The sequence below is a fragment of the Marmota flaviventris genome, chromosome 6 (genome assembly GCF_047511675.1).
Source record: "Marmota flaviventris isolate mMarFla1 chromosome 6, mMarFla1.hap1, whole genome shotgun sequence".
Taxonomy (NCBI): Eukaryota; Metazoa; Chordata; class Mammalia; order Rodentia; family Sciuridae; genus Marmota; species Marmota flaviventris.
In genome coordinates, this window is record NC_092503.1 from 99371994 (window position 1) to 99516172 (window position 144179).

General features: G+C 34.5%; 1 protein-coding gene across 1 annotated transcript; it reads right to left on the reverse strand.

Moving 5' to 3' along the window:
• Nucleotides 1-18542: 18542 nt before the first annotated feature.
• On the reverse strand, nt 18543-78165 carry Fam83b (family with sequence similarity 83 member B). The gene is made up of 4 exons (XM_027938182.2): nt 77722-78165; nt 30280-30444; nt 29476-29600; nt 18543-20853 (listed from the first exon to the last, which is right to left on the reverse strand). The coding sequence occupies exons 1-4, from the start codon at nt 78163-78165 to the stop codon at nt 18543-18545; spliced, it is 3045 nt and encodes a 1014-aa protein (XP_027793983.2).
• Nucleotides 78166-144179: the final 66014 nt, after the last annotated feature.

Here is a 144179-nt window from a genome sequence, read left to right on the forward strand (position 1 = left end):
CTTTTCACTATAGCAATGCAGTACTAATATTCAATAATGTTATTTTATAGTTTGTTAAGGCGTGTGCCTTAACAACCAGGGACATGAAGAATTAAGGAACATCTGTTTTTAAACCTTAGAAGTGATGCAAATACTATGACACAGAGGCAAATTAATCAATAGTATTGCAATTATACATGGACTTGGGAATGATCAAATTCATAACAGCATTCCTAAGAGATGGCACTGTTATCAACATTGCCAATGGAATTAGCATCTTTAGACAGAAGCATTTGATAAGCATTTGTTTCATGGCTACCATTTTGAAAGTCTCTCATCTTCCAATTTTTGCAATGTTGGATCTTAGGATGTCTATTTTTGTATACTACTATTGGCAGTATTGATAAATGACACAGCTTGGAAGAACACTGCTTTTGTTAGAATAGTATTTGTTTTACTTCCTTTTAAGTAAGGAAAAGGATAATATGTGTCAGAATATTGTATAGGATAAATCTCTTGCTTAAAATTAAAGTAGGTCAGTTATTCCTAAACTGTCTATTTTTGCTTTTCAGAATCTTTAACTTATTTTCTTGAAAAAAATGCATTTCAAATCTAAGCCATTGTCAGATATTAAGTAAAGGTATAAATTTTCACCTGCTTATGTTTTTCTCCCCTCTGAGTCTCCTTGGTATTTTGCACAGATGCCTCCTACTGTAATTTTTTTTATTTTGATAATCATTTACTATGTGGTAGTACCTATTGTAACATTTTTAAAGGCAGGTACTGAATCTTAAAGAGGTATTTTCATTTATGGTTCTAGGAAATGCATGAGAAAGTATTAACTTGAATTGAATAAGACATTTAAATATGAAAATTTATATTTTAAGGAAGGATGTGTGCTTTTGTTTGACAGATACAGGGAAAAAAAGATAAGTGTCACATTGTTTCTTGTGTTAAACTAAAGGAGACCTGTCCATCTATTTATTTATAATGTTTGATTTGCATGAATTCTTTGCAAAGTCAAAGAGACGATAAGTATGTAGTGAGAAGGAATTAATTAATTAATTTGCTTATTCAAGGAAAATGTTGATCAGGAGAAGGAGAACTTCCAAGAGAGGTAAGAGGACCAGACCTGAGAAGGACATCCAGTTTTTCAAGGCAAGGAAAAGTATGACATAATATTAGAAACATTAAAGAGAATGTCCTATGTGAACACAGTTTTCAGCAGTGTGTGCTTCCTTCCACGCACAAACATACCATCCAAGCATTTCTCTCTCTTTTCCTCTGTCTTAAATGTTTATCAGTCATTTAGTTTACGCAGAATATTGCGCTAGGAACCATATCTATCTTTTATATTTTAAGTGCCTCAAATTGATTTTAGTAAGGTGGTATTTTAGCTTTATATTGCTGTGACAAACACCAGAGCAAATCAAATTAAAAGAAGGAAATTTTTATTTTGACTCACAGTTTCAGAGGTTTCAGTTCATGGTCACTTTTCTCCATGGTTTCTGGGCTTGAAGTGAGGGAGAACATCATGACAGGGACTCACCTCCTGACAGTGAGGAAGCAGGGACAGGCAGAGAGAGGAGGGTGAGAGAAGTGGGGGATAAGACACACCCTTCAAAGGCAGCCCCCAGCGACCCACTTCCTCCACAACCGGATCCCACATCCACAGTTTCTAAAACCTTCTCAAAGCCTGTTAAATTACGAATCCTTTGATCTGATGAGGTCAGAGCCCTCAAGATCCAGTCACCTTTCAAAGGTCCCACCTCTGAATACTGCTGCCTTGGGAACAAAGTCTTTAACACGTGAGCTTTTGGGGGGACATTTCAGATTCAAACCATAATAAGTAGAAAGATAAATATGATTCTCTCTTCTAACGTATGAAGATGTCAGGTCTGAAAAGATCTTGTGGTTATGTCACAAATGGGTATGTAATTTGTTTTGAATCATAATCAGTCCAATGAAAGAAAAGTCAGTTTAAAAACTTCTTCTTTTTTAAGTATGGGTTTTGAATTTTGTTTCAATTCAAATTCTGATTGTACCATTAGTAGCTGCTTCTCCTGTAAGACCATTAAATTGTAAGCCTCAGTGTCCTCATTGGGTGAATAAAGCTGTTAGTAACACAGAGACAATACAATTTCTATGAGCATGAATTAAGACAATATATTTTAAACACATTGCCCATTATAAACAGTAATATTACCTATTAATTCTGTTGTTCTTAGATGGAGACAGGTATCTTTATCACAGATCTCCTTTTCTGTATGGCGGATATTTTTGAATGGACAATTAATGCTAGTAAAGTTAAAATTTATGAATTGGTCTCAATAGATTAGTATTCATCCATCCATGAAGGGTACTTTATGAAAAGGAAACTCTTAAACTTGTAAATGGCTAATACTTTTTCTCTATATTTAACAAAGTACACAATTAATAATTCTAGTTATCTTTCAATTTTGGCCCAGCTCTAAATACCAAAATGTGTTCAAGTACATCTTGTAATTATTATTTATTTAAAATTAATCTTAACAGAATACATAAACCAATAGCATGTTTTAAAATTAGAGTTCCAGCGTGTGAAATCTTAGTGTCAACACAATTATTCAATATTTCTTTACTGTGATTATATGACATTGATGCAAGAAGAAAGGGGCAGACTAGCAAATGACTAGAATGGTTGATCCTGTTATTATTTATAAAAAAGAGAACCTTGTGAGAAGTGCCTCATTGTCTTCTCAACATTAGTTAATATTTTATCACTTTAATTATTTTTATATTATTGCATCTTTGTTGCTAGAATTTTTTAAAAAATAAGAGCTCACACTTGAAGTTTGTGGTCTTTCCTCCTGTAAGGTAGTCAGACTGAACCTACGCAGCACAGAGTTGTGAGCCAAGCAAATAAGCTCCCTTTTTAATAAATATGGTAAGCCCAGAGAAAAAGAGATTCTGTTCTCAAATGGGTAGTTAAATTTCATTTTAATAATTAATGATATGCTGGGCGTGGTGGTGCATGCCTCTAATCCCAGGAGCTCAGGAGGCTTAGGCAGGAAGATTGAGAGTTCAAAGCCAGCCTCAGCAAAAGCAAGGCACTAAGCAACTCATTGAGACCCTATCTCTAAATAAAATACAACAGGGCTGGGAATGTGGCTCAGAGGTTGAGTTCCCCTAGGTTCAATCCCGAGTACCCCCCCCAAAAAAAATCAATGATATAAATACATAATTCTCATTTAATTTTAAATATCACTTATTTAAAACAATATACAAGCCCTAAGCATCTCAGAGAGACTCTGTCTCTAAATGAAATGTAAAAAAGGGTTGGGGATGAGGCTCAGTGGTAAACCACCCCTGAGTTCAATCCCTAGTACCAAAATAAATAAATACATACATACATAAATAAACATACGTTAGTACGGTGGCAAGCAACATTGGTCTCAGTAAGACAAATTGGTGCAGAGATGATACTTTTCAATTTCTGATATAAACATCATTTTATGGCTGAATAAGTAAATCTCCAAATTGGGATTAGGCAGATAAATCAACTTTGCACAAGTTGAAGAGGGAGATTTTTAAGTGAGAAACTATTTTTAAGTTTAAAGATGAAGAATGAATATTTTAAAAAATAAACTCAGTCAAATATAGGGTTTAGGAAATGTATGTATGTGTGTTTGTGTGCGTGCATGCAGAAAGAGAAATCATTAGTCATCGTTAACTATTGATATCAACCAACTATACCTCATCAAATATATATACATATATACACACATATATACATATATATTCACAAACATGTACATCAAACAAGTGCATGTGAAAGTTTTATAGGAACTGTTAAAAGAGACAGAATTTTCGAAGACAAGTTTTAATATTTAACATTTGTGGAAATCTAATACAGTTAAATGTTTTTATTTTAATATTAAATTCTGGTAGTGCAAACTTTCCAGAAATCATTAAGGATTAAAAATTTCTTGGCATCACAAAGAAATTTAGCCCTTAATAGTCCTCACATTGTGATTCCCTAGGCTAGCTGAGCATCATTCAGGGACTTATTAGAAATACAAGTCCTTGGACTCCACTCCATAACTACTGACTCAGAAGGGTGACTCATCTCCAACTGATTATGGAAGTGAGATCCACAAATCTGCTTTAATGAGCTCTCCAAGAAATATAGATTCATGCTGAAATTTAGGAAGTCTGGTCTATATCAATTCCTCACAAAGAGGAGAGAGTTGAGATAGGTGCTGAGGAAACAGAAAAATAAAATCATAAATTGGGAAGGAGGTCATCCACAAATGCAGATACTTGAAGGTTCTATTTATTTTACTTCTTTGACTACCTTAAAGAACGATTTGTACAGTGCTATACATGCTCTATTTTCACTCAAGTTTAGTCTCCTTTTCGTGTCTGAAACGGATCCTGATCTTATTCAGAGATATTCAAGTTCACTCCAGATCAAAAACCTGGTACTCAATGTTATGACATCCATTGACAATCTCACTAACTGTATTAAGTTGTGATACTATGTCTAGATATCAAACCAAATTCCTATTTCTGGAAAAGAATAAAATATATATGCCTTCTTCTCATATTTCCATCTCTTACTACAGAGGATGAAATGTCCATTCAGCATGCACCTCTGACCACTTTCTACTATTCTGAAAGGGTGTATTAATCATTAAGCTAATTAGTCAAGAGACTGAGTCATTGACTAGGTCACTCAACATGTGCAAGAATTTTGGGTGTCTGCATGAGGGTGAAATGTGGTGCAGTAGAGAGGAAGGCAGGGCAGAGAGGGAAAGGACTGCAGTAGGAAGCATACAACAACTTCCCAGGTCTAAGCTTAGCACTACTTTTCAGCCAAGTTTTGAAGGTGGTGGGGAATGCTTGCCAGTATATCAGGTTTTTCCTTATCAGAGAATTCCAGAAGGCAGGAGTAGTGTGAGAATTGTCCCCATGGCCTGTCATTACTCTGTGCCAACTGCTCTGAGATAACCAGCATTTTATATGTTCTACTTGCCAATCTTTGAGAACATATCTTATTCTCCATTGGTATATCCAAATGTTGGATTCTATTTTGCATCTTGTCTGAAGTCTCCTGTTATACTTCCAATATTCTGAGTTCTGCCTTCCTCTAATCATCTCAGATGAAGCAATCACGCTTCCCAAAACCCATTAGAAGTGATTCTAGTTCTTGCTATAGATCTTAGATATTTCTTTATAAATATTTACTGTTCCCATTCCTGGTCCTTTTGTGAAATATATAACCATACTCTGCAAAGAAAAAGATGATTTAAAAATTTTAAAATGCTGCACCTATAAGTTTGAGTTTTCATCCTGAACTACCACCTGGATAAAGAGAAATTGAATAGATAACAAGCTTAGAAAGTCATGAAAAGCTACTTTGTAGCATTTAGCCTAAGGCAGTTATATGGTTGTTGCCATCTTGAGAAATTTTGTTGTATATTATATACATTTATGACTTTATCATAAATATAGAAGCAGTATTTGAGAAACACAACCAATATATTAAAGTATACTTATATTTTAATCATGTGTTTTCAAGTTAAGATTTAGAGATAGGTTTCCTTTACCATTTAAAACACATGAAAGATTTAAATGGAGAAGACTCATTTATTTTGTGAACACTAGGGAAAAATATAAATCTGAAAAAACTGACACTCTTGCTTTTCATTCTCATCTTTTTCCCCTTCTCTGTCTCTCCCTGGACTCTGTTACTCAGTGTAATTATTCACTTCAATTATGTACCTCAGTATAGATTACTTCAATATCTATTTTATTCTTTTCCCAAGCTGCGGGTACATACAATTAAGGGATACCTGCAACTTGTGTCTCATGGGCATCTGAAATATAATACATCTGCAAATGACTCATCCCTCCATTCCATTCAATCAAACACATACTCAACCTGCTCCTCCTTTCTGTGTCTTATCTCAGGTAAGAAAACTATGCAGTTTTCCAAGCTAACAACCCCGGAATCACTCCTTTACTTCAATATAAATACTATACAATACATTAGCATTATTATGAAATATATTCATACTGATCATCACACAATGTACACATGAATCAAAGTATGGCATTACACCTCCATAAATATGCATGATTGTGTCAATAAAAATAATAAATACAAATTAATGCTTAGCTATCCATGTTCTAATTCTATTTCTAAACTACTTCTCAGATTCCTTCTTATTCATCTCACAGTGCCACTGTATTTGTTCATCAACCATTAAAAAATTCTTGAGGGCTGGGATTGTGGCTCAGTGGTAGAGTGCTCACCTAGCACAGGCGGGACCCGGGTTCGATCCTCAGCACCACATAAAAATAAAGGCATTGTGTTGTGTCCATCTACACCTAAAAATATAATAAATATTAAAAAATGTCTTGAACTACAGCAATATCTTCCTAGTTGGTCTAGGTCTCCGTATTTCTTCTCAATCCATCTTTAATATCACTTCCTGAGATTCAGTATTATAAAAGTAATTTAAAGGTCATTCCAAATGTGAGAACCTTCAAGATTCCTCACTGCTTCCAAGATAATGTCTATACTTTGGCTTGATGCATAAGATCCCCTAGAATTTGGCTTGAAAACCTCTTTTCTAACATTTATTGCTTATCTTTGCGTCCCCATAAATGCTAAGAGAAAGCCACACAAAATCTTCATTATGTTAGAACAATACTTTCTACATGTTTCCTTGTTTGAATAGGCCTTTCCTCTGCCTAGAACATTTCCCCTATTTTATCTTCCTGGTGTAGACCACCTTCACTACAGCTACACAGATGTAGCAGAGTAGTTGTCTATTTGGGCCTCTGCTCACTAACCTGTGCTCCTGGAAGAAAGGGATTGAGTACACCATAGATACAATGCAAATAATGGACATTCAATTTCAGTGGATGGACACATAAATGAATACAAGGCAACATGTAAAGTAATTATAAATAAGAAACCTAGAGATGTTAGAATAAAGACAATACAACAGGGAGTGGTGAATTATTCAAGATATACACACTTAAGTAAGTACTAAATATCTGGATTGATGCCACTTTTTTCTTCTCACTTATTGGCTGTGTGAAGGAAAATTTGGTTTTGTCCTTAAAGTAGACTACATTGCTATTTTATACCTCTGTTAAAAGCTATTTTGAAAAATTTGTCAGTAATTTCTCACATCTCATATCAAGTCAATCCCTCACATGTAACATTGGGAGGACCACTTCTACGCAAAATAGAGATGGTGACTATGAAACACACACAGAAACATGTTTTTGGATCTTGGCTAATATTAAGAAATAATGAGGGTAAAAAAGTCCTGAAAATGTAAAGATCCATAATGAGAAAACACAGATATGAACTTCAAGGTTTGTTTCAAAACATTATGAAATGGTGGAATTAAGGATGGGGGTAAAGCAGGTTCATCAGGGGACAGATAGGTGTATAGGAAGTTGATATAATAAGCACCCATTAAAATACCTGTCTGCTTTTGTCAATGTTTGAAATTACAAAAAAGTTTTTTTTAATATGTTTTCATCATGACCAGTGTCTACCTAAGTATGAACAATTAAAATGACAACAAATAATCATTTTTATTATTTGTAATTCACTCAGAATTTTTATTTATCCTTTCATAGTTTTTCAGGGTCCTACTTTAATTTTAATTGAGAGTTTGCTTAAGAATGCAGAACAATTAACATTTAATGACTTGATGTTATAAGATTACAAACAAAACCCTTAGGTCAAATAGTTACAGTATTCCTCATCAGTTATTTCACATTAGGTGCAGGTCTTTAAAAAAAAATAAGAAAAGAAAAGAAGAAATCAAATAAGTTCTATGATTAAGTGGAATACAAGATAAGCATTTTAATTTAATAACAAAATTAAATACTAATAACCACTTTATAAGTGTGAAATTATCATTTCAATAAGGGGTAAAAAATCTAGTTCACCAGCATGAAAACTAACTGCTGCATTTTTAAAGCTGAGGTCACATTTGTGTAAACACACACCAGCCCACATAGTGGAAATGCATTTCTTGGTTCATTCCTCCACACTCAGACCTGAAAAGGGGTTCCTGCTGTGTCTCTTAGATTCCCAGTCTGAAAAGCTACCATAGTTTTAAGTCATGGGTTGGAAAGACCTAAGTACTATACCAAGGAGATTAATGTATTTGAGAAGGATGCAATCTTTCTCTGATGGGCCAACTAGTAACATTTCTAGTCCAACCCCTGAGCTTTCCAGGCTAAAGGTGCATATGGGAACAGGACTACCTAATGCAACCCTGAGAGAGAGATGGATGCATGTGAGGATTGATGAATTCAAGTGCCCATCCCCCCTCCCCCGCCAGCAGACACTGCTTTGCAACTAAACTAACTCTGTAGAATGGTAAATGGTGTGATTCTTGATCCACTGTGACCAAATAGCTCTAACGCAGGGAAAGTCTGTATGTTAAGCCTTGCTCACATTACTATTTGAAGCATAAATGATTAGTCCTTTCCAGTGTGGTTCTCACAGGCACGGGGTTACCATGTTTTCTTTCTTGTGAGCATGCAGTCTTTACATTGAACATTGAAGCTTCAGGCCTTTGAACAAGTACAGCCAAAACTAAGAAGCAGACCCAGAAGCCAATTATTTGCATTATGATGTTAGGGGAAAAAAAATTACTGCTAGTAGATTTTTCCCCCTAAGCCATTTAGCATTTATCAACTGTTCAATCCAAAGGTCATTACTAAGTAGAAAAGTTCTTATTCCAACTTTCCACTGGCCCATGTGCAATACAATTTATTCTGTTCCCCCAAACTGTGGCAGGACCTGTTTATTTGAGTGTCATTAATGCTCAGTGGGCTTGCAGACACCAAATGCCATGAGGATGTTGGTCACCCTCAGGATGGTAAAAATGGTTCCCATCAACACCAGGCTCTGCCCATGCAGCATCTCATTTGTCTGGCTCCTATCCAGTGGTTCCACTAGGCTGGGGCCTCCACCTGCCGCACTAAGAGGGTGCACAGGCCCAGACATAGCCACAGTCACACTGGATGAACCCTCTTTCCCATTCACTAGTGGCAAAGAGAGCTCTATCTTATTTTATTTATATATATATATATATATATATATATATATATATATATATATATATACACACACACACACAATATGTATATATATACACACATGCTAAATAATGAACCGATGTTTATTTAAATCTTTGGCAAACACTGAATTCTATACAATGGAATAATTCCTCATGTATCAATCCCCCACCCTGCACCATCATATGACCACTTCTGGAACCTATATTAAATATTAACCTTCTCACAAGTCTCCTAGAATTGTAAACATTGTAAACATCTTCCTGATGTTTCTCTAATCTTGCCACATGACACTTGTCATAAAGTATGCTGTAGAAGAAGTTTCTGGGGTTGGTCTAAGCAGATAAAAATTAAGTTAATGCAAGCCATAGACAAAGCTAAGGCAGCCTAAGATGAAAAAAACTGACTCTCTCTATATGAACAGAAATATTGTCCAAGGCTATTAAGCGGTATCATTTATTTAAACTTGACCCTACTGTAAAAAAAAGAAAAAACTTCTTCCAGAATGTACATTCATCTTTTTTCTGCTCTGTGTAATCATCTGCAACTCTATTTTACTGATCTTTCTAGTCTTACCTTTTGATCAGTTTAGATTTGCAACTACAGAGAAACTTCCAGTTTGAAAATTTCTCCTTAGGTTTTGGTTGTATATTCTATTTTGTTTTTCTAATTTTTTAATTGAATTTCATTCTGCATTTTCAAATATGTTTCCATTTACGAAGGTCATTTTATTTATTTATTTTTTTTAATTTTCTATGGCACAAACTTGGCCTGCTGGGATGGTGCCACCTGTAAACTATGAGCAGTTTTTATGTTTTGTTCAGTGATAAAGTTGAATGCTCTGTGGTCCCACTGAGCCACCTATTTTAATGTCACCACCAAATAATTGGAGTCTCAAGCATAAGATAACCAATCAAATATACTTAATAATGAAATGCCAAGTACATTAAGTTCTTAATATACACAAGTCATGTAGACATCTAAACAGTGACAAAAATGAGAGATTGGATGATGTAATAGACATTCATCCACATATCATATTTAAGATGCAAAAGACTTGATAAAAATGAGCATATGCACTTAAACATTGTGTTATAGTCTCTGTACTTCTGTATTATTCTATATACTATTTCCACAGAATGTACTTGAGACATATACCTCATAATGTTGAAGACAGTATTTGATATACATCATTTAATATTGTACATAATGAATCAAGCCCCTGATTTATTACTCTGACATAGGGAGGAAGACATAAGGACAAGATAATTTCTAGGTGTGGAAAAGAAAATAAGTGGGTAAGCACATGAAAATGTTGACCTATAAATGGTTCTTGATTATTATAGTTCACATAATATTATGGAGGAAAAAACCCTTGCATAAATTAGTCAATATTGAAACTGGCATGAAATTGTTTATAACTAACCTAAAATCAATGATGTCATATATATGAAAGTCTAGTCTGGTTGTAATACTAAACACATGTTTTGTCATTAGCCCAATGGAGGTGTGTTATTCCTGTGGTAGATGGTCTGTCAGGATCCCAAACAGTTTGACTCCTCACTATGAGATAATTTAAAAACAACTTCCCAAGTTCCTTAAACATCAATAAATCTTACAATCCCTTAAACCACTGTATTTAGAATTCTGAGGAGAGGAAATGGTTCTGCCACTGTGACTGATGGGGCAGTCGCTACTCCATGCGTGTCACCGGCGGCGGTGGCAGAATTCTTCCAGTCCAGGTGGCCCCAGGGGCAGCACCTGCTGCCCGCATGCTCCGCCTGAGTTGCTTTGTTCAGCCAATGTCTGACCTCTGGTTTTATATTCCTTGTACATCATACAGAAATATTTTAAGTTATATGACATTTAAAAATACATTTTACTTTCAAATACTAGAAGTTTTAATTTTACAGCATCCAAAAATCAATCTTTTTGTCAAACTTGGAGGTCAGTGGAGAAAACTAAGAATTTAAAAATTATAACTACATTTGCCTAAGTAAGAAGCAACAAAGTAATTAATGCTAGGGGGATGATGATTCCACCCTTTTGTTAATTAGTAGGTGCCCTTCTTTTAAGTGGACCCAAATTACAAAGTAAATGTCTTTAATATTTGCATAAGCCTATGAAATAAAATATTATCAGTTTATTAACAGGAAGGAAGCAAGATACATGTCTAGTATCAAAAATTGATTTGTCAAAAAACAGAAGCAACATTCATCTCCACCCCACGCCCCCCAATCTGTGCTCTTTATTCTATTTTTATCTAATTTTATTTTAAAACAATCTTTATATTATCATGATTTGAGTGCAAAATATCTCTCCCAGATTTTTCTTCTGGAAATTAAATGAGATTAGCACTTACTTATTCCTTTCCCTTCCCTGAGTCAAATACTGTGAAGGCTCCTAGTCAAAACAATACTGTCTGATTTTGCATTAAACAAAATATTTTAAAAAATGTTTTGAAATACTAAATATTTCTTTCCATACTTAAATTGGTGAAACACACAATAGGATTTTCTTCTGTCTTTAAAAGAACAATATTATATTCTGCCTAGAGAGAAAAGTGAGAAATGAAACCAAGTATTTTAGAATTCCCATTTATGGAAACATCTAATTCTAAGCTTTTACTGTAGAAGCTTATTAATTAGAGTGCTTATTTTAATTTGATATCTGATTAAGCCTTGGCTGGTACCTAAAAGTAAATTTTGGTAGGTTTGAAGACAAGTAACTAAAGAAACCAAATGTATGTACAAACAAACTTTATGAATCTAAATGAATCTGCCTGATAGTTGAAATAGATTCTTAAAAATCTTTATTCCTATACCTTGAAAAACAAAAAGGAATTTAGAGGCAAAATATGCTAACATCAGGAAGAAAACCAAATTCTGTTTTATGAAATAAATCCCTGATAAGAGCCTTGCTCTTATTTATTTATTTATTTATTTACTTACTTACATTGACCTCTTTCTAATGAAAGTGAAACTGCAGAGATCACTCTGCCAATCACATTCTGGAGACTGTTTGTATGTTATAGATATGACTTGTATTTCCTGAGTTATTCTAGCCTGATAAAAACAAGGGAAGGAAGTTCCCATCTGTATCAGCTTTGTTGGAATTTCTGCATACCTCTGATCTCTGACCAACTATGTCTTAGGAGCCTCCAGGGAGATTTTCCCTCTTGGCTACCTCCTGGTGTCTACTCTTTTCTGCTCTGCCTATTGTGGCAATGCCACCAACTCTTGCTTAACTCCAAAGTGGCAGATGTACCTAATTGTTGCCCAGCAAAATGTTTGCAGTTGTTGCCATAACCTTTCAACATTAGAGAGGCTGCTATTGTAAGCAGGAAGCTGTGGTGCTCCATGCTGTCACTCTAGAACTGACTCCATGCACTATGAAAATTATTTAGAGAAGCCATTCTGTCCTTTCATTCTCACATTGCCAAAATGTGTTAGTTGACAATCTAAATGACTAATGCAAAATCGCTAATTCCTTTCCTTTTGATACCAATTGTCTTCTAACTTAAATTTTTATAATTCTACTTCCTTTTCCTTTGAAATGAATTCAACAGAATGTTTTTCCCCTTCACAAATATATATTCTAGGAAGATCAAGCCCTGCTGCATCTATAAAGCTGCACAGATCCTAGGGTTAAGGAGGCTGACATTTAGATGTGGACCTCTGCTGCATTTGTCTATGCCTTTTAATGGTAATTATAAAAGGTTTACTTTAATGTATGGATATTAATAAACTATTTTCCCAACTGCAGCCAGAGATTTACCTATGAAATATTTATTAGGCATCTGTTATGTGTCCCCTTTGCTGGGCACTAGAGTAGACCAAAGACATAATTTAGATAAATATCCCTCAAGCAACATGTGGACTTTGAGGCTATTGAAAAATAGTCATGAAAACTTGTCAGCCTCTAAATACCCAGCCATCCTTTTTTTTTTCCTTCTTTTTACATCAAAAATCGACTTCAACATACATACTTGGAACAAAGTAGGTCTCTTTTACTAGTGTTCAAGGAATCAATGAGCCAGACTGTTGAAACAGATTAATATGGTGGGAGAAATGCCCAACTTATTACCCTGAGCTCTGTTAGCTCACAGAAATTATATAGATGCCTTGCTTCTGTTTCTCATTGCTTTCAGCTCAAGTAATTCCTCTTCATTCCCCAGAGAGGACACACACATAAGCCCTTTAATGTCCTTCCATCTCTCTTAGGCCTAATTACTTTAGAATAGTGTTTGAATCCTCAAACTAATTGAATCTACTCATAAATTTCCTTTAGGGCAGCCACAAAGTGAAACCTTACCTATTTACCATCCCAGTTAAATCAGGGTTTCTTAAACATTATCACTTATAATGAATCTTTTTTTTTGTCATTACACTACTTCAAAATCACATTTTCCTTTAGAAGGAAAGTACTTTTAATGTATAATATTTAGCATTTCAATTATGTCATCATCTGTGATGTGATATATGTAAGGAATTTTGAGTTTTAAATAGCTAGCTTTCAGGGGGGGTTAGGATTGTGGCTCAGAAGTAGGGTGCTTGCCTAGCACATGGGAGGCACTGGGTTTGATCCTCAGCACCACATAAAAATAAATAAAGTTATTGTGTCTGACTAAATAGCTAGCTTTCAGATTATAGGCTACTTAATGTTTATCTAATACAAATACATCTACAAAATATTTTACTCAAAACCAAATGCTACCATGTTTTATATAAGTTGGCTACTAAAGTTTCTTTAAAAAATATATTCTAAATTTTGAGAGTAAGTAACTATTCCTGCAGAAATAATAATAGGATGAATATAAAGGCAAGTATCTCTTAACAATGGGGATACCGCCTGAGAAAATCGTTACTAGGTGATTTTATCATAGTATTGACAATGCAGTGTGAATTTACACGCCTGGATGGTATTGGCTACTACCTACCTAGGCTACGTGGTTTAGCCAGCCCACTGCTCCTAGGCCACCACCTGTGTAGCATGTTACAGACTATAGTGATACTGTGGGCAACTGCAGCACAATGGTAAGTTTCTATTATCTAAACATACCAAACACAAGAAAGCTTCAATAATAGGAATTTTCCACTCCATTATAATCTTTTGGGATCACCTTCATGTATATGGTCCTTAGACCAAACATCGTTATGTAGCGTATTACTTCATATATTATCAAGGGAAGAGTACTGTCACTGAATAACAAATGCAGATAAATTTTTTAACTGAAATGCATTGCCAATTATTATATGAAATGCAGTTGCTAATCAAAATAAAAGTGTTTTAGAGAAGATTTTAAGGTTCATGGAGACATTTAAAAATGTGTAACAATCTAAATTACTGATTATAGTTACTAAGTGAGTGTACTTGAAAGGAGAAATCCGGGGTATACAGGGTTAAAAAAAACACTGAAAATGCATTGATGTTTGTACAAAATTACTTAGTATTTATTTATTGATCTAAAAACAAAAGTAAATTTGGAAGAATACTTCTTTGTAACATTGTATGTATATAAAAAGTTAACAAACAGACTCTTTGGTTTATTATTTCCTCTTTTTTGATTTTAAGAATTAAAGAACCAAACTGAATATTATGATAATTTTTAAAACAACATCACACATAAGTCACAAGTGTAATTAACATAAAACAATGGTTCTACTTTATATCCCTTAGCCACAGGCACATTAAGAATCAACAGATATTTACCAAATAATCAAATATTTGTGGAGTAATAGTTGAATAAGGACAGGTCTTGAATAAAGCTAAATTAGAATACATCCAGAATTCAACCTCTTTTGTTGTTTATCTGGATTGCACTAGGTGTCGCCTTGGCTAAACAAGATTCGTGCTTTTATCAGTGTGGACTGAAAACATGTACCCAATATCTCAAGACACCATGTCAGAACTGTAGCATCTCCATCATAATAGAGGAACATACAGTATTCAGGATGCAGGGTTATTCACTCTATTCTGAAGCCAACTATCAAGAACTACTTTGAAATCATACCCATTTTCTTGAGTTTCTGCTTATAAACTAATATACTATGTGGAATCAAAAATTGCCTTATCAAAATTTAATATCAAAGTACACGTGCATGACATTATCTTTCCAATAATAATAATAACATGGGGAGAAAAAGAGAAGCTGTATTGCTTGAAATGATTATGTACACAAACTTGGCTAGTGTCAGTAAAAAATGAAACACTGAAACTTTTTTTTTGAAGTTATTATGTGTTTGCTCTGTCCTAACCCTGGGGAATTTATCAGCTCAGAAACTTTGGAAGGTTATTATGTACATATTCTGACATACAGGTATTTCTGGAGGGAAAAATAGAAGGAAAACAATCAAAGAAAAAAGGCAAAGGAGAATAAATCTGTTGTGCAAAACTCTAAATTACCTGTCAAGGTGGATGGAATAAAGCATCCTAAAAACTCCCCAATTCCACTAAGAGGAAGAGCACAGTAACTATTTAAAAGGATGTACCTAAAAGCTATTTGTTTCCAGAAATTATATAAGTTGCTGTGCAAAATGGCAACAGACTGTTGTTTGAACAGGAAGTTTGGGTTTCTATATCATTTCAGGTTTTAAAGTCACACTGCACTCAACTTCAGGGCTTTTTATTTCATAGCTGCCTAATGCCAATTAGCTCATTATCCTCTTATCTCTGATAGATGCCTAGTCCAGTACCAATAAAGAACAGAAGATATATTGAAGTCCATCTAGTTTGGTGAACTGTAAGTTCTGGACTTTAGAACGTAGGTAAAGAACTATGATCCAGAATTACCACAGTAAATTTTGCTAAGAGCAAAATGAATAATCTCTTCCACCCACTGAGCTCCAATTGTAATGCTTTTTAGTGACCTCACAGTAACCCATGAAGATCATATAATCTCTAGGTAACTATAAAAATTAACCAACAAAATAATTAATATTTCTCTCATTGCAAATGGAATCCTTTGTCTGATTTACAAGGAAATATGTATTCCAAAGGTTTTTATTAATCAAGTTTTCTGCAAATATAATTGGTTACCTTTCCTGTAATAAATGAAAACTCAAAAAGTTTTATTTTTATGCTATTAATTTCTTAGGGAGTATGAAAATTTCAAGTTGATGATACTCATTTTTCCAAAACAATAAAAAGTCATGTTGCAGTACTTGGGAATTTCCTTTATTATATGGAAGCTTTAAACCCTACTTTTGTGGATGATATAAAACTAAGTATACATTTTGGATTTGTATTTATAAAATGCTATTTCTGTACAGTTACTGGCATATTTCTATGATTTGTAAAAGGAGAAACAGCAAAAGACAAGAGTTCTTCAAGAACAGCAGGGGAGAGGCCAGCAAAGTATAGTGCAGCATAGGATGAAAAATACAGGCTTTGTGCTCAAACCTCAGTTCTGCCAATTCAGTGCTATGTGACTCTTGAAAGGTCATGTAACCGCTCCAGAGCTCATTTTGTCTTCTGTAAAAGGAGATTCTTACTTCACAGGGTCATTGTAAATATTTAATGAGACAGCGTATTTAACACTGAGCTTCCTGACGGGATGCACCCTTCTCTAGCCCACAGCCTACAGGTCAGAACTCACTTCTGGCTCCCTTGGCTGTGCTCTCACTGTCACAGGTCTTCTGGTGGCAGGAGATGACAATGGCTTCCTAGCAATTAAAACTGGCCCCATTAGATTATATTCGGAACTTAATCTCATTTTAATCCCTCAACCTCACCTATGATAATTAATTTAAGGTTTGTGTGTCCCTATTATCTGGTGAAATTCAGCTTAACCTCTCCTGGTTGATCACTGTTGCTTTAATCCTACCAGGTGGGGCAGGACAGGCACTGAACCGACTGGGAGGTAGTGACTGTGATGGAATATGACAGTTCAGAGCCATTGCTTATTAGTTATGTGACTTGGGACATTATCTCCCTGAGTCTCAACTATCAAACCAATCATCTATGAATATAAATATTGGGGAAAATGTCACCCACAAAATATGGTCATGTCAACTTAAGCTGCTAGCTCATGACCTGGTCTATAGTTAAGTGTTCAATACATGTTAAGCTTTTCTTTTCCCTACTGTCACAATTTTCTACTGTCATGTTTCTTTTCATGTGTTTAAATACTGTCATTATTTTAATTAATTTAATGTTATAGATATTAATATTTGACTGAATCTTGCATTTTTAAAACAATGTATGTCCCTCATAGTGACTTAGAAGATGTTAAATGATACATTTAAAGTGTCAGAAAAGCACTTCACATTTCTGACATGATCCATTGTTTCTCAAATTCTATACCTGTGTATAAAGAAAAGCCAAGGTAAGTGTTTACAAGGGATACGGAGCTTTAATTTCAATAACTTAAGAAAGGCAAAGGGTATCATCTAATCTGAATATCATCATCAAATCAAGATATATAAAGATTTAAAAACCAACCAGGTCCTACAGTAAAGGAAAAACTAGGCCTAGTTCTCACTTTCAGCAGGGTACTCTTGTAAAAGCACTATGCTGTCATATATGGCTCACATTTTTCAAAAAGCAAATATTTTTTTCAAGCAAAACATCTCAGTACTGTTATGTTAATCCAAAATAAAAATTTAGGCAGGATATTATATTTCTGAAGTCTTTATATGTTAGAAAAAGTAGGATATATAGTCTAGGTTTCTGGCTTGCTATAAATTGACTAAATCATGATGATAGAAGATGGATAGTTAATTGGGGGGAAGGGGGCAGGGCGTGGAGCCTGCCTGGGTCCAAACTGGAAAGAGGCACATCCAAGATGGTTTTTAAAAGATTAGGAAACAGGATCCTATGAGTATTGTTGTACACATGAGGCTGATACTTTGCAAACACTTAAGCAAAATCAAAAACTGTGGTGAACTATATAGTTTAAATGTTACTATTCTTTCCCAAACAATTGTACACTGCTCCACAGTAAAGCTAATAAAACATGACAAGTTATCCTGTAAATTTAAAGTTAATTAAAAACAAAAAAGGCTTTATCACATTTTCTTATATATTTCAACATGTGAAAACATCATAAAGACATAAAGCATCACTTTTTTATAGTATGTTCTTTTTTCAAAAACACAGACTTTGGAATGAATGGTCAAAATCTATGTACCACCTGTTCACTCAAGTTTCTAATAAAACACTTAAGATTTTTCAGATTGAAGAAAACAATTTAGTTTACACTTTTTTTTCTACCATTACAATTTTAAAATCATGTCTTTACAGAGAAAGTCCATCTATAGGGTAATTAAGCACAACTAATTTTATCATACAGAACAATAACTGCTGTACACTACTATGCTGTGAACATGTAAGTCACACCCACAGTTCTTCCATTACAGAAATCTGTGCACATGTTATAACAACTATCCACTGTGTTCTTTGGACAAGTATTTATAGCTACATTCATTTATATTTCAATAGCTATTTGAAATTACAGCATTTCATTTGTTTTTGTGGATAAAATTTCCAAACTTTTGCATAAATCCTCGAAACTTGTTTTCATTTGGCTGATAGGAGCGGTAAACACCAGCATTGTAATTAAGCATTGGGCTGGTTCTGCCATAACTGTTACCCATCGTTGTGGGTTTTATTTCTGGGCGATTTACACTGGTATTTGGAATGCTGCTTGTTGGCTGCATAGAGCTCTCGATCTTACAAAATGGCTCAAATCGACTGTAAACACGCCGGTCAGTGGAATGAGTTCGGAGAAGCTCACTGGGCTTTGGCCTTGGAGAAGAGGTTGCTCTTCTTTCAGGAACAACAGGTGCATTCACCTCCTTTGAATCACGGTATTGGATCTGTTCAGTGTTAAATCTTGGGGCAGAGGCATCTCCTGCCCTCTCCAAGAACTTTCTTTCAACTTGACCTGGGGAAGGTATTATTTTGTCTCTTTCATCTGATGGAGGATTCATCCCCTGAATTGAGCCAACTGTTACATCTTCCTTACTCTTGTGAATGCTGCCTTGAGAATTTGATGAGGAAGAACGCTTTCTTCTAGGAGATGAATCAGCTTTTGGTTCTGATTTCTTTAGTTTTTGATTCTCCTCACCTTCAGATACTAATGTGTCAGAGCTACTGCACATTCTATAAAATGCAGGTGCTTTGTTTTTGGATAGATTTTCTTTCTTTTCTGGGGTAAGGCTAAGTAATGACCTTAACTTCTGAGATCCCTTTTTCAAAAAACTTGGGGAACCCTTTACCTCCTTCTTTGATGCATGTTCTTTGTTGGGTTCCTCTTTATTCACATCAAGTAAAGCAGCCATGGAAATTGATTTGGTGGTGGTGCCACTTGGAGCATCTTTCTTGATAGAGGCTTCCTCCCCCTCCTCCTCCTCCAAGTTATGGGTCACATTGTGCATGCTTTTAGAACTTTTTAGCAAATCCTCTTTGGGTTTTTCTGGCTGTCTAACTCGATTCCTGGTAAGTGTACTATATACATAATGCTTACTATTTCCATGATCTAAATTGGGTTTTGAATGGTCAAAGAATGGGAAGCTGCGTCTTTTAAGAAGATTCTCTTTTTGTTGATTCTTCAGATTTTCTGCCTGCTTATTTACACACAAGGTTGTATATATATAGTTGTTTGATTCTGCATGGGCATTTGTAGTTTGGTTTAAGATTGGTGACTGGTTTTCAGGAACCTGCAAGGTATGCATTTTTGGTGCTTCTGACTGAATTGGGAGCTTGGGGATTGATTCAGGTAAAGGTTTCTCTGTCAAATGCTGTACACTTGGAGGGGTATCTGGGATCTCTTTAGGTGTGTCACTTCCCTGGGAATCAACGATAGTTGAATTGGAAGAGCTGGTTGTACAACTGTTAACTTCTTGCTGCTCAGGTAGAGTTGGTTTAAATACAAAAGAGGAGCGAAGCCGAGAGTGAGTATAAACGGCATTGGCTTTCAAATTCTCAGAGCTATCATAGCCCTCAAATCGGTCACCTAAAGCGGAGCCATTTGATTCAGGTGTGCCTTCTGAATTGTCATTTAAGTAGGATTCAATTCTCCAGTTGCGCAGGAATGATTTAGTGGTGTGCTCGAGGGTTGGCATTCGTTGTTGTAAAGAGCGAATGTGATTATCTGTCCCATTAAAAGACCTCCGCACATTCGAATTCCTTTCTGCAAGATTTGTTGTCTTTCTGTGGGCAAGCCGATTGGCAAAACTCTGGGCGGGTGTATTATGGTGGCCTGTATAGCCTCCCCGCGATGAGGATGCCACACTGAGACTATCTGAAGGCCTCTTCCAATTCCCAGGAGGATTATTGGTTCGATTCAGAGCCCTATTAAGCAGCAGGTATGGTGTTGTTTCTGGCTGTTCCCCAGCATAACTATGTCTTTTCCAATTTTCATTTATTTGATTGGGTTGAAACTGTCGGATTGTGTTTGGACCATTAAAGTTTGGAATAAAATGAGGTTTGTATCCATGATTTCTTATGTTGTATTTGTCATATTCATTTAGGGCATACATCCCTCTGTTTTTGAAGTAACTAGAATCTAGTTTATGAATTTTGTCTTGTCTACCAAAGAGGTTTCTTTGGCTGGAAACAGAAGCTAGTGAAGAAACCGATCGCTGGTAGGTGCCGTTCTCCCAGAGTGCCTTGCCATGCTTCACCCTTGCCAATTCCTCCTGAGCAAATGAACTGGGGACACAGGATCTGGCATAAAGGGTTCTAAATTCTTCATCAAAGGACTCAACAAGTTGCCCTGTGATTATCTGGACCATGCTGAGGTGTGCTTTTTCAAATGACCACATGTAGCTGAAAAAAAAAAAAAGAAAGAAAATTATAATTTTGCTAGGTTAAAATTATGATGATAATATATAGTTCTACAATGTCATTTAATATTAACAAAAGAATACTGGTGTTTGTTCTGCTTGGATAGCATAGTCTATAGAATTTTTCAGTTATTTATGCTTGTAATGTAGGTATCTCCTATGTTCAAAGAACAAAGCAACTCAACTTCTGGTATTAAATCCACTCAAGAGTTTTTTATACTACTTTCCAGAAGCTCAGAGAAAAGCTTGCTGTGCATTTTTCATCTTTGCCTACCAAGATTTTATGGAGTAAACAATATTATATTTCACATATACTATCCTGCCAGGGTATAGAAAAGCCAGTATTGGAGGAAAAGCTGGGAGGCCTGGCTTCTGCAGAGATATAGCCACATGAGCTTGGACCTCACTTTCCCCAAGTCCAAAATAAGGACATAGATAGTATAATAGCTACAATACCCTATGCTCCTAGGATGTAATAATGCAAGATGAGCCTGTGCTAATGCATGTATTTTGAAAGTCTCAATGTCTTCAGACTGTTATCTCTGTGGCTTACTCAGCAAGTGTAATTTAGGTTGCAGGGAGCTGTAAACAGGATTTATAGTTAGCTTCCTCAATCACTAATGGGCATACTTCCCTGTACTCGGTGTACACAGGACTAGTAACTGCAGTCCTTATAAGCCATGCCATTCAAAAATGTCAATCAGGATCTTTTAATATAGAATGCAATTTATAAGACATTAAGGTTTGTAATGACTTACAGTACTTTATGGAACTTTCAACTCCTTTCCACCTTTAGAGGTAACAGCTCTCTTGAAATTTTCTATCAAATTTTAAATCTGATTTTTGAAAACATAGATGATATAAAGAACCACTATGCTGGAAAAATGCATTGCTAATATGCTATGCATATGCTATGTACATAATACAATGGAGGTTTATACAAAAGAGAAATGAGACAGAGACACATTCTACATTAAAATATCTTACTATCTATAGAGGGAAACAACAACAAACACAAATATAAAGATTTTTTTAAACCTGCATAGTAATAATTTAAAATGCACAAAACAACAATATAACACTTAAGAATCTTGCTATGCTGATATGCTCAAGTTTATCTGTTATCCTGGTGGAATGTGTGGTTTAAGAATATTTACCAGCTGCTTTTTATGTGAATATGTGAGCCACCAGGATGACTTAAAAGAAATTGTACAAAAGTCAATAAATAATTTTCAATTCAATTGAAGATGTGAATACAACATGTAATCAAGTAATGAAATAAATAACTAGAAAGTATGTGGAAATCCCTTAAGAGAGTGGGAGCTTAGCGAAATTTTGACAGAGACTAGATACTCAGAAGTTCAGACATGAAAGACGTGGGAAGACAATTTGTGTGAAAAAAGAGACATATGGAAAAGTAAGGGAAGCAATAATAGCTACGTTTCAGTCAAACACAGAACTAAATATATTTAGTTGGATTAAAAGAGTTATGTAAGGGATTTTGTGAACCAGTTGTGAAAGCAAGGGAGAGAAGTCTTGAAAGCAAAGCAGAACGTTGGATTGCTTAGGACTTGTTTCTGAAATTGGACAATTTACAGTAAAAAGAGATGTTTCAAGAATTATTTTTTTCTAGTGGCTGTTTGTAATTTGGATTGAAAGATGAGGAACTGTAGTTACTATGAAGAATAAGGTAAGAGTCTAGACTTTAGCAGAAATTGGAATAATGAGTAAAACTTGAGCCACTAGGAAAAAGAAAGGACCTGATCTTCATGCCATAAAGAATGTCTATAGGTTATGAAGTGAAAATACCCTCCAGCTGTCGAGTTTAGGAACCTGAGAAGATATTGCTACTAGTAAATGTATGACAACTGGGAAAAGTTTCTAGGTCCAGTAAATCAGAATATTTTAATAAAAGTTCAGGGAACAGGAAGACATTTGATTGAATATGTTTAATTAGTAAATCTGAGAATCTGGAGAAAAGGGGCATTCTGTAGGGTTTGGGGACAGATTCCTGTGTTTCTCTCTCATCCTTGGTAATTTGTATTATCCAAATGTCAATAAGATCTGTTTTATCAGTGCTGACCTCTTCCTTATCTCTGGAAAATTGCAATCTAAACTTGCAATTTTAATGAACTTTATAAAACTAAGATGTCATCGATCCTCATCCAACGCTTCTCTTCGCACAACCTGTTTCCTCCCCAATCTTACTTATTTAAGTCAGTGACTCAATCATCCTTTCAGGCGATCAAGATAGAAAACAGGAGCTACCTCTGATGCTCTCTTTCTCAGAACCAAGAAGAAAAGCAGGTCCTAATCACTCTGATTCCCAAACCAATCACAGATGTCTCCTGTTTCCTATGACCTTAGTCTGAGGTGTCATCTGCTAACTTGGCTTTTCTTCATTTGCTTATTTTTCAATTAACAGTAGCAAAAGTGATGTATTCAGAATATAAATTGGGTCATGTCATATTCCTACATAGAATTTTCCATTTATTTAAGATGAAATCCAAACTCCTCCTTACCTGGCCTAAGAGAATACCTTTTCTACATTCTTTCCTGTTCTACCTTGAAGAGCTTCTCTCCTTGTAGAAGGTGTTCCTGTCACATTGGTCTTCTTTCTAGAGATAATAGTTCCACCAGATAATGTGTCCCAGGATTTTTGTTGTTACTGTTTCTTTGAAGATACTTTCTTCCCTCTGGTCCCTGACTGACTGACTCCTAATCACTCTAGTCAAAGTAGCCATGTTATCATGCTTTGTCCTATTTCCTTGGTCAGATTGCTCCAGTCCTCATTATTACTATCTAATATTTTATTGTTTGTTTTCTCTTTGTCTTTCTTGCTCACTAAAATAAAACTTCTCTCAGCTTATTGACCTTGTTGAGGACTATATTCTCAGGGGGTTAAGAATGGTGCTTGGCATATTGTAGACACTTTTAAATATTTGCTATAAACAAACACAAGAAAGTATAAATGAATTATTATTTTCTAAGTCACAGAAGATTAAAAGGCAGAGATGTTTATATTTGTGGAAAGTTTAAAGGGTTTCAGTTAAATTTGTTTAGTAAGCTTGTTTATTTCTTTTTCTTTCCTTTATACTACTAGGAAGACAGCAAAGGTAATAGGTAACAGGTGGGAGTATTCAATGTATTCTGAAGCAGAGAAATCCAAAGGAAAAGTGGTAGCAATTCAGAGGAAGTTTGTGCAAGTTGAGTACCAATGGGAATAAGCCATTTGGGCCAATACAAAATTTATAGATTTAATGTTGGAAGAAAAGGGTACAACAGATGGTAGGTCATTGCTATGGCTTGAATGTGTCCTTCAGAATTCATGTGCTGGAAACTTAATCTTCAAGGTCATATGCTAATGTATGTGGAGGCAGAACATTTGGGAGGTAATTAGGATTAGATGAGGTCATGAGGGTGGATGCCCATGATGCAATTAGTGGTTTATATGAAAAGGAAGAAAGACCCAAGCTATAAAGTTTTATACCATGTGATACCCTGCACCGCCTTGGACTCTAGAAAATCCCCACCAGTGGGAATGCTCTCACCAGATGCAGCCCCTTGACCTTGCACTTCACAGTCTCCAGGACTTTAAGAAATGAATTTATTTTCTCTATAAATTACACAGAATGTGGTATTCAATTATAGTGATATAAAACAGACAGGATGGTTATTAAAGCCACAAAAACAGGGAAATGGAGATTGACGGAAAGTCTTGGGCTTATAGGTTCCCTTCTCTTCCCTCTCCCATTCACCATTCCTTCATCCTTTTCATCAGAAAGTGACCCCGAGAAGATCTTAGCTCAGGATCTTTAAACAGCACAAGGCAGAGGTGAAACTGAGGCAGAAAACAGAATTATCAGGCCCCCATTTTTCCTTTTCCAGTTTGTTGTTGTTATAGACTATTTCTGTATTCCAGAAACAGACTGGAAAAGGGAATCCCCCACTCTGGTCAGTGCCACATCACCTCCAAATTTTGCCCCCTTCTATTAAACAGTCATGGAAAGAGATTATTCTCAGGAAACACTGAACAGCCCTAGACAAGCTATGTATATTGACATGTGTGAATCCTTCTATAAATCTTCCAGGACCCCAGTCAATCACTCAATTGAAAGTTAAACTTTGATAAATATTTTCTATGCAACTTCTGATCAGCTTTATCATCAATCATTCAGAAGCAAACTTTGGCAAAATTGAGTGGGTAAAAAATTAGTAACCACTTTGAAAAAATAGAACAAGAGAGAAGAGCAATAAAAACCCAGATAATTTGATCAAATGCTATGGACAAATGGGTGGAATAAACACACATAGAACACTCAACAAAATCAGAATATATATTCTTCTCAAATTGACATTCAGTAGGGGCTGGGGTTGTGCCACATGTGTGATGCACTGTATTCAAACCTCAGCACCACATAAAAATAAACAAATAAAAATAAAGGTATTGTGTCCATTTACAACTATTTTTTTTAAAAAAAATGGACATAGAATATTTTCCAGAATAGACCATATTAAAGTCAAACACGAGTCTTAACAATGTAAGGAAGATTTGAATCATGCAAAGTACCTTCTCTGATTATAATGGAATAAAACTAGAAATCAATAGCATAAGAAAACTGAAAAGTCCACAGACATTTGTAAATTAACAGTTTTGAACAACAAATGGGTCAAAGAAAGTCACAAGAGAAATCAGAAAATACCTTGAGACAAATGAAAATGGAAATTCAGCATATTAAAATTTATGGAATACAGTGAGAACACCTCCAAGAGGGAAAGCTGTTGATGCATACATTAAAAATGCAGAAAGATCTTAAATCAGCAATTTAACTTTATACCTCAATAAACTGGGAAAAAAAGAGAATAGATATAGATTAGAACAAACTAATTAGGGTGGTGGGAAAATGTCCTAGAACTTCAAGAAAGGGGGAAAAAAAGATTTACATTAAAAGAATGGAAATAATAATTGTTGAGACTTCTCAACAGTAACTCTGATTATAACACCTTCCAAACTTGGAGGAAAATGATTCAGCCAAAAATTCCATCTCAAACTAAGCTTCAAATCACCTAGAATTATGAATTTGGGGGTTAAATGTTCTTGAGCAAGCTTGGGAGACAACTAGAAACATGGAAACAAAAACAAATAAAAGTAGGATTTAAGAAATCACAGATCACAGATCAAACCACCCAGGAATATGGGACATATGAGGGCTCTAATTGTGCTCCTGGTTAGGCCAGGTTAGACATCACAGATTGTTGTCAGCTACTCAGTATTTGGAAAAGTCATTCATCTGCTGCAAAACCTGTGTGGTCAACTGGAAACATAGCAATAGAGATAAAACAAGAACAATGAATAAAAGCAAAAATAAAATAGCCATTATTCACTCTTAAGACATATATCATAAATTACTCCATGGCTCAACAATGATCAATTTTGACAGAATTTCAATAATGTAATCCTGGACTTTTCATTTAGCAAATATTGTGGTAAAACTATATCAAGACACTGGAGATAAGAAAGGAAAGTGGATGTGAATATATCGCCATCTATCCTAGCTGGCGACCTAATGCTGGGTTCACAAAATCTAACCATTCCAATAACTTAAGAAAATGACAAAGAAAGCACACAAACACACAGAACTTTCTTTTCAAAATCTGTGATGGCTCTCCGACCATAAGGGTCAGTGGAAAGAGAGAGAGCCACTAGAATTCTTTATTCTTCTATAGGGGACACACAAGGGGAGGTTCTATGGAACATTCTATCCTAAAAGGGGCTAAAGGGTAGGGATTACAAAGGAACAGGAGAGTGTAACTCAACCCCACCAGGTGAGGCCTACTCCTGGAGCCACGCTGGGGTAATGCCCAAGTTACTGTGACCTGGCACTGCCTTGCCACACTGAACACAATTATTGGTGAGAACCCTGGTGCATCAGGACTTAAAGGTGCCTGCATTCAGGGCAGCTCCCGACAATCCTGGACTTTTCATTTAGCAAAACTTGTGATAAAACTATATTGAGAAACTGGAGATAAGAAAGGAAAGTGAATGTGAATGGGTGAGAAATACAATTCCTCAATTACTGTAATGAAACGCCAAGATACAATAATTGAAATTGATAAATTAAGAAAGAACAGTATGCTCACATTATTGAAGGAATGGAATAAGAATCAGAAGAACTAGCTCAAGGAAGTGAATAATTACATTTAGAGGTCAGAAGCAACAGTGAGTACAGATAAAAAAAAAAAAACAAGAAATGCTGTTTTGTACTACACATCTTTTAGTAATATTTGATTTTAAAAAATTACTTCCGTCTCCTCCAAACACACACGGATGTATATTAGTCATGAAGTTGGAAGTGTGGCTATGAATTCTCATACCAAAAAGTGGATTAAAAACACTCTGGGTTCCTGGCAGGGTGTTAAAAAGTAAAATTCATGGGGTGTACATAGTGATGGTATATTGGTTGTAGTATGAATCTCAAATGTGAAAATCTTCATGTCTGATAAAAAATGGCACTGGAGAGACACCAACTTCAGTGAGTCTTTGGGAAGTAACTTTTATAAAGATCATAAGATTTAAGAAATAGAAGCTCATAAAATTCTTTCTTGGTTCAATATGTGGAAAATGCTTTACTAAATACCTTTCAGGGTTTTATATGAAAATTTCAAATGGGAATTATCAAATTCAAGATATTTTTATACTCTTTGATTAAAAAATATTTAAGTGTTTTATCTCATCAATGTTATTATCATGTTATGGCAAAAAGCCTATTGTATAAAAACTATCACCATGATATGTGAGCTGTCACACGACAGATGTGTGACTGTGTGAATACAAATTCCAGGCCCTTCTGGCTGGGAGTTTAGAACCCATTGACATCTCACAGCAAAGAATTTTGAATTAAAGAAGCCATTTTTCAATTTGCCTGTGAGGAAAATAATGGCAATACCAGAATATGAAAGACAAAGGCTGTTTTCAAAGTATAGGAGATACTTTTTAAAATCAAACTGGTTTGTAACTATTCCAACAGAATCCATGAAAATATTGTTAACAATAAATATCTATGATATCAGTCATGAAAAACAAAATAAAAATGGTTGACAACCACTAAATTTTAAAGAAGTATAATCAAAATGAACTTCAAATAACAAAGAGAATAAAGTTGTTAGAATTTTTAGTGAATTGCTATTATCTGTGTTCCTAGGAATTCCATGTTCATTTCCAATTATACCTCTGACCTATGATATAGATAGAACGACATAGAGTTTTTGCTTTGTATTGATTTTGGTGATTGCAATTATCTGTTTTTCCCCATATCAATATAAAGCAGCTTAGCTACATTTATCTGAACACTGGGCACTTATTAATACCTAGTGGTAGCAAACCAAAGTTCAGGTGAAATTTACTACTGAAGACAATATTAAAAGTCAAGTTAAATATTAAAAACACAAAGCATTAATTATGATGAGCTGAAATAAGAAATACTATTCTGTGAGTCAAATAAGCTCTCAATTTTAATTGTAATTTTAATTAAAAACTCTAAAACTAAGTGTGTCTGAACAAATATATACACATATAATAAGACTTTAAAAGGACTCATTAATTTTAAGCATTAATTGTAATTTCTGCTCTTAACAAGTGTTCACTTGGAACTGCAAACAGCAACAACAAAAAAAAAACTCCCTGAGCTTAAAGGGAATGGTAGCAGAAAATAATAGTTATAACAAAGCCCTAAAATAATAGCTAAGATTAGGGATTAAGGATGCATTAACTCATTTAATCTTCATAACCATGTCATGAGGCAAGTCCTATGAATATCCTTATTTTCAGCTCAGCAAATCAAAGTGCAACCAAATTACATGACTTGCTTGGGGCCATCAATTTCAGAATTTTAGTGTGGTTCTTCCTTCCTGGGATCTTTTAAGCTTTAAGCAAAAGAGACCATGGATTCTACCCCCCCCCCCCCAACTTCTATTTATATCTACCTCTTTTCTGGGGTCTCTCTCATCTTTAATAGTGAATCTGCACTGCCCTGATGACCTGGCACTACACAGATATTTGCAGGTACTTTTATCTGCTTGTTCACACAGCCTCATCCTGTATCTCATGCAGGACTGATGCCAGGATTTAAAAGGGAATGTCGACAAGTGTGCATACTCTGGATAAGCCTGTCCTGGATTGGGTTGCCTATCTAGTGTGATAAGATGCTGAATAACACCAAAATAAGAAAAATCTATTCAACAGTCTCTTCAAAGCAGTGAAGAGCTTCTATTTTTATAAGGAGTAGTTGTTACTTAATGTACATTATACAGTGTTTTCACAGGAGAAAAACTACCTGGGTAGTGTTATAGAGCTGTAGGGAACCTAAGATATTAGTCAAACTCTTCATTTTCTAGAAGAAGAACCTGAAGCTCTAGGGAATATGGGATTTGCCTAGAGTCTTAATCCTTTAGAGGCAGGACCAAGAGTGAAACATGGTCTCCAATCTTCTATGCAAGCATTCCTTTCTTGTTTTTAAGAGTGAGCTAAGACGATTGTATAAAAATTTGAAACTTAATCAATTATTTAAATGATGGATAATGCTGAAGACAAACACAATGTTCTTACCTGTAAGAGCCATACATCACTTTTTGGCAGTCTACTAACAAAAATTTCTGTTCCAGTTTTCCATGGAATTTTGCCCCCGTTTTTGAAAGATAATCTTGACCTTTTACTGTCCGCACTCGAATATTCTAGAATTATATGTAAATATAAATTTTAAATTATGGCTAGAAAGGAGATATTTTGAAAAGTCAAATATATATCAATATAAAACCTTAATAACAAAAAAAATTTACTTAAATTCAACTTATAAAACACATAAAAAATTGTGAAAAAATCTCTCAAAAATTACTCAAGAAAAATGATCACTTATAAAATACATTTCAACAAAGCTTAAAGAAGCGGTAGATGGTGCTTTATATTTATACAGAATGATTTTATTAATTACTTAGGATCCTATTGTGACAAATCCTTTTGAATTATAGCATCATGAAGATAAAATAACAAATTAAAATCGGTCTTCCTTTCAAAAGTCAAATATAACTGATAACTGTATGCTAAATGATCTTGACAAGCAATATGTGCTGAATCATAGCCACTGCTCCTGTCAGTGGATCAAGGTTGTACCTGCAAAATGGAAGCATTAAATATCCTAGCAAAGTTAACTAAGAAAAGCCTTATATAAGGATGTGGTTTTAGGCATATTCTGAAAAGCTCCAGAGGGCCTGTCTGTGATCAATCATTGTATCACCTTAAGTATACACACATTTTTTTCTTTTTACTTTTGGAATGATCAGTCTTAGCATGACTTAAACTGAAGGAGAAGAAAATGATGCACAAAAATGCCTGAGAAAAAAATAGAATTCTTACCCTGAGACGTTGAATTTGACAACTCTGCTTTTCAGTCATATTTAGAAAATGATTAAAATTGGACTCATCGAGTAAAATATATACAGATATCCCCCGAGTTGATGCCTCCACTATTTCTTTGAAAATGTCCACATCTGTAAACATATCCATCACTAAAGCAATCACCTGTTAAAGAAAGGATAGGAAGCAATTTCAGATATATAATAAAGATTAAGAAATTCCTTAGTTTCAGTAAAAACTGGACAAAATAGAAAACAATGAAATATGTACATACATACATATACATAAATCATATACTAATAAGTATGCCATTTTATATAAATAAAAATATATTTTAAATAAGCCAAAACATATATGTTGATTTGTTACAATAAAAGTCTGTGTTTTAAATCCATAGTTCTTGAAACTGTGTTAAGAATAGACTTTAGTGCCAGGTGCAGTGGCATGCCTGTAATCCCATCAGCTTGGGAGGCTGAGGCAGGAGGACTGAAAGTTCAAAGCCAGCCTCAGCAAAATCAAAGCACTAAGCAACTCAGTGAGACCCTGTCTCTAAATAAAACAAATAATAGGGCTGGAGATGTGGCTCAGTAGTCAAGTGCCCCTGAGTCTGATCCCCGGTACCTCTCCCACCCTCCCCCAAAAGAACAGACTTTAGGAGTGGGAGCAAAGTTTGAAATAGAACAACTGTAACAGGAGGTGATGGTGAGGACCAAGACGGTGGTGTCTGTGATGGGCGATGCTGGGTATTTGAGCCAAAAGGACTTGTGAATGGAATATATGTAAAGAGTGAGAAAAAAAGGCAAAGCAGGTCAACTCTAAAACTTTTTGCCTCACAAAGACAGAACTGACAGCAGGTACAATAAGTTTTAGGTGTAATATTAAGAAGAAAATTTAGGTTTGAGGGGCCTGGATATCCAAATAGAATGCTGAGAGGCCTGGGCCAGAAATGTAAATTAGGTGTCAATGGTCTGGAGATAATTGAATCCCAGTCATCAAGGGAGAGAGGATAAATAGAAGACCAAGGAATGAATCCTGTGACACTCCAAAGTTAAAATGGGCTAAAACAAGAGAAGGTAACAGCAAGGAGGCATCTTGAAATCCAAGCACAGTATCAAGGATGAGGGTATTAGGAGCACCAAATCCTACTGCTAGCCCACATGCAGATTAGTGAAAAGTAAAAGCAAAAGCCTTAGTGGAAGGTGTCTGGGAGTGAATGGGAGGACAGACACTGGATATAACTGCAAAAGACAACTATGTTTTTTATAATTTGGCTATAAACAGGAAGCAGACAAATGAAGCAAGACTGCAGGTCAAGAGGAGTTGTACTTGTTTTAAGGTGAGAAAAATAATAGCATGTATATGCTACTAAAATGTTCCAGTAAAGAGCGGAAATAAATGATGCAAGAGAATGTGGGAGGGGAGGTGGGAAGAGGAGAGTTCCTGGAGCAAGGCCTTTGGGTCTGAGTGGTTAATGAGGGATAGAATCTAGTGCAAAAACAAAGGAATTATAGCATTTATTGTACAAACCAGCAAATGATCCTATGAAGCCTAAAAGCCACATACAAACACTCGAAGACGGGATATGCTAGAGACACTGGAGAAAATGGATTTTCTTGGTGTTGTTGGAAATGTGGTCCTCAACTGAGAGTGAAGCTTTAGAAAGATATTTTAGAGGTCTGAGAAAAGGATACCAAGAAGTCATCTAGAAGGGTAGGAAAGGAAATCGACTAAGAAAATAGAGTCTGGTTGCTGATTAGCATAAGGACTCACCAGGTGATAAACTTGTTATGGGAACAGTATATAAATAATGATTGTGACTTATTCTCCTCTGGCCTTGTTCAGCTGCAGGTGCACAGGCATGGAATAGCCAGAGAGTTTGATTTAACAATGGCTGTAGTCCTGCCATACAGTGTAACAACTTGAGAAAGGACAGAGGAATTGAAGGTATGCATAAATGACTAATCTTTAGTCATTTGGTCTGGAAATAGAGTGGAAACAAGATGCTATGACTGTGAGAGACAGAGAAATGGGGATGAGATCAATGAGTTGAATGTTTTTCTGGTTTTAAAGGACAGGTAGATGTTAAGGAATTCTGTGTGTTTAGGTTTAGTGTGTATCTTATCTTTTAAATATACAGGTTAATATGGCCGCAAAGGAAAAAAAATCTTGATTTGTATTTACTTCACATTATAGGAAATGAAATAAAATTAGCCATAAATTCATAATTTTTGAGGATGGTTTACTGTATACAGGAGATCTCTTTGTATTATTTTTTCTACTTTTGAAACTTTCCATAAAGTGAGGTTAAAAATATAAAAAGACAAATGTTTGATTAAAGCATACACCAGAGTCAGAAGGCAGAAATAGAAGCAGAAGGTATTGTCAGAGAGGGATACATGAGTTAGATAGGGAGGATCTGCAGGTTACCTTCAAGGATATGACTGGGAGTCAATGGCTAAGGTATTTTAGGAAAAGATCATCAGGAAAAGACAAGGAAGTACGTTTATAGAAAGATCTCTTACATTGTATATTTCAATTGCCAGGAATTGAGGCAAGATAAGTGTCAAAAAGAGTAATAGGAAGTAGGATCCAAAGCCATCAAAAAATGAAAGGGAATTGAATAGCATGGGAACAGGCACATGACAACATCAGGATATGTTAGAAGAGGATTGAGTCATTGGTAATATTAAGACATTTTTATTTACTATATTTAAACAAAATATTAGACCATGGTCGTATCAGGAGATGACCTTCTTCACACTACCTGTGAAAAATTTCAGCCAGACTGTCTGCAGGAAGAACAATTTCTACCATGCTAAATGGGGTCTCTCATTTCTTTTTTATTAATGAATTGATATGAGGCACCAGAAGGCAGAAACTAACGAAAACAATCTCACCTACATCGTGAAAATATTCTCAATAATATCAGATATGTGAAGTTTCAAAACACATCTACAATTATTAATCTAATGTAATTTCTATGCATTAATGAGTAGTGTAATAATATATGAGCAATAACATAAAGAAAACATTCAACACACATTTATTTATATATATATATATATTTTTTTTTTTCAAAACAACTTCTATTGCTATACAACATGATATTCTTTAATCTGTGTATCTAAGAATTCCTTTTTAATTTACCAGATAGTCTCCTGCAACAAATTATTTTAGACTTCAGGAATGAACAAAAACATATTACCAGGATACATAAAGATTTTTGCTTATAAAAAAGTAATTGAAGTCACTCAGCCATTGAATGATTCACATCAAAGGTAAAACAAATGACAGTCATTCTTGCATGCAGATAATACACTAAGTCAGCATCCAGGAGATTAGATTATACATTTTCAACAAGTTTATCTAATGTTAACCAAGCCAGGCTGCTTTGTGGGGCTTCTATTTCTTTTTTTCCTTTTAAAAAAATTATTCTTTTTTAATTATCACAAAAGCATGGAACATAACTAACTCCAATTCAGTTCCTAGCTCTTTCACTCTGCCCCCCCACCACCTCTGCTCCCCTAACTCTACTCCACCGAGCCCTCTTCAATCCATTTAGAGTTTTTTTTTTTTTTTGATTAGTGTTCTGTGGATACACCTGATGCCAAGACTCACCTGTAATATTGTAATATCCATGCATATGACAATATGGTGAGATTCACTCTACTATACTTCCTTTTCCCCATCCTTCTTCCTCCTCCTTAATCCTCTTTGTCTACTGATTTTTCCTCTATTTTATTAAAATTATGCTTCTTTTTTTTCCTCTCTGTATTTTTTTAATTTCCCTTTCTGCTTATTTTGGATTAGCTTCTGCTAACCAGAGAAAACATTTGACCTTTGACTTTTGGGGACTGGCTTATTTTACTTAGTATGATAGTTTCCATTTACCAACAAATGCCATATTAGTCTTTATTATGGCTGAATAATATTCCATTTGTATACACACCATATTATCAATTCATTTGTTGAAAGGCACCTACATTGGTTCCATAGCTTGGATATGAAAATTGTGCTGCTATAAACTTTGATGTGGCTGTATCATGGTAGCATGCTGATTTTAAATCTTTTGGAAGTGGACTGAGGAGTGGAATAGCTAGGCGACATAGTGGTTCTATTACTAGTGTTTTCAGGAATCTCCATACTACTTTCCAAAGTGGTTGCACTAATTTGCAGTCCCACCAACAATGTATGAGTGTATCTTTTCCCCACATCCTCACCAATACTTATTGCTATTCATATTCTTGATAATTGTCAGGGTTTCATTCAATGTAGTGAAAAGTTACAAAAGAACTACAGAACATTTCAGGTAACATAACATGTAGTTCTTCTTTATGGTGGATTACATTCTGGGAAGAGTAATGATTAGAAATAATGTATTCAAAATTTTATCTGAAATTACTACTTGCCCAGCTAGTTATTTAAATTACACTGTGCAGTAGACATGACCATAATGACTATATGTAATCAAAGAAAAATATATGCCAGATAAGAATAATGCTTTCAAAAGGTACATTGACTGATTATATATCAACACAAAACCCATTTATGTTGAATGGTTTTCATTAAACTACCACAACAGTATATAGTCCTTAAATTCTTCTCTTGATTCTATATTCTTATTTTGTTCTTGCCTGATAAATTGAAATAAGTCTATTCATCATGAGACTTGGAAAATTTTTTAAGATATCCTGAATCGCTTTTAACATTTGAAAGAAACATGATATTTTTTAGTAGTTTCAGAGAACGTGATTCAAGGACATTAGTTTTTACTTATTTTTTCTCACAGTAAAGTATTAAATTTAAAAATTCAGTCTGTATGTGCATGGTTGTTAGGAGTAGGGGCGCAGGAGAATGAAACAGACAACAGGGCTTCAAGGATAAGCCTTAAATAATGAATAAAGATTATTTTTAGCTATCTAAGCTGGAAGACTAGCATTGCAAAGACACACAGGCAAAGATGAGAATGAAGATGATGATAATATTTTAACAAATGTGTATTGAATTCACCTAAAGTTAAATCCAAAGATCACAATGCTTTTACGCATAAAATAAATGTAATCAGAGAATTATATAGGTTATAAAAGATCTTGAAAATCTGATACATGTTTAGATTTGACCCATAGAACAATATAAATCCTGAAAAAGAGAATATTGGTCAAAACAGTGTCTTGGAAAAATGTGTCTAATAATAATATGCATACATCTAAGTTCTACTGGCTCATGAAGAGATTGTGAGATCATCTAATGACACTTATTGTAATGTTCATATTTGTAAGTACACTGGAAAAAAAAAAAACTTTGTGTAGAAACCAGTGATAAGAAACATGAACAGTAGCAAGGCCTTGGGTTCAATCCCCAGCAATATATACACATGCACAAACGGAAACTGGATGACAAATTTGATAGAAAATGTTCATTACAATGTTGATGGTGAATACTTGCATTTCCTTAGAAATACACTGCATTATCTTCAGCATTTTATTTTCAAATCTTACATTGCTTTTCTCTTTGTTATCTATTAGGACACAAAGCTATTAGCAATATGCTTTTGTATGACCTAGATATTTAATGAAATGTAGGTGTACCTCAGGTTAATGTTCTGTAGTCACACAACTGTCATTATCATCCTCAAAAAGGGATATTATATCTTTTATGCTTCATTTGAAGGGATTCAGTTTTCTTTGGTTATTGAATAGAGATAGGAGAATTTATTTTTCTCATCAGAAGAAAATCTAATAGGGAATTCAAATTAACAAAATGATTAATGGAGCCTTACAATAACTGTATTTATAACTAAATTGAATGCAACTGGAAAGCTTCTAAGAATTAAGTAATAGAAAAGGGGGAATGAGGGGCTGGGGTTGTGGCTCAGTGGTAGAGCACTTGCCTAGCATATGTGAGGCACGGAGTTCGATTCTCAGCACCACATAGAAATAAGTAAAATAAAGGTCCATTGACAACTAAAACATATTTTTAAAAAGGGGAAATAATCACTTTTAAATCTATAAAAACTGTCAAAAATAATGTGCAAAATGGGTTTCAAAAAACAACAACAAAAAAGACTGAGACAAAGAATAAGTATCTTTGGCCTTAATTCTTGTGCAGCCTAAGTAAGACCTGATAGTTCGGTGTGCCATAAATTAAGTGGTCTTGGAGAAATCACTGGAACAGCTCTGTATATAGTGAATTAATTAAAACAGAGAAGATCTCACATATACCAGGTTCTGAAATTCTGCATTGCAACTGATTATGACAGCTAAAATAATATGAACAGTAAAGATTACAAACCACCACAAAAATGTATTACAGAGCTTCATTTTTATATATTAAACCATGAAAACTGATTCACCCATAACATGTTAGGGGCTCATCATTCAAAATTGATTTATATATTACTAGTGGGAAACAACAAAGATTTGACACCTATAAGTCACACATATCTAGGACACATAAATAATCAGCTTTCACTATTCAACAAGCAGATTACAAGGTGCATTATAGATACCTTTCAAAAATCTGATCAATTACCACTTGGTAAAAGTGGGGAAAAAAATCTAGAGTATTATAATAAAAGCCAAAAGATGTAAAGGGGTATGTTTGGACAATGGCACTAATTTATAGAACTGATACATATGGATGCAACTCAGAGAAACTGATGTTATTTCCCACATTCTTCGCATGACATTAGTGACAAACTATACTTCAAAATAAAGTACTTAAAAATAAAATATGCTTGTATTTTTATTCTATTTAAGTAAACTTTTATATCAGCACTGTGCAAGTAGGCTCCTTTGCTTTTGAAAATGACGTTTAGTGAAGAAGTCTAAAAGAACTTGGGAGGAAAGAAAAACAGGCTTAAGTGAAACTGTAAAGAGTGTCACTTCTACTAATTTCAGCAATTTAACCTTCTTACATGTTCTCATTTTCCCATTACTTCCCCCAAAGTGACTTTTACTGAAAGTTGATCTGGGAAGTGTCTCAAAAGCTCAGGTATCAGAGGATCTAGATAAAGTAGGTAGTGTTGGTAAGAACTGAGCTCAGGAGTCCCCAACTTTCCTTGCATTAGGATGATCAAGCTGTGGGACCACAGGAACAGTCCATCTTACAGAGTCTCCTCAGAGCTCCATCATTTGAGGCTGGAAAGGAGAGGAGGGGTAACAAAGCAGATTCTGTCCAACCAGCTAACAATGATAATGCCTCTAACTTTATGCACGACTCAACTCTAAGAGTATCACAGCCACACTCTTTAAAATACATTGTTCACTCATGAGTTTCAAAATTCAAATCAAAATGGATGAAAGACTTAAATCTAAGAGCCCAAACAATGAAACTACTGGAAGAAAACAGAGGACAACTACTCAGAACAATGGAATAGGCATGGATTTTTTGGACAAGATCTCAAAAGCAAAGGAAAAAGAAAATATAAACAGATGTCATTATAACAAACTTGAACACGTTTACACAGCAAAAGAAACAACCAGAGTGAAGAGATAACCTATGGATGGGAGAAAATATTAGTAAAGTGTACATCTGACAGGTCAGTATCCAAAATATGTAAGGAACTCCGAAACGCAATAGCAAAAAGACCAATAACTTGATTTAAAAGTGGTCAATGCAAGGCTGGGGATGTGGCTCAGTGGTCAAGCACTTGACTAGTATATGTGAGGCACTGGGTCCAATCCCCCAGTACCACAACAATAAAAAATGGTCAATATAACTAGATAATCATTTTTCAAAGGAAGGCATAAAAATGGCCAATAGCTATATGAAAAATGCTTAACATCCCTAATAATCAGTGAAATGCAAATCAAAAAATGATCTCAAATAAATGTCTTAAAATAAATAATAAAAAAGCACTCTTGAGTTATCACCTCACTCAAGGAGAAACTGCTATTATCAAAAAGACTAAAGATAACAATTACTGGTGAGTGTGGAGAAAAAGAAACTCATACACACTATTGCTGGACATAAATCATTCCAGCCATTACTAAATGGGGGTTTCTTGAAAAATTAAAAACAGAATGACCATATAATACAGCAATCTCACTACTGTGTAGGTATACAAAGGAAAGTGAAATCAGTGAGTTGAGGAGACACCTGTATGCCTATGTTTACTGCAGCACTTTTCAAAATAGCCAGAAATGTAAATAATCTACTTGTCCCTCAACTGAAAACATATAAGTAAAACATGGTGCATATACACAATCAAATATTATTTAGCCATAAAAAGAAAGAAACCTCATCATTTGCAACAAGAGGGATGGAACTAGAGATTTTTATTTTAAGTGAAGTAAGACAGGCACAGAAAGACAAGCACCACCTGATCTCACACATATGTGGAATCTAAATAATGTTGACCTCATAGAAGCTAACAGTAATGGTAGTAATCAGAGGCTGGTAAAAGTGGAGAGAGGATGGGGAAAGGTTGATCAGTGGATACTGAGTTGCAGTTAGATAGGTATAAGGATTTATGGCATGCTATTGCATAATAGGGAAACTATACATAGGGAATATGTACTGTGCATTCAAAATGCTAGAAGAAAATTTTGAATGTTTTGAATATTTTGAGTGTTTTTTTTCCATAAAGAAATAAATATTAGAAGAGAGAAGTCTAATATAATTATACTATGTGTACATGTATCAAATACTTGGTACCCCATTAAGATGCATAATTTTGGTGTTTTTATGTATCAATTAAAGAACAAATTTATTTAAAAATTTATAAAATAGAGATAGCTGATGTAACATTAGAGAACTAGAAATGCTAATATTTTCTCAAGTGCTGCTACTAAAGAATCAGGGCTACAATTTAGAAAAATTCTAGAAACATTTGTAAAAACAGAAAGTTAAGTTTATATATTCATCAAAAGCAATCATAGACTGCTGAGAAATCATGATACATTCATAATGTTTTGAAGACAACATACATGCTACATAGTACTTTAATATTTCAGGGCATATAGAATATATGGATACAGGGTAGTATTACTTCACTAGGAATAAAGTATAAAAGTATAATATTTATTTATGTCTTCTAACTTCACTTTCACCTTTATTATAAAAGTCAAATTTATAGAAAAATTAAAATGATACAAGTTTTTACAATCTATTGTCAGTATTTTAAAAATTAAAATTTTGTTATTTCTTTTATAATTTTACAGATAAATATCTGTAATTTTGGATCAAAATTTAGAGTAAAAAAACTGAAATAAATTTAATTATGACTATATTTTCAGCAGGTTTAGTGAGTGAGCAGTCATATAGAAGGCAACTTGCTAAAACAGAAGGGTGTGTGTGTGTGTGTGTGTGTGTGTGTGTATAATGACCAAAGGCCATACATTAAAAGTAATAAACATTGTTCTACTTAATTTCTTAATAGCTTGCTATTAACCTTTAAGTTTTGCATTATAGTAATGAATGTAACTGGTTATTTTAACTAGTGATATTTACAAGAAAACTTAGAGAAAATAAATGTATGATAACTATTATTTTAAATCATCAATTTGAACCAAAGAAAACTTCTCAAAATTCTGACCAAGAACATAAAAATACTGCAAAAGAGTAGATCATTATTATTTTCTCTGGCTTTTAAATTTTCATTAAATATATATATATATCATATGGCACTGAAATGAAAAAAGAACTCAAAGGTTCACACACAAAGGGCAAAGGCACCAAGTCAATTCTATAGAAAAGGAAAGTTCATTCAACAAATAGTGCAGAAAAATACTAGATAAACATTTTTAAATACATAAATAGCATTTAAAAAATTAAAAATTTAAAAAATTGATACATAAAAATTAATTTTAGGGCTGAAGTTGTAGCTCAGGGGTAGAGCACTTGCCTAGCACATGTGAGGCATGGGTCTAATCCTCAGCACCACATAAAAATAAATAAAATAAAGGTATTGTGTCTTTGTACAACTAAAAATTTTTTAAATTAATTTAAATGGAACCCTTATACATAAAAGCTAAAACAATAAATCTTCAGGAAGAAAATATAGAATGCCTTCCTGATCTTTCTTGGAATAATCAAATTTAAGATGCATATTAGGGCTAGGGCTGGGGCTCAGGGCAAAGCACTTGCCTAGCATGTGTGAGGCAGTGGGTTCAATCCTCAGCACCACATAAAAATAAACAAATAAAATAAAGGCATTCTGTCCATCTACAACCACAAAATTTTTTTTAAAAGATGCATATAAGAATCTTTAAATTAAGCCTACTTCATAAAACTGGAATTCATAAAAAATGTTTTAAATGTGTGCTCATCAAAAGAAACAATAAAAATACAAAAAGAAAAGTACAGACTGAGAATACATTTGCAATAAATAAGTCTGTCAAAAGACCTGTGTCCACAATACGTCTCTGGCAACTGAAAGATAAACAGCCCATTAACATATACAAAGACACAAAGATTGATATTTTTAAAAAAGACATAAGAGGTAATAATAAAGATAGATTTGTTCTTACTCTTATTTTTTAAATTTAGGACATAACTATTTGCTCCCAAGTTTTATTAACTTTATAAAACACAATTTTTTTGGGGGGGGATGGAATCTTACTTTCTCCCCTCATTCTGTTTTGTCAAGTGCTCTCTCATGACAGCATTTGTATCTCTTCTAGTAACACTTTTTTAGCACCTAGAGGACATTTCATTTAAGTCACTTCTCATCCAAGTGCATTGCTATTGTACTCTGTACACTGTGAACAATATATATATTCTAAAAAGAAGTTTTAAAATTCTTATTAATAGGATTTTTAAATGTTTAAGTCATCGAATCAGTAATCTCATTCCTGGAGATTTATCGTAAGAAAATAATCTGAAATGTGTACAGATTTTTACAAACCAAATAATTATGTTAATTACAGGATTATTTATGACAACAAACATTCAGACCCTAAAAGTTTCATAAAATAATTTTTCATAAAGGAACAATTATTATATGTAGTGGTATACATTTATACAACGGACTGGTGGGTATGTGACTATTTCTAGTTATCAGTTTTACTTATGATAATATAATTTCATGTATATTTTAAGACATAAAAATAAAGACATTGGAAGAAAATACATCAAAATACAGTCACTTATGAATCATAAAAAAAAGAAAAAAGAACTCAAATATAGGAAGAAACCATTAGGAAGAGAATATTCAAAAGTGGAAATTTTTAAAAAATCATTTTAGAATTATGTGAAAACTTTCTACACAAACTATCAGTGTTAAAATTAAAACATCTGAATTTTTAGAATGTACATTTTATTATTATTGGACTAGTTAGAGCTTCCCACTACTGAGTTTATATAACCTGAGTGTATTTCCTTCTGAGGTAGGAATGGTAGACAAATATCAGATGTTCAGTAAATTTTTGTTGGGATGGAATGCAGTGCTTACATGCAGCCTGTCCTCAAGGAACACATCATTTTGTGAATCATTCATTCATAAAACTATAAATCAGAATAACTGGTTATAAAAAAAATATGACCAAACTTAGGGAACAATTACATCTAACTAAGAATTTTGTATCACTAGTACCTGAGAATAAGAAGCATCCCCTCATATCTTATGAATGAAGGAAATGACACTTCTAAGAATTCAAGGTCGATGCATAGTGGATCAAAACACTGGAGTACAAAGTCCCTTTGAAGAGAGAATGTACAGGATGTGATAAGAACCAAATGAATAAGGGGGACACATACAAAAGTAGGTATGTCAGTATGAGAGTATGGCAGTTGGTTCGTAAGCCAGGGAAATAAAGTAGAATCACCGATGCAAACAAACAGTGCCCATATTCATCTAAGTACTATCCAGAAGAAAGTGTGGGTATCCAAAGGCATGAACTTGATCTTTCTGTAATATTGGCTTGGTAAACTTGGTTTAGTAATGGCATTTGAGCCAGAGCATTTTAAACATCACATGAGTTCTTCTTGTTCGGATTTTATACCTTCAATTATTCTGGGGCTAACTGTGTATATATTGCTCCAAAGAGAAAATAAGCTAGCTGGATAAAACAAATCTATTAGGACACTGCGCCATTGCAATTGGTACTGTAAAATGGCATTCTGTTGTCAGATATCAATGTTCCAAGCTTAGTCAAAGTGAATTTATGGATCAGGCTTTCAATTCTCAAGCCTAAGGTCCAGAATCTAGATCTTGGCAAACTGACTATGGTATTTTGTATTTTTTCCTGGCACCTCTTGGGAGATAACCTTTTTTCAGTAACAGTAAACAGATTAAGAAACTGTCCCTCCTGCTTGGATGTGCACAGTGAGAATTCCAATCATCAGGGGCTTGGGACAGCTGTTGCCTTACTTAATATTTAGTGATATAAAGGAGTACCTGTTATAATAAAAAAAATTAGTGAAGGACACTAAAGGCAAGAAAAAGACTCAGGTCATGAGTCCAGATGCATTAGGAAAGCTGTAGATTAGTATTGAGATGAGCAGTTTGGGTGATAGGAGCTGAGCCATCAGGAAGCCTCGGAGGCAAAGCAGCCCGGAAGCTAGGGAACTGATTTTGGTAGGAAATGGAATTATGTTAAAGAGGAATTAGCAATAGAGCTAGAAAGATTATGAAGGTAAATCTGGCTGAGATGACAAGGAAATCCTTCAATGCCAGGCTAACTACAAATTCCCCAAGGCACAACAGAGACCACTTGAAACTTTACAGCTAAAGAATAATGTCATTAAAACAACACTTAAGAAGATCAATATATATGTTTGTATATTTAGGATAAGTAAAATAGCTAATAGCAGGCAGAGGAATGAGGTTTTAGTCCCCATCTCTATAAAAATCCCAATGTGGACAGTAGTAGCAGGAATAAAAGGGATGGAGGTGAATTAGCATCCACATATCAGAGAAAACATTCAGCCTTTGGTTCTTTGGGATTGGCTTATTTTGCTTAGTATAATATTCTTTAACTCCATCGTAATTAGAACAAATTCTTTAAATTTTTTTTAATAAAACAATTAAAAATAAGAAATGGAAAAAATACCTTCTGGGAATAAAAAAGGGATGGTGGTGACATAAAAGATGATTTGACAAGACTTACTGGCTGACTGATGGTGAAGGAAAAGAGAGAAAGATTAAAAAGATCTTTAGGGCCTAGAGACCTATATTACACAGCAAATTACTGTACCATGATAAGAAAACCTAACATTCAAAAATATCATTTTGTTCATGAGCAGAAGAAAAGTTATTGGACTAGGTCAAAATGAGATAAAAAGTTGTTTTTCCTTTCTACCTACTAGTCCATTTATCCACCCACTCATTCACCCATCCAACTATGCATGTTTTTTTTTTGTGTGTGTGTGCTAATTACTGAAATTTAAACATGTTTAGGCATACAGGAAAAAATAAATGGACACCAAAATAATAAAGCAGGAAAGAAATATAGCATTTGATCTATAAGATCGTACAAATATGCTAAGACTATGGGGATAGGAAAGTACTTTATAATGGAAACATTTTGGTAGTATGTAGGACACAGGGGGAAAAGGGAAACAGATAAGGGACTATCCCTGAATGCCCTTAACATACCTCCTGCTTGGAACTGCACAGTGAGAATTCCAAGAGTGGGCTTGTATGTAAATGAAAAAGACTCAGAAAACCTGCTCCAAGGAATTTAGTAAGAATTTAGTGAGACTTATTAAGAGATCAGCAGAGTTAATAATAAGTGCTCAATCCAGGTTAAAAAGTATAAAGTTAACATTTTAACATGTTGTTGAGACATTTTCCAGTAATGTTCAACAACCCCTGTGTGGAAGAAAAGGGAACAGATGGTGGGGCTAACTTCATATTGATAGAGGTGGGCCCTGACGTCAAGTACTAAGCAATGTCCAAACATACTGAAGGATTGATGCAAAGAATGTGGAGAGACAAGAAATCACCATGAGGGAAAAATTCAAGTCCAGTGGATCTGATGAAAAGTGGCCTTTTAAGGTGAGACTGTTAAGTGCTAGATTTGAGATATAAATAAATATGTTATTATGTTATTTCATACAAAATGAACTTCAAGATATGTTCTTTCCTATGGCAAGAGTTATATGGCATATGCCTTATGAATGAATTCTAATGTGAAGCATTACTTTGCTAATGTTAATATGAACATACTTGGTTTCTTTCATTTAAAAGATACCTAGGAAATGTTTAGTAAATAAATGCCCAACCACTACTTTAAAAAAATTAAAAGGCAGAAAATGCATAGATTAAAAGACAATTAAAGGAGACATCAACCAAATGCAATATGGAGCCTGGACCTTGTTTGAACTTTAATGAAATGTCTGTGAAAAGATGTGTATGTAACAGTCAAGGAAACTGCAACATTAACTTGTTATTTGAAAATATGAATGACATTTTCATTGTTGCTTAGGTTTGATACTTAGACGTAAGTTATGTTTTCAAAAAGCCCCCCCCCTCATTTTTTTCTTCCAGACAATCATATTAAGTCAGTTCAGATGAAATTAAATAATCTGAAGCACAAAATTTGCTTTAAGCAAGTTTGGGGGACATGGAGGCAGCAAAATTGACCACAAGATGAAATTATGTTGACCTTAACCAAATATCCTCCCAACAATTAAAACAATAAATAGAACAAAGAAAAACTTTCTGTTCTCATTTTAAGAGGCTGCATCCTTTACTTGGGCAACAACCATTTCAATTTGACATAAATTATAAACAATTAATTAACCTGACTTAAAAAGTCCAACCTGCCACATGGCAACAAAAAGAGTATTATTTATTCCATATTCATTTCCATTTGAATAAGAAACTTAAATATAAAGGAGTTTCATTAAGGTCATGAAATATTAAATAAGCAGTTTATATTTAATGAAATGAATTCATAACACCTGTACCCAATGGTCAATTTACATGTATTTTTATTTCACTCTTCTTTCCTCTCTAGGATTATTTCACACCACCAGCTTTTATAAATTATGTATTTTTTTAATGTGCACCGTGAAACTTGAAAAGGTAGCATATATTTGGTGGTAGGGAACAGTTGTCCTAAAAACTAAGAAGTATTGGAAATAATTTTCAGGAGACCGTCAAACTAAAGTGAACAACTTTAGCCATATTATTTAGGATATTCACTGGATAATTACACCCCACACTTCAAGTTTCTTGAGTATTTTGAACACTTAATGATAGTATCTCTATACAGATTAATAAAATATAAAACAGAACATAGCAAATGTTTTTCAGTTGGGCTGAAAGTTGCAGATTCTGTATTTTATTAGCAGCTTCTATTCTCAAATCTTCAAAAACATGATGAAAATTTCATTGATATAATCATGTATTTTCTGCTGGTAAAATTATAAATTACTTTCCTATAGCAGATTCATAAAAAGGACCTTAGTCTTCTGTGTTAAAAGGCTGTTTTGTTTATTACAGATTTCACATCTAAAAATTGATATTTTATCAAAATTGAGATTGGCCCTGTCAAATGTAGAAACAACCACATTTATCTCAAATATTTTCATTAGATTAAACCAAATTGTTTTATCATAAAAATCAAGGAATTTCCATGTCTGTATGTATCACACTTCACTGATATTCTAAATAAATGTTATTTGAAAATAAAATGTTCCATATAAATGTGTCCTCCAGCAGATAGTTAAACTATAAATCTAGGGGAATTGGAAGTTAATGATTAAAGAAGAGGAACAGAATGAGATGTGGAGAACAAAATGGAGGAGAAAAACTATACAAAAATTCCCTTGGAGCAATTCATTAAATTTGGTTATTGCAGCAAAAATACAAAATGATATTTTAGAACTTAAAGTATTTCCACACTGAATAATTTCATTTTTCATCTTCCATATGTAGGGACACAAAAAAACATTAAAAAGGTACATTTATTCTGACAAGTAATATTCAAGTTGGAATTTCATGTTTTGGGGCAATTTAAATATGCCCTGCAATTTAGGTTATTTGAGAATTCCTTTATGAAATAAATTAATTGGCATAAGAGAATTATATGTAGACGGGCATTAAAACATTTAGATAAGTCATAGTTGAGGAAAAAATTTATCCAAATTATTAAAATGTGAAGCAGTTCAATAAATCTAACTTTTAGCTTTTTAAATTGATCTGATCAAATCAAATGCAACAGTAAGCCTGACAATTGATAAGGGGCCCAAAATAATCTGTCCTCTGAGAAGAGAAAGAAAATGGTAATGTAAAATACTCTGGTAAATTTTTAATTTTAAGCTAAATTGCAATTCATGAGCATCTAAAACAGATTCCAGCCTCACTTCTTACAAACTCCTTATCACTAATACTGCAGTTAAAAGATCATCTCAGTTTTTTGTGTTTTTTTTTTTTTAGACTTTATGTCAGATAGCCTTTTTGCAAATTAAATTCAAACTTCTTAAGTAAATTTTAGGCATCTGTATGAATTCTAAGCACCTTGGTAAAAAAAGAAACACAAGGTTAGTAATATTCTTAAAAGATGAAAAAAAAATCTATAAAATATCTATTAAAAACAGAAAGGGGTCTGGGTTTGTGGCAGTGTGGTAGATAGAGCATTTGCCCAGCACAAGTGAGGCACTGGGTTTGATCCTCAGCACCACATAAAAATAAATAAATAAGATTAAGGTAAACTGTGTCCATCCACAACTAAAAAACAAAAAACAGGGGTTGAGGTTGTGGCTCAGTGGTAAAGCACTTGCCTAGCTCTACTGAGGCACTGGGTTCGATCCTCAGCACCACATAAAAATGAAATAAAGATATTGTGTGTCCACCTACAACTAAAAATTATTTTTAAAAAACCAAAAACCAAAGGAAAAAAACAGAGTTGGATAATCTGTTTCCTTCTTTTGCTCTTGTTCTCTCTCTCTCTGCAGAGGAAAATTATAGACAAACTTCTAAGAAAAAAACAGCATTGATTTCACAACCAAGAACAATGCTTCCTTTCCTTTCATCTTGGTATTTGTATATTTTCACAAAGCTGAGATTATCTTATTTATGTAATGTGGGATATTGTATATTTATCATTTTAGCATAAGTATTTTCCTATTTTTATACACTGTTGTAATATCACATTTGGAAAAAAAAATAGTTCTGCAAAACAGTGTAAAATATGTAGTTTGTAGTCAGGCGTGGTGGTGTACACCTGTAATTAATGACTTGGGAGGCTGAGGTGGGAGAATCACAAGTTCTGAGAGCATCAAACCTATTTGGCACAGGATACTATGTGATTCTGGGTCCTGGAAGGAGTCCAAATTTTCCTAAGAACTTTCATTGGTGGGACATTTATGAAAAGTCTGTTTTCAGAAGTGTTGACACTGTAAAGAAACCAGCAAGGGATCCAGGATTCTTCTTCTTTCAGTGTTCCATGATTCTGCAGGTAGCTCCCATGAGGCAACAGGCTCCTCACCAGAAATACAAGCAGCAAAAGGAAGAGCAAGTGATGCCTTCTATGGCACCAGTCTGAGAAAACCACAGAAGAGCAGAAAAGGATGAACAATACATCTACAAGGGTTGGGGCAAAGGGAAACATGCTCAGCAATGTAGATCAGAGGACAAATTTACAGATATTTAGAAACTAGATGAAAAAAATAAAATCTGACAGCCAATGGGATGCAAGAATACGTGAAGATGATGTAGTCTCAGTAACTTCCAAATTTCTGCACTGGGTAACTAAGTGACTGCTGCTATCAAGAACACACATAGACAGAGTGAAGTTTGGAATGAATGGGTTTGACTTAGATCTGTTGAGTTTCCGCTATCTATGACTTTGATAGATAGAAATTTTGATGATCAGTTGGTTATCAGGGCTTGCCACTGGGGAGATAGAGCTTGGCCTCCCATTTCTAGATTTCAGATAAACTATTTAAAAATAATTTATTGAATCAAATGTAAATTCCTTGATACCAATTTCTTATCTTTCAGAGAAGCCCTTTTAAAACAATTTATAGAATCAAATGTAAATTCTTTACAACGGCATTCAGAATCTATTGCAATCTGACTACCTTTTCTTAATTTTATTACTCACTGCATATTCCATGCATTCTGTTTGGCTAAGCATGCACATTCAAAACACACCATGCTTGTGTGGTTCCTTTTATCTTAAATCCCCATCTTTCTTTGCCTATGAAAATCAAACTTATCTTTAAGGATACAGCTTACTTGCAGGTGCAGGCACCTTCCCAAAGCCTTTGCCAATTTTATTAACCTAAATTAATTGTATCCTCACTTGTGCTCCATCTACAGTATATTTGTACTTCAGTGTTTATTTCATTCAGCTTTGTTGCTTACATACTGCATTCTCAGGGGCAATAAGCTATTTGAGAGTGAGAGTGTACACTGGTCATTTTTGTATCAAAATATAACAATAAAATTTTCTAAATTATTCATTGTTGTTTCTCCAAAGCAGCATCAACTGTAGATATTTTCAAGCTATGCACAAGCAAATATATATATATATATATATATATATATACACACACACACACACACACACACACATATACACACACATACATATACATTTTTAAATAAATATTTGTGTTGTTTCATTTTGAATTTCTTAAAATTCTAGAGAGATTTCTTTTCATTCTTTTTTAAAAATATAGTGTATTGGGAATCAAACCTAGGCCTTACACATGCTGACAAGTGCTCTGTCACTGAGCTACATTCTTAACCATGATTTTTCTTTTCTTTTTAAATTATTTCTTAGATAGGGAATAGGGGTAGTAGAGAAAGGGAGGGAGAAGGGGAATAGCAAGGATGATTTTTCTTAATAAAGCACCATCTCAGAATTATATGTTTCATTTGAAACCCATAGAGTTCTGGGAGGGAGCTGGAATGGAACAGACAGACAGACATTACTGCCCTACTGACTGGTCCTCTGGTTATAGGAATATTTTATGTATGAACACATGTATAAGAGAGCTAGACCCTAAAGGTCATCTGCCTGATATTTAAAATGCCAGTATATCCTGAAATATATTCTAAATGACAAACATAAAAACTGTAAATAGCATGGATCCTAGTAAGTTTGGAATAATAACACTTGCATAGTGGAAAGTCAAATTATAAGATCAAACTTCTCAAGAACAGTCCTGTGTATTGGGTAAAACATGTACTGTTATTTCTGTGAATACAAATACACATAAATGACAAAAAGCAAAAGATACAGAAACTAATATTTGTATAAAATCACACAGTAAGTGATAAAGCTATGATTCAACCTACTTTTCATGTAGCTCAGTACTCAACTACTGTTCCACATGACCCCAGTCCCCTGCCTGAATCAGGCGGATAATGCATATATAACAGGGCTTCTAGAATATAGTGGCCATCTTTATTGGTAGAATATGACTCTAGATTTATAGTTAATGCTCCATTAATAATAAATGGCAAAGAATACTTGAATGCCGTTTTCCAGTCTTAGAACAACCATTACCATGTTCTAAGCCCTGTTTCAAAGTTCTGGCCATCTTCATGAGATTGTCAATGAGTGAAACTAATATTAAATACTATTTTTTCCCTATAGCCTATGGTGAACAAATCTGAAGCCAGTCTAGGCAGAATTTTAGTCTGTGAGGCTCAATTTCAAATGCATTAAAATTCATTATAGATGTGTTTCAATGCGTGCATAAATCATATAATACATCAAAGCTATAGTTAAGATTTTTTTTCTAAAAATATATACCTAAAAAGTGATTACTTGAAAAATCTCATTAATTTAAAAATTCTAAATTCAATAATCACAATAAATAAAATGTTCAACAACTCTAGATAGGGCAGAGGGGTGGGAGGGAAAGGAAGGGGGCAGGGGGTTAACAAGGATGGTGGAATGTGATGGACATCATTACCCAAAGTACATGTATTAAGACACGAATTGGTGTGAACATACTTTATATAAAACAGAGATATGAAAAATTGTGCTGTATATGTGTAATAAGAATTGTAATGCACTCCACTGTCATTTATTTTTTAAAAAAATCAATTAAAAATTTAAAAAATGTTCAACAATGGTAGTATGTATAGGGCACTGAAACAAGATATATTTCAGATTTCTTAAAGAAGCTCTTTTCCTTGGAGGAAGAACCACACTTAAGAAGCAATATTCACAATGAAAGAACCTTGCTTATCAGGGGGTCAGAACTCCAACATAATGGTGCATAAAAGAAATTCCTCAGTTGCTAATAATGAAATGGAGGACAGGCTGAGGATATAGCTCAGTGACAGAGAGCCTGCCTAGCATGTGCAAGGCTCTGGGTTCAATCATTTGCATCACACACACACACAGAGAAAACAAAGAGAAAGAATTTGAGAGTTGATGTGTCACTAAATACATAAATTCCCATTTGTAGAATACTCTTTGTCAGCATTTGACAGACTACTTTCACACCCACAAAATCCTAACAAGGAAGAGATCTTCATTTGGTCAACAAATAAGGGGGTAATAGATGTGTTTTATTTCCCAAGTATTATGCCCACTTACTGTTTCCATCTTCTGGTTTTTGGTCAAGGAGAGCCTTAAATAAGTAATGTTTATTTTGTATTTCTTGGATGGATATTTTTCTACAATAGTGACCTATATCACATCTGTTTCCTGTCCTTCCTTAAAGAAAAATCATATGGTGACTTATTCATTCTAAATGTGTTAAAACAATATGCATGGCCTTTGGTCTGTTACCAAGCCAATATAAAAATTGTTTCATTAAATGTTAGCATTAGGGCTGGAAATGTATTTCAGTGGTATAGTACCTACTTAGCATGTGTGAGGCCCTGGGTTGTATCCCTAGCACTCCATTATAGATTGAGTTCTTTGAAATCTTGACATACAATCTAAAATTTGGTTAATACTACAGTGTTTATATGGAAACTTATATGGAATAGAAGAAATTCTTACACTGAGTGAAGACATAAATGAAATCAACTCTGATCTTGGAGGTGCCATCAAACTTTGATATTCTATGATCTTGTTTTTTCAAAAAACTCTTAAGACATTCCCCATGAAAATATTATCAAGACCTCTTTTCAACAGTAGTTAGCTCCTTATGAGAAAGCTAAAGAGATGTTATATAGAATCTTGAAAACAAAACTCAGTTTAAAGCCAAGAGAATAAAGAACTGAAGAGTTACAGTGTTGAACTTATCAGAATGACTACTAGCATTGTTCAAAAAATTAGGCCCTCTGATTTTTTTTACACTTGCATTTTCTTTATGATTCTTTGTTATTTTCCATAGTATTTCCAAACCATTGAGATGTATAAGTAATATCTATCAAATGAAACAAATTCTTAAATACTATTTGACTGAATCAACAATGATAGGAAAAATATTCTTTAGTTTAAAATATAATGATTAATACAGGTAATAGCTTTTCTATACTAACCAACAAAAAAGCTGCAAAATGTTTCTAGTATTTGTATTTTTTTACAGTTAACTGCTGTTCATAGAGAGGTACATCGAACAATGGATGCAGAGCACATATTTTAAAGTAGGCTTTTTCCATATAACTGTAAGGAAGTTTAACTTTGATGGTAGTGTTCATCCTGAACACATTACAATAATAAAACAAAATGGGCTGAATTTCATTGTAATCAAGGAAGAATGTCAAACTAAAATTTCACATATATATGCTGGAGGAAAAAGACTGTATCTGGCTGCACCTATGAATGTAGACTCCTATGTGTTGTTATTCAGTTGCAATATATTACCAGGATTTAAATATAATTCTTAGCCACATCCTCTATCCATCAAATCACCATTTTTAAAATCACCTATTAACTTAAGGAATACTCAAAATTTTGTCTTGGTGTAACTAAACACTATATTATACTGGATTGAGATCTAAGTTGAGAAAAATAATTAAAGTTTTCTTAATTTTGATGATAAAACCTGAAAAACATGGATACCAAAGCACCAACTCAATTTAGCCCATGTATGTTATCTGTGGAGAATCACTGTTATAGATTCTAGTACTTTTATCTGTTCTTAGTGGAATAAATGACCTACTTTATTTCTAAATTGAACAAGACATTTTGTATGTTATGCTCTTTTGAAAACTCCATTTAAACAGAATTTAGATTCTCTATAGAGACAGAACAGGATGATTGGTTGAAACAAAGAATTTTCTTCATTTGTGATTTTAACAAGGATTTCTTTTCTTTCTTCTTCTTTTTTAAAGAATAGTAAGTGCACTGGGATGAATGTAAAAGAAGGGAGACCAGGAAAATACATTTAAATGACATGATATGGAGACTTTTATTCATAAGATAAAAGAAGAAAGATCACAGATAATGTAAATAGGGTAAGCAGAGGCATATGGTTCTTACACAGTGGAGAAAAAAATCCTGTTTATGAATGCAAATTGGGAAAAAAAAAACAGAAATGGAAAATTCACAATACACAGAGAATAATGTATGATGAAAGATCATGATTCTATGGCCAAAGCCTGTTTTTATTTTCATTTTATTCAATTTTCTCAAGTCCACCTCTATTGTTTATATTCTTACAAATGTTGAATAGAAATGAATGCATTCCTCTGGCTAATATGAAAGCCGCTATAGAGGTATAGAAAGAATCTAGCATGGCTCCAAACTACTGGACAGTTTTAACTTTCTCTACAGCAAATAAATGTCCCCTGGCTCCTCTTCTTCACCTCTTCCTCTCTGAATGGAAACAGCAACAGCGAAGACTTCCCTCGGAGAAGCACCATACTACTCCTCCTGTCTGCCTCAACCACCATGGCCAAGGCCTTGAGAAGCATTTCCATGCCCAGCCAGAATAGAATATCTTTCCTTTTCTTTACACATAATTGACCTTCCATTCTTTCTCTCCTTTTCCCTCTGCTCTCTTCTCTTTTCTCTTCCCTCCCCTATCATATTTTCTCTCTCTCTTCCCCTCCCTGCTACCCTCCCTCTCCCCCTTGTTTTCCTTTTTTGGTCCTTGTTATGTATTTTCCCTTAATCTCTCTTTTCTCAGTATTTGCCACCCAACCTTACCTGCCAACCATGGCTGGCATGGCTGCAGCCAAACTCTGCTTCTTACTATTTCCTGGTCATACGGTTCTAGCACTACTGTCAACTGACCTCAGTCTCTGACTCTTAGAGCACTCATAGAATAAACAGTCAAGACCAGGGTAGGCAGAGGTGTGGCTATATTACTCCCTATTTAAAAAGCACATATCTTGAGTTTACATTCTATGCTAGGCATAAGGAGAAGTATTCACCAGGGCTGCAGAGGAGGGCAGGGCAGATGGAAGACTGTTTATCTTAAATGCCTTTAGAAAAGGGTGGAGTGACAGTGATATAGATTAGAAGAGTACTTAATATTTGGACAACAGTACTTGCAGATAGAAATGGTAGTATCTATGGATTCCCTCAACAGTGTACCTTAGGACTCTTGGAAGATAATGGTACTCACAGTTTTTGAACAAGTTTTTTGCTAAGGTGGACTTGATATCTGCCTGCATGTCAGCATAGGTACTAAGCATCACCCCCAAACACAATTAAACCTGTGAAAACCAACTACTTCGTAGAATTTTCTAGAACAGAAAAATAGTCTTTCACTTGTAATTTTTTTAAAAAAAAAAAACATTGACTCATTATTTAATCAAGCATTAAACAATATCTAAGCAAACACTTAAAACTATTTGGGATTAGTCCAAGGAGACAAAGTTAGCAGCACATAGTCTTAACCAAAACGAGAAGGACAAAAACAATCTAGGACATACAGGACAGTTTTCGATCTAACAAAAAATGCTTCCTCTAGTCATTTCCAGATAAGTCCTGACTCAACTCCTCAGTAAGAAGGAGCTGGCCAGTGAGGTAAGAACCTACCCCTGTGTGTGTGATATTGAAGCATTTAGAAGAGCCAGGGGCAGTAGTGCATTTGTATAATTCTAGCAACTCCAGAGGCTAAGGCAGGAGTATTGCAAGTTCAAAGCCAGTCTCAGCAATTTAGTGAGGCCCTAAGCAACTTAGCAAGACCCTATCTCAAAGTAAAAAAAAACAAACAAACAAACAAAAAAAAAAAACCCAGGAAATAAAAAGGGATGGGGATGTGGCTCAGTGATTAAGCATCACTGGGTTCAATAGCCGATACTTCCCCCCGCAAAAACAAAAACAACAACAACAACAAAAAACCCAGTAAATAAAAAACAAACAACAAGAGGATGAGTGAAAAACTCATTCAAGGTGCTTTTTGATAAGGATGACTTCAGAATTGTTAAGAATGAATGAGCATTACATTAATGGAGTTAGGAAATGAGAAAATAAAGACTAATATCCAATAGAAAAATGATTAAGACAAATACATGCAGCCATTAAACATATAAAAAGATGCAAAAGACCTCAAAGGAGAAAACTGAAATTTTACCTACCATCTTTTCCAAAAACATCAAAGTAATGAACAACACTCAATGTTAGCATGTGGTGAGAGAAATCGGCACTTACAGGAAAGCTCAGTGATAGTATAAATTGAGTCAATGCTCTTGGATGTCAGTCCAGCAATGTTTTTTACATATAATAGGTGAATAAATCATATCCTTCAATAATACCAGCCAGTTCTCTGAACTTACCCTGAAGAGAAAACCTTACTCAAATATATAGAGATATATGTGCTTTCTGTAATTGCATACATTTGTAAAAAATGGGATTGTCCAGTAAATAACAGGGCATCACTGTTATGGCACACTTGTAGAATTGAAACAGGCCCAGTTTAAAAAAGTATGTTAAATGTGAAACCATTTATTGAAATAAAAAAATAGAAAAAAACTGTAATAATGAAATTATCATTTTTATTATCTTCTATATATTTCCTTGTGATATAAGAGTATTAGAAGTATAATTAGTTCTACTTTTCTGATTACCCAAATAAGTTTCCTAAATATTTTGAAAATGAACTGCATAAATTTCATCTTTCACATTGGGGGGTCAAGTCAGTTTAAGTAAGTCATTTTTATTTTATTTCAAAAGATGAAGTTAAAGAACCACTGAGGTGCTTGTTCACAGAGAGAGGAAAAAGGAAATAATTAGCACTCCTCAAAATTTCTTAATAGGAATTCTTTTTGCCTTAGTTATAGGTATATAAAATGTTGGGCATTACTTGTGGAATATTAGACATAAAATAAGAAGAACAATCTGACTCATAGAATAAGTGGAGGGTTTTTCCTGGTATTCTATAGTCCTTTTCTTTTAGGACAAACACTAAATTGTGGAAAAATGTCAAAAATAAGAACAGTAAGACAACTGAGAAGGGCATGTGTTGTTCCTGCCCCTCTATCCACACCGAAGAAAAAACACATTGGAAACACTATGATCTCAATAGAGCTGAAGACGGAAACAGGAGAACTGGACAATTTGTAATAATGTATTTCCCCAAAAGAAGAAATCCATGTAGTACATGGTGGACCTGCAACAGCTCTCTTGGTGGAAGCTGGCAGAGTCAAAACAATGGAAACACAACAAAAGATGACTAAAAACAAAGGCATCATTTATAGATCTGCAAGTGCTTCTTAAATGGATCTTGGGGCATTTGGGGACAGAGCTTTACTTTTCCCAATTCACATCATGAATTATCATTGCTCTCCCTTCTCAATACATTGCAGCTAATTACCAATGTCAGAAACAATACACTCAAGTTTAGGAAATAATATTTAACCCAATAAGTCAATCCCTGTGCTACAAGTTAGATAAGAAATAACTGTGCTGAAAGTGACTCCGTTTTATGATAGCAAATCCACAAATTATAACTGAAAATGAAATCAGTCTTAACGTCCCTACATAGGGAGGACTTAGAGATGGGGAGACATCTGACTTCAAATGGCTTGAAAAGAAGCAAAGAAGGGTCTATACAGGAAGGAAAAAAAAAATTCAAACTATCTACCTGTCATACAAATGCTACATCTGTCACTAGTTAACATTCACCTGTCAGAGTTACAGTGCTTAATCACCTTAAATTACTTCTCTGTAAATCTGGTTAATAAAAATGATGTGTATGTTAAATACTAAAATATCTTCAAGGACATCCCAAGGAAGAATTTAGAAACTCTGCCACATAATTTTAACCAGCAACTGTTATTTCTTTTATGTTTCAACATTAAAGGAATGAATAAAGGAAGCAATGATATTTTTAATAAGAATATCTATAATATTTGATTAGATTTTTATATTATAGCAATGCTATGTCACAAAATTTTAAAATTTTTCTTTCAATAAAGATGCGATTTGTTATATATTCTTTCATATGACAGAAAATTCTTTAACACAGTGGCTTCAGGGAATAAGATTATGGCTTCTATTTGCCTTATTAATAACAGGCATTTACCTCATTTGTTCAAGAGGGTAACAATATATGATTTTTTTACAATCATGAGAAACAAGGTAAGTCTGATACAATTTTACTTATTGATATTCATTATGGAGCTAGATATGTATCAAATTCCCCTATTTCAGTGTTTATAGTGTAGGAACACACGGTCAATCTATTAGGAGGGGACAATAGCACTCAAGGATAACAGTCCAAAAGTAAAATCAATTTAAAGTGTATTCTAAGATGTATTATCTTTAACCTCCAGGCTTTTATAGACTATTAAGAATTGTCATTTTGCTAGACAGATTACCAGCTATTTGCACACATGTTAACAACAATCTATATAGTCCACAACACAGTAAAGTATTCCAGTATCAAAGTAGTTATGTTCTATTGAAAAAAATTAAATTTTGATTTATGATCACTTTAATGTCTGTATAGACAATTATAGTTGCTTTAAATGTGGAACATTCCACTGGCAGCAATTACTTATTAGCTATACATGAAAATATAGTTCTTGTGAGTCTGTAGCCACATAGCCCAGCATTTTTAAGTGGAATGGGATGGTCTATCACACTCCAGTTTGGGCATTTCTCACTTTCCTGTTAAATGACATTATTTGAAGCAGGCCATCATTTGACTGTGAGTTGTAGAGTCAACTGAGTATTCCTAAGTAAGGCAGTGGATATCTCTCTCGTGCATATTTACTCTGTGTGTGTGAGTGTGTGTGTATATGTGTGTATTTTGTCACACCTATAGCTGGTCTTGATTTTTTTTTTTTTTACTCATTGGTCACCAACAATTAACAGAAAAAAATAGAATCTTTGGCAATAAAATTATTTCTAATAAGTGCTTCATTTTGGATATTTAAAAATAGAAAGTCATTTTATTTTTGATATTTTTGAACCTGAAACAGAAATCAGCTCAAATAACTGTCCTTCAATGGTACATACTTTGATGCCTCCATATCCTTCAGAAATAGCACAGTCCCATCAAGTAAAAGCCCACATGACACCTGCTGCTTCCTACTGGGGAAAAGGAGAATGAGCATCTGAAAAGGACCCCCAGAGATTCTGACATGCTGGTATGGAGTGGGGTGCCTGACTGCTCACTCTTCTTTCACTCCATCCTACTGAAGACAATGATCTCAAATTAGATCTAAAAATGGCTCTTTGTTCTTGCTTTTATGTTTGTGCCTTTCATTTATAAAGAGTTATTAAAACCAGGAAAATCCAACCAGTAAGAGTAAGTGTGCTACCATAATAAAAAATCCACTGATAATTTCAAGTACATAATTATACTGTACATATCTAACATGAGTTCTGGCAAAATCTTAGGTGCTAAATGTAATGCTACATTTTCATTCACCTATACTATGATATAAACTATGTAACTTAAGTCAAATTATTCTAATTTACTTCAGGGTTTCTTTTTGTCTGTTTTAATGTGAATCCTTTCATTTATTTAGGATTAAAATGTAAGTTCTGGATCATTTGTACTCCAGGAGCCCAGCTGAACTTCAGTCACCAAAATGTGAGACTGAGCATCTGAGAAGCATTCTGATTGACCACATCTCCTAGCTACTCTACTGCTCTGGTCATATCATGTGCATGCATCCATTACCACTGAATTCATTTGTTGGACTCCGAATCCACAAGAGGATTGCATTCAGATTGGCCTTTGGGAACAATTAGGTCATGATGAAAGAGCCTTCGTAAGTGGGCACAGTGCCCTTACAAAGGCTCCAGAGAACTAGTTGGTCACTTGAACACTGTGAGGACACAAAGAGAGGGTGGCAGTCTGTGAACCAGGAATGGGTATTTACCAGACACCAAATGTGCCAGTGCCTTCGTCTTGAACTTTCCTGCCTCTAGAACTATAAGAAATATATTTCTGCTGTTTATAAGCTTCCTGGTTTATGGTATGTTGTTATAGCTAACTATACAGACTAAGAAAATGCCTATTTTGAATCAGGCATAGAGTTGCTGCATTGACTATAATAAAGAATCCTAAAACTAAATAGAAAATTATCTTTGCTTGTGGTTTTCTATTTTACTTTGTTTTATGTAATTTTATTTATTTATGGTGTTGCTGGGATTGAACCCAAGGCCCCACACATGCTAAGCAAGCACTTTACCACTGAGATACACCTTCAGCTCTTGAATTTCTTAAAGTAAATGAGTCAGAAAACCTTGAACTTATAGTCACACAAATGTTATATGTATAATGCCCTTTTAAAAATTATAAGAAAGCCTTTCCAATTCCTATTTTATCAATTTACACCACTAATTTTGTACTTCACAACACAGAAGAATCTACATTTGTATTTATCATTTTTATTTAAGAAATAAGCTGGGTACTTACTGTGTGCTAGGAATTTTAACATGTACAAAATGAGGCACCTCTCTTGAGGACTTCTTAGTTAGAAAGATAGGCAGACACAAAAATGAGACTCACTGCCCGATTAAGTACTACATAAAACATGCTGGAGAGGAGGAATGCTAAAGCTGAGCTCACTGGAAAAGTTCAGGGAATGTCCAACAGTAAAGACATGAGACCTAAAACCCCAAGAGGAAAACACAGCAACACTGCAAGAGAATGGAGGATGAGTCACAAGGTCCATGAAACAGTCTAGAGGAGACTATGCAAGCCTTAAGTAACACTGGAGATAGAGAAGATAGGACCAATTTGACATGCTGGTGACCAAATCAACAAGTCTTGACAAATATGGGACTAGGGCAAGGTAGAGGGCAGAGGAAGGACTCACTCCTTTGAATGAGTGATTAGATGGTGATACCATTATCCTGGTGGGAACATATAAATGCTAGTCCATGGAAAGCAGAGTAGTGATGGGAGTTTAGCTGAGGAAGCATTAGTGTGGGGTCTCTGGGGCACTCTGGAAGGGATGTCAGAGCTGGTGATGCTCGGTTGGTAGAGCACTTGCCTAGCACGTGTGAGGCTCTGGATTCAGTCACTAGTAAGATAAAGCGTGTGCGCACACACAAAAAACAGTAATAACAACAACCGACAACATACAACCCTACAACTGGAAAACAGTAGTCATTAACTGGTGGCAATCAGCAGTACTTCACTCTTTCTGGCCTTTGAATTTTGAACACATATCAAATGACTAAAAAGGCCAGCCATTTCCACCTCTGAGTCCCCAAAGAGTGTGGAGAGTACCCAATCTGCTTCACACAGCACAGAGCTAGAGAAAAATCTACTGAGAGATCCTGTTATACCTGTACTGATCCTAGGGCTGGTGGAGAATTGCTGTCTGAGCTAGAGACAGTTCGTGGGGAGAAAAGCACCCGAAAGCAGCAATGGGTAGGATCAAGGGTGCCAGATGCGCCTTGCTCCTCTCAGGCATCAATTCTAAGGGTGAAGGCAAAGAAAACTACATTGGATCCTTGGAAACCCCATTTAAGCTAAAAATTTAAGCTAATCAGCCAAAAACAGGAGGAAGAATATATCATTAAGAATTCCAAGAAAATCTGAGCAAAAGAGGAAATATGTTAGTATTATACAAGCAAGAAGTATAAGTGTTAGAATCTTAAAAATTCTGATAGTGCTAACTAAAAACATAATAATTCAGTTATTTTCCTTATGCATTCAGGTCTTCTCTTTGGCCTGAATAATTGACAGAACAACAAAGTTCTTTCACTCTTAAGGTTGCTGATTAGGAAATAGTTCAGGTACTACTCCTATTTTACAGTAGTCTAACCTCAACCTCCTTGCTAAAAGCAAGACGGTTATGAACTGGCATGTGGCCTGTTTCATTCCTCTACTGGGTCTTACTGCTGCTCACATTTCTTTTTTTATGGTTTCATTATCCTATCAGTCTAGACAAAAGTAAAGAGAGTGACAAAGAAATTCTATGATATGAATCTACCAAATCAAAGACTGAACTTTTGGCCTCATTTTCATAGCTAGAAATTCAGGTTTTTGTGTTGTTTTGCCATTTTTCCAGACATCTGCAGAATTTTTCAGATGAAAATTATTAGGATTTCTGTCAAAAACTCTGATAAAACTATTCTGATTCCTCTGTCCTTATAACCTAATTCTAAGGAATAAAATAACATATAATTAGCATTAGAATGTTTGACCTTATTTAAGGGCTTTCCTATTTGTGACATTTAAGCTACTCAGAACGTAACAGTGCAATTAAGACTTTGGTTATCAGCACAGAGCTTATAAATACTATTAAGATTAATCATCGTACCCATGAGTGTTTTCCATCTGTAGTGTCCCCACTCTCCAGATGACTTGGTTTTTGGTTTTTTGTTTGTTTGTATTTTTCTATTAGGCCATAACCACTAGCTGTAAAGCAGCACTCAATATGCTAGAAAGTAGTAAGCAGTTTAAAGGATCTCAGAGAAAATATATGGGAAGGAATATAGCAATGAAAACAGGATCCCAAAAGGAAATACAGAGATAACTTCCAGCTAACTACTAAGAAGACTGCATGAAAATGTATTTTCATACTATTTTGCATTCCAATTTCAAAATGGCCTCCAAGAAACCTGACTTGGCTCTACTATCCAATTATATTTAGTTTTCAACAAATATAATTTGATTTTTATTATACAAGTTCCTTCCAAGAATTCTCGCTAATAACACGTATAAACTTAAATCAGGTAAATTTTCCTGACAGTTATAGAAATGTGACTTTAAGTACCAAAATGTTTTTTTTTCATTTCATTTTGTCAATTTTAAAAAGAAAACACTTTAAAATATAGAATATCCTTTCCTGACTTCTAAAAAACACTATACAGAAATCATTTAATCTTGATGTTATTTAAACATACTGGAAGACAATGGTGAAGACTGTTGACAATGACAGTCACTATATACTAGGGTCTTATCAGCAGAAACAAACATTATGAACAATACGTGCAGAGTGAACACTAGGAACATGAATTTCATGGTTATTTTTAAAATCTGTGATGTCGTGATATGTGACTGTGTGTTAAACTCACAAGTGGAACAACTGCTTATAGAGGTAAAAATACAGAAAAGGAAAAAAAAAAAAGGTAGTAAACGCCAGAATCATAAATTGGTGTTATTTTCCTAAATGTGAAAAAAAGATACAGTTAAGAAGGGAAAGGGCATAGAGGAAGGGGGAAGGAATGGGAAAAGGGAGGGACTGCAGAATGAAACTGACCAAATTATGCTACGTTCCTATATGAACATACCACAGTGAATTTCAACTTTATGTATAAGGATAAAGCACCAAGAAAAAATAAATAAATAGGGAGAAGGAAGACCAGTAGAGTAGAGGATGGGAAATAGGGAGAGAGAAAAGGAGTGGGAAAAAAAGGAAATACTGGGGACTGAAATGGAGCAAACTATATTCCATGCATGTATGTCAAAATGAATCTCATTATTATGTATAATTATAACATACTAAAAAAGTATAAGGGCTGGGGTTATGGCTCAGTGGTAGAGCACTGCCTAGCATGCATGAGGCACTAGGTTTGATTCTCAGCACCACATATAAATAAATGAATAAAAAAAGGTCCATCAACATCTAAAAAAATAAAAGCATTAAAATACATGTATTACAAAAATAAATGTATACATTTCAAAGAAGTAAAAAATGTATAATAGAACTTCATGCAAGACTAAAATGACAGACTGAAGCACTTTGAAGTGGCATTGAATCTACCCCTCCTCCCTCCACTGGACCAAGAACACAGCTGTTCAAGCTAAGCCAACCTTGTTCTATCCAGGCTCAACAGTGATGATTTATTCCAGATCTCCTTGTAGTGTTCCTTTCTCACTGATTCAAATTTGGGATGTTACTCTTATTTTTTTCATTTTCTTTCTGAATTATAAAATCTTTAAAGGCCCTGGCCATAAATGAGTTAAAACCTAAGCTTTGGAGTCAGAGACTTTGGTTGTAGGCATGGCTGCATCACACTCTGACCTTGATCCAATTACTTAACTTGGTGAAATCGAATTTTCTCTATCGGGGGGAAAAAAAGGAAAAAATAATACTGATCCCACAGTGGGTTTTCTTTGGGGGTGGAGGAGGTGGGAGAGTTGGGATTAAACTCAGGGACACTTAGCCACTGAGCCACATCCCCAGCCCTTTTTTAATATTTTATTTAGAGACAGGGTCTCATTGAGTTGCTTAGTGCCTCGATTTTGCAGAGACTGGCTATAAATTCAAGATCCTCCTGCCTCTGCCTACTGAGCTGCTAGGATTACAGGTATGAACCACTGCACCCAGCTTATAGTGTTTTCAAACATCACCTGAAATACTCTTTTAGGCAGGTTGTACCATACCTAGTCCATAGTAAAAGTAAAGCAGTAGAGCTGAGATTCAAAGCCAGGTAATTTGGATCTATAGTTCTTGTTCACTGCTACTGACCTATATTATCCTGCTTCATTCATTTCTGCATTCTGAAGGCATGATATTAGATTTGTATCCACTTATTCTAATATTTTTCTAAACAAAGTCATCCTATATCTGAATTCTGAATCCCAAAGGGCCTGTTACTCTTTCCACTATGTTCTCTACTAAACAAAAAAATCAAGAATCTAGCTTTGTAGTCTACTCCATTAAGAAAAATGCTAACTTAAACACCACATGGTTGAGGACAAACCCCTGTAGAGTTCTATTTCTTAGGTTCCCTAAGATGACACATATTCTTAATTCAAATCTCTTCAAATATGTTCTCTCAAATATAAGACACCTGCATGGGCTAAATTGTGTTTGTGTATTTTGTATGGCATGCGCATGAATTTTCTTGGCAGACTACATGCACATGTTAAATTACAGAATGGAGATCAAATTTTCCCCATTTATCTATGAGACTGTCATTCTAAACAAAATTCATAAGAATTCAAACAGACCACACAGAACATATGACCACTTCCTATTGGAGAAGTTAAAAAAAATAGTTCCTAGGAATTACATTTGCAAATTCTTGGTAGATTCACTGCTTCCTGTATTCAAATATGGAACACTGGGGAGAGCCACTTAAATCAACAGACATTACAGTTATCAAAAACTATGCTACCTATATAGCATTTGTGAAATTAAAGCACAAAAGACAAATAGACTAAAAAATCTCTGAAATATTCACTTTCAGGAGATGAGTCAGTAAAGGCATTTGAGCAGCAATTATTAGAGATGGGAAGAAAAAAAGAAGTGAGAGAAATAAAACCAATGGTAAGAGAACTAAAGGTGGACACTACTGAGAGAGGTAGAGGGAAGAAGGGATACGGAAGGGCTGCTGGTGTGGCTTTGCCATGTAGAGAAGAGTAGCCTGTGTGACACCAGGTTAGAAGAGGAATAAGTGAAATTCAGACTGCAGGGTTGGGAGGAAGGAGAAAAAAATAGTGACACTTGATGGAAAGTGCCTGTTAAAGACATGTAACGTAACGGTTAAAAGGTTAAGAAAGAATGGTAGCAGGAGAAGACAACGGGATGGAGGCAAGAGACTCTCTAGAGGAAGTCATACTGAAGCAGAGAAGAAAACAAATACAAACTAGAGGCGTAAGGTTGAAAGAAACAGAACTGCAGGAGGCTCAAGATCACAGATTCTTTCCCTTCTTCAAAGGAAAAAAAGAAAAAAAAAAATTAGAAGAAAAAGCAGCAAAAACCAGGCATCTGAGGAGAAAGGATAGGAAGTTTAAAGGAAACCATCCTGACTAGCCTCAATCAGGATTTGCCCAGAGAAAGAGAATGAAGAGGTGCTGTCTTCATGCTACACCACAGGACAGGATTCAGAAGGCACTTTTAGGGGGCCTTTGTCACCTTCTCCTTGGTGGTATCAAGAGAACACAGTGAACCAGGGGTTACAGCAACTCAGTGGCTTCTTCAGTAGTAACCAGGAAAAACGAAACAAACAAACAAACAAACAAAAACCAAAGGGACGTTTTCTACTTTGAGAGGGAGATTTTCACATGTGCAACTGAAGTGTACACTCTTTGGACCACATTTTCTGCAGTGTTATTTTTAAATAATTATTTGGGTCCTCAACTTCTTTGATCTTACCCTAAAAAATAAAACAGTGTGGACATATGCACAAGGTGAAACTAAGCCCTTGGATATCTGTGACTCTGAGCCCCAGGGATTTGGCTGCTGTGAAACTATGTAAACAAACCCTGAAAACTCTTGATGGAATCCAAATTGGTCTACTTTTACAAAAATATCAAAGGCAGCAGACAAAGCAATCTTTTATTTTGGGAATGAACTGCACAGTTTTTTTGAATAGGGTTATTAACAACTGAAATAAAGTATTTGAAGACTTAACTTAGAAATAAGAGGACTCAAGGAGCACCTACATTGTTTCAACTTGATAATGATTTTGAAGGAAAAAAAGATCTAACGACTGCAAACTAAAAAAATGTCAATATTACACTTTCCCAAATCTGTTTTCTAGAAGGAAATTATTTTGAAAAAAGCAATCATGAATGATGCTATAAAGTTCTTGTATTTGGTTTCATTTATAATTGTTTTCATCTTTATATTCTAAAACTAACACGGCATTATATATACTGTTGGTTTTTTCCTCGCTATTCCATAAGAAAAAGCACTATTAGTTAGAAAAAAAATTTTTGAAGGCCACCAAATTTAAGTTGTCTAAGTAACATAAGTTCAAGTAAGGTGAATGTGTAATTAAAACATGTTGACTTCACAAAACCATTCAGAGGAAATTCTGACAAAAACAAAGCCACCAAACCCTGGGAATGTTACCTCAGGCTGCTATAAACCTGCTGGCCTTGCTCACTAGCAGGGACAAGGCAGTGGCAGTGAGGGTTGCAGGGCACCAACTGGTTTTAACAGTTAAGTTTAACATAAATAGCTAAAATGTAAAAATTCTTTATACATAAAAGTTTTACATATCTATTACATGTATACTTAACTATTACGTTATATATGGTTGTGTGATACCATTTAATGGCATTTAAAAATATACACAAAGAATTTAAGATTTTAAAAGGAGGAACATGTAAACCCTGTTAAGTTTCCCATAGAGTCAAACATTGCAAAGTGTGTGTCAAGGACTCGGAAGTCTTTCTCTAAGATTTTAAAAGTGAGGAATAAAAGCTGGTTACGTTTCTTTACACATGCACATATTCCTCCATTCTTACAAGTATAGGCTGGTTACATGCACAAATTTCTACATGTACATAATTTTTAAGTAGTCATATTTTAAACTCAGGGATTTAGCATATATAGTTTAGACAGAAACGACTTCAACAGGATAATGTTTGAAATAATAAGTTTCATAATGTGCTCTGAATGGAGAAATATTGGAAAAGTAAGACACAGGAAGCAAAAAATGAAATTCAAGATAGTTTCTACCCAAGAAAATATCTGAAATGTTCAAAACTTAATAGCCTTAACTGCTTCACTGAATTAGTACTAGCTGTATTTTAGTAATTAAAAATAAATTTAAATAATTTGTCTGAACATTAAAATATTGGTAGTTTATTACTTCTGTGTATTTTTAACTCCTTTATACATATGTGAGATGTATAATTTTTCTTAAATTCATATTGATTTTATAAATATTTTCTCATATTAATTCATTCAAAATGAAATGAAATGATCTCCTGCTTCAGACCACAATAGCTTGTACTAGATCAACTCTTTCACTTAAAATAATAAGGACAGAAAAATATCTTAAAGATAAATAAAATAAAGATAGTCAGGGCTTGTAGGGGCAAGATCACAGATAAAGTCAGATTTTTTCTTGACCATATTTTTATTCACAAGTTTACATTTGCAAATTCACAGTGCAAGACACTGAGGCCAAACAGTAAATCGCGGTCAAGAGCTTTTCATAAATCTCAAAAAGCTAAAGAAGACAGGCCAGATGCAGTGGTGCACACTTGTAATGCCAGGAGCTTGAGAGGCTGAGGCAGGAGGATCGCAAGTTCAACACCAGCCTCAGCAATTTAGCGAGGTGCTAAGGAACTCAGTGAGACCCTGTCTCTAAATAAAATACAAAATAGGGTTGGGGATGTGGATTAGTGGTTGGTTGAGTACTCCTGAGTTCAGTCACTGGTACCCCCCACCAAAAAAAAAGGAAAGATAAAGACAACAAAAATTGGAGTCTAGAGCCACCAAGCAAAAAGTACCTAAGGATCCCTAATCACAGAGAAAAGGAAAGCAAGATAAAGTACCACCAAGAAACTTTGCAGTTACTGCTCTTTTGGTATTTGCCAAAGTTTGAATTGTTCAATGAGCAAAAAGCATGAAAAAAGAATAAAAGGAAGTCACTGAGAGGGTAAGAAGCTTATGAAAACCTTTGACTTTCAACACCAGAGAGATAATACTGGAGTTTAGATTCTCCCTAGAAAGAGAGACCCCAATACACAGTTCAGGCTTTTATATGAGATACCAGAAGAGTTATATACATATAGAATAAATGGAAGCTTGGTAAAGACCACTATCCCAACACTAAATACCTTCCTCATGAAATCTCACTCTTTCTCTTCCTATTAAATATCCAACATTCATTCATTCAGAATATTCCAGGCTTATGAGAGGACTGAACCAAACCACCAAAAATTACCAAAAAAAAAAAAAGTAGAGGGAGGTTGAAGGAGATAAAGCAAAAAGCCTCATATGTCCTGCTTGTGGGTCAAAGTTATCTCCCTCAGATTCCCAGGATCAACCCTAATAGCACCTTTGGTGGTGGGAGAATTCAGCTGATTGGCACAGTGCCAGTCCAAGTGTTTTATCATAGGAAACACACCTTGCAGTTTAAAGTCCAGGCTCTTCTGAGCCTAATGCCTGGGCTCAAATTCCAAGCCCCCCATTTCCTACTTCTAAAACTCTGGATAAATTACTTAACCTTTTTGTTCTTTGCCTCTGAAGGTGGAAGTAACATGATATAACAGAGTCTTGGAATAGAAGTCAAAACACCTAAAAGTCCTTAAGGTTACTATCAGTTGGGTGACTATGCATGGACTTTTGACTTTGTCAATTTCCCTCTGCTCATGTGTAAAAAGACAAACCACAATACTTTCTTGCTGTTTGTTTGGGTATTGGTTTTGTTTTTCAGTAACTGCTCTAAAATTTCAGCCAGTTTAAATATGACTATTATGACTCAGATACTGATTTTTTTTCATGATTATGGATTTTCTTCTGTGGCACATATTGGATTGATATTTAGCCAAATGGCAATGTTTTGCCTTTCACATTTATTTACAAGTTTAAAATATTTCCTGTGTTTGAATTCACGGGGTAAAAATAAAAAGGTGATTATTATAAGAAATTAATATAGCCTAAAGGAAAGTTTTGGCATGTGAAAGAAAATGTAAACTTAACCATATTTTTTCTCCCTTTTAAAGTTTCAAAAGTCCACTAATTACTTAGTAGCTAATACATATAGAAAAACAGTTCTGAAGGAATACAACCATGAGATTTTCATCATATCAGCACTGGTATACCAATGGGTAAGAGATAGGTGGAGGCAGCAGTAATCATGAGGATTATGTTGTCATTGATAATATTGACAGTTGCCAGCCTATGCTACAATAAAGCACAGATAGCCTTCTGGTCAACCTTATTATTGTTTTTAAATCCCCTACAGAACAAGAATCTCCCTTTATTACTTGCTTTAAGGAAGGCAGTTCCCACTGCCCTATTTTGGTAGAGATCATCACATTTCACTACAGAAAACCAATTATTTTACTATGGGAAAAATCATAAATGAAAAAAAGTCAGGAGGCATTTTTTTATATTATACACAATATGTATATATCAAGTTCATTACATATTATCATTATTTTTCAGAGACTTACATAGAACCTTAAGATAAAGACATAACCAACAAATTTGTGTGCACACAAATTTCTCTATCCATCTAGTTAACTAATAGGGAAGAAAATTTCTAACATTAGCAGTAGTTATTATTTCTACTGGGGACTGTAATTTAATTTTATTTTCTTAAACTTTTTCTGTATTTTTTTCATGTTTTCCACAAGGAGTATAATTTCTCTGATTCATAACAAAAAGTAAACCTTAGATATATAATAGATTTGTTAGACTAATAAGTTTATCAAAAACTACTATGGAGATACTTTATATATAACATAATTTTTCTACTTTGAATTTCAAGAGGTGTCTCTCTCATCCTCTGATACCTAATGAGCGAAATGATGGAAAAAAATTTAGACCTTTTTAATACAACAATCACTTGAATGATAGTAATATACTCATAGCACACATTTGTATGATCAAAGAGTATCTTTCATATAACAGAGACTTTGTAGGCATATAGAGAATAAAAACCAGTGTATACCATTCACTATTATTATTAAAAATATTTCTGGATTTTAAAATCAGAAAATTATATCTTAAAAATAGCTTTAACAGCCCAAAAAAAAAAAAAAAAAAAAGTCACCTTCCTTTAGACATAGGACTAAGCAGTTACAATTCCCTGTGGTGGCAGTAAACTGAAGACATCTTCATACTCCAGGAAGACATTGGTTTTCTATTGAACTTCAGCTGGCTCTAGCCCATTAGTTTGTTGGTGATTATTATCACAACACTTGTTATAACCTATTTTGTATTTTTCTCAACTTTTAACTAATCAAAATATTAATTTGTCCAAGGACAAGTTTGATGACATCATTGTCACTGAAACACTTCATGACTTCCTGAACTCTACTTCCACAAAGTTGTATCAAGGAACTTCTATAATTTTGCCCTAATCTACCTATTATAGCATCCCTTGACTTTTTTTTTTCCTACCTGATTGTACTTTTCTCATATTCTCTGCGGTCTAAAAATGCTAAGATCTCCACCAAGTTCATACTTCTCAAAATTTCTTCACCAAAGCATGTGTGAGGCCCTGAGTTCATTACCATGGATGGCGGTGGGTGGGAGGGAGTGTGGATCCCAAAAGGGCCTCTTAAAAATATGACCTTCTATGTGACACCTTCCAAGTTCTAATACTTTCACTTTACTGGCCCACAACATAAGAATTGTTTAATTATTATCTGTAAAATTGCTTAAAAAGACTAAGGGATGGTTCTACTTCTCAGCAGGGCATATGATCATTTTTATCATAGGTTCTGGGTCAGCATCTAGTCACACTATTTATCCATTCCACTGAACCTGAATCATATGCAAGTTATTTCCAACTCTATCTCTTACCTAGGCCCACATGGTCAGGACTATTCTCCAAGTCTAGTCACTGTGTTTATGTTTTAATGTGAACCCTTTTCTCTTTATCTAGACATGTCTACAGCCGAGGTCACAGAGCCTGAGGTTATGTGTCAGCCACTTCAAGGATGTATTCACTCTGTTGCTCTATTTGTTCCAGCAATTGACCTCTTTTGGTCTTTCTCTAGCAAAAAAAGAATCCATAGTTCTGCCCTAATGCTTCACCTATGTCTGGTCTGTTCTGACCACAAATATACGAATGGCTCACTCCTTCTTTCTTCAAATCTTGGCTCACAAGCCACTTTCTTAAGGCCTATTCTAATCACACTATTAAAAATGGCAACTACCCCCACCACCTCTCCCAATTTCCCTTACCCAACCATATTTGTATTTTGATTCGTTTTTCTCCACAGCACTCCTCATTTACCATGTTTATTATCTCTCTTCCCCATTTGTGTGTAAGCTCAAGTTGAGAGCTCTCGGGAATTCCCAGAACTTAGAACAGTACCTGATATATAATGGTCACTAAACAAATATTTGCTGAATGAATGAATGAATGGCCTAGGCCATTTAAAGCTCTTAAGTCTAGCCAAAGCCTAGCCAAAGTTCAAATGAACTCATCAGAGGTTAAAGGACAACTTCATTGTCTGTCTGGCGTTTTCTTCCCTCTTCAAATCTCCCCTATATTTTGAACTCACAATACCTGTTTCCTTTCAAAGTACCTCCTGATCTTCTGTCTGCATTCTGGGTGTTGATATTATCTACTTAACATAATCTTCTTCCAGTTCAGATCAATTATATCTGAGTTTTTAAAGATCATTTGAAGACTGACCAGTTAAGACTCCAGTAACTGATATAAAGGTATACACCACAGGATGCTTCTGTAGCAACTGCAGGAGAACAGGCAGAACCTTTCAAATACAAAATGTCAGTCTAGTGTTGCAGCTTCCATTAACTCAACAAGGCTCCCATGGCAACCTCATTACTTAACTCTAATCAAGAGGACCATCAGGTGAAGGAAACCAACATCCTCATATTCCCATGAAAATGAATTTTTGACAAGATGCCTCCAAGTGTACTGAAAGTCTTAAGCTTATCATCTCTCTAATATTTTTATCAAGAATGCCCACCCCATCAGGTCAAGTGTTCTCCTTTTTGTCCATTTTCCTTCACTCACTGTTGGACAACACCTGCCCCCTTTCCCTGTGCAGTTATTTTTTCTGACTTAGACCTGAAAAACCTGAGATTGGAAAATTCTGTTCCTATGGAATTTAGATGTTATAAAGGCAACATGAAAGCTCAGTGTTTTATGATAATGTTTGAGATAACAATTGGCTTTGCCATTTCAACAAACTACTATAGGTGCATCATCAGAAAATGATTTCACATTTCAATTAGTAACTGGTTTTTATTTTAAGCCCGAGACAGGAAAGAAAATGAGCAAATATAAATAATCATAAAAAACAGACTTTCTACTTCAGAGATTCCTTCAGAGACCTACTTCAGAAGACACAGCTAAATTTTGTACCATCATCAATAACATTCCCACAGAGTCCAAAAGAAAGATTGCATACATTATGTGCAATCTGTACAGGACTATTTTGACCAAAAAAAAAAAAAAAAAAACCCACAAATTCTGAAAAACCAAAAATGTGAATAGATAAAATGGTCTTAAAAACATTTTCCTTAGTCAGACAAATCATATGCATTCTTAAATAAGTCAAATATTTGTTTCTTTCTAAGTATTAACTAAAGCTATGGATTAATAATAGCAAGGGAAAGTTTCTCCTGTCATCTGTAAATAACTCTAAAGCTAAGATGTCATTTTATTTTATTTACTTATTTATGTATTTTATCTTTTGGTACTGGGGGGTCTGAACATAGGGGAACATTACCACTAAGCTGCATTCCAACCCTTTTAATTTTTATTTTTCCTGAAACAGGGTCTTGCTTAGTTGCCCAAGCTGGCCTTGAACTTGCAATTCTCCTGCTTCAGCCTCCTGAATAGCCTATACCACTGTGCCCAGGTAAGTTGCCATTTTTAAATGAAAACCTATTGAAAATAAAAGCCATAGTTGATTTTTAGATATTAAAAAGTACTGCCTGAAACACATGAAGCTCATAAGTTACTGATGATTTTGATATGCCATCAAACTGAAGATTTTATACAATTTTATCTTCATTTTTTATATCATTCCAAAGTTTTGCTTCAAAAAGCCTGAAAACAGGAAGAATATTACCAAAGCAGAATTTTTTTTAAGGTAAGAGGGCTAAGTAGGGCAGGCCATAAATAATATTCTTCATGGCCTTTTGAATTATATTAGAAAATTTCAGTAAATAATACATTATGTAAATTAAGAGATACTTAAATGAACTTTCAATACCAAGATAGCAAGGCTATACTTACTAAGAACTTCAGAAATTCACAAAACCTTGAAATCTTTCATAAAAATAGAACTCTTGCTACATTATCTTTACTTTAAAAAATAGTAAATTTTGTCATTTATAAAGTACTGTATGAAAAAAAAAAAAAGATTTTTTTTCTCCTGCTCTGTAAAGTATGCACTGCTCCTTTAGCTTTCTGCCAGAATTACGGATCTTTTATGGTTTTCAGATATTTAGGTAAGAAAGTATGGTTTGGCAAGTTTTTTCCTTCAACACCACTTCTTTTACAAAGGAAGATATCTTTTTGCACAATCTGAATATAAAATAGATATACTGAAGCTATCTTCATAGTAGGTCTTATTTCAAATGTAATTGTGTTGAATCAATTATTCCCCCAGTTTGAACCTTCTAAGCAACAATATTTGAAAAATGTTGTGCTGTTCTGCAATTAATATACTGTACCTATTCATTCAGATACTTTGTTTAAATCCTTTCAGGAATGTCCACATCACAAATGGCTAGTCATTGTAGCTGGCATTCCTAGTAAGACCCTGTCTTATTAAATCCTGAAGTTGGTCAAAGATTGTTATCATTTTAGAAGAAGAAATGCCAATTCAGTGAAGCAAAAATATAAGCTTATGCAAAAATAAGGGTTGCAAGAACAACTTTAATTTTACAGAATTAAGAAATAAGGTCATAGAAATAGGAGGAGGTGAAAGGGATGGGAAGAAATGTCAGTGCCATCTAGAATGCTAAATATGTGACAGGTGTCATGTTGGAAAAGTCAGCCATTTCGTCCAGTCCTCACATGGATTCTTTGGAGTACTAGCATCTCCATGTAACATGTGGAAAAAATAACTCAGAGGCTGTATTTGCCAAGTCTAATAAAATGAGCTGAGATTTAAGCTGAGTCCAATATTCTGAGCCTTCAAATCACTGCAGGATGAATTTATTAAATAAGAGTATTATTTAAGTTGGGGTAATTAAAATTTTAAAAAGACTATTTTTTCCCATAAAAGTTATCAAGTAAGTCAAGGAAGCATTAAAAACTGTCTTACAATAAGGTTAAAAGTTCTCTTAATAGTACCTTTTATATTCTCTTCTCCCCTTAAGTAAGTACATTGAAAATAACATACTTAATATCACCAGGGTTAGTGATAATAGTAGAAGCATCAAGTGAGTGTACCCCTAGAATAATGTGGAATGTAGCACCAGAAGTTTGGCATAGAAAGATTTTTCCCATATAGGCAGAGCAACAGTTGGCAATACAATTTTAACACGTTGTCTCTCTTCTCTCTCTCTCCCCTCTCCTCTGAGTCCCTCCCTTTTTTTCTCCCTCCCTCCCTAATCTCCACTACCTCATCACCCTCCCACCTTTCCTTCTCAGAAACACATACTCAAATGTAAATATGCATTAACATATAATGCACTTTATTCAGAGAAAAGATGTTCAATTTAATATCACAGGATAGTGATGTCATTAAATCTGACTAGGTGAAATATACTTCCTGGAAGAAACTAATTTTGATTGAAATTCAAAGAATGAAAGGAGAGAGAGATGATCCTGGCCTAATGAAGGCAGTGATGCAAAACACATAAATGACACTTAGCTGGCCAGGACATGGTTGCAAAGTGATGTGGATGGAAGTAACACAATGCCACAATGAAAATCATTCAGACAGCGAACTGATTCACCAAGGAGTACAATATTATTTTAAGCATGATTAGAGATTTGGATAAAGATGCTAGATTTTTTTTTAAGAAAACACCAGATGACCACTGCTTTCTATCTTTTATTAAATTAATAAAAATACTTGGGAAGGTACAAAGACTTATTCAATGCTACTACTTATTTTAGAGTCCTGGTGAACAAGCTTGTAGCTTAGTACTACTTCTATACTACCAGCTGAGATCCACCCCCCATCATCTATTCACCTTCTCTTTTGCACCTATGGGCCCAACAGATGGTTAATATTGGTCTGTATTACTAATAACTCCCAAGGCCAAACAGACACACCCAGGAACAGTGAGTCAGGGATGAACCAAGACCTGAATGGGAGTGATATGGTATACAACACCTCAGGAATTGCTCTGCCCTAATTCTCACTAGACTTTTGCTTATGTGTCTTCTTGATTCCATATTTCACAAGAGTAAGATTCACATCTCAGAGAAGAAGCCAGGTTAGAATTAGGAAACATAAATGCAAATAACATTCTGGTTAAACATTACATATTCAATATTACCAGAATTTATAACTTTGTAAATATATGCCACTGAGTGGCTAAAAAAAATTACTTTAATGAAAGATGACTTTTTAAAGTAATTAGAGGGGATGTTTTCATAAGAGGAGTTCACAGTAATTAAGAATATATGCATACATCATCTTGGGAACACTTCTTGAGAGACAAGTAATTACCTGGGAAAACTCTTGCAAGACACTTTCAGACTTTATGAAGCTGACCCAAATGCAACTGTCAACCACACAGTGAAAAATAGAAAGGGGTTAAAAAATTTCCAGTAAATTAAGATATGTTCCTTTAGGGTAGAAGTAAGATAGTATCTATAATTGAATTTTTTCTAAGGAAAATTCTCAAACTAAGCAAATTCAACAAAAAGAAAAAAAATTGTTTTCTAAATAATTTCTAAGTAAAAGCTGACAAAAATACATAAATTTTTAAAATTTAGATTTTTAACTTATAATAAAATCATTTATAATTATTAAAGAAAAATGATTCAGAGGTCACATAACTCAAGCTAGAGATAGGAATATACTAGTGAAATTAAGAAACAGAATACTGACAGTGTAGCTCCATGATGGAGCACATGACCCTGGGTTCAATCTCCATCAATGAAGGGAAAAAATAATTAAATATTCTCAGTACAGACAGAAGAGATACTTTTCCTCCTTTTCTCAAGGGACTAGAAGGCTAACTTAGTGTTTATGATTGACCAGATTTCCATTGTTTGGACCTAAGCAGATTGCATTTGGATCTTTTCATTACATTTTTTCCCATAATATGGCATTTATTGTCATAAATGCCTGATCTCAATCGCAAACAGAGCAGTTACAGTGTGTTTAAGTTCTTTTCTAAGATTGCTTCCTGGGTTCTGCTTTGCTGTTTTCTAGATCTACTTGTTTGGCCTCCTATCTACAGTTTTACAATGTTGATTACCAAAAATATCTCCCTGAGAAATCTAGTCTATCCATTAGACTCTACCTTATTTAAATACTTTGTAAATAAAAAGATCAACCTTTTATATGGACATGATAATTCACTGAGTTGCCAATAAAAAGTATTTATCCTCTGAAAATGATTTAAAACCAGAAAGTTTATTCTGATGACAAATAACAGGCTTCTAACAATTATGAGAGATTAGAACAGACTATGACTTTCTGTTGAATAAATGGCAGTAATGAAAATCACTTAATCTTAAAAGTAATGTGTTCTGACAAGCTTTTATTCCATACTGTTTGCTTTTATTATTAAAAAAAAATTATAGACTTTGTACAGATGTAGGATAAATAATCTGAATTTTTTAAAAATTGAGTCAATAATCTCCCCTAAAATACTTTATCCTGTAAAAATCTTTAAATACACATAGTGAAATATGAAGAAACCTGCAAAATACTTGAGAAATAAGCATTACATGTGTATACAGCCAATTTGACTTTAATATTTACTGCATCTGGGTAGATATTCGCATATTCCCCAATACTTTTGAAAAACAGCAATAACAACAAAGTGATGATCTATTATGATTTCAACTGTGATATACTTGATTTATAAGACCAAATAATATTCTTTTTAATTCAGCGTGGATATGTATATATAAAATGAATAAAATAAAATTCTCTTTCTTTTATGCACTCTAATTTTATGGAAGAGAAGCAGAACACTACATTGTTTTACAGTATGGAACTTCAATTTCCTCTGTTGCTAATTTAAGTAGGAGTTCTCAGTAGAAAATGACCAGGTAGAGGATATTACTTTTAGAGGCTTATTAATACACAGTGCCACATTAGAAAGAAAAACTCATAAAAAGGTTATAACTAATATTTAGTTTTAAGTGAGTGTTATCCTCAAAATATGATATCTCCTGCATTACTAGACATCATAAAAATGCAATGTCCCAAAGGAGACTAGCTCTGGTGTAGGCTGATATGTGCATACCTACTAAGTCACCTGAGTGCAGTCTTAACCTGCATGGGTAGGTTTCCAATTTTCCCTCAACATTGAGATTGAAATGCATATCATGTCCCTAACAGAAGTTAACAAAGTTTGCCCTCAATATGTATTTTGTATTTAGAAGTACTCATATGCATTCTTGAATTTTCTGTTTTTTAAAAAGTACAATGGTATACTTGGTTCACAGAACACAAGATAGTTTTAAAAATATTAAAGATTCAATTCAGAAAATTGAACTGACAGTTTACTTCATTCAAACAACATCTGGTCATCTTCTGTATGCCTGATTCTATAGCTAACTTTTAACAACTAAAAATAGATTAGTCATTTCATTAAGAAAATACTGCTCAAGGAGTTAACCTAGCTAAAAGGCACATTATCTGAGTTCAAAAAAATCTGGAGGAAAATATCACTTTACTTTTGTGAAGCCTACCTTTGACATTAGCTTCAGAACACTGTGTCTCCGGAAACTGATAGAATTTTAGCAGCCTGTCTTGCAAACTGTCATGTTATTGAGGACTCCAAGGGCCCTCTATTTCCATACTCCATAAACTATACTTTTTCAAACATTTCCTTGTCTTGCTGAGTAGAAGAAAGCAGTGATATGTATGTGCCCCTCCTAAGATCCCTTTCAGATCTAAGCTTTCGTATCAAAGTCTCTGTCGCTAATATGTACTTTGTGATTTAAAATCATCATTTTTTGTTAAAATATTTTAAAACTTTAGTTGTGCTTGGGAAATCTGCTGGATTCTTCAAAGTGCCTTCCATGGTGCTCAGTACATAGAAGAAAAAGAAAACCACTGAAAACAAAAACAACTTCCAATAACTTTTACTGATAAACTGAGTATTTCTACAGCTTCTTCTGAGCTCTAAAAAAGGATTTGTGAGATTTATAAGCCAATATAAATATTTGATAAAGAGCACTACGGACCTGAAAAGCTAAGTACCTCAGAATCTTACTTTAGAATATCACATTATCATGTTGATTTTTATATTGTTTCCATATAACTCAGAAAACAGATAAGTGAAATTATAGTTTATATAATAGCATAAGCCATATCCAGAGCAACAATCAGTATTTAGTCTACTTTGTAACAATAAAAACTTGACCATATCCACCAATATATTTCTTTTTTCAAAGGTTAAGAAATCTTTAAGTGCTTTAGACTTATGAAAGTGTCAAATTATCTTATTCCCAGTCCCCATACCTTAATATTCAAGGGCAGAAGGCTTCTTGAGTATGTTATGAAGAGAAGGAAATTACCCCCGTTAGCTGGGCCCTATTGCCTCTCTCCCAAATGCATGCATTAAACGGGAATTATATCCATAGGTACACTTCCTGAAAATAATCGCCATGGCCTGTATGTACAGAAATCCCTTTATTAACACACATATCTATGTACTCACTGTGATTTTCTACATATCAATTTTTTTCATTTCAAAATAAAAATGATTACCTTTCTTGCTTCTTTTATCATCTTCCTAATAGTTTCCTTTATTGTAAGCAGGTGTGCTCTTGGCGGATGAAAGAGGAGATCTATATGGGTGCCCCCTAAGAGTCCAGGCATAACATATGGCCAGCCTAAATCAAGATTTGGAGCTTCCACATCAGACTCAATGGGCCAGTAAGTCCCTGAAGATGAGGTATCATCATAGGAATTATCAGTACCATGCACTGCACTTTGTGCCACCTTCTGAACATTTTTCAAAATGTAATTGATTTCTTCCTCAGCTAGGAAGTCTGCAACACGTTCCTTCGCAAGAAATTCTTGGTATGCTTCTAATCCATGTTCAATCAGGGTATCAACGGCCACTCGATACCATTCCTTATAGTGAGGTTCAATGTAGTTGTCAGATTTACATTCCTCATTCAGTGAGGAGAGCATCGATGAAGTCTCCATGCTTTCGAGAATACGACAATGGCACTTTCAAATGTCCATTTGCTAGAGGTATCTGAGTGTTTGAAAAAAGAAAATCAAGATCAGTCAGAACTCTGTATTCAAATACTTTATTAAACATGTCGACTACTATTTTTACATCTATTCATTTACATTACCAGCAGCTCAAACTGCCATGCATTTCATATCCAAAATGACATTAATAGCACTGCAATTCATATATCCCTTACAGTTAAACACATTTCTTTTAAAAACTGTCATTTCATTTTCCTTTTTCAAGGCATCTCTACTTCCCGTTTCTCATCTAAGATAATACACCTGTTTTCTCAATGCACTCAGAAATTCTTAACTTAAGTCTAGGACCATACATGTTAGTTATCAGTTTCAACAAGCCCCTTTAAAATAGAATTAAAATACAGTCCATGACTGACTAGCCATTAGTGTAAGTCACTACTGAATACTTGTTATGCATATAATAATATGCTAAAAAATGTAAAAAGCACAAAACACCTGTCTTCCAGGAATTTTACTAATTAGGTGAGGTGGGCTGGCAAAACGCACACAAAAAAACGTTAGTTATCATCTTGAACAAAGTCATTTAGTACTAAGAACCAAAAGGAGTATGCATTCATATTAATTAATTAATGCCTATATCAGTGCTTTAAGAACAAAAAGCAAGTAGAGATAAATATGGAGTACAGGAGGTATGAATAGCCTTGTGCCAGAGGGAATTTCAGTTCAACCAAGAGCTATGAGTAAGAGGAAGATCAGGTGACAGGAAGAAACATTTTCATTCCATGTAAGGCTAAAAAACATAAGCAACCGCAGAGAACAGAATTGAGCATGTGCATTAAGAAATCAGGGGGCAAATCTGGTATGCTAAATAGCTTTCTTTTACCAGGAGTAAGAGATAAAGTTTAACAGATAAGATGGAGACAGGTATAGAGGGACTAGGAGATCTTTCGATTCAGCAAAACTTATTTTTCAAACAATTAGTCTGGCAGTGGCTGGGGACTGGAGCAGAGATACTTAGCTCAGTCTTTCAGTTTTCAAATACCTGGTGAGAAAGTGACACAAATATTCAAGAGATGGTTTAAACGAAAAAAACGAATCTGAAATATAGTGACTGAACAGTGTACAGGTGGGAAACTTAGGACATCAAAGGTAAATCAGAAATTTCTCTTAGGAATCAAAATCTACCTATCCAAACTCATGCTCAATCCCATACAACGCTCACAAAATGTTTTTCATCCAATCATTCACTCAGGACTTCACTGTGTGAGATATTTGAGTGGACATTATCTCAGTCAGATAAGAGACTTTTCAATCTTTTGAAGTCATGATTTCCATTATGAGGTTCAAACAAAACATAACTCTATGATGTACTACAAACACTGATTTGACAAAAATTGGCAGAATCAGGCTGTCCTCCAAGGGCAAGAGGAGGAGCACCTAGCTCATCTGTTAGTGTGTAAGCTCTGGTGTAGAAAGATAAAATTTATTTTATTACCTAATTAAAATTAGCATAATCTGTTGACAACCACCAGGGACACATGCTGAAACATGTATGGGTTTCTCTGTCATTGCAGGAGGTGCTAACTTGTTCCAAACCACATTTCATTCGAATTCAGTGGTTTTCTACAAGGGAGATTTGCCCCCAGGGGGCAATACCTGAAGGTGTTTTAAAATGTAAACACTTGCAGGGAGGGGTACTCCTGGTAAAACTACTGGCCCAGGAAATGTTGCTGGTGCACAGGACAGACAACCACAGTTAGGAATTATCTGGCCCAAAATGTCAACACTGTCAATGATGAGGACTCATCACATGGCTCACCTCACATACATGTGCTATGGTGTTTGTCAAAGGTTCATGCTAGAAACTTGTCCTAGCTATTACAGTATTGGCAGGTGTTGGGTACCGAGTGAGGTAAGGCCTGGGGAAGGTGATTACAGCACAGTCACACTACCCTCATGAATGGATTCAGGTCTTTCTCTAGAGACTGGGTTATTTCTCTTGAGACTGGATGACATGCCATGGGAATGAGTTAGTTTTTGTGGAACTGAATTCCTTACCACTAGCCTGGATTGTTATAAAGCAGGTCAGCCTCCCCTCTGCCTCTCTCTCCCACACAGGCTGACTTTCCCTTTCCACTTCATCATGAAGGGACACAGCATGAGGACCTCAGCAGAGCGGGTATCAAAGCCATGCTTTTGGATCTCCCAAACTGTGAGCTAAATAACCTATTTTCTTATTAAAATACCCAATTTGGGGTATTTTATGATAGTAACAGAAAATGGACTAAGACAATATGATATCTTACAAATTCATAACATTTTCAACATTAAAGTTCTCTTCTGCACGTAATGCTCATTGTTAACAAAGTTCATGATCATTTGACAGAATCAATCCATATACTTATTTACCTTCCTAAGATTTAGTGTAGTTTTCCTTTGATAATTCCATCCCAAAATGGAAGAACAGTGGTTACATACAAAAATAAATAAATACATAAAAAAATCACACTATTATTTGTAATTATTAAAAGTGGTAGGTTACTTACTGGTCATTCATTTTTTTAAAAAATCCAAATTTTCTGACTGAGCACTTATTTCTTAACTTTTATATTTTAACTATTGATTTCCCATAATATGTAATGTTAAATGCCTGTTACCTAATTGGAAGTTAAAGTATACACAATGATTTAAAAATTATTTTCATTTATGAACTTTACTTACGCAAATAAATATTCTGCAACTCTAAAAAATGCACTCCTAAACTATGTGTAAAATCAAATAGTCAATGCAGGTGCCATTAGACACAATATAGGAAAATCATAGCAACACTGAGCATTGAGTTAAGACATTATGTACAAGAGTTAAGAAATAAACACACATGGTATTGGTCCTGTGGGTAAGGCAAACACACATGGTATTGGTCCTGTGGGTAAGGCTGTACTCTAGACATTGTGTAGAGACACCCATTTACCACAAGAGCTGTTTACAAGGGATTCTTGTGAAGGGAACATCCAAAAACTAATTTTAATGGAGAACAAGAAAGTAATAGAACTTGTGTACTTTCACTGAAAATTTAGAAGGCTTATTATAGTACAAAATTAGGTGTTGTTTTAAACTTAGAAAACTGAAGTATCAGTTTATTAATAACTATTTAAATCATAAGTAGAAAATATATTTTCTTTTAACACAGAGTTAATGACTAAAGAAACATATTACCTCAGTATGATAAATAGTTGAGCAGACCGCTGGGCTTATCCACAAATAAAATGATATATTCTGGGTTGGGGGAGGAGGAACATAGTCTTAAGAAGACATGCCTCAAAAACATTGTAAACTGAATTTGATACAGCATCTTTAGGGTCACTTTTGGCAAGTAGAAATTCCAAAAACTACATTCTTTAAATACAAATAATATAGAATGAGTCCTAGAAAAAAAAGAAAAACATGCATTTCAATTCAACTCAGGGACTTCTCTGAAAAACACTTTGGCAGTTTCATTTATAAAACTAAACAAGAAACTCCACAAACATTATAGCAATCTCCTTCTTAGGATTCACTAAACTTATCTTTACTCAAAAATTTATCCATGGATGTTCACTGAAACTGTATATGTAACAGCAAAAACCTGGAAACAAGTTAGATGTCCCTTAATATTAAACAGTGGTATATGCATACTATAATATACCATTCAGGAATAAAAGAGACTGCTGATCTGCTGATCCATCCAACAGTCTGGATTAACCCAGATCAACCTCCCTCTGGGGGACACAGTGATTAAAAACAAACAAACAAACAAAAACACAAATCCCAAAGGCTATGTGTTGCATGTTCCATTCTTGAGATCACAGCAGTACAGAATGGAGATCAGATTAGGGTTGCCAAGGAAGAAGGGAGGGCTGTGGCGGGGGAGAGATATATGTGGCTGCAAAAGGGCCACAAGAGCAATTTTTGTTGCATTTTTTGATGGTATCAATGCAAATATACTGGCTGGGATACCTTATTACCATTTTGCATGATGTTATCAGTGAGAGTAACAAAGAATAAAAGGAATCTTTCTCTATTATCCCCCTCAACTGTGAATCTACAATTATCTCAAAAAATTTAAGTAAAATATCATATATACAAAATTTCACAAAGATTGGGAGTGAGGGAAGAGGTGGAGAGACAGACCAGCATAGAGGATGACAGCTTATGTAGGGTAGAACTGTCAGATTCAAACCCTTCTTCACCAGTTACCATGAAGCCCTCAGATAAAATACCTACTTCAACAAGACTCAGTTTGGGGATATGGAGGAAGAAGAGTAACAGTCTTCACCTCACTGGATCATTCTATGGTATAAATGAAGGAATGCAGAGTTCAGGTGCTTAACTTTTAATATTACTATTCTGCTGTTATAACTATTTTACATTTTCACAATGTTACATTATAATTACTATAAAGATTTTTTACAATGTTATAGTGCAATTGCTTTGCAAATAGAATTGTGATCAGAAGAAATTTTTTAAATTCAAAAAAGGTAAAATTTTTGTGTCATGCCCTTAGCAATGGCATACAATTTGGAACTACTTTTTTTTATCTGCAAATGCCATAAAACAAAACTAGTTATGGGTTTTTGGGGTTTGTTTGTTTAGTTTCTGGTCTGAGAAGATATACTGAGAAGACTTCTGAAATAATAAGTTAGTGGAAAAATGCTCCAAAGAGAAGCTACAAATTTCTCACAAATAGCCTGAGGCAGGTCTTTGAAAACAATGGCAAAAAGGATAAGAAAGATACAAATATTGTTGCAGTCCCTTCCTCAATCTATCTTAGGCTGTTTCTCTTCCACTACTGAATACTATTAGGACTCTAAAATGTGCCCCAGCAAGAGGCACTGAAGTCATTTGCTACCTGCGACACTGACCTTATTTGGGAACAGGGTCTTTGCAGATATAATCAAGTTAAGATGAAGTCATAATAAACTAGAAAAAGCATTTCAAATAAGAAAAAGTCAGTTTCACACTTTTTGCTTTGCTTGAAAACAACTGCCTTATAAAATCATAATCTATGGCCCACAACAGTTGAAAGTCACAGATCTCTTCTATTTTCAATTTTTTTAGCTGCCAAGATAGTGTTTGTCTTAAAATTTGATTACCAGAAATTTAAGATGACAATTAAAACATGAAAGAAGATACAACTAAATTAAAAATTTACTATAATACTCTAGCTGTCAAGTACAAATTGATATCTAATTTTGACTTCCAAACTCATTAAGAATCTAAGCTGGCATGAGATGCATGAGAAAATGGCCCAAGAGCAGAGATGACAGTCATCCACAGCACAATTTTCAGCAGACTGAAGAATACATGACTACAAGGCTACATGGCGCTGGTCACCTACATGGCGCTCTGTCACCTGGTGCTGGGTACAAACACATGCATGGATGGATCACCAGAAGAATGTTATAGTACAATTGCCTTAAAAATAGAAGTAAGCTCATGAAAAAAAAAAAAAAAAAAAGGACCTATATTCCTCCAATTCATTTTACAAATCCCAAGTGGAAAATCCATTTGCTCAAGATTTATTGTTTCTTAATTTCCTAGATTTTTTAATTGTAGATTATAGATAAGCAATATCACTTTCATACCAATATAATTTCAGGGTTTGTCTACGTTGGCTGTCATTCAATATATTTACCATCCCTAAACAAAACTCCAGGAATTTCTGGTATCACATGGAAAAGGTCCCAAATAAATGTTAATGACATTAAAACATAATATTTCACTGTCATTTGGAAGTATATACCTATAAACAAATTCTTGAGGAAAAACTATTTACTGATTAGGAAAGCTAATGTTGGATGGTCAAATTATAAAGGATTTCTCAATGCATGGTTTAAAATGCAAGTGAAAGTAAGGTAAATTACTCTTTTACTGACACTTAAATTATTCTTGAATTACATGTTATCATAATATCAGCATTCCAGAAGCAACAGTGAATGGGACATGGGCAGCCTGATGGAGCTACACCTTGTGCTGAGCTAACGTGTGCCATTCTGAATCTGAGCTTGATCACTATGGATAATAATTGTTTGGATGAATAAATGGAAATGCGCTGGTAAATATGTAGAAGAACACATATTTCTTATATGTGAGAATAATCAAAATGATGTTAATGTAGCAAGATAATAAACAAATGTAAACAGCATTAAGTTCAGCTAGAAGAAATTTAAAGCATTTGAATTTACATCAAAAGTAAATTATCCAACAGGTGTGGTGGCTCATGCCTGTAATCCCAGTGTCCCCATAGGCTGTGATAGGAGAATTGTGAGTTCAAAGCGAGCATAAGCAACAGTGAGGCTCTAAGCAACTCAGTAAGACCCTGTCTCTATACAGAAAAAGAAAAAAATACAAAATAGAGCTAAGGGTGTGGCTCTGTGATTGAGTGCCCCTGAGTTCAATGCCCAGTAATGCCCCCCCCCCCCCCCCCGCAAATAAAACTTAACTATCCAGGTATGGAGCCCATTATGCAATGACATTGAGAAATGAAAATGTTTAATGCAGAAAGAACACTAAGAGATATGCATTACAGTAGTTTTCAATTACATAAAACAGAGAGTAGATTTTTAAGGACCCAATGACAAACTGCAGATTGGCTCAATGACACTGTGGGTAAAACAGCCCAGCATCTGACTTCTATTTTGCCTATTACTGATTGTAAGACCTCTCAGTCCTGTTATATAAGGGCTTTAAATCTCATGTTCCTCATCAGGAAAATGGGTAAAGTAACACTATTGACCTCAAGGGTTTCTATGGATACTAAATGATATATAACTACTCAATTTTACATTTGTTATTTAAAAAATGCAAAAACAAAAACAAACAAACAAAAAAACTTGTTAGGTACTAAGCCAAGCTAGTTTTATTGAATAAAATAAAAAAGACCCTGTTCTATTTTTTGCTTAAAGATGCTAAGATTTTTTTTTTTTTTTTTTGTCTGCCAAAAAAGATCTGTGATGTTCAGAAACTTCAGTTGGAGATGAGGAGGTAGTTAGGGGGTATGACAACAAACTGCCCATGAACCCTTTCCCAATTGACCTTTTTTTTTTTTTTTTTGCATTTAATAAAAAACATTTAGTTAATAAAACAATATATTAGGTTATATTTAAAAAGGAAGAAAGGAAGAAGAAACAATGTAAATTAAACATATTAAACATTTACAGGTGAGGAAGCTGATGTCCAGCAGGGGACAGACTTAAAGTAACATAATGGCCCATCCTGGGTAAGAATTCAAATCCAATAACTGCCATTCAGAGTTCTTCCCATAATCCCAACTTCATGGCAGGATCCAGTTGCCTCCCTATTATCAGGGTATAAATTGTGAAGCTGCTCAGTAGCAGGGCTAAACCTTCTTAGGTTATTCCCCTTCTCCAGTGTCACTCTGTGCTCAGCCTAGAATGGCCATGTGATTGAAACAGACCCAACAAGTTAACATGTTACTAACCTGTAAATGCCTGCTGTACATTTGTTTGTTTTTGAAATAAACTAAACGACATTATACACACCATATTCAAATCATACAAACCAAGAACAGCTGAGGACAGTGGCATATGCCTATAATCCCAGCATCTTGGGAGGCTTAGACAGGAGGATCACAAGTTCAGAGCCAACTTCAGCAATTTAGTGAGGCCTTAAGCAACTTAGAAACTTATTTAAACTTATTTAGAAGCTTTTATTTAGATGCACCATTTACTCTTCCCACTAGACTATCAGCTCTGGGAAGGCAGTGATTGTGTCTATTTAGCACAATCCTGAATATTTAGCCTGTAATTGGTAAGTGATAAGCTAACAGTACTGCCTTAATAACTCAAGGTAACAGAATGAAGGTGATTAAAGTATGATAGACAGAAAATGTTGAAGCATCCATTTAAACAAAATTAAAATATGTGAACTTTTTAGGATTTTAGCACATATTTGTTTAGGTTAAATGGAGGTCAGTTTTTGGTGATAAAAAATGCTACCCCTTTATCAAAGGCATCTGAAAGAATAATTAGAAATACATTGAGTACTGTGAAAGTAATTCAGTAAGTTGATAGATCTATATTTAAAAAACAAATATTAATTTCAAATGGGAACTTTGTCAAAAGAATAGAGATATCAAGTATCTTTAGGGGATTTCCCCTGAAAACTAGTTATTTTTCATTTCTTAATTATGTTAAAGTAATTTCACACTCTCTGTACATTTAAATTAATCATAATGAAATTAGGCTCTAAGTCTTATTGTTTCAACAAGAGAAGTGATACAAATTAGCTGTGAAGCAGGACTCATTTTTCTTGTGCTTCTGGTGTTGGTTTTGTTTTTACGTATACCTATTTCAATAGGAAGCAAGGATTAGTTGGGTGTTCAATAATGATTATGGAAGTTTGATGTTTCATTAAGGTGAAATTAGAGTGAACTCCATATTCTAGAGCAGCCCCCTGGGAAGTTGACAAGACTATATTTTACAACTTGACCAAACAGAGCAGAGTGGAGTTTAATTTTATCTAATAAATCACACAGCTATGAACCCATATTATGATTTCAAAAAGAATATATTATCTCCCTACTCAAAAAATAGGAAAACCTGCAACGGGATGATTTTCTTAAAAACACTACCTGGTGAGGAAGTGATTTTTACATAGTAACTCTTGTTAGTGCCAATGGTGTCTGAATTGCTGAGATAGTCTGAGTGCTGCTGTTTTCGAAAGGCTAAGAATTTCCCTCAAATGTCATGAAAGCATTTAAAATTTTCTCATTGTCAAGGTTTGAACATGGGAGCCTTGCTCTTGTCTGTCTTCACTCTTCCCCAGAAGTGTCTCCTCTAGTCTAAGATCCATGGAGGCTCACAAATCTCCAGATCCAGCTGGTTCCCTAAGCTCTGGACTCACATATCCAGAAGATCCAGATTTCAGTGGGAAGATCCTGCTTGTGGATACCTTCCCTAGATATCAAGAGAGCTTCCTTATTTACATTTAACATCCCCAGTTAATTTCTACCCAGGATCTTCCCACTGGAAGTTCCATCTGCCTGGAATGCTCCTTGTTTTCATTCCTTTCTGACCTCCCAAGATTACTCCTGTCATCTCCTTAGAGAGGTCTTCCAGAACACCTATTTTAAAGAGCACTCACCCTCACTGTGGTGCTTACTCCTCCCATCACTTCACTTTATTTAAATGACAATCTTCCTATGTGAAATAATAAAGGTATTTATTGCTGTTGCTTGAATTACCTCACTAGAATGGAAGCTCCTTAAAGCTTCAATTGGTTGGTGCATTCTAATTCATCAGTGCCCTCTCACTGCTATCTTGATAAGGCCTATTCTCTCATAGGGCAAGTACATTCAGTTCTGCTCTCAGCATGTACTTATAAAGCAGAGGTAATCAAGGCTCTGTCTTTTTCGCCTTGCCTCTGCTTCTCCTTAGTTCACAACATCCATCCACAGTTTCCCAAATGCCATAGTAAGTAGGGTTAATGATCTTTCAACTTCAGTTTCAGAAACTTAGTAAAATTTATTGCAAAGATATATTTAGACAAAAATACCCCAGGTAACAAGTACCTCATGGAATTAAATGTTAAACGTGTGCACTTTTGTCCCACCTTTTGCATCTATTTAAGAAAATAACAAAGTCATTCTTGGTACATGTTGACATTTGTAGAACAAATGCTATAGGGAAACATAATAAATATAGACTCCAATATGAACCCTTAAAATGGTTTTCCACTTTTAACAAGAGCAGTGTACTCATCTATTTTAAAAAAAAGTGAATATATGTAAATAATAAGCCTTAAGAAAATATACTTTGCTTAATTATGCTGGTAATATCCATCAAAAGTCAAGGTGCTATATTTGTAGTGAAAGAAAAGTAATCTCAGACTATTAAAATAACTTTAAAAAGAAATAATTTTGTGGAAATTGTATAGGTAGAAATAATTTATGTAATTAGAATGCCAAAAAATATTCAATGTTACAATATATCTAGCCTTGAAAGACTTTTGTTGTAACTTGTGTAAAGAAGCCAATAAATAATCAGAATACCTAAAACAACTCCAGTGTCTACCAGTTCTTTATTAAGCATTTCCCTGAGGGCTCCCTCTTAATCAAGTTTGCAGACACAGCTGTCATAACTAAAATAAAGTGTTTTTATTTTCTCCTCAGAAGCTCCCAACAAAAAAAAAAAAAAAAATCTGACTAGGAACTAGCCCATTCTTGTTCAATCTTCCATTCTTCTCCAAATAATCTCCTTCATTGGATCTTCTCCTGTGTTTATAGGGTCCTTGCACACATGGTAATTAATAGACATAAGACAAATCCATCTTTTAAATGTATAAAATGTTGCTGGATTTATATAAATGTATTTCTGCGGTTTGTGGATTATGATGAACAGCAACCTGGGATCCTGAGAGTGGGGCTACCCTGGGAGACTGGAAGGTAATGTTGAAACAAAGCTGATGCTAGTCACAGATGCCTAAACCACACCTACACCAGAAAGTGCACCTGGCAGCTCCCTTGTTTCACTTTCATTTATCCTCAAGGCCTATGTCAGTGTTACAGTGAGGGAAAAGGGAATGGTTTGGCCACACAGTATTGTACCTAACACTGGTTGTTTTCTGCTCTGCACATTTTACCTATGTGTGTGTAAATCTTGCTCTTTTTTTCACTCCTTTGCAGCTGGAAGCTTTAAATGATTTCAAACGCAAGCCTCTTCTCTTTGTATTTCAATTTAGCTTACCCCAAAGACATGTGGCTAATACTTCTCAATTCCTACCACATTACATATGCTTATATGAAAACCCCCCTTGGCACCCTTCCCATGGTGTCATGATTGATTATGTCATCTAAAATAATCAGCCTTTGCTTCAGTTTTAACAATCCACTATACAAATAAGAAACTTACTCATTTAAAATGTACACAAAATAAACTGAATTATTTGGGGGAGAATGGCATGAATGTGCTATTACATTAAAATAAAAATACTGATTAGTCTAACTCAGATGATGAATGATTTTATCAAGTTGTGTATATGTGGTACCTCCATACACCTATTTAGCATGTTCAAGGGCCTATGTCTCAACTTTCTTGAATCACAATTTGGATCCAATGATGCTGGAGAGGTTTTACTCTTTTTCTAAAATTTATTGTTCGAAGTCTTCTACATACAAGGTTTAACAAGATAAATGGGAGTGATTTTACTCTATAAACAAAATACAGAATTTCAGTGTAAAGATCCTGCATTAAGAACAGGGCTCTGAGTCATGGTTCTGAGAACAAACCTAAGGTGACTGACATCTCAGATAATATATTTGGATCTGAGCACATATGAATTGGCCTACTATTGCATAAATCAATGCTTTTGCAAATAAAGCACTTTCTATGTTACTTTCAATGTATATAGACTTTGGTGGTTTTGAGGGTTTTTTGTGTGTTTTGGGGTTTTTGTTTGTTTTTTTGCTTGACATGAACAGAAAGTATAGATACACACTATAATTTTAATTTTCTTCAGTACTCTTTTCCTACTGACACATTTTTTAAAAAAAAGGTTAAATTATATGTACAAGTGTCCTTGTACTCATTTCTTTTGACCTTTGAATAGCCTGGACTTTTTTACATAGACACTGACACTCAGAATACTTTTCTCTTGATAATTTCTGTTTAATCCATCAATTATCAAACATTTCTACTTACTGCATACTGGAGCTGTCAGCTTATCATATCCTTTCTATAATATCATTTTTTTTCTTTTCACTGTCTTATTTATACATTTACTTGAATATAATAATATAACTTGAACTTATAAGTTCCAGGAAAATGGAAAAAATTAGAGTCCTGACTTTACAGATATTTATCTCATAAGGTGAATATAATTGAAGCAAAGATGGAACCCACTGAACATGTCCAAAGAAGCAAATCTTTAGTTTCCACCAGATGATCATTGTACTCATGTTCTATTGTGAAATAAAGGAATAATTCTTAAATATATAAAATGCTAGAAGTATATTACTGAATATTGTAATTCATTGATAATATATTTTATTTATTAAGGAATAAAATCCCCCATATAATATATGTTTATTATTTAACTTTCCATTGTTTTAGTTTTATAGATTTTTTTAGAAGCGTACAATATTTTAAGGTAGAACTTTTGTCCATGTGGGTGGGGGCGGGTGCTAGGGATTGAAGCTAGGGTTTTGTGCATTTGAGACACGAACTCTACAAACTGAGCTATATTCCCAGAAATTGAAATGACAGAAATAAAGAACTATAAATAGGTGAGCAGAAAAACAGACATGGGAAAGAGGGAAAAGAAATGAATGAGTAGAAAAATAAAAATGAATGAAAAGGGAGGAAAATGAAGTTAAAAGAAAGCAATAAAAGAGAAGCATCAAGGGGATATAGAAAGGAGGAGAATGAACAAGAAGGATCAAGTAGGGGCTAGATACAAAGAATAAGCAAGGTCAAGAAACATGAAAAGAAAGGAAGGGCTGAGAATGAGGGAAAAAATTCACAGGGGGACACTGTCAATTGTTACTATAAAAACAACTTGGTTATTCTGCACCTTTTTTTTAGCAAATAATTCAGAAGTTATGTTATTTGAGGAAAATACAATTATTTTAAAACATCAGGAAACAGCTGCTGAATGAGTCAGATGAGACCAAGTATTTGGGGCAATGTGCTGTTAAGAATTAAAGTCATCATCGTTTGCACATGTATATATATGACAGCCCAGACAAACACCCCATGTTGAATGATTCTATCACAGCCACTGGGATGGAAGATGTCATTCTTTAGTGTTTTGAAAATTGCCTTTTCTGCCCCCAGTGGATAATGTTTATACATTCAGAGAAACAGCCTGATGTTAAATAGAGAACTAAAACCCTTTGAAATGAAAATATGACAATAGAAGTGAAAATAATGAGCTTCCCAGTGATACTATGGGGAGACCTTAGTTAACATTATGTTATGGTACCCTCAATAAGAAGTGATCACAGAGAATTTCAGAGCAGAGTGGGACAATGTAGCTATTGCATACTCCAAACTTTTCACAATAAGAGTGGAAAACCTGAGAGGCTGACAGAAGTATTTTGTCCAAAATGATGACTAACCCAGATCTGCTAATATCCAATTTCATAAATAATTAATAAGCATACAAAATATAGGATAGGACCTTCAGAAAATATGAAGGAAATAATAAATATGAGAACCTGCTGTATTTATTTCTGTGTGTATTTATAATTATTTTTAGGTCTATAAATTGGGATCTTCCTGAGGTCCAGGAAAAGAATCTTGTTAGCTTCCTAACCATAGTGGGAAACACATTGCTTGGCATCTCATGGTGAATTACTCTGTTTAATGAGTAACTCTGTTTAATGAATTCAACTGTTTAATGCATAAAAGAACACAAGTTATAGCTATTAGACATTGTTATTACAACACTTCTATACAAACTCTTTAAAACAGGTTCCTGCCAGTAGGACAGAGAATACACTTTACCCTATACCAGTATGCATGAGAGGCAGATCATTACTAGTTTATCTTCCCCAGAGATGGGGAGTCCATAGAAAACTGGACACACAGTTCAAAATATAAATTGCGCAAGCCCGTAGGGCATGTCTGCTCCCACATATGAGGACAGTGCAAAAATAAAACAAAATACAAATTGGGTAGTAATTAGATGTTCCCAGAGGAAAAGTTTCCTCCTATCATCCACAATCACGTAATTCAAGAACTTCCCTACACAGACTGTCCCACAAATATCCCTTATATCATCTCTCTAACCCAAACCATCATCCACAGCATCAAACCAATAAAAAACATCTTTGACTTCCCCAATCCCACAGCTCCACTTCCAGTGTATGTTAGTCCTCTGACTCCTTAAGGCACCCTTCTCCCTGATCTCAAGCAAACAGACCCCACTCTATTCCATCTCCACACATATTCTTTCTGCTGGAGTCTCCCATTTCCCCTAGTTCCTGTCTCAGCAGATTACAGCACTCAGCCTACCAAAGACTAGCAGGGCCCACCTTCCTGGGAATCTTTTTCTACCCTGTGTTCTGGGATCTTTCAATACAGTGCTCATGCCTGCCAGGCCCACCTCAAAAGGAAGTAAGTTCCCTCTGAGGGCTCCAACACATTTTCTCAGAGAAATGTTAGTGGTTTTGATTTTGATGGAATTTAGGTGCTATTTGAACAAAATTTTATCCAGGGTATCCTTAAAGATAGGCTCTACTTAGAACTGATTCCATGAGGAGGGATATATTCTGATTTTCAAATGATAGGTTCACCAACAAAGTTCTAAAACACATTCCACTTTCAGATTATAAATCAAGTGAACACATAAACATTTAGAATTAACAATAGCATTGTGTTTAACAGACCTGAATTGTGAAACATGCCTGGGACACTCACATTTTGCAAAGGGACAATCATGTAAACTTACCTAACTAGCTAGACAAGGAAAACTTGTAATTTTACAAATAATGTTAAATTAAGTGGGACCTTTTTAAAAGATATCCTCCAAACAGATGTAAGTTTTAGAAGAGATCTGCCTCACTGGGATCACAGTTTCACCACAAAATTCTGCAGAGGCAAATGTACAAGGATGTTACACCTTGGAAACTCAGTATGGTTTAATGTAATTGAATGGGAGGCTACTAGTTCAGTTCCTACAGGTTAAGATTGGTCAAGAAAACACTCAATGAAAGAACCTTCACTGTAAATTGTGAGGGGATGTGGTAGCAGGAAGGCATATAATAGAAATAATAAAATTAATTAATCCACCCCAAAGTTAGTTATAAAGTAATAAACTCCAGAGCATAATCACAAAAGACATCACTGAGTCAGCACCAGAGGTGTGGTTTGTCTCCATCTACGCAATCCCTTTCAGCAATTGTTCAATTGGTGATGCTTCCCACAATAAATTCTGAGCATCTGCGGTCTAGGGCCTGCCAGCTTTTAAAGAGGTTCCACCCATTCCCTCAGGCAGGCTCTGCAGGGTGCAGCCAACACCCTTAATGGATGTATACACCACGTGTGCCCTAAACCCAAAAGCTAGGGAGTGGAAATGGTTGGCAATCTCCAAGTGTGGGGACTTCTACCATTCTGGGAACTACAGGAAGGCAAGAAAAGACCTCCCTACCCTTCTGTTTCATCCTGTTTCACATCATTCTCCTTAGTCATTTTGAAAAACCAAAATATCAGGCCCTCTCTTCTAAGTTTCTTTCATCACCTGTCCCCTTTCCCACTGCTTGTCAGCACTGATTCAGCATCAGTCATAGATTTCCTTGGGGCCCTTGTGCTTGCTGGGATGAGAAAGGGAAAGAAGGGAGGTGCCTGCCAGTAAGGAGGCAAGATATTTAGCAAGGAGAATTTGGAAATGAGTTGTTGGGCATTGTAATCTAACTCTGACTGGTTTCCAGGAGCATGTCTTTTACTTCATGTTCTGGTCACTTGAGTTTTCATCCCCATTTCTGGGTCACAGACCTGAAAACCTACAACCTTATCATACCAAGAATAGTCAACATGCTGTACAGTGCTCCACAACTCCCAGTATCACTCCTATAAAGCACTATTGTCTCTTCACATACCCATGATTCCAAGCAATAAACACAGGCACATTCTCTGCCTGCTTGTACACCACACACCATATACAGGCAACAACACACAGAAGAGGCTAAAGGCTCCATGAACCTCTCCAGGAGTAACCATCTGTAGTCACACTCTCCCCTTAAAGTCACCACAACCTACAGCAGTGGTTCTTAAACATGGTGTGGTTTGTCTCCATGTGCACAATCTGCTCAATTCCTTTCAGCAATTTTTCAGTGATGAACTGATAGCTCTCCAGAATCACCAGGAGAGCTAGTCGAGACTCCAGACCCTGACTTAACCAACTCCAGTTGGAAAAGCATAGATCTCTACCAAGCTGTGGGTAGGAATGAGAACTTAATGCAAATAAGAAATTTTGTGTAGAAAAACTTTGTTTTCCTTCTCAAGTTCTGCTCTGCACTGGAGATCTAAAGAACACCTACAAGCTCTGCAGCTCAAGCGTCCCACTTTTTCCTGTACCCCTCAACTTTCCCACTTCCACCCTCTGTTTTCTTGCACAAGGCTCTTCCCGCACCCTCTCTTCCCACTTCCTCTCCCCGGTCCTTCTTGCAGAAGAAAAAAAGAGGAAACCAAGCCTGCGTCCACGGTGGGCGGCGCCTGTCCCCAGAGACCCAAACCTTACCGCGCCCGAGACAACTTTCCAAACTTTCCAACTCACTCCCACCCGCACGGTAATGAAAGCAAAGTAGAAAAGACACGCTGCACCCTAATGAATTTCCAATCCCGCGCGCGCTCCCCAGGGAGAGGCCTCTTTCTCTTCCCTTTGGATCGGTGGGCAGACCCGGGTCCCAGGGTCACCCCCAGCCTCCCGCCCCCGAGGCCCGCGGGGGAGCCCGAGCCCCACTTACCGCCAGGAGCGCCCCGAGCGCGCGCAGCAGCGCCTGCCGCACCGCGCCCGCCGCCGCCGCCGCCGAAGGTTAACCTTCCAGGAAGCGGCGAGGGCCCGGGAGGGGCCGGCAGGGGGAGTTACCTGAGAGCGTCAGGTCGGCGGAGGGAAGCTTATTCTGACCACGCCTTCTGGGGGATAGGTGCGGAGCTGAGACCGGGCGGGTGTGCGGACCAGTTGCAACAAGTCCAGAGTCACGTCACACCACAGCCCGCACAGCCAGAAAGCGCTTCGGAACCTGTCTGAACTCAAAAACCCAATCCTCTACCCACAAGTAAAAAACAGTCTTTCTTTCCTGCTCTCCCGCTTGACTACGAGGCCCTTGCAAGTCCGGACACTTGGACTAAGGCAGGCAGAGAACAGAGAACGTTCACCTGGGAATAAGGTGAACCTTGGAGCAGGGCTGTGGTGCTGCCTGCGGTCCAACCCGAGTTTGGGAATGCCCTGGAGGAGACCAGCAAGTCCTAGGGTTAGAGCAAGGGACATACTATCCTCAAGATATCTCTACAGAGAATCCCGATCACCAGTTCCCAATGCGATCCCTGTAGAAGGATTTGAAGGTTCCCCGACTTGAAAAGGAGGGAGAAAAGTGCAAGGAAAAGTGCTTGTACCTTTACTTTTTTATATATGAGATGAATTTCAAATATCAAAGATAGGTACCAACTTTCAACTTTGCTGGGAGGACTTGGGAGGAAAGTGGCACCATTTAAAATAGGAAAGCTTGAGTGGAAATCAGCTCACTTCAGATGGACTATTGTGGAGCAATGTTATGGAAGTAGAGACATTATATATTTTTTTAAATACAGAATTATTAAATACAAAATTATTTCCTTGCCCACATCTCAATAAATGTCATGTTTTAATAATTTGTATAATTAGTCTTCAAGATACAGCCATTTGCAGCAAATATTAAAAAATGCAGCCTAGTACCAGAATGTATGAAATGTCGGGTCATAATAAGCATATCTTAAGCTTCTGGTAGGATTTTTAAATTGTCATAAAATAAAATTGACTTTAAAAAATGACTTTTAGGAATATTTTTCTCAGAATAAACACTTGGAGAAAATGCTAGACTGTAAGGATTTAAGTTAGGTCCTGACAGATGAGCTGATTTAGACAGTAAAATGAAATTTACAGTTTAGAAACTCAAACATCTGAGCCAAGAATATAAGAAGGAAAAGTAAAAGCAAGTTTGAAAATAGTGCACATCTAAGCTTTCAGGTTGCAGTATTGTGAGCTCTAGTTTCCTTTCTCCAAAAATAAATAAATAAATAAATATGTAGAGAGAATTGTCTTTTTCTACATATCTAATTTTTTGTTTGTTTCTGGTAATTTCCATTTCTCGCATCTTGATATTTTGGCAATTCTGGTCTTCATTGTTGATATGCCATCATTTGACTCAGTTTTTGTTCTGTGTGGCACCTCATTTACTATTCTGCTTCTTCAGCCTTCAAAAATAATTTTCAATGTTTCTTTTTTTTTTTGTCAGTATGAATTTATTTTATTTTTTTTTTCTTTTTTCAATGTTTCTTTTAAAGATGCAATATTTATAAACATTTGAGACTGCCTTTGTAAATATATGCTTATCCTACTTTAAAAACAAGAGCAAAGATATTTAGAACAAACAAAAAAAATTAATGGACCACAGGAAGTCTAATTTTATTAAGATTTACATTTGTGGTTAAGTCAAGTGAAATCATAAATAAGGATATCTACTAAAGTAGTCATTATTAAAAGCAAGTAAATGAGAGGAAAATATAAGTGGAAAGGGAGAAGGCCCTGTACCGTGTGTTTTCCATTTTTTGGTGAGATGGAGAAATATATAAAATTGACCTCAAGTCTTAGAGAACTCACAAAGTAGGTGAGAAATGCTGACAGAATTCATAAAACTCTTGGAATTTGAGTTTGTCCCTGATTAATGAAAATACTTACCTGGAGAATGAAACGGACGTGATTAGATACTGAAAGAGTAAAGCTAGAGGCAGGAAAATAAAACCAAGTTCCAGAAACTTGCAAATCCATTACTAGATTTGGACCTGGTCATAGCATGTTTGTGGTAGAAGTTTAAATTTAAAAATAATATTTGGAATGATTTTCTCATCTACAGTATTATTTATAATCTAAGACTGTTGTGAAAATTATGGTTTAGAAATACCATATATAAAACATACCAACTCCAGATATGTGTTAGTATCATAGTATATGGCCACTACTATTATACTGAAAGTCAGTTGTGAAGAAGAACCTTTATTTCAAGCTGAAGAATACGGACTGTGTCTACTGACACTGATACAACGACTTACCTAATATTTGGTGCCCTTTGGCACTAAACTTTAAGGAGTCACTAATAGTGTTTATGCCCAGCTATGATATGAATAGTATAACAAGGGTGCGAATAGTAAAATTGGAAAGGAGGAGAACAAATTTGAGGGCCAATTAGAGTGAAAATTAATATTACTTGAGTCAGACTTGATGTGGAAAATAAATGAAAAGAAACTTTTTTAAAAGTGGGTTTTTAATCTGCCAAAAGTCAGCAGTGGAAATAAAGTGGCCATACTTCTGAAAAAAGAAGAAGAAGGAGAAGGAGAAGGAAAAGAAGAAGAGGAAGCAGCAGCAGCAGCGGCTGGATGGGAGACATGTAAAAGATTGTTTAAATGTTAGGAAGCTCTCAGTAACTATACATACTCAGAAAAAGACTGTAGAAAGGAAATGTTAGAGAATAGAAAGAACAGTGTGAAACCAACAGGGTCTAGATGGGATAAGAAAGGAGATGCAAAACTTTAGTATTCATATGAAAACTATGCCTAATACGTTCTTATGCTATGAGTTTCATTTTTAAAACAGATAGATTATACTGATTCAGGAATTAGGATTTTGCAGTGGATTCTCAAAAAGCAATTAACAGAATGAGTGAAAAGATTGTATTTATGGTTACGGTTCTCCCAAGACTGTCTATAAAGAAAACAAGGCAATCTTCATTGCACCTTTACCCTATTCTACACAACTTAGTATGAAGTCAAAGAACAAATTAGTAAAAATATTAAAATTGTATTCAGCAGAATTTTATTTACCTTGAAGGTGGTTCAAAAGGGTAATTTATGTGCTTAAATCACATCACCTTTAATTGAGAAACAAAACCTTTATGGAATAGTATAGTACAGAGAAAATGACCAGCTGTTTCTCGCCCCACATTTTACCATAAGACCTCTGAAAAAAAGCAATTGGGAGGAGCTCAGCTGTCAACAGAGAGGAGCAGAGTCTTTATAGAAACTCCCATGAGTTAAGACTTTTCGTTCCGTTTTATCGAAGTGCATATATGTTCTACTTGAGGAAAAGTAAAACAGTTGTTTGCAAAAGTCAACCTGTATCTAAGCATTTTAACAAAAACAAAATCCAGAGAATAATATGAATATGCACAAAATACAGATAAAAATAAAACTCAGAAGATAGAGTCTAAAACTTGTTAGGAAAGAAGCAAGTTGTATTCTCTTTAACCTTTTTTTTTTTTGGTTTTAGTTGCTTATTTTGTTTTTGACAAAAATATCTTCCTTCAAAATTTCTTAGAAATATGATTGGATTCCAGACTCCACAAAAGAACTGGTTCCTTTAAGAGCTCTAAAACATGTATGTTTCTAATGCAATACAGGCAATAGCTTCCAGGCATGCAAATAAATCCATGGATAGAGGGAAAATGTCACATTTAACATAAGAAATTGATTTTTTCCCAAGTACTCTGAAGAATTTAAGCAAAATACTTGGTACTGTTGGCAAAACCTGTATTGAATGAATCATCACATTGGTGAATAGTCTTATTATGACAATTCATGTAAAACTTCCATGAAAATTATTGAATGAACATCATAATCATTTTTATATCTACATATTTAAATTGTTACATAAAGTATTATATAAGTTTCATTAGTTCAACATATATATTGAAACTTTTTCTGTAGGGAAGGCATTATGTCAGACACTGACTGCTTAGGACAGAGGATAAAAAGATTAATATAGCAAGGCAGATAACGTGGCTAAAAATCTTGTGTGTATCTGATTTCTTGTATGTAGGTGTTCATGTGTGTGTAAAGATGGGACAACAAATACTCTTTAAAAGTCCAGAAAGATGATATGAGCATTTGTGCAAAGAGGTGTAGAAAGAAATATAATTACCTAGACTTCAATACACAGGTAGATGGAGATCTTTTTCCTAGCTTTTCCCCCTATCATTGTTTCTTTAAAAGGACAAGAAATACATTATTACGTTTAGTCCTTCCTCCAATCTTCAAAATTATGGTGTAGTGGTGGGCAAAATTTTCTTAATCTGCAAGCATCTGTTAAAGGTTAGGTAATTACAACAAATTATTTTAGGTAAAGAGGAATAAAATGACTTAATTAAAAGAGCAGAAAATCATGGTTCTTTATTTTTAATAGCTTAAACTTATTAGATCTCATGAATGCATTTCCTCCTCTCTTTCTTATGGGCAGACCAAACATGAAAATATTAGGTTGCTTATAGTTTTTATAAAACACTAAAGTGTTTATCAGTTTAATGCATAGTAATGCAAGTGGGTAGAGGGACAGGACATGGAGTGAGTTAATAGAAGACATTTGATAGGATGTACTGATTATTTTAATTATTTAATGTAAAACATACCTACTAGTCTTTTGTTACTAGTTTTGATAAGACATGAAAATTGTCACCTTTAAATATCTTTTATGGGCTGGGGATGTGGCTCAAGCGGTAACGCGCTCGCCTGGCATGCGCGGGGCACTGGGTTCGATCCTCAACACCACATAAAAATAAAATAAAGATGTTGTGTCCACTGAAAACTAAAAAATAAATAATAAAAAATTCTCTCTCTCTCTCAAATAAATAAATATCTTTTATATTTTAAATATTAAATGTAGCATCTGAAAAGACATTAACTATTTACCATGGTTATGGATTTGGATGAATAATTATCGTCAAGATATTTTGTCACAGTGATACACAGAAGTCATGATTGCCAACAACATTGATATAATCATAGGCCCCTTTGCTACCCTGTGTTGTATTAATTATGTAGAAATACATCAGCAATGATCACTCTCCTTGTCCTTAGAGTCACTCACAATCTGGACTACATTTCAAAGAGATCAGCCAAGGTCTGGGATATAAATTGTACTTTTATAATTAAGAGAAAGAGAGGCAGAAACAGGGACAGGCACACAAACAAAGAAAACAGAGCAGCCATGAACAGCCAATACCAAATGCTTTTTCTGAGAGGCCTAATTAGAGATGTTGCAACTCTGCATCACAGTCTTCCAGAGGAAGTGTGTTTATTTCACATCACATCTTTACGCACCTCTGCTCAGTGCATCTTCAGCCTGTGATGTTCCTGTGTTCCTTCTCTGTCTCCTCTCTTCGGGTTAACCACCATTCAAGACCCTTTTCTACTCCTTCACAGTCTAATTTCAGCTTTGACTGCTGTGGGCTCTTTAAAATGCTTGTCTTAATCCCCTTACAAACTCTCTGCCAACAATATGTGACCTTATTACAACCTTTTATTGTTTTTCTGATCTATGATGGAAGTTTTCTGCTATATCTTAATCTCTCCAGGGTCTTATCTTCCAATCAGATCAGTGGTTCTCTCATTGTACCAACCCATAGGGGACACTTGGAAATTATTACAATGATGGAGGCCTTTAGTAGTATTTACAAGACAGAGAATGACAATGACCTATAATGTGCCCTTCACAATGGAGAAGTATTTGATATCTGGGGTAAATAGCAGCCCTTCTAGATATAATAAAGTTTATAAAACATCCATTTATAATTATCTAAGTCTAGATCTTCATTCTGTTTTACAGATATATAAAGACATTTTAATCAGTTTAAACAAACTGAATTATAGGAACCCAATTACAATATATTTTGCTTACTTTAAACATTCATTAAGAATCATTTGGGGCTGGGGATGTGGCTCAAGTGGTAGCGCGCTCGTCTGGCATGCGTGCGGTCTGGGTTCGATCCTCAGCACCACATACAAACAAAAGATGTTGTGTCCGCCAAATACTAAAAAATAAATATTCTCTCTCTCTCCCTCTCTCTCACTCTCTCTTTAAAAAAAAAAGAATCATTCATCCGTTTGTATAGTATAGCATTAACAGAATGGCTTCAGAGCTACCAAGTAAGCTCATCAGTTTCTATTTGCATCCATAGATCAAACATCTGACAATTTTTTCATGTCTTTCGGTAGTTGTAGGTGAATATTTAGAAACTACAATTAAAACTGTTTGTTACTTTTATTTCGGTTACACTTAGGGCATGACATTTGTTTTCAAATATGTATGTAGATTAAATTATATTATCAATAAGCTCCATTATACCACTATTTAATAAGAGGTCATGAGAAAATATTTCTTTAAAACCAATAAGGGGCATTATAGTCTGAGAGTTGAAAACTATTGAATGAGATTACATGCATTCATGGGAAAGAAAGACTGAAAAGAAAGTAAAAATGAAGTGAAAAATTAGGATTTATTGAGTATTTCTGTTTTGCTAGAAATAGTGTTTGAGATTCTAACATATATTGAATACTCTGCAGGACTAGCCCAATGATTAACACAATCACTAAATAATGAAAGAAGAAATAGTTCAAGAGTGTAAAACATTTATACCCTAAGTCCTCAATATGTCCTTCTCTTAGGTGGGCTGGCTACCTACCTAATTTTCTACTTCCCCTGTTCTCTCTCTCCCCTCCCTTCCCCAGCATCCCCTTGTCTTGCTTTCTAAACTCCTGCATAATCAACATCCTGTAAGTTGATCTGTTTGGCCAGGATCTTTCCTTCCTCAGGGCAATTGTACATGTGGTTCCTTCTGCCTAGAAAAGTTGTCTTTACCTTCTTTTCTCCTCTCTCTCCCTGAAGAAAACCTCTCTCTGGAACCGTTTCCTGTGATTTTTTAAATATATGTTCCTCTCTTTTGCTCCATATTACTTTCACTCAACAACACTTCATGGAAACCCCTCCATATGAAAATGGAGAGATCTAATTGATTATTTTAATGTGTGCATAATAGTCTTTTGTGAGGACTTACTACTGTATATGTGTCATTCCCTTATTGACTAAAATTTTCTATGCAGACTACTTTTGTACTTTTCACAATATTGCAATAAATATGTCTGATTAAAAAATACATATCTAGGGCTGGGGTTGTGGCTCAGTGTTAAAGCGCTTGCCTCACGTGTGTGTGTGGCACTGGGTTCAATCCTCAGCACCACATAAATAAACAAAATAAAGGTATTGTGTCCATCTACAACTAAACATTAAAAAGAATACACATCTACTATGAACTAACTCTTCCTTCAGAGGTAACTATCCTTTTCACAGGAAAGCTTCCTGACTTTTCAGACCAAGTCAGCTCTAGATTTATAAGCTTTCATGTATTTTTTCTTCCTTAAAATTATTATAATTCTAATTTTAGGTTTATTTGTGCAAAAGACCAACTGTTCTGCTTCCCAAAGAACACCCCAGGGAACAAGCATCTGTTTCTGTTCACCTCTGTACCTTTGCTGCACAGTAGGTACATAATTGGGCTTGCTGTATATTTGAAGAATGAATAAGGGAATGAATGAAATAAATTAATTCATAATGTGTTATATAACTAAGAGTATTCTTTCTTTTACTCTACCAAGTAACATTTGCATTCTCTTTCTCCTTCCTTCTCTCCCTCTCTCTGTCTCTCATCCTACAGTAGCTGTAGTATTCAAAAGTGCAAATGTAACAGACTGTGAGCTTCAATGGATTCAACATCTACATTTCTAAATATCAAATTTCCAACACAAAGATGCATCTCCTAATTACTACTCTAATCATTATAGTGAAATTGCTCATATTTAAAGCAAAAACAAAAACACTTTGAACAAGGATTTTTCTGCCCCATATTCTAATCAAAATTATATTTCTCTAATGGAGATTCTATGGGAATCCCCACTAAACACTAAAGTTCATTTAAGCAGATATTTTCTAAAACTCTAATTCTGCTTGAAAATGTAGGCAAAAATAAGATCCATACTCAGTAGGATTATTAGTTGGGGGAAAAAAAAGAAATTAAGGGAGAGTGTTCGACCAATGGGGGAAAAGACAAAATCTTATAGGTTGCTATTTCTAAAATAAGTTTCATTGCTACTTGTTAGTAATAATGAATATATTTTTCTAATTTAAACAATCTATTATGAAAAGTATTTGGGATATTAGATTATCTGGAATGAAACACAAGAAGAAAATAAAAATCTAGATAGAATAGAGCTTGGAATATAATACAATAACAAAGTTTTGTCCCATGTTTAAAGCCAGTTGATTTTTATTCAAACCCTAGTTTTATTTTGGATTGGTCATGACCCTTTAGCATAGCTACTTAAATTCCTGTGTCTCCATTGCTATATCCCTAAATCTGACATAATTATAATAATACCGACCTTCCTCAAAGAGAGGTTGTATAGCTTAGAAAACCTGCAATTATCATACAACAGTCCAATATTACTATGGTTATCATTACTGCAGACATTCCACACCTATTTCAGGCATCAAAGCAAAGACAAGTTTTAGGATGACTTTGGACATTTAAGAGGCAAAATTCCATTCTGGTGGCTTACCTTGGATGATAATGCTCCAAAGAGATTTCAAATAACACCCCCAAATTAAGTTTTTACTAGCACCACCTATGAACTAGGGGAAAGAGTTTGTCTTAAAATAAGCCAATCAGATTCCCTCTTGGAATTTATAGACAAGTTCTGCATATGTTTAGCCATATAAAATCGACCTGGGGAGTAGCCATACTTAGTTACATACAGGAGTAAACTGGTCTACTAAAGAGGAAGAGAACACAAAAAACAAGGGAAAAGTAGAGATAAAAGAGGAAACTGAGCCTTCATTGCCTTCTGCTTCCTAGGTCCAGTTTCTGTTGGGGACTTGAATGTCAGCTTGTCCTTAGGCTCTGGGAAATGCATATTATACCCTTTCAGCATGTTTCTCCTTTCCTACACTTGTAAACACCAGCTGTTTTCTGTTACTTCTGGTCTAAAGAATTTTGTCTACTAACCTATTTAGGTTAGTAGCTAATAATAACCCCTCAGAGAATGAGGAAGTGGCTGTCAGGTAAGGATCAGGTCCATCGAAGGTTTTCCCATCCCAGAGGGGCAAATTGGTAGTCCCTGCCACACCACAAAGAAGCACATAAAGCTATTATCTGTTGACTCTTGAAACTTAGGCAGGGTGATTACCGGGATGAAACTTCAATGAAAACTGCCGCAGTCTGGCTGGGCACAAATCACTAGCCACTGAAGCAGGAACAAACTTTATTTTTAAACTGTAGGAAAACACTTCACACAGCTCCCGGGGAATCGTCCTGAACGCCACGAGGCTTGTCCAGGAACCCCCAGCCGGAAATCTCTCTCCCGGAAATCCCTCCTCCTGCACTTCCCCAACCAATGGGAACTCTCGGGGAATCCCCGGAAATCCCCACGAGAACTCCAAAATAGTGCGAGAACTCAAAAGTTGCGGCAGAGGCGGATAGTAATGCCTCGCCTGTCAATCAATACTGTTGGCAAAATGCCAGGGGCCATACAGACTCAGCCGTGGCTCTCAGCAGAAAACAGCAACAAATGTCTGTACAGTGGGAGTATGCTGTCTGCACCACTAGATTTTTAGTTTCGCGCCAGGTCATGCTCCTGTTCTGAGCTCAACTGTAAGCATATAAAGAAAAAGCAGAGGCGCTGATTGGAAACACTTCAGGCTAGGAAAAAAGATTTCACCATGAACCAAATGAATTGAAGTACATGGGTTCTACAGTTGTTATAGGTAAGATAGATGAGGACTGAAAGCTCCAGGATTCTAATAACAAACCTGATCATCCTCTCTATCCCAACCGCAATATCTTTAAAACAGTTGTCTAACTTTTGTTCTGGGAAGTAGTCTGGGCATTACATTATAAAGCACATTCCTTCACTGCATTGTAAGGAGGAAGGGCAGGATAGTGTTATTGTAATAAAGGTTCCTTCCCCATCCATTGTTACCCATCAGCAATGTGTGGCTAACTTCAATCAGTAGAGACAAATGGGAAAGATTGAACACTAGCAATAGATCATCACTACAGGCAGGGAAGCTTCATGTAAAATAGGACTTGGGGAGTGTCTTCACCAGCAGTGTGTTATAGTGTCTTTTTATTTTAATAGCAAACTGAATCATCCAAAATGAAATCAAGAGCAGCTCATGAGTTTTAAAATAGCATGAAACTCTAAAGAACAATGACTCATGATAACAATTAGTGGGCAGAGTATTAGCTACTTGGGTCATCTTCCTATACAAATTGAAACATGACAGGAAGTAGAGTGATGTTTGCGTACTCATGCTTGTGTGCAAGCACACACTCACAAAACCTTCCTCATACTCTTCTTGGGGATGGCTTTTAATGGCACTGCACAAGGAAAAGGTTGAAATTTATTTGATAAATGAATCATCCTTTTCTTCCTCCACATTGTTTGTCCATGTGATAGCTATGGTTAAATCTATAATCACAGTATATGATGCGGTAAGAATCCATGCCTGGACAAATTGAGGATGAACTATATAAAGAACAAGCATCATTGAGGGAAATAAGCCCAGATTAAAATGTTCCTCCATTGTTTTGGCTGGCCAGTATCTTTTTCCTTGAATGTCATATTTTCCTTAGGTCTACTGGATGCAATGGGGATGGGGACTACAATACTCTACCCACAGAAACAAAGATTCAAGCATGTGCTATAGCCTTCCACATTTTACTTGGAAAAATAAATAAATAAATAAAAGAGCAAACAGGTTTCTCAAACCATCCAATCCAGGGCCAAGCAGAGATTGTGTCTGAATTACAAATCCCAACACTAGTAATATTATTTTTTTCTTTTTAAACTTATCATGGCCATGCTAAATATATAATGGATAGTACAATAAGTATCCATACAAATACCAACTAGTTTAATAGAGAACTACCAGTAGAGACAATATTCCTATGTACCCCACTGCAGCTCAGTCTCCTATGGTCCTACAGAGGTCATTTAGTCACCCCAATTTGGTATTTTTCATCCTTATCTGTCCTGATATATATTTTTTGCATACATATATATCTCTAAATGATAGGATTACTTTGTAGTCTTTGAAACTACATTAATATACCACACACACTACAATTACAGAAATCAGAAACATCTTTGCATAAAGATCCCTAATTTGGAGTAGGGCTCAATTCCTAACTGTATGGAAGAATGGTATTTAAAGGAAAGTAAAGTGAAATGAAGTTATGAAGAAAAATAAAGTGGGAGTGTGGGGATGGAAGGGAAGAAGGAAAGCAAGAAGGAGAGAGATAAAGGGGTGGGGAGAGAAAGATAAATTGAGTTCTGGGTATAGTCAGGTCTAAAACTATCAATCCAGTTTCCATTTTAAATTTAATGTGATATAAATTGGGCTTAGTCTTTGTGGCCCATGTTTTAGCTTTTCATTGCTCTGATCAAAACACCTAACATAAATAACTTAAAGAAGGAAAGATGTATTTTGGCTCATGGTTTTAGAGGTTTCATTCTATGGTCAGTCAACCAGCTCCATTGTTTTTAAGCTCATAGTGAGGCACAAACATCATGGCAGAATGATATGTCAGAGGAAAGCTGTTCACCTCATGTCAGCCAGGAAGCAGAAAGGGAGAGTGAAAGCTGCCAGGGACAAAATAATAGTCCTCAAGGACACAATTCAAGGAACCACCCCCTTCAACTAGGTCTCACTTTCCACACCCTTCACCAGCTCCCAGTACTCCATGCAGCTAGTAATCACTGCTCTGATAAGATCAAAGTCTTCATAATCCAACCACTTCTCAAAGCCCCACCTCTGAACATGCCTGTGTTGGAGACCAAGCCCTCAACACATGAGCCTTTGGGAGACAATTCAGATCCAAATCAATACACCCACAGTACTAATACATAAAATGATATTTTGGAAGGGAATACTGCAGATAACAAAACCCTGAAATAAGAAATTGTCTGAGTCCCGATGTAACTGTAAGTTATGATCTCTGTATCTCTGGAAGGGAAGTTGGAGGTTGTAAGTGTGTGTTCCACAGGTGGAACTTTGGGGATCTCACAAATAGATGAAAATGTGGGCAAATATTGGCCTTCAGAAAGAACCTACAAGAAAAGAACATGCTTGAATTTTCAAGAAAACAAATTGAAAGCAGAAAGAGAACAATAGTTAGATTTGTTAATGAAGCACAATACAGGATTCTGAGATACCTGAGAGCCAGAAAACGGTGCCTTGCAAATCCTAAAATGAAACAAATGATTTATTTCAAAGGAAAATTTGGAGTAAGTGAAAACAGGGAGTTGAAATAAGTTAAATCAAGTAAGTAAAAAAACTCTACAGTGAAAATTACAAATAAATTAAAAGTAGGTCTACCATATATGATACAGCAAACCCACCACTGGGTGTATATCCAAAGGAAATGAAATTAGTATGTAAAAGAGACATTTGCACTCCCATGTTTATTGCAACATAGTCCATAACAGACATGATAAGGAATCAATCTACATGTTCATCAGCAGATGAATAGATAAAGAGTACATGAATCAGCCACAAAGAAGAATTAAATCCTGTCATTTGCAGCAAAATGGATGGAACTAGAGACCAGACCTAAATAAATAAATACTGCATGTGTTTCTCTCATACATGGAATCTAAAACATTTGATCTGAAAGTACAGTAGTGATTACTAGAGGCTGAGAAATATGGGGTGGAGGAGGGGTAGTGGGAGACTGGAAAAGGAGTAGCAAAACACAGATGCAAGTATGAGTTCTAATATTCTATAATTGGGGTGCGTATAGTCCACAGTAACGTACATAGTTATGAATAAGTATAAAGAAGACTAGCTTAAAAACGCCACACGTAAAGAAATGATAAGGAGATAAAAATGCTAACTACCCAGACGGGATTAGTACACATTGTGTACATGCATCAAAACATAGCATTTTACACTATAAATATATATAATTATTGTGTGTCAATTGAAAGAAAAAACAAAGAATTGTACTCAGGAGTAGTTTAAGACCTGGACTTCATTTTCTAAATACTTCTTTTTAGAAGATATTTATTGTTTTAGATGTAGATGGACACAACACAATACTTTTATTTTTATGTGGTGCTGAGGATCAAATCCGGGCCCTGCCAGTCCTAGGCGAGTGCTCTAACGCTGAGCCATAATCCCAGCCCCTAAATACTTCTTAATGTGTGTTCTCAGACTGACAAAGGCAATTCTATCTCAGGTCATAGAATAAAATACCACCTACTAGGAGGTGTAGCAGGACAGAGCAGGGATGAACTCACCTTACCGTCATCAGTAGAGGGTTCAGTGGAAGCCACTTATTGGCCTCAAGAGACCAGCAGAGGACTCAGGGCAATTATTAAGTGAAATACCAATGGAGTTAGGTTTCACTGCTCTGATCTAGGATATATACTGCTGATTATTATCCTGTGGAGATTTCATAAATAAATTTACAAGTAAGAGAGTGGGCATTTTAAGAAATTTAATTGTCAGAGAATTCTCAAACCTGGAAAATAGAGATTTGTTATTGCTCAACCATTAATTCAACATTCAGTTTATTATAACTACATCTACAGAAAACAGGCAGTCTTAGTAATTACAGTCCTGCAGAGGAAATCCTGCCAAGTGCTCCTTATAGACATAGCCATAGAGGAAAATGGTCCCTGGAAATTTTCCCAGCACTCAAAGCAGTGAGGTAGATACATGACATGAAATTTATTCTACAAGTGAAGGGGATATTCTTAATGCCCCTTCCTGTAGAGTTTGACTTATGCTAAGGTTCATAGAGTTATTTGTTAGTTTTTATTCTCTACTTTTTCATAAGTATGTTTTATTGTGTTTATTGTATTTATCTTTTTATTGTAGTTATCTTTTTCTCCCATCCACCATCTTGGTAGAATGTAAGTGCCAGGAAAGTTAAATAAATCATGGTGACCCACATCCAGATGTGATCAAGGAAAATGCATATCAGCAGATGTGTCATCTGGAGATAATAGGGATTTACTGCCTTTTGGAGAGGAACTGAGTATATATTTGGTGATGTTTGGAATTATTATGCTAGGTGGAGACATAAAACAAGTGCTTATCATGTGAATGCTGGGCAGGTGGAGTTGAAATATAACAGTGGATTGAAAAATATTCTATTACATCTTCCACTTTTGTGAAAGTCTTTCCTCATTCATGTGGTTGCAGTAGAGGTGTTGATCACAGAGCACATACTTAGCACATCTACATGCCTTAGCTCATGTCTATGCCTTAGCTACCTATATACCCCAGCCTTAAATGTAAACATGTGACATAGGCTTGGCTTCAGATAGGGTTATCTTTTTCTTAAATAGAACAATTGGTTTTGGTGGGCCTATAACTCAAATAATATCAGGTTCCTTCAATTATGGAATAATTATATATGTTTGTTGTTATGCTTAACTTAGTTGGATCATGGATAGTATAGGATAGCTGTGGATATATGAAAAGAAATCCTGCTGAGAGATCAAGAGTAGGAAGTAATCAATCTTTTTTGCAGTCCTAACAGTAATCCTCTAATCCTCCTATCTCTAGAAACTCTCAAGCATCATGAGGAAGAGATGACCATCATTTTAAAACTGTAACAACTCCTCCTCAATGCTAGCAAGATGAGGAGAAGATTTCTGAACAAAGGTTATATGCTCACATATTCTCTCCTATGTAGAAATGGGATTAAGAATGAGGGAGTTACTTGTGGCTTGCAACTGGAACTACCACAATTAAATTAAGGGGCTGTGACAATGTTATTTCACCTTAGGGACAAAAAGCAGGAAAACCATTACGCAGAGATGAAAAAGTTATGCAGGTGTGCATAATACACAGAAGAAACTTAAAGAGAATTTTGATGGCCCTCCTGGTTCTAATCGCATTGTCTTCTGGAGCCCAGTGCCATTCCAGCCTTATGTCTCTATAAATTCAATGACACTCCATTGTGTGCTTATACTATTACTAGGGGGTTTCTGTTTACTCATAACTAGATGTTTCTAAATAAAACAGCTGTGTAGTTACAGTAGTAATTATGATGGCATTAATGAAAATAATGTTAGCTAATATATACTGAATGTTTTTGTATACGAAACATTTAATGTTCACTCACTATAACCTCTTGATGTTAAGTGAAAGATAATATTATATATGGCAACTTATTTAGGTAAAAATTACTCAAGTAAGTTATTACAGTGAAATAAAGAATTGATAAACATTGAGTTACTTTAAATTAACTGTAATATTATAATAAACTTGTAATCAGAAAAGTTAGGAATAATACCAGGAAGGTAGCAAGTTCTCTTCTTTGTACTGGTTAGTCACCATTGTGATATGATTGTGATAAAGAGGTAAATATCAGCCATCAGATGGCATTTTGAACCAGTCTGCAGATATTATTTCATCAAAAAATTTTTCTTAAGATTAAAAAAAAAGTGCAAAACAACAATGAAATACCCAGTAGCCCATGGATACTGCCTGTTTTAAGTTCTCAGAGAAAATCTTGTGAACATGTTCAAAGGGATAACAGTTAGTGTACTCTGTCTTCAGTACTCAGATTTTGTTTCCCCTGATATTTTTCTTAGCCGAAGTTCTTACTTTAAACTTTAAACAAATGCTTACATGACTCAGACAATTTGATGTAACATGAAAGAACAACTTTGCTCCTAGCTGAACAGAACCCAGGTGGCTGCCTAAATAAAACATGTGGAAAAATATTAACCACAGGGAATCTTGACTACTACATGACCTACCATAATGCAATTCATCAGACAGGGCAGGGTTAGAAAGTGCTGAATCATGGGATCTCCCACTGCACTTTATGTACTCTTATGTACTGCTGAACTCACCAGGGATTTTCAAGTAAACCGATGTAAGGTGGATCCAAGTTTGAACTGTGTCCAGGGATGACTTGTGTATGATTCAGAAGGCTTTCCTTTCAAGGACTCTTCACTTACATAATTTCTTGTTAATGTGTCACAGATTGCTGAAATGCATTTTCACTGCATTGCCATTTGTTTTTGGGCTTCTCTATAAGACTGATTTCCTTAATATCTGAGAATGTGCCTATGTATGTACTGGATTCCATCCCCTATCACCCACTCAAAGAGAGGACATGTTTCCTCTTCCCAATGATTCAGACTTTCTACTGATCCTCAAAACTGAATCTTACTCATGAACGTATAAACATGGTATCACATTTCCCATCCAAAGGAAAATGAAAAAATCCCATTGTCTTTTGAGGCCCTTATGTCACTCTCTGTCTCTGTAATTCAACAAAGATTCATTGTGTGCTCATACTATTACTAGCTAGGTTCTACTGACACACAATGAAATATTTCAGAATAAAACAGCTGTATAGTTATAATTATTATTTTCTTTCTCATTGTTCTGCTGTTCTTTACAATGAAGGCACCAAAAAGAACTGTCTATTCCAAGAGTCTCTAACACCTATCTTTTCCTTTATTAAGTCCATTCCACTGAAGCTATTTTTCTCACCACTCTTTACAACAAGCTCTTGACAAGGCTATCCACGTCATTCACATTGCTAAACCCAATGCTAGATTCTTGGGTGTTATTTAACTTTACCCATTGGCAGCATCCTTCACCAGCGATCACTTCATTCTCCTGTACTTGAAAACTCAGATTACTCTCACCTCAGTCTTGTGATCTCTATCTATGCTTTGTCCCTTGGTGATCTCAGATAAGTCCATAATTGTAATTCAAGCCCAGTTTTCTCCCTTAAACTGTGGAAGCCTTTATCGAATGTTTCTACTTTATCTCAATTTGAAAACGTGATACCATCCAAAACTAACAAAACAAAAATGAAATTTTGTTTAGGCCCACCTGCCCTTCAAAATCCAAACAAAACAAAACCCTGTCCCACCAACAATCTTCCTCAACTCAATACCAGTAACTCCATTTTTAAAAAAATTTGGATAAAAACAGGGACGCATGCTGAATTCTTACTTTATAATTAATCTACATTTAATTCACAAACAAATCTTGGATTATTTTCTAAAATATATCTTGAATCTCACCATTTATCATTATTCCATTACTTCTTATTCCTGGTCACTTCTTACTTGGACTATTGCAGAAGTCTTCTAACTAGTCAACCTGCTTTCAGCTTTGCTTCTATGTTCATTAAACCTAGGTTTTGCTGTGTTTAATTAGAATGCACAGCAGTGGAACAAAGAAGATAGAAATTTCTTGGAGATTCCATAGTCATTAGTGACATAGGCGTCTTCTATCTCACTGTTTTATCATATTAAGAGAATTTCTTGTGGGGCACACATGTAATCCCAGTGGCTCAGGAGGCTGAGGCAGGGGGATCATGAATTCATAGCCAGCCTTAGCAATGGTGAAGAATTAAGCAATTCAGTGAGACCCTGTCTCTAAATAAAATACAAAGTAGGGCTGAGGATGTGGCTCAGTGGTCAACTGTCCCTGTCGTCAACCCCCATTACACCCCCCAAAAAATTACTTCACAACCAATTTTGACTCTAGCTGGGTACCTGTCTTCATTCCAAGGGACAAGGAGGGAGGAGGGCATAAAGAAGAAATTGATCTCACTTTCTAGCTCCTATTCCTGGAAAACTTTGAATAAAATTTCTACCACATCTTATTAATCAGAATTTTGTGTCACTAGATTATACCCAAATATAAGAGAAGTGGAGGAGTATGGAAATCTTCCCATCCATGTGTCAAGTGAAGAATTTTATACTGATACCAGAGAATAAAAAGAGGGGAGACATTGAGGGGTATTTAGCAGTTTACATCACACTTTCCTATAGTGTGTTCTTCATTATGTTCTGTTGTTTCAGCAGGAACAACCAACCAGAAGCTTAAGTTCCCACATGACTGAAAAGAGGCCCTCAACCTTAACTATTGGAAGATCCTCTTAGTTGGTCTCCTTGCCCTCATCTATTTTCATAGAGAATCCACAACAAATATTTAAAAATATATCTGGTCATATCATTTTTCATCATAAAACCTTTTAATATATCAGCCCAATCAGAGTTATATATTCAATTTCCTTAAAATAGCCTACATGTTCCTACACAAATTCATCTTTGGCTATCTCTCTGATTTTATTGCGCTTACCTCCAATTACAAAATCACATTTTCCCTCTTGTAGTTACTCATATATTTCAATCAGATCCCACCTGGGTGCCTTTGCCTTGCCATTCCTTCTACTGGAATAATCTTCCCTCAAGTATTCATATGGTTTATAGATGTGACCTTATCAGTGGGATACCATTCTTAACCACTACTGTAAACAGTACCTCTAATCCTTACATTTTTCAAAGAAATATTGAATTCCTCAAGTTGCTTGTGTCTAAATATAGCTTCAGATAGTTTATGATGCAACTTTATTTTCACTTTTGCTACTTTCCCCACATCAAACATCATTACTGTCAATTCATCAGATCCTCAACCACATTGTATGATAAACACTTTCTAGTCACTTATTTAAGTGATCTCCCATTAATGAATAATTGTGTTAAATCCAGTTGTCCCACAATAAACAATGCTTCAATAAATAACCTTGAACTTAGTAAATTTCACTTATGTGTAAGTCCTAAAACAAAAACAAAATTATAATTATAAATACTGGAGATGATGCAAAAAAAAAAAAAAAACTGGAACTATTGGGCATTGCTGATGGGAAAGTCAAATGTGCAGCTACTGTGGAAAACAGTATGGAAATTTCTCAAAAAAATTAAACATAGAAGTATCATATGATCCAGCAATTGTGCTTTGTTCTAGGTATACACACACACAAAAAAAAATTAAAATTAGGGACTCAAACAGATATTTGTATACTAATTTTCATAGCAACGTCATTCACAATAGCCAAAAAGAGGAAATAATTCAAATGCTGACAGATGAGTAGATAAAGAGAATGCTATTTAAATTGAACAATCTTACTATAATAAAAAATAATTTAAAACCATATATTTGTATTCATAATCTCTTTTTCTTTAGAAGTATCAATATATTATTGTCTTATGTTATACAGTTTATCAGTGGTACATTATGTCTACCTTAAATGATTTTTTTTCAAAACTATTAAGAGAATTTAAGAGTTACCTTTAGTTCTTGTTTTGTTCAGATATAGCAATGTATTTTTTTCAAAAAACTATATTTTTTTCAGAGACTACCATTCCAACTATATTGACCACTATTTTTTATCCACAAGAATATTGACAAACATTTTTGTGTGAAACTCAAGTTTTCCATCTTATATCTTAATGTTCCAGAAAGTGATACCTGGAAACTATTTGTATTTTTTAGAAATTATTCCTGGATAATTTTACTAAAAATGACATGCACCAGTGTATCTAGTACAAAGCGATCAAAGAGAAGGGTAGAAAGAGCTTGGAAATTAAGAGAAAGTCAGGGAGATTGATGATGTCAAATTATAAATCTTGTAATTTCTTTGGATATTTTGTCCTTCGTGATATAGGGAGATGCTAGAGAGATTTAGCAAAGGATACTTTCTGTGAAAAGAATGTTTGACTGCACTGTTGGAAGTTTCTATGGAAGGATAAATGCGAAAGCAGTTGAACCAGTTAGTCAGCTCATTCAGTGTTTCAAAAAGGTGTGATAGTTATGTGCTCCATAGTGGTAGCAGCAGAGATATTGAGAAATGGTTGGATTTGGAATATTTCAGAGTCAGAGTCGGTGGGATTTTCTGATAGATCGTCCATAAGATGGTAGAGAAAGAGGAGTCAGGACCACTTCAAGATTTTGCAATAGAAGATCTGAGTTTGGAAGAAGTGGAGATTAGGTAAATATGGTGGAGCCAAATAAAAGACTCTTCAGTGCCAGGTGGAAGAGTTTGGACTTGCTCCTGTAAGAATAACAAAGTCACTTTAGGTTCCTGAGTAGGAGAATAACATGATGCAAGATGCGCTATTGGACAAATTGCCTGGCAGCTGTGTCTAGCTAGACTGAAAGGAATGACAAGGCAGGACTGAGGAAACAGGACCTTGCTGGTTTCTATCTGAGTGTGGGAGAACTTACTCTCTCCTCCTTTGGTAATGGAGGCCTTTATAAGCGGCAATTTCTTTTCTCTTTCAAACAAGCTATTCAGTTCTCTATGGAATCTGTCAACATGAGAACATACTAGGGTTAGCCTGTTTGATCACACAAACCCCAGAAAACACAAATGTATGTGCACCTTATAAATTGTCCACATAAGTTGATGAGCAGTTTGGTATAAATTCTCAGCCCAGACCTTGGTGGAATTGGATCCTGGCTTAACTCCTTGTGCTTGTCCAACCTTGGGTATATTAATTAATTTTCTCATGTCTCAGTTTTCTCATCTGTGAAACTAGTTTAAAGATAGTACTGATCTCATAGAGTCAAATTGAGAACTAAATCAGTATTAAATTTTAAATATTTGAAATTCTACTTAAGATATAGCAAGTTGTTCAATAAATGTGAGTTCATTTTTCCAGTACAGTAAAGAAGTAGGATCTGGGGAGGATGGAGAGAGGGAAAGAGAAAGAACTGGAGAAGAAGGTCATAAAATTATGTTTTGTGCACATATGAATATGTCACAATGAGTCCCACTATTATGTATAACTATAACACACCAATAAAACATACATAAAAACAAATTAAAAATCAGTGTAGACTAAATTTTTTAAATATGTTTTTATTTAATCTTGGTATGAATTGATTAGGACCTATTATAGGCAATAGTGGAAATATAATTTCAAAAGAATAACAGAATTGATATCTGGAAAGAGGAAGAAAAGTGAATGATAACAATAGGAGTCTAGAATATGGTATTAATGATAAGGAAAAGAAAGCATCCTTATTTTTAATATTTTACATAGGCAAATTCCTATGAAAATATTTTTTAAAAAATGATGACAGAAATTATATTTATAATTAAACATGATTTTTTCTGTAACAAAATTTACGTGATTTCAGTGCTTATGGTTAAAAGAGAACAAAACCTTCAAGGAGCACAAACTGTGTGTGATCACTTTCAAATATAAATTTCTAGGAAGAGAACTGCTCACCATTGTTATGAGACTGTGCTTTCTCTTCAAAATGTCCCAAATAATTTCTCTTAGATTGAGTTCCCATTTTTACAACCAAGAAGATTTACAAATTCTCAGAATTTGTGCTGGCTAAATGATGTTGTCTGGGTTAGATATAATTACATGATTTAATTCTTTGTATGATTTTCAAATAATTGCTGGCCATGAATATTTTCATCTTCATTAATAATAAGAAAAAAACAATAATAGAGGCAAAATCCTTGATTTTTGAAAATAGTTTCCTAATTAATTAAAACATTTAGACATGATAAAGGAAATTAGAACTTTTGAGAGCTTCATATGCTTTCTATTCACTTGAAAGCCTTTCTTCCTTTCTCCCTTTCTCTCTTTTTGGTGGTGCTGGGGATTCAACCCAGGGCATTGTGCATGCAAGACAAGCACTCTACCAACTGAGCTATATCCCCAGCCCCTGAAAGCATTTATTTCTTGCTGTTTGTGTTTGGCAAAAATAATGACCCTCAAAGACATCCATGCCCTTATCCCCACAATCTGATTATATGTTACCTATGTCCCAAAGAAGTGATAAAGAAGCAGATGGAATTAAGGCAGTGGATTGTCTGACTTTGAGATGTGGAGTTTATCCTGCATTATCTTGGTGGGGGTGACAACATACTCATGAGGGTTAGTATAAGAGGAAGATGAAAGAGAAACACAGAGTAATTGCAGTGTGAGAAAGACCAGACCTGACATTGCTGGATTTGAATACAAAGGGGAGGATGGGCCAAGGAATGTGAGCAGCTTCTGAAAGCCAGAAAACAGATTCTTCCGTGGAGCTTCCAAAAGACACAGCCCTGCTGACACTTTGATTACAGCCCATGAAACCCATTTAAAACTTCTGTGTACCTGTGACTTTCTATGCTACCCACATCTATACCACGTTTTATGATCATCAGGTGACATTTTTAACATTGCAATACTACTTTTAGCACTTACTTTAACTTTATTATTCCTTAGATTCCAGGACCACAAAGAAATATTTAGACACTTAGCCCAAGAGTAAAATTAGATTTTGTTTGCCAAATGAACATGTTTCATAAATTAGAATATTTCTGTAAAATATTCTACACATCAAATTATGTGGTTCATCTGAGTGTGCCAAAGCACAGTCTATAAACATTAGTGAGCATTAATATCTCAATTTTACAAAGAAAGAAGAAAAGGGATTTACTACATTAGAAAAGACTTTCTAGGCTATGTTTACTATCTTCATACCAGCATTTTAACCCCTATTCTATACCACTATTTTATACCAAAATAATACAGAATATGCTAAGCCCTAAAACTCATAGGACATGATCAAGAAAGCCTAACCACTGTTTCTCATATAGACAGGGTTATTTATCTCTCGAATGTTTCCAGGCTTATTTTTCTTAGACCTAAGCATATCATAAAGAGAAAGTAGCTTCCAATGTTTGAATCATTAGTCATAATAGCACCACTAGTATCATGGAAAGGTCTTATAGCTTAGATTATGTACACCAGTTGAACCTTCATCTAAATGCCTCTAGTAATTGAGAGATTTTGGTGAGCGTACAAACTTGTTCTTAGACAAAACTACCAAATAAATCAGAAGGGACTTATCTTTGACAGGCACGTGGTGCAAATACTTAAGAGCAAAGAGAGACTGATGTCTGTTAGTGTATTTGTGTGTGTGTGTGTATATATATTTTAGTTAAGGAGAATTTCTCTCAGTACCTTTGGTGAGAGTACAGACCTATATATAACCATGAAACATCAGGACTAATAATTGGGAGAAATCTAGTATTTTCAGAATAATAAAACTTGAAAAAATAATTTAACCATTTATGCAGTTAGACACATGATGATATGTACACATCCATCCTACTGCCAATCACTTCAAAATATTTCTGTATGAGATTTGTAATTTAGTCTATTGTGATCAGAATATTTTAGACAAACTGACCTTTTATAATTTAACTTAATGGGAAAAACAAAAATCTCAGGGACCCTATTCCAATGCATTTTAAATAACTCATGATGAAATATCCATTGCCAAACTGAATTATAAATTTCTATGCCATAATTTAATTATCTATAATATTTTTTGCTTTTAAGTGAAACTCAATCAGAACCATGTTTTAAAGAAGTTGAATTTATCCATTACTGAACAAAATAAGTAAATAAAAATATCGTAATTTTTTACCTTATGCAAGCTTTATTAATAATAAAAAAGAATCAATGAGAAAAAATACCTTGTATCTTTGCTGATATAACAATGTTTAATGTGATAGGTATCATTTTCTCCCCTATACCATATGAAGGCCATAAAAGTGGTGCCACTTTTTTTCTTTTCCTTGCCTCCTTTCTGTGCCTGGGAATTCCAGTACTTCCACTGAATAGACGTTGCAAGAGTGGACACCACTGCCTTTTTCCTGGTTATAGAGGAAAGGTACCAGGCATGGTGATGCACATCTATACTCCCAACTACTTGGGGGGTCTGAGACTGAGGACTGTGAGCTCAAGCCCAGCTTGGGCAACATAGCCAGACCTTGTCTCAAAAAGAAAAAAAAATAGAGGACACATTTTTATTTATTTTTACCATCAAGTATGATATTAACTGTGAGATTTTCCTATTTGGTCATTATTATGCTAAGGTAATAATTTTTAGTTTGTTAAAAAATCTTATGAAAAGTTGAATTTTAGCAATTTTTTCTTCTGTACTCACTGGAATGATCCTATGGGATTTATCCTTTGTTTTGTTGATGTTGTGTTTCACATTCATTGATGTTTCATATTGAACCATTCCTGTATCCCATAAATAAATCTCACTAGGACATGGCATGTGATTCTTTTCATGTGTGGTTTAATTCATGATAATGTATGTAGAAAACCCCAAAGATTCCACTTATATAAAAACAACAACAACAACTTAGAATCTGCGTATCATGGTATTCACCTGGAGTCCTAGCTACTCAGAAGACTGAGACAGGATCCTGGCTCAAGCTCAAGTTCAAAACCAGTTTCAGATTTCACTTCATAATATAGTGAGAGTACATCTCAAAACAAAACACAAAACCCCGAACAACAATAACAAAAACCCAACAAACAAAATGAATGAATTCAGTAAAATTGCAGGATGCAAATCAATGTAAAATGTTGCTAACAACATGAAATGCATTTTAAAAAAATTCCTTCTGCAATAGCATCAAAAAGAATGCAGTACTAAATAAACCTAATTGAAAATATAAAATACTTCTGCACCGAAAACTGCAAAACACAGATGGATGAAAAGCACTAATAAATGGAAAAAAATTCTCTTTTCATATTTCAGAACACTAAATATTGTAAAAATGACCATATTCACCCAAAGTATTTTATAGATTCAGCGAAATCCTACCAAAATCCCAATGGAATTTTTATAAATACTTAAATAATCTTAAATTCATAGGAAACCACAAGGACTATGAACTATCAAATCTTAAAAAAAAACAAAACTAAAGGTATCACAATTTTTGATTTCTAAATATTTTTCAAAGCTACAGTAATCAAAACATTCTGATTATGGCATAATGACAGACATGCAGACAAATTGAACAGAAAACAGTCCCAAAATAAGCTCACAAATATACAGTCAACTGATATTCAGTACAGACGTCAAAAATACACATGAGAAAATATATTCAGAAAACTGGCTATCCACATACAAAAATATGAAATTAAATTCTTATTTTTAAAAATTAAACTAAGAATGTATGGAAGACTTAATCATAGTTCTTATACCCTGTAAAACTAGAAGAAGACTTAGGGAAAATGGTTCGTGACATTTATCTTGGAAATAATTTCTTTGGTATGATACCAAAACATAGGCAACAAAAGGAAAAATAAACAAGTGGAACTACATAAAACTGTTTATATACAACAAAGGTAACTGGAACAGAATGGAAAGTAAACCTATGGAATGGAAGAAAATATTCACAAATTATGTCTGATAAAATGTTAATACCCAAGATATATATATATATATATATATATATATATATATATATATACACATTTATATATATTTTTATATTTATATTCTGGGGCAACACACACACACACACACACAAACATATATACTCAATCTGATTTTTGAAATGTGCAAAAGACTTGAGTAAACATTTTCCAAAGAAGACATATGAAAGGATGATAAAATGATCCTCAATCTCACTAGTCAAGGAAAATGCTAATTTTAACCAAAATCAGATATCATTTTACACCAATAGGGTGGCTATTGACTAGCAAACTAATGGGTTCTACAAGGCTGTGCAGAAAACTGAACCTGCATACACTGTTGGTAGGAAGATAAAGTGGTGTTATTGCTGTGGCAAAGTGTGGTGTTTCCTCAAATTTTAACAATAGAAAAATCATTTAACCCACAAATTCTACTTCTGGTTGTTAATCCCAAAGAATTTAAATTTGGATCTCATCTCAAAGAGATATTTGCATTTCCACATTTGTTCTAAGATTGCTCACAGCAGCCAAAAATGTGGAAATTATCTAAATGTTCATGGATGGATGAATAAAGAAAATGCAGTATATGTATGCATGTATAAATATATGTGCACATGTATGTATTGTATATATGTACATAAATAAATGTACATACATATAATGGTATATAATAACAATGAAAAGACTTTAAAAGAAAGAAATCATGCCATATAGTATAACACAGGTGAACCTGGAGGACATTATAACAAGTGAGATGAGCCCATCACAAGAGGGCACATATTACAACTCTATTAAGATGATGCATATAAAATAGTCAAATACATAGAAGCAGAGAATAGAATGGAAGTTGATGGTAGTTGGGTTGGTGGTTGGCATGAAGGGGAAATTGGCAGTTGCTCTCCAGGAGATATAAAATTTTTGTTATGAACAATGAATAAGCTCTAGAGATATTGTATAATGTACAACATTGTGCCTACAGTTAACAATACTGTATTGAACTTTCAAAAACTTGTTAGGAGAGTAGATCTCATGTTAAGTGTTCTTACTAAAATTAAATTAAAAAATAGCGTTACATGTTTTCAAGTTACCTAAATCAAGGTAAATACTGCTGAAGCCACCACTATTAACATTTTCTGGAAGCTCCTTCTCTGTCTCTGAATTTGTACACTCATGTTAGAGTCATACATTTATTTAATTCAGAAAAAAAGGTCAGTGGTTTCCATAACAACCTCATTTCCTACTTGATACAGAATATCTTGAGAGACTGTCTGTTGGCTCTTTTCAATGTTGAAGTTGTATCTAAATGTGGAGACTCTCCTGGTTTCCCACCAAACGCAACAGAACCAATTTATTTGGACAGCTACACTTGTGCCTTTTATCTCTTAAGTCCATGCTCCACATTGGAACCCCTTGCTTAGGCTTCCAGGTCATGCTGTGTACTTAGGTCCCCCAGTGCTCACACATACCCAGGCAGCTACTTTTTGTTTCTTTGTTTTAAGATCTTGATTCCTAAAAGATACATTGAAAATAAGCTTTCTAGAATTATTTATTCCCGTAACAGAACTTTCTGTCTGGGTACTCTTTTCTGCCCTCAAGGGACCCTCTTCCTATGCCATTCCCCATGTATATTCCTCAATTACAAATACTATGCTGAAATCACAATTTCCTTCTGGACACTATACTTGCTCAAAGTCTGTTAAGAATTACCATCAGGACTTTAATACACATTTGCAAACTTTTCCCAGGACTAAAGCACAGAAAATCTATTTTCTTTTTCCCCTGACATCCTCATCCAAAAGAGAACCCACATTTTGAAAACAATAACTGGATACTCTCTTGAGAAACTAAAGGTGACTGATTTATTTTTGAACAGCCCATAGCAATGAGAATTAAACTTTCAATGCATTATCAGAAGAACTTGCTGTGTAAAATTCTCAATAAATCATTATGTTATAATCATCTTATAAATCGTCTGTCACCTCTTGATGTCATATATTGAAAGTTTTTTCCAAGTATCATTTCTAACAGGAAGTGGACAACCTGTTTTCAATCTTTTAATATAATAAATAAAAGGGTGATTTAAATTACAGATTTTGATAGGAAGAAGTGAAGAGGGAGAATGAAATGGATATAGAAAAGTCTCAGGACCTGTTTAAGAAAAATAAGCAATACAATGTAATAGTGTAAAAGTTGTATAGGTAAATAGATGGAAAATAAATTAAAAGTATATTTAATCTAATGTGCCTAGAAAAAGAACAAAATCTTGTGTTTTGAGATTATTAATGTTAAATCTTTATTTTCGGATAGTTATCTAATTGGAACATGCAGCACTCAAGTTTCCTAAGTGAACTGGTTGAACCAATAAATAAAGCCTTTCATAAGAGTTCAACTCCCCAGAATGTAAAATTATTTCCTTTATCATACTAGAAAATTTTCTTGGAATATTTTAGTTAGCTTTTCATCATTGTGACAGAAAGACATGACAAAATCAATTTGGAGGAAGAAAAAATTATTTTGGCTTACAGTTTCAGAGATTCCATTCTTGGTTGGCCAACTCCGTAGCCTTGGGTTTGAGATGAAGCAGAACATCATAGCCGAAGGATATGATGAAGAAAAGCAGCTCAGGGCTTGGAAACCAGGAAACACACACAAACACACACACAAACATACATGGGTGGGGGGAACTCTGCTCAACAAGGACAAAATATAAACCCCAAAGGCAAACCCCTAGTCATCTACTTCCTCCTGCTACACCTTACCTTCCTATTGTTACCACCCACCTAATCCACATAAGTGGATTGTATTATACCTTTCATCATCAAATTATTTCACCTCTGAAAATTTTTAAATTGTCTCACACATGAGCTTTCACAGAACACCTCTTTTCAACCATAACATGTTAATCATAACATGGAATAATTATTATAAAATAAATATGAAAAGTATTCTAAAAGCTACTTTTAAATGCAGTAGGAGGACTAGTCCAGGTGATTGTGGTTTCATTTCATCAGTAACTGGGTTACAGTAACAAAGCCATTGCTTTGAAATAAAAACTTTCAGGAATAGAAAGTGAGCTTATTTTGTTACTTTGGAATATAGGATATCAAAAAGCTATTTAAGACCAGTCAAGCAAGCAATAAATTCCTGTTTCCAAAAAAGTGAAATAAAATTAAATTATAAAAAAGTATTCTATATTTTAAGTAGAATTTAGACTATTTAACATGATAATAGAAAAATGGCTTACATTTGCAAATTTCAAGAGTTCACAAAATATTTTTATATAATGTTCTTGCATCATATCATATAATTTTGCAAAATGAACAGAGATACTATCTTTTATAGATGAAGAAAAGAAATCTCAATAAATATAAAATACCTTAACAAAGGTCATATATTCAACTAGAGTAAAAGCTTGGGATTTAGCCTAGAATCTTGACCATTTGACCACATTATGTTGCTCTTTGAGACAGACTTTGTATATTCTCTATTCAAATGTAATTAAATTTAATGTGATGCATTTAATGACAACTAAATAGCAGCTCCTTAATTATAAATTGTTGACCATTTAAAATTATTATCTAAATAGTATTGATATTTTACTGGTATTAATATTACTGAATTTACCTTTACTATAGTGTTATATGATGGTAAATTAAGAAACTAGATAATTAGTATCTCCTAATAAATAGTAGTATCCCTTCACTAGTTCTTTAACATATTCACTCACATTACACCGTTCATTAGTGGAAAAAAGTCTCTTAGATGATATAGCACCCAGATGGGGTCTAGAAAGCTGTACCAGACAATTTTTTTTAAATCTCAAGTTCAAAACTCTTACTGTTATCTATAGAGGAATCATCTAAATTGGGAATGAGGAGTGACTGTTATGTAACATTCAGTTCATCCCACTAATAGTTTTTGTTGTTCTTTTGTCTATCTCTTTTTAGAATTTGTGAGAAGCCATTTTGTAGTGTCTCCTCTTCCTTCATAAATGACTCTATTTGCTTCCAAATATGCCATTCTCTGGGTTTAGTTCAGACCTTTTACTAGAGTTGTCAACCATTCAGTTTCTTCAAATATTACACCATGAAGGTGAAAGGGGTTTGATGTAAGAAATGAATGCCAGTACAGTTGAAAGTAGCTCTTAAGGTGAAGCATGAAGATCTTCAGGTTTTTTATTATCTCAGTGAAAGTGAAAGATTATTACTCAATTACTTTCTCATGAAGTAGCCTCTATATCTTTTTGGCTTTCATTTGTATTTTAAAAGTCAGGCTGGGGATTCAAGATGGTGGACTCGAGAAACGTGACATTTCCAGTGCTCCATTGCCACATCTATAAGAAAGCTACTATTTTGTGACATACAGGGAAAATGAAATCCTCAAGATCTAACACAATTATACATGTTGTGTGATATGCTAATCATCGCCAACCAGAAAACTAGTGGGGAAAAATAATAAAAAAACCTCATTCGGATAAAATATTTAAGAAATTCATAATACACTGATATCTCAGAAAAGTTTTCCAAGAGAAAGTTGTGTCCTAAAATACTCTCAAAGAATGGAAGAGAAATTCATTCCAATAGATGCATAAGAACCAGAACAGCAATACAAGAAATATGGAAAAACAAGGTAACATTACCCTTCCTTAAATTCATACGTTATCAGCACCTGACTCCAAAGATAATGAAGTAGAGAAAATACCAATAAAGAATTCAAAAATATATAAAATAATCAATAAATTGAATGAAAACATCTGAATTAATTAAGGAAGTCAGTATAGGGTATTAATGATAAATACAATAAGGAGGTAGAGATATTGATAAAGAAACAAATTGAGACCTTGAAAATTAAAAGCAGAATAAAGCAAACAAATGTTCAGTTGAAGGTCTCACTAGTGGAATAGAACATGTTAAAGACAGAATCTCAGAGCTAGAAGGCAGTCTTAAACGTTCAGGCAATGTCAATGAAAGAATAAAATTAACTATGACCAGAATATGTATGAATTTGGGGACAACATTAAGATACCAAAATTAAAGAATCATTGGAATTGGAGATGATTGTGAAATTAGGCTAATGGCATGGGTAACTTCTTCAGGAAAATAAAAACAGAAAAATTTTCAAACCTTGAAAATGAGATGAACATTCAGATACAGGAGGTATTCAAACCCTAAATAGACAAGATTAAAAAAAATCTCTCTGTGAAACAATGAAAATGCCTATCATACCAAACAAGGATAGAATTTTAAAATGATCAAATCACACAAATCACATTTAGAGGCAAGCCAATCCAAATTAATTCCAATTTCTAAAATGGAGGAGGAAAACAATTGTCCATCAATATTGCTATATCCAATGAGTCTATCCTTCAGAATTGAAAAGGCAAGGAAAATATTTCAAGATAAGCAGAAACAAAGAATTCATGAGTACTCACCTGGCACTACAGAAAAAAATTAAGAAATATTCTACACAGAAGAGATAAAAAACAAATTCCATGCTGAAGTGGTGGCACATGCCTGTAATCCCAGTGAGTCAGAGGCTGAGGCAGGAGGACTGCAAGTTCAAAGCCAGCCCTAGCAACTTAATAAAGCCCTAAGCAATTTGGTGAGACCCTGTTTTAAAATAAAATATAAAAAGGGCTGAGGATGTGACTCAATGGTTAAGTGCCTTTAGGTTCAAAAATACACAAATTACCATCAGGATTTTAATACACACTTGCAACCTCTTCCCAGGAGTAAAAACCTATAGGTTCAAAAATACCCTGGTACAAAAATAAAATAAAATAAACAAATTCCAAAGTTCACAAATGGACAAATCTCTTTAGAAGGATAGTTAGAAGGATAGCAACAGGAACAAATTAAATGTTAGAATAAATTAAAATGACAGTGATTTAAAATATCTCTCATAATAACATTGAAAATAAATGATTACAGTTCTCCCATTTAAAAATATATACTGGCCAGAAAAAAATTAAAAACAAGATCCAACTGGAGGCATCAAAATATCTGACTTAAAATTACTGTAGAGCCTTAGTAACAAAAACTGCATAGTACTGGCATAAAAACAGACACAGAGACCAATGGTACAGAAGGGAAGACACACAGAGACAAATCTACACAAAGTCATTTAACTCTTGAGAAAAGTGCCAAAAATTTATAATGGAAGAAAAACAACCTTTTTAAACAAATAGTGATGGAAAAAAATTGTTATTCATATGTTGAAGAATGAAAATAGTCCTAGTACAAAAATCAGCTTAGAATGGATCAAAGACCTAAAAATTAGGCCAGAAAATATGCAAATCCTAGAAGAAAATATAGGGTCAACACAGCAGCACTTAGGCATAGGCAACAACTTTCTCAACAGAATGCCTAAACCTCACTAAATAATGCCAAAATTAATAAGTAGGATGGTGTCAAATTAAAAAGCTTCTGCTAGCAAAGGAAGCAAATAAAAAATGTAAAGAAAGAACCTACAGAATTGGAGAAAATCTTTGCTGGCTACTCTTCTGACAGAGGATTAATATGTAGAATAAAAAATAAAAAACTTTACACCAAAAAGTCAAATAACCTAATTAATAAATGGACAAATGAATTAAGTAGACTTCTCTAAAGAAGAAATACAAATGATGAACCAATATATGAAAAAAAGTTAAATAGCATTAGCAATTAGAAAAACACGAATGAAAACTACATTGAAAATTGCAGTAATCAAGAATAAAGATAATAATAAATGCTAGAAAAAGGAACACTTTCACTGTTGGTGGAATTGTAAATTACTACAACACCTATGGAAGTCACTGTAGAGTTTTCTCAAAAGACTAGGCATGAAACCATCATATGATCCAGCAATAGCACTTGTCCATGTTTATCCTAAAAAATTAAAGTCATCATACTACAGTAATTCAGGCATAATCATGTTTATAGTAGCTGAATTCAGAAGAGCTAAACTATCGAGTAAGCTTGTGTCCATCAACACATGATTGGATAAAGGAAATACATACACACACACAGAGTGGAGTTTTATTCAGTTATAAAGAAAAATGAAATTCTGTAATTTGCAGGAAAATGAATGGAACTAAAGACCATTACATTAAGTGAAATAAGCCAAATTTAGAAGGTCAATTGTCTTGTGTGTAAAAAGTAGACAGAAATAAGAAAAATAAAGGTGGGCTTTGGGGATTTCATTCAAATCAAAGAGAGTTCAATAGAATAAAGGGACCAGGGATGCTAGGAAGTGATATTTGCCAAATTTTACTGTTATATTGTATGCATTTTTGGATATTCAACAACAAATCATATCATTATGTATAACTACAATGCACCAATAAAAAATGTGGATAAAATAAACAGACTCACCTTACAGACAAAGACATACACAAAAGCTAAAAGTAAAAGAGTGGAAATTAAAATATTAAGCAAATGGAGACCCTAAACAAGCAGGAGCAGCTACTTTTTATCCGAAAAAGCAGACTTCAACCCAGAATTCATCAGAGGAGAGAAAGAAGGTCACTTCATATTGTTAAAAGAGAAATCTAACAATAAAATATAATGATATCAAATACTTATTCCACAAATACTGGCATACCTAATTACAAAAATTAGACATTACTCAACTTAAAGAATCAGGTAGACCCTAGACCCCGGTACAATAATACTGGGTTATATCAACATACTTCTTGCATCAGTAGATAAGTCAGGTCATCCAGACATAACCTCAGTAATGACAACTTAGAGCTAAAAATATAAATCAAATGGACTTAACAAAAAAAATTATAGAACCAAGTTCATCTTCTTCTTGGCTTTTTATGTAGACATCTCCAAATATACCATATTTTAGAACACAAAACAACACTTACCTATGCAAATAAATCAGGGGGAAACAGAAGCAAGGTGCAGAGGCAGAATGGCTAGATGGATAAATGGCTGCTCATCTGAGTTGCTGGCTTTATTTATATCAATAGGTTATATTCGGTCACAATAGATGTTTTGCTTATGATTAGACATGTGATCTGGCCAATCATGCATTGGTTATCTCAAGAGTGCCTGGGAAACACTGCAAAATATTTCAACCTTGGGAAACAGGGCTCCTGTTACCCCTTAGGAGTTTGCTTACTGGAGGAATGCTGCCTTATACATTTCCATGGTTAGAACCTCTGCATACTTAGTAAAAAAATAATTGAAATAATTTATTGCATCTGATCTGATCATAATAAAATGAAATTAGACATCACACACACACACACACACACACACACACAGCCTCCAAAAACTGTATAAATACATACAGATGAAACAAGACTTGTTTGAATGATGAATGAGTGATAGAAGAAATCAGGAGGGAAATTTAAATTTTTTTAGAATAAAATGAGCATAGTGATACAACAAATCAGAACTTCTGGGACACTGTGAAGGCAGTTCTAAGAAGAAAGTCTGTAGAGTAACTACGTAAGAAAATCACTAAGATCCCAAATGAACGCCTAAGGAAGCATCTCAAGCCCATTTGGTAAACAAGAACAAGACAATTCCAAAACTAATATGAGGAAGGATATAATTCAAATCAAAGCTGAAATCAATGTATAAACAATAAAATGATTGATAAAATAGTTAATTCTCTGAAAAAATGAAAAGAGATTGATAAATCCTCAGCCAAAGTAACCAAAAATAAAAAGTGAAAACACACAAATTAATATAATTAGAGATGAAAAAGGAAAAAAAAGTGACCCTAGACATCAAATAAATCCACAAGTTCACTAAGTACTATTATTCAACTGGAAAACCTAGAAAAAAAATGAAAATAATTTCCAACTATATATGGCCTTTAAAATTGACTCAAGAGGACTTAAAAACTGAAACAGATCAATAAATAGCAATGTGATAAAAGCAACAATGAGAAGCCTCACAAAAACAGCAACAAAAAGCCTAGAACCAATGGATTTTCAGACTTTTGAAGAATAATTATTTTCAATGCACCTTAAATTATTCCAGGAAATAGAAAGTGGTAGAACATTTCCAAATTAATTCTACAAAATCAGGATCACCCCAATCTCAAAACCAGATAAGGACAGAGCAAGGAGGGAAGAGTGCAGACCAATATCCTTGATGAATGTAGGTGCACAATTCCTTAGTAAAATATTAACAAATTATATTTAACAACATATTAAGAAAATTATACATCATGACAAGTTGTTTTTTCCCAGGGTCACAAGGATGTTTTAACATACACAAATCCCATATTCATCTCAATAAATGCAGAGAAAGTCTTTGAATAAATTCAGCACTGATTCATAATAAAAACATGGAAGACTAGTGATAGAAGAAACCCATCTCAACATCATAAAGAATAAATTAAGTCAGCCAAAGTGCAGTGAAAAATTAAGAGGCAGCAAGGGTTGAGATTAACATATGTACTACATGAGTATAGGTGTTGAAGCTAAGATATATCAATAAAACAGTACTTAATATGAAAGAGATAGCTACACACTAAAGAACACTATCATAAAAGAAGGAAATGCATAAATACATCATCTCAGTAAATGTGTGAATACAAGCCCCCTGAAAACATGAGAAAAGTGGCAAACAAGTCTCCTCCCAAATTTATAATACCCCAACAACAGCAACAACAAAAAACCAGGTATTGAAGGTTATGAAATTTCAGAGAAAGATTAAATGCAATTGATTATTAAAATGATTCATGAATTCTAAAAAGATCTAAGAAATAAATTTAGAAAGCCAATACCAATGTTAAAAGACCATTTCAATAAATAGAGACTCTTAAAAAATATACACAGAACTCCGGAAATGAAAGACACAATGAATCAAACTTCACTAGAAAGTTAAACAGATTAAATTATTTAGAAACAATACTTCAACTCTCAAAGATGGTGTTTATAAACTTGAGCACTCAGTATGAAACAAAGAAAACAGAAAGAAAAGACCATGACCAGAAAATATATAAATATTCTGGAACAACATGAAGAGCCCAAACTTAACAGACATTGGGGCAGAAGAGGGCATGGATACAGAGACTAATGGCATTAAGATCTTTTTAAGTGAAATAATAGCAGAAAAAATTTTCAACTCTTAGGAATGATGTTGAAATCACATACAGAATGCATATAAAATCCCAAATGGAAAAGATAAAAAGGAAACTCTCTAATATACATCATAATCAAAATGATTAACATAGAGAATAATAATAGAATATTCAAAACCACAAGAGAAACATATGAGGTCACATTAAGCTGTAAACCAATAAGGCTTACTTTTGAATTTTCACTTCGGAATCTGAAATTCAGGAGAACTTAGAATGAATTAATTCAAGCTCTGAAAGAAAATAATTGCCAACAAAGATTAACATACCTGGCAAAGCTATCATTGAGGCTCAGAACGGAAAGAAAAATTTTCAATAATAAGAAGAAATTAAAAGATTTCAGGATCACTAACCCATCAGTGAAGAAAATATATAAAGAAATATTACAATGCCAGAACTCAAAATTAAACCCAGAGCTTTTTAATGAATGAAGCATGCTAGAAGAGCAGTTAAGTAAATGAAAATTAAGACCAAGTTAAGTATAACAAATAAAGCAAAATGGCAAGAAAAAGTGAACATTTTTTTCATTAACAACTCTGAATGTAAATATTTGCAACTTTTCAATTAAGACATAAACTGGCAAAGTGTATAAAAGAAAAACAAGACGCAATTATGTGCTATTTGCAAGAGACTCATCTTATAAAGACATCCAAATCCTGAAAATTAAAGAATGAAAAAAGATGTTTCATACAAGTGGAGTCCAAAAACAATCAAGAAGTAGCGTTTTTTTTTTAAAAAAAATTCTAACAAAGCAAAAATTAATTGGAAGCAAGGTCACTAAATACTGGCAAAGGGAATGATCAAACAAGAAGATATAATTTATGGCCCTAAGTAAGTACCCCTAATTACACAAAATATTTCTTGAGTTTAAGTTCCAGCTTAGTCCCCAGTACACTAACACTGGGTGATTTAACCACACCCTTCTCACCAATGGACAGTTTATGCAGACATAAAATCAATAAAATAAAGATACATCTGATCTAAATAATACTATATATCAAATGGATCTAGTTACTCTCCTTATATCAAAGAAGACATTTGGCATTTGTTTTTTAGGGATTGGCTAGCTTCACTTAGCATAATCTGCTCTAATGCCATCCATTTCCCTGGAGAGTAACTAAGAACAGAGTAGGGTCGAAGAGCATGAGAAGAAGATTAACATTAAACAGGGATGAGAGGTGGGAGGGAAAGGGAGAGAGAAGGGAAAATGCATGGAAACGGAAGGAGACCCTCAGAGTTATACAAAAGTACATACAAGAGGAAGTGAGGGGAAGGGGAAAAATAATACAAGGGGGACAAACGAATGTCAGTAGAGGGGGCAGAGAGAGAAGAGGGGAGGGGAGGGGAGGGGAGGGGTGATAGTAGAGGATAGGAAAGGCAGCAGAATACAACAGACACTAGTATGGCAATATGTAAATCAATGGATGTGTAACTGATGTGATTCTGCAATCTGTATATGGGGTAAAAATGGGAGCTCATAACCCACTTGAATCAAATTGTGAAATATGATATATCAAGAACTATGTAATGTTTTGAACAGCCAACAATAAAAAAAAAAAAAAATGGATCTAACAAACATTTATTGAATATTTTATCCATCAAGAGCTGACTTAACTTCATTCACTGCAGTATATGGGACATTTTTCAAGACATACCATATTTTAGGTCACAAAATAGCTTTTAGTAGAAACAAATGATATGTATTCTTTGTGTCTTATCAAATCATAATTGAATGAAATTAGAAATTGATAGCAACAAAAATTATAGAAAACACATAAAACTATAGAGATTGTGTTTTAAATGAGAAATGGATCATAGAAGAATTGAGAGGAGAAATGTAAGAATTCTTAGAATCAAATAAAAATCATGATAAAATGTATCAAACTTTTGGGACATTATGAAGGTGGTTCTAAAATGAAAGTATATAACATTTTTGCCTACATTTTTTTAAAACAATGTCAAATAAACAATCTAATGCTACATCTCAAGCCCCTATTAACTCACCAAAAGAGAAGCCACAAGTCAACAAAATTAGAGCTGAAAAAGGAAATACCACTGGAGATATTTCTGCAGTCCAGGGAGTAATAAAGAACTATTTTGAAAACTTACATTCTAGTATATATTGGAAAATCTAGAAGATATTGACATATTTCTAGAAAAATATAACCTACCTAGATTGAACCAAGAAATTATAGAAAATCTAAGCAAACCAATATAAATCAATGAGATTCAAGCAGAAATATAAAGATTTTCAAAAAAAAAAAAAAAAAAAAGAAAGAAAACAAACAAACAAACAAACAAAAAATGCAGGGCCAATAAATTCTCAGCTAAGTTCTGAAAGATTTTTTTTAAATGATAATACTCTTAAAATTATTCCATACAATAGAAAGTTAGGGAAAATTCCTGAATTCATTTTATAAAGCCAATATCATACTGATACTAAATCCAGATAAGTACATATCAAGGAAACAAACAAACAAACAAGCAAAACAAACTACATACCAAAATCCCAAATGCAAAAATCCTGCATTTGTCAGCATTCCATCACTGTGATCAAAATACTTGACAAAAGCAACATATAGGAGAGAAGGTTTTGGCTTATGGTTTCAGAGGTTCAGTCCATGGTTAGCAGACTCCATTGCTCTGGGCCCTCGTTTTGGCAAAAACTCATTTCAGAAAAGTGTGGCACTGGAGTGCTGCTTTGTTCGTGGTGACTGGGAAGTAGAGAGAGGAAAGCTTCAAGATGAACACTTCCAGGGCATGCCCTCAGTGACCCACTTCCTCCAGTCACAGCTTACCTATATACAGTTACCACACAGTATATCCACTCAAACTAGGATGGACTGATGAGCTTATATCTTTTATGTAATCATTTCACTTCCAAATATTTCTGCATCAACACAAGAGATTTGGGGGACTTTTATATTAAAACTATAGAAAATACTAAATAAAATATTAACAATCCACATTCAAAAGCACATTAAGAAATTATATACCATGATCGAGTGAATAAATTCCATCAATAAAATGTTGGTTCAACATATAAAAATCAATAAATGTACTTCATTGCATAAATAGAATCAAGTACAAAAAATCACATTATCAAATCAATTTATATAGAAAAAGCCTTCAACAAAATCCCAAACACATTCATGATTAAAAAGAACAACAACAACAACAACAAAAAATAAACCCAGAAAACCAAACAACTTACGAAAGAAATAGTAGGAACTTTCTGCAACATCATAATGTCTATATATGTCAAACTCAAAGTCAACATCATACTGACTGAACAGAGAAAAACTGAACTCATTTGCTCTGAAATTAGTAACAATACTAGGATATTCTCTCTCACTCTCTTTATTTAATATAGTTCTTCAAGCTGTAACCAGAGTAATCAGGAAAAGAATAAAATTAAGAGGATAAAAATAGGAAAATATGAAGTTAAACTATGTGTTTGCTAATGAGTTGATACATACATGGAAGATGCCAAAAATTCTACCAGAATACTTTTAGATAGGATATGCAAATCCAAAAAGTTGCAGGATACAATATTAATATACACAAATTAACAGCTTTCCTATACTCCAATAATGAACTACTGAGAAATAAATTAAGATAACCATAACCTTCATAATAGTCTCAAAAATAAAATTAAATAAAATACTAGGGTATAAGTTGAACCAAGGAAGTGAAACATCACTATAATGAAAATTATAGAACACTGAAGAAATAAATTGAAGAGGACCTTACAAGATGAAAAGACCTCCTATGTTTGTGGATAGGCAGAATTAATATTGTCATACTGACCATATTGTCAAAAGCATTATACAAATTCAGTGTAATCCCTTTCAAAATACCAATGACATTCTTCGAAAAACTAGACAAAAGAACATTTCTAAAAATAAGATAGAAGAATTAAAGACCCAGATATCCAAAGCAATCCTGAACAATTATAAGAGCAAGGTTGGAGGTATCACAATACCCAGTATCAAATTATACAGCTATAGTGACAAAAACATCATGGTATTGGCATAAAAACAGATATGAAGGCCAATGAAATAGAAGACACAGAGATAAATGCACATACAAAGAATAATCTGATCCTTGACAAAGGCGCCAAAGACGCCTTTGTTAGAGGAAAGCTGGCTCTTTTAACCTATGATGCCGGGAAATCTGGATATCCATATGTAGAAGAATGAAATTTGACCCCTGTTTCTCATCCTGCACAAAAATCAGGGCCAAGTGGATCAAAGACCTAGGAATGAGATCAGAAACGATGAAATTGCTAGGAGAAAATATAAGGGCCACACTTTGACATTTTGGTGCAGACACCATCTTCCTTAATAGTACTCCCAAAGCTCAAGAAATAAAACCAAAGTTAAAAAGTAGGATGGAATAAAATTAAAAATTTTCACACCACAAAGGAAATAAATAAAAAATATTTTAAAAGAGCCTACAGAACCGGAGAATATCTTTTCAGCTATTCTTTTGACTGGGTATTAATAGCCAGAATATATAAAGAACCCCAAAAACTTATTACCAAAATATCTAATAACCCAATCAATCAATCAATCAATGGACAAAATATTTAAAGACACATTTCTCAAAAGAATAAATACAAATAGGGTAAGTCTATGAAACAATCTTTATAATCCTTAACAATAAAGATGATGTAAATCAAACTACACTGAGATTTACACTTCACTACAATTCAAATGTAAATTATCAAGAATACAAATAGTAATAAATGCTTTAGAGATTGTGGGGTAAAAGGTATATTCATACAATGTTGATGGAACTTCAAATTATTACAACCACTTTGGAAAAAAGTATAGAGATTCTTTAAAAGACTAGGAATGGAACCACCATCAAAAAGATGTAAAATCAGTCAATTATACCGATACATACATACCAATGTTTATAACAGTGCGATTCACAATAGCCAAGTTATATAACCAGCCAAACTTTCCTAAATATACGAATGGATAAACAAAATGTGACACACACACACACACACACACACACACAATGGAGTTTTACTCAGACATAAAGAAAAGTGAAATTTTGCCATTTACAGGTAAATACATAAAATTGGAGAATGTGAGGCTAAATGAAATAAGCCAGTCTCAAAAGTCAAAGGTCAGATGTTTTCTCTCACATGCAGAAGATAGAGAGTATGGTGGGGGTTTAAAGAAAAGTGGGGGAAGATCTCAGGAAAATAAATGAAAGATCAATAGGATAGAAGAAGGCGACCAAAAGGGAGGGGTGAGGGAAGAGCATGGGGATGTACTGGGGAATGAAATATACCAATTTTTTTATGTCTGTGTACAAATATAACACAATGAATCCTATACTTATATATATATAATTATAATATACTACTTACAATAAAAGTGGCAATAACAAATGCTAGAAGGGAGATAGGAGTAGAGTAGGCAGAAAGGGGAAGGAGAAGGAGTTTGCTGGAGAATGTGATTGAACAGATTATTTTGTGTGCATGTACAAATATCACATTATTATATATAATGTAATGTATCAATTAACAAATAAAATATTAGGTAAGAAAAATACATAAATCACATTATCAACAAATACATAAAACATATCAAAAATACATAAAACACATTATCAACATCTTCTATTATATTGCTTTCACAGGGAAGCGTCCTGACTTCTGTACTGAAGATATTTTACAGACACAGTTCATTTTTATAGAGCTATGTTTCTCAAAGGTTATGAGAAAACCACTCAGATAATGGCTATATGTTGAGTGATTTGTGCTTGTTGAAATATATTGCTCACGGGTGGGAATGTAGCTCAATGATGGAATGCTTGCCTAGCATGTCCGAGGCCCTAGTGTCAATTCCTGGAACCTCAAAAAGAAGAAAGAAAAAATACAGTACTCTAGGCATCACCCCCAGGCTGAATGAATCAAAATGTCTAAAAAGCATCTGCATATTCACAATGTCTGACTTGTGTGCATTGACCTGAGAGATCCTCTTCTGCCTCTAGCAAATATAAATATAGTGAATATCAATAGGTAAAGATTGTTATTCCTATAATTTAAGGATATTACATTAGATTTTCTCAATATATTCCAAGTGTACAAAAATTCATCTAATTTTCCATGTTAAGAAATTCAAGTAAGAAATTGATTTTTATATGAGGAGTTACAACCATTTTACTTTCAGGTGATAAAATCTTTAGTAATTAAATGAACAAAAATAGTGTATTGATTACTGTGGCAGAAATATGCCTAATGAATAAAAATTCTTATTTAGTATATTTCTGTTATAAATGGGTTAACATGTGTACCTTATTAATATTTGACTGGGATAAAAGTTCAACTAAAAAGGAAGCTTCATTAAAAGTTAATGATTTGTGCCAATCTTTTTGAGACAAGGTAATAAATAACTTGGTCTAAACAACTACTTTTATTTTACATGACAAATGATCCAGTGCTTTTAAATTTATGCAATTCTAGATGCTCAATAATGAAGTTGTTAAATTATTGAATGCCTTTCTTTTAATTACATAATATATTTGATAGTCTAATCAACTTCAGCCTTTTTAGTAAAATCAATAATAAATATTTATTTTATAAGTAAATGTACAAAGGTATACTTTTTAATGAGTTTAAAATACCATTCAAATATCTAGACTTCTAGTTAACATTCTCCTGTAAACAATACCATTGACCTGGATTTTTTTATACTTTGAAAACATGTTTAGTAACTGCTTTTGTAAAATTCATGTAATATCTCATTCTAAATCTTTTTATTATAATTTGAGGATTCCATAACAGTATTTGTATATTTACTTCAAACAGGTATACTTGATATTTAATTTATTTAATTATACTTGATATTTAATATATCAAGTATTTGTGGGATATTAGAGTTAGTAAGAAATTTGACATTACCAACAATATATAAATCAGCCGTATTTTTTGTTTATTAATTTTTGTATTATTAAATCTCTGCCTATATTTCCTAAAAATAGCTAGCTGTTCACAAAAATCCATAGAAAATGATGAGGCAAAGTAAAAGTATTTAAAATAACACACGAAGATATCGAGAAGCAGGTAAAATAAACCCAGAAGATAAACTATACAAACCAGGAATGAAGTTGCCTAATTTGTTTTTGTATATTCTTACAGGAAATACATTAAATAATTTCCCCTAAGTTCTAAGAAGTTAAGGATTTAAAGAAAAATCAGATACAGAATTTATAACCGTATACAAACTGGTGAGATGTAAGTATATGTAGAAGTGAGACTTGAGAGAATTTTCTCACACAATTCAGCTTTTAACAGCAGGAAAAATCTAATATTTTTCTCATAAAGTACCTCAATATAGAGCAATACTCTAAAGAGAAATGTATTTATTTTACTTTACAAAGAGTCAAATGATATGATTTTGTAATAAACTTTCATCTATTTAGCAAATAAAAATATAGAATTTACAGTTTAATTTAAATTTCAGATAGAAAATAAGATATTTTGAATATATGTTTATCTCAAATACTGGTATTGATTTGATTCACTTGAACATTGATTGAATGACTGATGGACTGAATGGCCTTCATGGCATCCTTCATATAAATTACTGCTTTTAGATGAGTCTTTGGTGATCATGGACATATGATCTGCTCAGTCCTATAGCTCTCCAAGTTTGTTTAACACTTTGCTATAGCCATCTTAAAGTTCTTAACAATTCTTGGACAAGAATTTCATTTTTCACTGGGACTTACAAATGTTATTAAGTTATCTAGTGGTGATGAATTGAGGCTATAGTTCTTGAACTGCAGCTCTCTTAAGTTGCTTGTTAAATGAAGTACCAAAATACATCCACAGTTAATGAATCTTCAGGAAGATTTTCAGTCTTCATAGGAAATTGCCAGCTTGAGAAAGACTACTAGCTGAATGAAGAGCTTTTCCAAATACATAAGGAGGTTGGATGAGGAATTATCACAAAGCCAAAAGAAAGAAGGAAAAGAAGTGATTTTTGGAAAACAAATTTAAATACAGGAATTGTTACCAAAATTTTTATCCTTGTCCCAGATGCCAATCTAATAACGAGATTATAGTTTTGAGAACAAGGGAAAAGATGTTTCATTGCTTTGCTAGCAAAGCAGACACATCAGGAATTCCTATATCAGAGGCTGTGATTCTGCTCAACAGGGGGAACAAGGGGTTTTTAAAGAAGTGATTCAAAGGCTGCATTCCAAGTGTTCTCTGGAGTTGTAATTTCACTTGGTAATTTGGGAGATAGTCATTTCTGGTGTGCCATCCACAAAGTTTGAATAACTTCCTTCTTTGGTGGGTTTGTGCTCAAGAGCAGATAATTCTTCCTAGGATGGGGAAGAAAAGTACTTCTGTTTCCCCTGAGATTAGTGGGGAGAAGAGAGAGGAAGAAAAAGAAGCGTGTCCTTTTAAAAATAAATCACATTGGCAGGGCAGCGAGGGCTGTATATAATAAAGCATAAAGTGGACCACTGTTACAAAATTAAGAGAGGAATAGAAGTCACATGTAAATTGCACAGAAATATTCCTACTTTGAGAAATCTATTTCTAACATTCCCAGATTAAAAGAACTACTTTCAAACTATGCTGTTTCCTCCAGATCATTTCCATCATTTTTTAACTTCCCTGATGTTCTCTACCTTGTTAACAAATTGCTTTTCCTTCTCCAGCTTCTTAAAGTGAGTGTTCCTAGTGCCCAGATATTAGCCCTGTGCTATGGTAAAAGTCAGTCTCTGCCTGGGAGAATCCATTCCCACAATTCTAGTCCTTATTAGAATGTACAATAAGACAGAACCATCGAAGCATGTTTTTCCTTTTTATGCCTTACACAAAGCACTGTGCCTGGTTGAGTGCAGTGGCACACACCTGTAATCCCAATGGTTTTTTAACACTGAGGCAGGAGTATTTGAGTTCAAAGCCATCCTCAGCAAAAAATGATACACTAAACAATTCAGCAATGTCTAAATAAAAAACAAAAAAATCAGGGAATGTGGCTCAGTGGTCGAGTGCCCTCGAATTCAACCCTGCCACACACACAAAAAAGCACTGTGCCTTTGCATATGGCTATACTGAATAAAATTGTTGAGTGAATGGATACACTCCAACTGTTTCTTCTGATATGCATAAGTGTTGAATTTTAGTTCTCTAGCCCTGATCTCTCTAAAAGCTTCCAAAATGGATTTCTAAACATTTATAGGATATATTTAAATGAGCGTCCAACCATCTTTTCAAACTTAAAATATCTTCAATTAACTTTGGGAATTCTACCAATAATTTTTACAATTCCCTAAAGAAAACTTGATTTTCCCTTGATTTCTCTCCCTTTCTGGCTGCTTGAAGTCAGAAAAAAGCCTAGGTAGACAAACATGAATAAAAAACAAATTAAAATTCAATATGATAAATTTAATTCTGGGAATATTTTCAAGATATTAGAGAAATAGAATAAATAATTGTTTTCTAGGAATTCAGGGAAAATGTTAGAGGAACTGACTGTCAAATAGGATAATGGAGATAAGTATAATTTCACATGGCACAAAGGGGCAGAAAGTTACTTTTAGGAAATTGATTTCAAAAACCCAAATCATGAGGTATAAAACTAATTTTTTTCAGTTATAATGAGGAAATCACTGAACATAAGAATGAGTGCTTTTGGTGGGAATGAGCAGGGAGTGATGGGGCACATTTGGGACTGACATGAGGCTGTAATACTATTTTGAGTTTTCATTTTTTAATAGTTCTGGCTAATTTAAAATAACCACTTTTTTCTTGATTATAAAAGCAATGCACATTCCTCATAAGAGGCTCTGTTATCTGGCAGATGGACTCACAGCATCCTTCTTCCTTGTCTCAGTTGTCTCTGAACAAGATAACCCCAATCCTTTCTATAAAACATTTCATGACTGACCTTGCTGAAGGTCATTCTTTGTGTCTGTCTCTAGTTTAATTTTACAGATAGGGTAGATGGTATGGGAGAACCAGATTGACCTTAGCTTAGGTCTTCATTCACAATCCTGCTGCTTTACAAAACTGTCAATGCCCATCGAATTTGCCACCAAAGTTTCTGCTAAATTGATGTAAGGAGGGGCCTGGTGTTACTACAAATTTTAGAAAACCCCTCTGGTTATGTTAATATGCAAATCATCTGAAAAGAATTCCTAAATTATTTAACTGACAGTTCCTTCTTGCCTCACAAACAACAGATCATTTATTTCCAAGAAGCAGACTATTTTCAGACAAATTCTATAAACTATTTTCTTCCAAAAAGATAAAATTGGCCTTTTACACACAGAATGATTTCTACTCTGTGGCATTATAAAGAATCAGTCTACTTTTTTTTTCACATGATAATCTATTAATTACTTGAACGTTTGCTGATATAGTGTTCCTGAGTATTTGTTTCCTCCACATATAGAATGTAAAAAAAATGTGGAACTGTCTTGTTTTTAGCCTAGCCCATCTCTGGATTGAGATTGAGCCTGAAACATTCCACAGCTCTGACAAATTTACATTTCTAAATGTCTTACATTACTGAAAGGCATGGATTGCAAACAGACTCAGATAGTTTTGGATCATGCTACAAGTCAGAAAATGTATTTTTAAAATTTATTTTTTTAATCAAATACAGGAACACTTGGCCTATATAAAAGTGACTGAAATGTTATCCAATTGGAATAATTGTTTTTATTTTTTTTTACTTTACATAAGTATTTGAAGTAAAAATACAGAGTAGAACTACTATAATATACTATACTGTAAGCTAGTGTAGTAAATATGAAATACAACATTTGTGCTATATATTATCATGAAAGTACTACAAATACTTCTCTATTTTGGGACATTATATTTGTGTTAGCTGGATTCAATAGCAATTACCATAGGAACATTAAAAAAAATCCTCAGTTATCAAACAACATATATTGACATTTTCTTTGATAATGCCAACCCTTCCCACCAACCTTTTGATAGGTTTTCTAGTTTAGAAATTTCATGTTCAGTCATATGTGGACATGCCCCCTACTTTAAGAATGAAGAATAGAAGGGGTCTCAGTTATCTGGGTGTGAAAAGTCTGACTACTTATGCTGGCTAGATCTTCAATAACCTGTTTAAAATGCCAGAGCTGAGAATAGCCCTATGAACTACAATCCCAGTCCTCTTCTGATTTACAATAGCTGTATTGATCATAACACAACTTGTTCTCAATTATCTGCACAAAAAAGCCAAAGGGATGTCAAATATTCAAGACTATATATGATCAGGTACCAATTTACCTTTTTTTTTAATTACACATGTCTCCATAAAACAGATTGCTTATTAGATCAGTATACCAGTATCTTTTAAATGAAGGATAATTCTTTATTTTTATTTTTTAAATTTTTAAACATTTGTTCTAATTAGTTATACATGACAGTAGAACACATTTTGACACATTTAACACACATGGAGTTCATAAATGAAGGATATTTCTGCTGGTATACTATACCATTTCCTCTTTCATGGTACAAAGAAGCCTCTGTCTACTCACAGAATCTTTTTTTCTTCCTATATAATCTTCTCAAATATTCAGCACAAGCCCTCCCTGTCTCTTCTATGAAACTTTCCTTGAATGCTAAACTTCATAAAAACTTTCACTTTCTTAGGATATATGTTGCCATTATTTTCTGTAGTGGTAGCATTAGCAGCAAAAACAAATAAATAAGTAACAACAACAACAACAGCAATAGTTGTATAATAACAATGATCATTTTACCAAGCACACAACTAGGCTTATTTTCAATCTGCATTACAGATGAAGAAACTAAGACTTAAATAGGTTCAGCTACTTGCCCAGTATGACTGCACTGGTATGGAGTGAATTCAGGTTTCCTGGTCTGCCTGACTCTGTAATACCAGGTCACCTTATCTCTATGATCTTCTTGATCCTGAATACATCCACTGTCATTTAACTCTTTTCTTTCTTTTTATTTATTTTTTTTTTCTTTCTGTTATGGTACTTGGGATTGAACCCAGGGTCTCATGCATGCTACCACAGAGCTACATTCCCAACTCCCAGCTTTTGCTATGTTTGTTAGAGTTCACTTTTAACTAGCAAAATAGTAATTTAGAGCAATTCAGCCTCATAGTAACATATATTAAAATTAACTATATAGACCAAAGACTACTTAAAAAGCCTAAAAGAACTCTAAGAATGCTGTAACATTTGCTACTAAAGCCAATTTACATGTGTTTGTATTCAAATAGTGTCTCCCTTTCTTTGCTGGAATTTAATCACATCCATTCTAATTAAAGGATTGCAACCAGATGAAGTCTGCATCCTTGAGAAAGTGAGAATTTGACACAAATGAGTGTCATATGAGTTGGAATATTTCTCCAGGCTACTTCCCATGGAAGTAGCTACTTCCTATGGAAAGCTCTTTCCAGAGTCTTCTGTGAATGGTTTGGCTTTCTTATCATTATAGTTTCCAAGTGACCCTCATGTCTGCCAATGACCAATCTATATTGTGCCTCTGTATACCTTGCCCTTTTCATGTAGACTTTGTTCATTAGTCCTTATAACTATAGTCTTTCTGTGCTATTGTGCATTTGGGAATGTGCTCTTTTATCAAAGGTGTGATTAAGGTATATGTTAGTCACTGTGGCCAAAATACCCTATCGGAACAAATTAGAAGAGTAAAAGTTTATTTTGGGCTTATAATTTTAGAGATTCAGTGCCCAGTCAACTGACTCCAAGGCAAAAATATCATGGTGGAAAGGTATGGTGGAGGAAAGCTGCTCAGCTCATGCTACCTATGAAGCAGAGAGTGAGTGAGGAGCAAGGGACAAAAATTAATCCCTAAGGGCATGCCCCCAGTGACCTGCTTCATCCAGCCATGACCTACCTCTCTGTAGCCACCACTCAGTAGTCCATTCAAATTATTAATCCATTCAAATGGATTAATCCACTGATGAAGAAACAGTTTTCATTATCCAATCATTTTACCTCTAAACATTATTATACTATATATCATGTTTCCAACACATGAGCTTTACAGGGGACATTTTATACCCAAACTATGATGAGATATTTACTAATGTGTGGTCTGTCTTCTGGCTCCTCGTCCTTACCATGGCAACATGACTGAATTTTATCAGAAGCTAGATGGAGAGAGTGATTAAGCCAAAGAGGAGACCTAGATGTAAGCATTTATGACACTGTAACAATATTTCTGAATATTTTTGACCTTCTTTAAAGAAAATCCTTCTTAAAAATATTTCTGTACTTTTACATCTTCTTCAAAAAAACTGTTTAGCTTTAGTAAGGGCCCAACCATGTTGACTCCAAGTCAAGGCTTTTGATAGTTAGCAAAGAAAGAAAGGAGCCTATCTCAGCAGTATTGAAGATATGAAAGAAGCAGTAGGAAGGCACCAAGGACACAGTTAGCTAGAGTCTTTGCACTCAGTACTGTGCAAAATGTGCATCAACTTTTCCTCCTCCAATTACTTGTCAAGTGAGACAAGCTAGAGATACTGATCTTAACAATTATATATAAATATTAAATTTGAAATTATATTCCTGTCATTTTACCTGTGGTTTCCAAATTATGCTACAGTTATAACCTCTTTTATTTAAAATAGCATATGAATTTTGAGACAAATAATTCACCAATCTTGAGCATTTCTATTAGGCAATGCTATACATATTATTACCCACATTTTACCAAAGATAGATTTTGTTGACTTACTATTTACTCACAGAAAGACCACGAAGAATTGAAGAATTAGAACATTTATAGTCATAATGTTTCATTTGAAAAAAAATGATAGCTCTAAATCTCTTAGTAAGGGAGGAAGGTAAAAAGTCTATACTTAGGGTCAGAGAAGTTCTAGAATGCAATTGTATTGCCAAGTATTAATCTAGATATCACAGGTTCCTGTAGTGATCCATTTACCTTATCTTCCAGAATAATATATTTGAGAATATAATTGACACATTGTTACTCCATTTAAACTTTGCTGCTTCTTCTTCTTCTTCTTCTTCTTCTTCTTCTTCTTCTTCTTCTTCTTCTTCTTCTTCTTTGTATCAGTGATTGAATTTGGACACTTGACCACTGAGCCACATCCCCAGCCCTATTTTGTATCTTATTTGGAGATAGGGTCTCACTGAATTATTTAGCACCTTGCCTTGCTGAAGCTGACTTTGAACTTGTCTCAGCCTCCCAAGCAACTAGGATTACAGGCATGTGACACTGCACCTGGCAACCTTTGCATC

Excerpts from the sequence above, each read along its gene's own strand:
- Fam83b (XM_027938182.2), bottom strand. The coding sequence starts at position 78,165 with ATGGAGACTTCATCGATGCTCTCCTCACTGAATGAGGAATGTAAATCT. Across the intron at positions 29,601-30,279 it reads GTCAAATTCAACGTCTCAGG|AATATTCGAGTGCGGACAGT; the intron begins GTAAGAATTCTA and ends ATATAATTCTAG. Across the intron at positions 20,854-29,475 it reads GTGATGTATGGCTCTTACAG|CTACATGTGGTCATTTGAAA; the intron begins GTAAGAACATTG and ends TTTTTTTTTCAG.